The sequence below is a fragment of the Amphibalanus amphitrite genome, unplaced genomic scaffold (genome assembly GCF_019059575.1).
Source record: "Amphibalanus amphitrite isolate SeventyFive unplaced genomic scaffold, NRLGWU_Aamphi_draft 000430F_arrow, whole genome shotgun sequence".
Classification (NCBI taxonomy): Eukaryota; Metazoa; Arthropoda; class Thecostraca; order Balanomorpha; family Balanidae; genus Amphibalanus; species Amphibalanus amphitrite.
The window spans coordinates 226,877-371,055 of record NW_024881924.1 but is presented as its reverse complement, the minus strand read 5'-3'; the positions used below and the strand labels follow the sequence as shown (position 1 = coordinate 371,055).

Sequence of the window (144,179 nt, the reverse complement as noted above, 5' to 3'; positions counted from 1 at the left end):
ATGACTGTGAGTGGGGTAACACCGCCATGCTCGGCGGTGCTACCCCAAGGGGTGGCAAAATGGATAAAGCCGCAATGATGATTCACTCAGCTCGGAGAAGAGCTTTAGTTAGGCCGCAAACGTCGTCTGTTTTTTAACCTCACGTTTGACTTCACTGGATGTTTCGAAATAAACGTGAATTTGTCATGCTTTGTATGCATATTGTCCGCAACAAACAGTCTGATCTGTGACAAACTAACAACCAACTCTTGTGTGTCTTATATGAGTTTGAGTTACTATTTCAGACAGCAGTAACGCTTCCAAGGGTGGCCGTCAGTGTCACCGTAAGGCCGATCTGTGGATAACATCGCCATCAGTAGCGGTGCTACAAGCACATTTTTTGGAGGACGAAAAATGCAGGACTTGTTTTCGACGTCTGTAAAGTACCGAAATTTTATATGGAGCGCTGGAAACTATGCCAACATGTAGGAAAACATTCCTACTTTCACATGAATGCAAAAGAGCTTCGTTTTTACTACGCATATCAGCTCGGTGAGCAGAAATGCTTAAGGTGGCGGTGCTCCCCCCGCTTCCCCTACCTACGTAAGTTGGACATCAAAGTATGATCCTCCATTCAGCGTATTACTTCCACGATGAAAACGGAATTGGAGCAAGTTTTGTTGCATAGGTCCTGCCTTCTACGCAATACACCACGCCCGGTGCTGCCCCCTAACGACTAATAGTCATGCTGGGTATATATTAGGTAAATTTGTGGACAAAAATGCGCATCGCTTAGGTTCGTGGGACAAAATCATGTACGCAAATGTACGGTACACGGTCTGCCCTCCGGCTTCATCTGGCTCACGATGCAGCCGATAGGCGTTATCACAAGTGTATTCGCGGCCATTGGGGCGACGTAAGAAAAGAAGAAAACAACTGGTCCCAAGAACTTTAAATTATCAGTTAGCATGCATCTTTTCCTTGATCTGTAGATAATTTACCTACCATTAATTGCTAATGAAAATTGCATTTAAAATCTTCCGTCTATGCTTTTTTCATCGTTTGCACAATATATTATTTTATTAAGCTAGAAATACTAATTAGAAATAGTTCCCGCATCATCAAGAACAATAGAGAAGGCTTGAAGTGAATACAATAATCTAAACGGTGTTGTAATCTATGTGAAGACACTTCTAAAATTGCCTGTAGAAATATTAAAGGCAAAAGTTCAACTTTTTCACAAGACGGATGGCTATAAACCTATTCAACGTGTGACAACTCAGCCGGTATTTCGTCGCCTACAGCCCAGCTTTCCCTATTGACCGATAGAGGCGCTGCTATCGATGTCCGCCCGTGCCGCCTAACGGCGTGACCACTCATGCTCCTCAGCAAAGTACCACCCTCTCGAAATGAGAGCTGGCTAGGCGTTAGGCCGCTGAACGACGAAACGCTGCTGCGAAATGCTACAATCAAGATCCATCTAGTTGATGTGCGTCAATAACAGTCAGACACGTCGCTTCCACGACACGTACGGAAGGGACGTCGAGCGCTTCCTACCCAGTAAACATGCCGACGTCGGCCCGACGTCGGCCGACGTCGGGGTGACGTCGGCAACTCGGCATCGGCATGCCGACGTCGGCCCGATGTCGGTCCAACCTCGGCACGACGTCGGCTGGATGTCGGATATGCCCGCATGTACCGACGTCCAGCCGAGGTCCAGCCGACGTCGGGCCGACGTCGGACTGAGATCGATTGCTGAGGTCCAGCCGACGTCGGGCCGACGTCGGGGCGACGTCGGACCGACATCGGCCGCTGTTTTGACCGTTAAAATAATATAAAATGCATGTTTCATGTTTCATAAAGAGCTTCTGTATTCAAAATATCCTCAGGAAACTCAAATCTTCCTCCACGCCGCAACTCCCTGAGACTGGACGGGAGACTTTATCCCATTTGGGATTGCCCGTAAGCCGAGCTCGCCCGTAGCCGGGTGCGGTGAGTGCTTGGGGGCTGCTCGGCCTATCCTTTGGTCAGGCTCGGCCCCGGCAACTCACCAGGGCCGGGCCCAGTTCATATAGAAAGGCCAGTCGGCAAGTGTCACTTAGCCAAAGTGCCACTTATCAAAGGGACACTTTGGGAAACGTTGGTGCAGGTGTGTAAGAGTGGCTATATGAATCCATTGTGGGGTCGCCCTTTCCAATAAGTGTCACGTAACAGCAATGGGACCCATAGGCGTAGGAACAGGGGGGGCCGGGGGGGCCATGGCCCCCCCACTTTCGGAGGTGGGGGGGCCAGCAATGTTAACTGGCCCCCCCACTTTTTGCTGACTTAAGTGTCTGTCTGTACCTAACCTACCACCCGGTAACTTGACAACTATTCAGCTTGCCCTTTAATGAGGATTCCTTTTTGTTTCTACAGCGTTATTGACCGCAATTTCCTTCACTCAATGAAGGAAACCATATCAGAGACAAGACTGTGAGTCCTGGTGACAGCATTTTGTTGAATACGAGGCGCGGGACAGCGAGCACTAAAAAGGTATAGGCAATACTAAGACAATACTAGCACGGTGCAGGAGAATGCGTATACAAACGACCAACGCTTGACCTGATTCCAGGACAAAAAGTCAAAAGACAAAATGTCAAAAGACAAAAAGTCAAATGCAAAAAGTCAAAATGGATAAAAGTCAAATGGAAAAAAGTCAAATGGATAAAAGTCAAAACGGATAAAAGTCAAAAGACAAAAAGTCAAATGGCAAAAAGTCAAAACGTCCAAAAGTCAAAAATGCAAAAAGTCAAATGGCAAAAAGTCAAAATGGCGAAAAGTCAAAAACGCAAAAAGTCAAAAGCAAAAAGACAAATGGCGAAAAGTCAAAATGGCAAAAAGTCAAAAACGCAAAAAGTCAAAAGCAAAAAGTCAAATGGCAAAAAGTCAAAATGGCGAAAAGTCAAAAACGAAAAAAGTCAAAAGCAAAAAAGTCAAATAGCAAAAAGTCAAAATGGCGAAAAGTCAAAAACGCAAAAAGTCAAAAGCAAAAAGTCAAATGGCAAAAAGTCAAAAAACGCGAAAAGTCAAAATGTCAAATGGCAAAAAAATCAAAACGTCCAAAAGTCAAAAATGCAAAAAGTCAAAAAGACAATAAGTGAAAAACGGCAAAAAAGGCAAAATGATAAAAAATCAAATGGAAAAAGTCAAATAATCGGTCCAGCCGTTGTGCGGTTATTGAGGATAACAGTTTTCGGGTGTATGCAAAGTACCCCAAGTTTAGCACGCGCCACGTGCCTATATCGACACTCAGACAACATGGTGTCCATGCCATACAACTTTTACATCCAAGTGGTATTCAGCAAAGAAGACCGCTTGTCGATGCGGCATGCGGTTCTTGAGTTATAAGGGTTTGAAGAGCGTGATGGGGTCGTGTCGGGCCGGGTCGCGCATACTCAGATTTTTGCCTTAAACACGAAAGAACTCGCTCGCTCGCTGCGCTCGCTCGTAATTAACCCTATGGCGTTGCATGGAAAGAAATGAGTTCAAACTGCCTCGAGCCCCTCCAACATTGAGAAAGTTCCAGCGCCAGTGCTCCCACATGTAATAATAACCTGTGAATCATTTTCATTTTATTACTTAATGGATTCGTTCATTAAAATATGTTCATTTCTTTTAACCAAAATTCTATAAACCCAGCGCGTTGGATGCTGGACCAGTCAGCGATGACCGTACAGAGACCAGAGAGCGTGAGTGGACGGAGGGGACCGCGTCCAGTCTATCGGGCACGTTTAAACTTTCAGATAAAACTTTGCCAAAGCACTGGAATTGCACGATGGGGCAGTGGTGACCCGGGAACGTTTGAAAAGTTGATGGGGTAGGTTGGAGTGACAGGGCGCACCAGCTGCGAGGCTATAATGGGGTAGGTTGAAAGTTGAGGGGACAAAAATTGCAACTCAAAATTTTGAAATTATCTCGTCTTTTGTATTTTTTACTTAAAGTCCATTGACGTCATTTAAGCGTTAATCACACGGTATTTTTTTTTGAGGTTTTGGCTTTTCACCAGGGCCTCCTCTCAGGGGCGACACTTTCCGAAAATTATTGGTAGGGCTCTAATGTAAATTTTTGCCAATTCAAAGTGATTCTTTCCACGCAACGCCATAGGCATAATGTTAAATTTCCAAAATTATTGGTAGGGCTCGGGCCCTACCATGCCTATTTAACGACACCCATGCCTCCTCTAACATGTTAACTGCGGGAGCTGCAGCCCCCGCAGTCATCCTCCAAACTGGTCACTGAGGGGTACCTTAGTCATTTTTTAGTCTTAGACGTTTTTGGTAGGGGTTACCTTAGTCATTGCCCGTGATCGGGCCCCCCAGTCAAAACTGCTTAGAGGAGGCACTGCTTTTCACCCTCTCCCATGGGGGAGGGGCTGCCGCCACCCGGTGCTCCGCGCACCACGGACGCCACGCGAGCGCTGCTGGCCCGCGCGCCGAGTATACGGTGGTGAACCGGCAGTGTCGAGCGGCCATCAGACGTAACCACGCGGCATACTATGCTGACCAGCTGCGTGAGGCAGGACCGGCGAGGATGTGGACAGTGCTGCGGCCGGTGATCGGGGCGGGGAAGAGTGCCACTGCTGCTGCGCCAGCGTGCACGCCGGAAGCGCTCAACGCGTATTATGTGAGCGTGGGCCCCACCACCGCAGCCAGCGTCCCTGCCCCGCTGCTGCCCCAGTAAACATGCCGACGTCGGCCCGAGGCTCGGCCCGACGTCGGCCCAACGTCGGTTCAACCTCGGCCCGACATCGGCTGGACGTCGGATATGCCCACATGTTCCGACGTCCAGGCGAAGTGCAGCCGACGTCGAGCCGACGTCGGGCCGAGGTCGTTTGCCGAGGTTGACGAGATCGTTTGTCGTTGGACCGACGGGGCCGACGTCGGCATGTTTATTGGGACAACGCGCCAAAAATATCAACCGGTGGCGGGATTCGATCCCCCCAGTCGCCGACGTCGGCATGTTTACTGGGACGACACGCCAAAAGCATCAGCCGGCGATGGGATTCGAACCCCGTGTCATTTGAACGCCAGGTTAGTGCGCTAACCACTACACCACGCAGCCAGATGGCGAATATAGTTTGTTTTGTTGGGTTATGCCCTTCCGGTCTGACAAGACCATTTCAGAGCCGGAAGGATGATAGGATGGAGACATTGGTCTTCTTGGCGAGCACCCTGGGTCCAGTTCATATAGAGTCCCTGGTCCCATTGCTGTTACGTGACACTTATTGGAAAGGGCGACCCCACAATGGATTCATATAGCCACTCTTACACACCTGCACCAGCGTTTCCCAAAGTGTCCTTTTGATAAGTGGCTGGCAAAGTGACACTTGCCGACTGGCCTTTCTATATGAACTGGGCCCGGCCCTGGTGAGTTGCCGCCTGCCGGGGCTGAGCCTGACCAAAGGATAGGCCGAGCAGCCCCCAAGCACTCACCGCACCCGGCTACGGGCGAGCTCGGCTTACGGGCAATCCCAAATGGGATAAAGTTTCCCGTCCAGTCCGGATCAGGGGGTTGCGGCGTGGAGGAAGATTTGAGTTTCCTGAGGATATTTTGAATACAGAAGCTCTTTATGAAACATGAAACATGTATTTTATATTATTTTAACGGTCAAAACAGCGGCCGATGTCGGTCCGACGTCGCCCCGACGTCGGCCCGACGTCGGCTGGACCTCAGCAATTGATCTCGGTTCGACGTCGGCCCGACGTCGGCTGGACCTCGGCTGGACGTCGGTACATGCGGGCATATCCGACATCCAACCGACGTCGTGCCGAGGTTGGACCGACGTCGGGCCGACGTCGACATGCCGATGCCGAGTTGCCGACGTCACCCCGACGTCGGCCGACGTCGGGCCGACGTCGGCATGTTTACTGGGTGCGGACCCCGGTACCTGTCAGAATCCCTCGCGTACTCACATGTTCCTTACAACTTCAGTGGGTAGGGTACGTTGCGCTGTATAATATTTTTCAAAAGATGAAAAGATCGATGCTTCGACTTTTATCCTTTTGACTTTTTATTTCAGACTTTGACTTCGACTTTTCTATTTTATACTTTTTTTCATTTTTTTTGACTTTTTGTCTTTTGACTTTTACCCGTTTTGACTTTTTGCTTTTGACTTTTTGTCTTTTGACTTTATTCCGTTTTGACTTTTTTGTCTTTTGACTTTTACTCGTTTTGACTTTTTGTCTTTTGACTTTTTTCCATTTTGACTTTAATCCTTTTGACTTTTTGCATTTTTGACTTTTTGTCTTTTGACTTTTACACGTTTTGACTTTTTGCTTTTGACTTTTTGTCTTTTGACTTTTTTCCATTTTGACTTTTATCCTTTTGACTTTTTAATTTTTGACTTTTTGCATTTTTGACTTTTTGTCATTTGACTTTTTGCGTTTTTGACTTTTGCACATTTTGACTTTTTGCTTTTGACTTTTTGTCTTTTGACTTTTATCCGTTTTGACTTTTATCTTTTTGACTTTTATCCCGTTTGACATTTTGCATTTGACTTTTTGTCTTTTGACTATTTGTCTTTTGACTTTATTCCTTTTGACTTTTTGTCCGGTTACCGCTTGACCTTATCTGCTTGGGGTCGGCATAGTTCGTCAAAGACGTACTAGCTGGGGGCCAGGGTGACCGTGCCTCAGCCTCGTTTCAAACAGGCTGGGGGCCAGCAATGTCTGTTTCTGCCCCTCCCCCTTCCACTTTCAGTGCAGTGACGGTCGCAGAGGGGGATCAGGGCCATGCCCTTCCCCCCTCCAAAGGCTAATCAGGGGGCCATCATATCATTTGGCCCCCCCAAACAACCAATGGGCCCCCATGGGCGTATGGGGCTCTGGCCCTTATTCGATTGTCACGAGACTCAAGAATCCCACGCTAGCTATTAACAGCTCCCAAACCAGTCTTTGAGGGTCCTACACTGATCTCGGAGGGCCCTTCAGTGGCGGTCAAGCGCCCACATTGACCGCTGAGAACCCACATTGACCTCATTTGAGGGCCCCTAAACCGGCCTCAAGGGCCCAGCCGGCGTCTGAGGGCCTCACACCGGCCTCTGGTGGCCTCATTTCTGTCTCTGGGGTGCCTTTAGGTGCCTTTGAGGGCCCCGCACTGAATTCTGAAGACCCGATGCCGGCCTCTAAGGGTCCGCATCGGCCTCTGAGGGTCCACCTTGGCCTGAGGGGTCCAACGCCGGCCCATGCCGGTCTTTTAGGGCCCCACACTGACCTCTAAGGGCCCATGCTGACCTGTAAGGACCCACATTAGCCTATGAGGCCTTGCACGGGATTCTGAAGACCTGATGCCGGCCTCTGAGGCCCATCTTGGTTTTTGAGGGCCTTCTGCTGGTCTCTGGGTTCCAACACCGGCCCATGCCGGTATTTTAGGGTCCCACATTGACCTCTAAGGGCCCCGCACTGGATTCCGGAGATCCGATGCCGGTCTCCAACGGTCCGCATCGGCCTCTGAGGGCCCACCTTGGCCTATGAGGGCCCTCCGCTGGTCTCTAGGTTCCAAGTCCCTCCCATGCCGGTCTGTTACGGCCCCACACTGACCTCTAAGGGCCCATGCTAGCCTGTAAGGACACGCATTAGTCTCTGAGGGCCTTGCACTGGATTCTGAAGACCCGATGCTGGCCTCTGAGGCCCATCTTGGTTTTTGAGGGTCTTCTGCTGGCCTCTGGGGTCCAACACCGGCCCATGCCGGCATTTTAGGGTCCCACACTGACCTCTGAGGGCCCATACTGGCCTGTAAGGACCCACATTAGCCTCTGATGGCCCAAGTCGGCATCTTAAGGTCTCATCCTGCCCTTTGCAGGCCCTGTACTGGTCTCTGAGGGCCTTAACCCTCGCCAGCCGGGGGGGGGGGGGGTGCCGCCCCTCCATAGTTTTTTTCGCGATAGCTCCGAACACGCCGGCGATAGAGAGCTGAAGCTTGGCATACCTGACCTTTGAATCAAACGGGATCTTTTGACACCAACCGCATTTTCGGGTCAGATCAGGTCACTGACCCATGTGGTCATAAGTGACCTCTGCACGGTCTTCAGATGTCGCAACTTCGCAACGCCCTCACTGCCAGAGGAGATTTCACAGGGAAATGAACCTTGGAGGACCTAGTATCCAATAGGAGTCTTTCAACTTGTATAATGTATATCTCGGATTTTTCCTAAAGTTCATATGAGGTCAGGTCATTTTCGTGACCTCACCATTAGGTATAAGTCAATGGGGATAAACTGAAAACTTTTTCTGGCGCCGGGAATGATCGATCTCCAACTATCTCAAGCACACCGAATCGTGATTTCATGCACTCCTTGCAAGGTTCGATGCGTCACTTTTGCAATGTTGACCTTGCGCGACGTCATTTATGAAGTTATAAGGGTCTTGAGGATTATCAATAGACAGGTGTGACATATTATAGTGCATGTATGGCCTAAACTTTTGAATTCTTTTTAAAAGGGGAAAAAACGCAAGAAATTACCCAACGTTTCGCATTTATTGCTTAGTCATGGGTCTTCGAGTGCGAAGACCCATGACTAAGCAATAAATGCGAAACGTTGGGTAATTTCTTGCGTTTTTTCCCCTTTTAAAAAGAATTCAAAAGTTTAGGCCATACATGCACTATAATATATAAGGGTCTTATTAGTTTTTCGTCAATAACTAGGTACCGATCAAATTGAGCTAGCGAGTCGGGAAAGCCACCTATGGACTCAAGAAGACCTGCCGAATCGAATGATATGCGACATGACCTCCTTCGACCAATTTCGTGACCTGGGGACGCCGACCTGACCGTGACCCGAGGTCAACACCCTAAGTTTACCTCACCCAAACAAAAAGTATATCATTCGACGCGCCTGAGAGAGGCGAACACGATGCTGGCAAAATCGCGGCTCTGCGGCCATTTTTTGCGAAGTTATTCACCAAAAACGGAACCGTGCCTTGAGGCACTTGACCTGACCTCAGAGGTCACCGGTTTTTGTTTGTTTTGTTGGGTTAGGCCCTTTCGGTCCAATGAGACCATTTCAGAGCCGGAAGGATGATAGGATATATGGGGGGACATTGGTCTGGGCAGGCACCCTAGTGAGTCGCCGGGGCTGAGCCCGTCCAGAGGACAGGCCACCCAGCCCCAAGGCACTCACTGCACCCGGCTACGGGGTGCGCTCCCTCGGGAGCAGCGGTGCCGCTCCAAGGGAGCAGCCCGCATGAGATAAAGTTGCCTGTCCAGCCCGGAGGGGGTTGCGGTGTGGAGGAGAAGGATTTCAGTATCCTGAGGATAGAAGCACGGAACGGTGTCAGAGGTCACCGGTTGACCTAGGACCATAAAATCGGGTATCGATCTCTGCGTCCCGTAACGGCGCACACGCTCGTTTTACCGCGACGCGCTAGCTCCACCTGGGGCGAAACGGCGAGGGGGTCGTACCCGCCGGCCCGCCCCTTCGGCCAGCGCGTATGTAGAAAACCTATAGGACCGGGCCGTGGAGGGTTAAACTGGCCTCTGAAGGCCCAGACCGTCTAAAAATCCCACACCGGCCTCTGATAAGTGATAGTCAATCAGCCCAGTTGCAGTGGTCGCTGATATAAAACCTCTTAAAAACGTTATAGGCCTGGCTGAGCCTAGCTGGGCCGTTCATGCTGATTTTTATAGGTATATAGAAAAGACTCGCTTTGCACGTTTCACGCTTGCTCGTAATGAAAAGTTGCTGGATGCCTCTGGAATTTGCATGGGTGCCAACGGCTGCGGAGGTCAGGGGAACGCGTCCATCAGTTTGAGCTTATGGACGGGAGACTCCCTGAAATTTCAACCATTTTTTTTTCTTTTTTTCTCGATTTTTTTTTTACCTCTGAGCATGTTTGCGAAAACAAAGTGGCCGAAATCCGAGGAGAAATCGGATTTTGGGGGTAGGTTAGGTTTTGGACCTCTGGGACCCTGGCCCCCCCACTTTCGAAAACGTTCCTACGCCTATGATGGGACCAGGGACTCTATATGAACTGGACCCAGGGTGCTCGCCAAGAAGACCAATGTCTCCATCCTATCATCCTTCCGGCTCTGAAATGGTCTTGTCAGACCGAAAGGGCATAACCCAACAAAACAAACTAAGTTCGCTATCCGGCTGCGTGGTGTAGTGGTTAGCGCACTAACCTCGCGTTCAAATGACACGGGGCTCGAATCCCATCGCCGGCTGATGCTTTTGGCGTGTTGTCCCAGTAAACATGCCGACGTCGGCGACTGGGGGGCTCGAATCCCGCCGCCGGTTGATATTTTTGGCGCGTTGTCCCAATAAACATGCCGACGTCGGCCCCGTCAGTCCAACGACAAACGATCTCGTCAACCTCGGCAAACGATCTCGGCCGGCTGGACTTCGGCTGGACGTCGGAACATGCGGGCATATCCGACGTCCAGCCGATGTCGGGCCGAGGTTGAACCGACGTTGGGCCGACGTCGGGCCGAGCCTCGGCCCGACGTCGGGCCGACGTCGTCATGTTTACTGGGTACTAAGCATGGGAAAATGCCACCGCACATTTAGATTAAGCATTTGCTACTGCAATGCTGTACCTACATGCCCATAGCGCCGTTAGATAACCTGACAGAATAAAGACAGCAGCACTGGCGGACCAGTACGCTTGGGCGGACGGTAGGCTCAGTTCACTCTTGGACAAGAAAAGGCAGGATGATCGGCACACGCTGAGGCCGTACGTAAATCAATCTATCCAAATTCCTTGCCAAATCCGTCCAAGAAGCGCGCCTTGCGTCCTATCGGTCCTCTCAAAACGCTAATCGACCTGGCATCCTCGCGGAAATCGTCATCACTCCATGCTAAGAACCTCGCTCACGGCTCAGTTCACTCTTGGACAAGAAAAGGCAGGATGATCGGCACACGCTGAGGCCGTACGTAAATCAATCTATCCAAATTCCTTGCCAAATCCGTCCAAGAAGCGCGCCTTGCGTCCTATCGGTCCTCTCAAAACGCATGCGCCGAAACAGACGCTAATCGACCTGGCAACAAACAATCTGTAGCTAGTACAGACTAGTATTGTAGTTTATTTCTCCATAATATACTAAAATCATTCTAGATTTAGTAGGGATGCCTAAACATCTACCAAAAATAGTGCGAAATGACTACCATTAGGTGCCATTCAAACTAAAAGAAAAAAGCAAGCTGACGTCACACTTGTGGTAGTGTTGGAGCAATGGGGCCTGTTGATGTTTCCATGGAAACCCAATTTGACACGTGTAAAAGCAGCGTGCTGCTATCACCGGTGAAACAGGGCCAAGGCCGCGTTCGATGTCTCCTCGGACGAAGAACATTCTACGCGGGTGCAGCTATTTTTTACATCTTAGGCGGCGTTCGATGTCTCCCGGACGGCAAAGATTCTTTGCCGTCCGGCCAATAACGTCCAATGTCAGCGGGGGCTCGGCTGCGGTTATGAAACGTGATTGGCCGGACGGCGTAGAATCTTCGCCGTCCGAGAGACATCGAACGCGGGGTCAGTTTTTGTGGTTTTTGTTTAGGACGCGTGTATATCACACCACGGGGTGTTACGGACACAAAACACTGCCGATGTGTACATCACACCAAGGTGTGATATACACAGGAGCAGTGCAGATGTGTACGTGACACCCTGGCAAGTGTGACGTACACATTAGCACAAAATACTTTAGATCACACCTTTGTGAGTTTTACTGGTGGAAAGGGAAATGTGTAAGCAACACCAAGGTGTGAAGATAGCCAGCACCAAAGTGTGATTTACCTAACAGCGCAAGCCATGAAGTTTAACACACCCGAGCGTTGTAATGTGTTTCATTGGAGTAGTGTAGGCGTAATTTGAAGATAATTCCATTTTTGACATCTGTTAGGATTGCTTGCTTGCGGGGCCGATCGCGGCCGGCCGGCGCCGGCCAGCGCGCGCGCGGGTGCGGAGCGGCGGCGCATGCGTGAGGGCCCGGGGCGCGGTCACGTGACCGGCAGTGACCTCGGGTCGCTCGGCTCGGCTCGGGGGAGTTGGCATCGTGCGCCGACGGCCGCCGGTCGAGACTTGCTCGCTGCAGGTGAGACTATACCTACCTTTGTTACACATCGTCCAGCGCTGGTTTACCGTGGCCGCCGCGTACCTACCTTATATTGTGTATCGTGAGCGCTGGCTTACCGTGGCCGTCGCATATATTACCTACCTGAAGCGGTTGCTCAGTTGTTCCGATCGTCCGTTGAGTAATTTTATTTTAATAAAAAGGTGTATCTCATCCAACATTCTCTTTTTTGCCCGATCACCTCACACTAAACGTAACATAGTCCTCCGGGCCGGATGAGCACTTGTGGTTAAATCAGGACATAAACCAGAGGTTTAAAATGGACGATCGGGTTAAACTTAGGACCAAATTGAGAACGAAAATTACTAAAACTGTAAATGATACAAAAGCCTATCGGGATAAAAGTACCGGGGATATCGACCCGGATTACCTGGCATACAAAGTTCAACAACTGAATGAACTGCGAGACGATTTGAAGGCTGTTCAAATTCTTCTAGACAAAGAAGGCCATCCCGATGAATCCCCACACAGTGAAATGCTGTCTGAGGAGATATTTATGGCGTCTCGTCTGCTGGCCCGACTCGAGGGAGCGGCGAGGGGAGCGACGCAGGCCGGAGCGCCTGAACATGACGTCAGCCTGAGTAGCGACCTCCGGTCCTCACTCGTTGTTAAGATACCTACCTTCAACGGAGATCTGATGAAGTTGAGAGCGTTCTGGGAACTGTTCTCTGTGTCCATCCACTGTAACAGCCGCTACGCCAATGTTCAAAAATTTGTCGTACTGAAGTCTCACCTGAGTGGTGCAGCCGAGAAAGCTATCGATGGAATTCCCGTCTCGGGGGATGGATACCTCGCCGCTGTCGACATCCTCCAAAAGCGGTTCCAAAGGGCAGATGTCGAAAAGGAGAACCTCATGAAACAGATCCTCGATGCACCTACCGTCCATAACAGCAGTGATCTGAAAGGCATGCGGTGCCTAATAGATCATCTGTCAGCTCATACAAGAGCTCTCCTCGTTCTCGGTGTGACTACCGAGAGCTTCTCCAACTTCCTCTTGCCTGTGATGAAGGACAAGGTTCCTGAAAGCTGGAGGCTGGACTGGGTTCGACAAGAGAAGTCCAGCTATGAGGACTTCCTGGCATTCCTGGAGAAGGAGGTCACCCTACGTGAATCCGCTCGGTCTACACCATTGACCACCAGTTCAGCATCCTCTACCCCATCGCCAGCCACCACTTCGGCCCTGAACATACAGCGGCAGAAAGTCGAGAAACGGTCGAAGGCCTGGACCTGTGAAGCCTGTGGCTTGGGACAGCATGGACTGAACAAATGTCAGCAGTACAAGGCTATGACAGTCGAGAATCGCTGGAAGACAGTAAGGAGGGCTGGTGTCTGCTACCAGTGCCTGGGACCGCACCGAGTGAGAGACTGCGCCAATCAACCATGCCCTACCTGCCGAGAGCGTCATCATTCTTCGCTGCATCACCCGAACCAGGGCAGCGCTCCTGGACGGCAGCCAACATATCCACCCACACCTGCTGCAACTTCACCACCTGTACGTGTCGGAGCCCAGGGATATCCTCCTGGGGCCGCTCTGCAAAATCCGTACCAGCAAACGACCCCTCCGGACCGCCAAAGCTACCATGCTGTCGTGCAGGGACAGGCCTGTTTCTATCAAACGGCAGTGGTAGAAGCCTCAGGACCGAAGGGGCGCCGAACAGTCAGAGTTTTACTCGACGGAGCATCTGACTCATCGTTCATCAGATCCTCGCTGGTGAAGGAGTTGGGTCTCGAAGTGACGGGATCGAGCTTGTTTGCCTGTATGGGTTTCCAAGAGAAAAGAGAGGATCTGAGAAGCTATGATCGCGTCCGGGTGAATCTGCAGAGCAGGTTCGGAGACCATTCAGTGACGTTGGACCTCTGGAGCACAGACCGGCTCTGCGCGCCCGTTCCCGCGACATCAGCACCGACACTGCCGGAATCGATCTCAAACAAGCTGGCCGACGACTTCAGCGGTGGATCTATCTATCTACTGATCGGTATCGATAGCCTATACGACATCGTGCTCTGGGAACAAGAAGAAATCGGCCTCGGACTCAGAGCCATCAACACAATCTTCGGATTTGTCATTCACGGACGTAATGACAGCACCAGTGACCAGCCAGAACACCACATCTTCCACAGTCGCAGGGTGGAGGAGATGTGGGACCTCGACATGATTGGCATCTCAAAGGTGGAAGATGCAACTGCCGAGAAGCGTTGGTTTCCCACACCGACATGGAGCGAGGCCGATCAGCGATACGAGATGGGTCTCGTTTGGAAGTCGGAAAGCCGTCCCGTTTCCAACTTCAACTCGGTCAAGGCGCGAACCACACGAATGGTACAGAAGCTGGACGGAGAGGAAGCCGAGCAGTACCAACAAAAGCTGTCGGAGATGCTACGTGATGCAGTGATCGAGGAAACATCCCGCTCAACGGTACCGACTACCTCGCCATCGAATCAGTCGACCACCACGGGCAAATCTGCTGCAACATCCGTTGGCCGTGATCGCGGGCATGGAGGAGAGGCGAGTTCCACTGGGATACCTCCCGCTGGAGCTCTGACCGGTACAGTATATCTAAAAAGTATGTCCCCTGGTTTGGCTCTCCCACAGGAGGCGAATCGGTAACTTGGCTGAATCCCAGTTGCGGCACCCAGCCGCCAGGGTCGCTGCCGCGCGAGCGGCCTTGACCGCTCGCATGTCATTGGCAGTTCGGTCCCTCCCCATCTATACCGAGGTGGGGAGGGGAGAAGAGGGGAAGAGAGGGGAGGGAGCGGCTTTCGCTCGGCACTTGGCGATACCTGGCTGACCCCGCGCTCCCTCGCTGACCTTTGTCCTGCCCTCAGGCGAAGACCGACTTCCTGGCCTGTAGCGGCCCAGCGGAAAACCGAGCTCGCGGGGCGCGACTCCATTGGCCCAATCTTATAAATGGAATGCTGTCGTATTCACGGCATTAGATAATATTAATAGTGATACCAGCAGTGGATGTGGTAAAATACAGTCCAAAATAAACGAAAGCACACGATTCGTGCATAATGCGCCCTCCCATTCAAATAAGCCCGCCCACTTCGATAGATGGTGTAGTTTCTTAGGGCGTAAAAGATGCAAAACACTACCGATTTTTTTTAGCTCGGCCACTGGGACCAACAATATACAATTGACTGAAATGCATGAAAACCATTTTGCATTTAGGTAATAGCCGTTTTCTGCACCCAAACTTTAGCCAGTGACACCCTGTCCATTCTAAAGCGTTTATAAGATTGGTCCCAGCACCCGATTTTATATGAGGAAGTCGTTTAAAAAGCATCTTATTTCTAACGAATTTATTATTATGGCCACTTTTACAGGACGTCTATAGAGCTTTGACTTTCACATTTCTTCCTCGTTCAGGAGAAACGTTTTAACCCTCACCGGACCTTCAGGTTTTCTGAATACCGAGGGGACGTTGGGGGTTGGAAGTGAGGAAACAACCCCCTTCGCCGATTCGCCCCTAATTGAGCTAGAGCCTCACGAAAGAAACGATCGTGTGTGTCGTTACGAAATGCAGCGATTGGTCTCCGATTTCTATCAGGTACTCATTTCCTTGAACACGGTGTCCCACAAGGCAGCGTTCTCTCTCCAACTCTATTCCTGATAGCCATTAATGACATCTTTCTCACACTTCCACGGTCATTAACCTCCGTCCGATACTCACTATTTGCAGATGACCTAGTTCTATGGTGTGCAAACAAAAATGTTGAAGTCATTTTCAATCTTGCAAAAAGCGTTGGATCACTGTGTCGAGTGGTGCCCTAAATGGGGCTTTTTTATATCGGCTCCCAAGTCGGCAATGATGATATTCAAACGTGAGACTCATTGAGACCCACGTGTTCCCTCACATTCTGTACTGCATTTCGGTGTGGGGCGGAACCACAAAAAATCAACTCACTCGGATCCAAAAACTCATCAACTTCAGTGCTCGGATCGTGACAGGCGTGCGGCGTCGGGAGAGGATCGGGCCGGCTCTGGCATCCCTGGGCTGGCCCAGAGTGGAGCGGCTGGTGTGGGAGAGGGACCTACTGAAGGTGTGGAAGGCGCTCCGCATACCAGCTTACCCTCTCTCCATCCGCCGCATGTTTGTGTCCCGCTCTGAGGTGTCTGGCCGGGTCACACGCTCTGTAGAAGCTGGCGCCCTGGAGCTGCAGAAGTGTAGGCTCTCTTCCACACAGAGAACGTTTAGTTACCGCGCTGCTGCCGCGTGGAACCGGCTGCCGCCGGCCGTCAGGGAGCAGCCCACGCTGACCGCGTTTCGCCGTGCAGTGGCGGCCAGCGAAGCCTGAGATCTTGGGGTGCTGTGTTTTATTCCGGTTTTAGTGCAATTAGTTGTCTTATTTTATCTGCCAGTGCCTATTGCCTTCTTGCATTTTACTGTATTGTGCATGACGCTGAATCCTGAAAAACCATGTTATGTGGATGGATTTTAGATCAATACATACATACATACATACATACGTGGACCGATCCCATCCCTGGCCCAATCCCCCAAAGTAGGAACTGAGCCCATTCCCTATAAACGGTCTCACAAATTCCTCGGAATTACACTTGACTCGCACTTGACGTTCAGAGACCACATCGAAGATATCAGAGCTCGATCGTTGAAACGAGTCAATGTATTGAGGTGCATATCCGGTTTTTCATGGGAAGCAGATCGAAAGACTCTGAAAACGCTCTACATAGGCCTGATCAGATCAACAATTGAGTACAACAGCTACATTTTCAGCACCATCTCATGCCCACGCTTTCAAAACGACTAGAAACTATCCAATCAATGAGTCTCCGCTTGATAACAGGAGCATTCCGTACCTCACCCATACTCGCCCTTCGCGCCGACACTGACCTACCAGCGTTGGAAGATCGAAGACTTCTTCAGATCCTCCGATACTACTACAAAATAAACTGCGTTAAAAACCATGGTGCGTCAATAGCATTGGAGACTGCGCAACCTCACACGCGGAAACCTCGACGACCCATATGCTGCCTCCCAGATGCTGTTAAACATGCCCGACAAATCCTTAACATCCCAGATATGAACCTAGCCACAAGTCCCCCACCAATGCCATTCTGGGAGTACAATGATCTCTCAATCATCTACCTTATTCAAGAAAAGAAAGCAAACCTATCACAAACAGATATCCAATCAGCCTTCCACGAATATAGATACACAAACGAGGAAGACGTTTTCTTTTTTACGGACGGCTCGGCTCACAGCAACAGAGTAGGTGCTGCCGCAGTAGGACCACACTTTAGATTCTCGGCGCGCCTTCCGGATACCAGCACGGTTTTCACGGCTGAAATTTACGCAATCAACAAAGTCTTGCTTCATATCAAAGCCAACCGTATCCCTCAGTCAACGATCTGCACAGATTCTAAATCTACTCTCCAGGCCCTTCAAAGAAGCGAAGACTTCACAGATCCCGGAATTTACGAAATTCATCGCCTAATTACGTCGCTCCCAAGCGACCAGCATGTTACCCTTCTTTGGATCCCGGGTCACTCGGGAATCGAGGGAAACGTTTCCGCTGACTTACTAGCCAAACAAGTCGATGTCGATGTCGATGAAACTGTCGATGAAGACCTGAAAGTATCACTAGGAGCAGCGTTACCGCTGGCGTCTCGCTGGTTTCCCCAGATTCTCACGAAAATTTCCCTATTTTAAAAATCATTTCCCTAGATACGGTTATTTTCATGGAATTTGACGTACTTTCCTCATTCAAACCATTCGTGTTATAGTCGCTGCGTCCCAAAACAGCAATTTACTACATTCTATGACGTTAACGTAAGAGATTCTAATGAAATTGCTGGCATATAGCAAATTACTGTACGTGGTATAATATGACTGAGTGGTATATTGCAAATTGTGGTGTTGCGAGACGCGGGAAACTGCCGTATTGGTAGCGGTAGTGCTGGCGTAAGAGACACGAGTCGATGCATTATTTTGCACCGTCAATTTAACCGTAAGGAAGTGATATGCGCTAGACATTGTAAAAATCACGCCAAAACAAAAACTTTGATGTAAAAAATTAGCCGCACCCGAAATGGTACAAAGCAGAAGCAGTTCGTTTTGAAATAATAGCAAGAATTATTTATAACTACATGCATACATATGTAATTCCCTTTATATCTTTAAAACGAGAGCATCAAACCTTAATTTTGTGAAAAAATGTTCTCATATTTATTTGATATAGCATGCGGAAGAATAATTGATGACAATAATGATTTCGATTGTTGAAAAAACAACAATTTTTCGGGTTTGTGGCATTTCCCTAGATTTCGTGTGAAATCCATATATCCCTAGATCTTCGCTGATTTCCATAGAAAAGGGAAATTTCCCTAGCAGCGGTAACCCTGACTAGGAGACGCTCTTCACACAGTGAAGATGAAATTTGCCGAATACCTACAGGAAAAGTGGGAACACAATCATTCGAACCACATATTCAACATAAAGCCCAAGCTATGCCCGTGGCCCTCAGCCTCCCAAAGCAGCAGGAAACGTGAAGTATTGCTAGCTCGACTAAGGTGCGGACATACACGTGCAACACATAGCCACTTGTTTGACCGTACAGCCCCGCCCATCTGTCCCACATGCGACGTGCGGCTTACGGTCGAGCATATCCTTATAGGGTGCATAGGGCTTGTCCAAAATCGGCTTCACATAAATAACTATTTACGACATCATGGTTTGAGGAACAACCTAAGTACATTGCTAGGGAATGATTACCCGGATCTAACTGACCTAGTCCTTGAATTTATAATGAACTCCCCTATGTAGACAAGCTATGAAGAGACTAGTAGGACACCTCCTATTGTAGCAACGAACAATCTGCCCGGGACGCTCGGATCTGAAGTAGAGGCCAGCTGGGCTCCCAACAGATTCATTGCTTTGTGGCGGTCCAGGATCTGAGAGAGACGCTGGACCTGGACCTCAACGGTTATATTCGGGCGGTACCGAAGCAGCTCAATCCCAACTACCATATACTCACATCACAATATCCCGATGGCTCTGGGTCTGGAAGAGTGGCCGGACCCGAGCCAACGGGCCTGATGAAACCACTCTCAACGAGCCGCCCCCGCCCTACCCCATCCGGGCCAACCCGTGCCCGGCCGCCTAGCATCTGCTGGGCAGGCCGGGCCGCCGGCCCGTCGCGCGGACCGCCTGTGGCCCGCGCTGGACGGGCCGGTGGTCAGGGGGCGCCGCCCCGCGGTGATAGGCGCAAGGCGGCGCGGGCGGGGGCAGAGACTGGGCCGGAACAGCCGACCAGGCCTGAAACTACATCAACCGACGAGATCAACCGACATCAACTACATCACAATCCAGACAAGGTTAGTGGAGGTAAGGACCCAAAAACCTCGTAACGTAAATAATAGGGTTTTCCCCACGCACATGTAATATAATAAGGTGTTTTGGCCTATATTACTAATAATTCCACTTATTTGAAAAATTACATTTGCGTGGGTTTCCCTATTCTGCATTAAAAAGTGGCCACCGGTCTCGCTTCACGAGCCGGATAGCCTCCTCCTCGCCAGGCCGAGGATATATAAGGCCACTAAAAAAAAGGACCAGGGTCAGCCGATGACTTCGGAGGTCAGGTCAAGTGGCCCAAGGCACAGGTTCGGTTTTTGGTAAATAAGTTCGCTAAAAATGATCGCAGATCCGCGATTTTAGCAGCATCGTGTTTGTCTAGCTCAGGCGTGTCGAATGGTATACTTTTTCTTCGGGTGAGATCAACTTAACCCTCGCCCGTATAGAGGGGGGGGTCGAACGGACCCCCTCCCTCGGTTTTTCGCGAATAACTCGCGTAAAAAGCGGCCGATCGCGACGAAACTTTCAGTACCCTCGCGTTAATCAATTTTACACCCTCCCTGAAATTGTCATGACCCTGACCTTAATGACCTTTGACCTGCGACCTACTTTTCGAGACCATGTTTGGCCGGAATCGCGATTCGGCGTATGTCGGCTCGCATTAGCGGCGCGTTTGCAGTCTTTTCGTGGTTTTAAGCGTTCAAACATGGGATATGATCTTGCTTCCATGCATTAGGGTGGGTGTCAAGGTCACCGGAAAGTCAGGTCAGGTCATTGACCTTTGATGACCTCGGTTCACTTTTTCGAGTTTTACATGTTTCTAGGCCAGTTTTAGGAGCTGAATTCGAATTTAGCAGCCATATGAACATTTACGAAGTAGTTTTGGTGCCCTCGTAACATGTTGCGAAGCTGTCAGAGGCGGTTGCCACCTACTACGAATACCCTTACTGGTTGACCTGACCTGACCTGACCCGACCTGGCCTAAATGCATGAAGACATCATCTGTGATCAAAACTAACATGATATTCGTGATCAGCACCCCGAAAACCCCATAGCAGCCACGCTTTACGAATTTCTAACAGGTCCCGATTTCCCCGACTTTTGGGTCATTGACCTGACCTGGAAAGTCAACCGATAACCTAGGACCTTAAAATTGGGTATCATCGACTTCCTCTCGTCACGGCCAACACGCTCGTTTTTTCCGCGAAGCTCTAGCTCGATCAGGGGCGAAACGGCAAGGGGGTCCAACGGACCCTTATACGTTTGAGGCTGGAAAAACACCAATACGGGCGAGAGTTAAGGTGTTAACCTCGGGTCAAGGTCAGGTCACAGCCCGTCAGGTCACGAAGCTGGTCAAAGGAGGTCATATTGCATATCAATCGATTCGGCAGGTCTTTTCATGTCCATTAGTGGCTTTATCGACTCGGTAGCTTTAGTTGATCGGGAGTTATTGACGAAAAACTGATAGCCTTAGTTGCGTGATAAATGACGTCACGCAAGATCAACAAAGCAAAATTGAAGCATCAGACCTTGCAAGGAGCGCATGAAATCACGATTCCGTGTGCTTGAGAATTTGAGATAGTTGTATATCATTTCCGGACCAAACTAGCAATTTCCATATTCCCCTGACTTTTAATGGTGAGAGACTGACCTTGTCTCAGGCGACCCTTCAGAAAATCCTAGATATACATTTATACAAGTTGTGAGACCTCTCGATCATACTATAAGATCCTGTAAGTTTCATCTCCCTATGAAAGCTCTGCACTGAGGGTGTTGCGAAGTTGGAACATTTTAGCACAGTCCTAAAATGTTCATTTTAGGACAGTTTAGGACAGTTTCACACAGTTCATTTTAGGACTGCTCATTTATGACGTCATAGATCAGTGACCTGACTTGACTTAAAAATGCGGTTGGCGTAAAAAAAAATCCGACTTATCAAATCCCGACCAAAAAAATCGACTTATAATCCGGTTAATCAAATCCCGACCATGTTTTTACCTGGCCATTAATGTTCTAGCCTTACAGGTGATTGAACGCAGAAGATGCTGAATCTTGGTTAACCCCATACTTATCGTATGATAAAGAACGTCAGTGTTAGAAAGTTAATTAACAATTTTATTTAGGATAGTTTAATTCAAGGGGGTATAATCCGACTTGACAATTTACTAGGAGGATTTTGCAGCGCTATTAGTTCGGCATTTAAATATAAATCATTGCTAATTTCGATCCGGATATCGTTATTCAATGCTGGCCTTTGCGTCCTCAGAAAAGTTGTTTATATTCATGAAGGCTTGCATTGACCCATACTTTCCATTTTTCAGCACCATTATTCGCCGTAGTTGACCAGATGTTTTTATTCAGCTCTCCCCTGAATCCTTTGGCTTAGACCTGGCGTATCACCCGTGCATCGCAAGACGCACCTACCACACACAAGTTCATGATCCCCACGAACCCACATCAGCGTCCGTTCGCTTGGTGTGACCCCTTGACCTTTGGCCGCGACAACTGCCAGCTTGCTGGAGCACCCCTCCCTACACGCGCTGCCCCGCCCGCTCCCCTCCCTCCCCCCCTCGGGGTCGTGTCACGAAGGTTCGGGCTTACGCTACTACCGGCCGCTGCGCAGCTGTCACCTAGCGCTTAGGAATGTGTGGTCTGGTGCGGATTCAGCCAACTACCGGCTCGCGTCACCAGCGCCACGTAGTGGCGACGGTACATTCTTTTTAGACACACTGTACAACCAAAGACAACGCCTTCTTCCTTCCACATCACGGCATAAGACGAAACGGCAAGCTGCGCATCGTCTTTGATGGATCAGCACAAGATGGAGCCGGACAAAGTCTCAACGACTACCTGAATCCAGGCGAAAACTTACTCCGACAACTCGCAGCTGTGGTTCTCAACTTCAGAACTGGAACGGTTGCATGCCAGGCAGACATCAAGGCGGCCTTCCATCAGGTTGCTGTAACTGAGTCAGATCGCAAGTACCTGCAATTCCTCTGGCAGGACCAGATGCTGAGATTTACAAGAGTGCCTTTCGGGCTCAGCTGTTCACCTTTCATGGCTGCTCTCATTGGTGCGAGACTGATGACCTTCATCAAAGAGGTACTGAAGCTTGGTAATCCAACTGTAAAGTTTTGGACAGACTCGATGGATGTGCTCCACTGGCTGTGGAACGACAGACCGAGGAAGGTTTTCGTGGAGAATCGGGTGCGTTCGATCCTCGCTCTGACAAAACCTGAACAGTGGAAGCACGTCAGAGGAACCGAAAACCCTGCGGACCTGGGTACCAGAGGTATCTCCCTGACCGAACTGAGGAGCAACAGGCTGTGGTGGAATGGTCCGCCATTCCTTCTCGGGGATTACGACCTCGAGGAACCAAGGACACCACCACCTCTCTCTCCTGAAGCCCAGAAGGAAACGAACAAAGAAAGGCCCACTGAGAAAGTCACTCTGGTGGTCAATCAACCTCCGGTCACCCGACCAGATCAACGACTATTCGACGTCACGGCATGTTCGACTTTGAAACAAGTCGTGAACCGAACTGCATGGATGTTGCGGTTCGTCCACAACGCACGGAGCCGTCCAGCAGATCGCAAAAGTGGACCGCTCACACCGGAGGAACGCCAATGTGCTCTTCACTTCTGGGTTCGGGAAGCACAACAGAATGCCTTCGCCGCCGAGTTGAAAACTCTGAGGAGAGGGGCGGTTCTGTCACCCACATCGACGCTAGCGAAGCTCAGATCGCAGCTGGACGAAAACGGAGTTCTCTGCTCCGTTCCAAGGACCAACGAGCCGGTGCTGCCCATCCTTCCGGAGCTAGCCCATCTCACAACCCTCATCATTGACGAGGCACACCAACGGTGCTTCCACCAAGGCGTCAGAGCAACGCTGGCTTTGCTGACAGCTGACTATCTCGTCCGAAGAAGGAGCGTAAGACGAGTGGTCGACACGTGCAGACGATGTCTGAGGTATCGTGGACTGGGATATCGCCCAGCTGACGGTACACTTCCTGCCTTCAGGACAGAGCCGAGCTGCCCTTTTTCCAAAGTCGGCATGGACTTCTTTGGACCCCTGTACGTGGACGACAACAAGAAGGTCTGGGTTCTGCTCATCACATGCGCCACCTCGCGAGCCGTTCACCTGGAGCTCGTCCATTCACAAGGAATTGAAGACGTGAAGCTAGCGTTGAGGCGGTTTTTCGCACTGCGGGGAACACCTGTGCTTGTCTTCAGTGACAACGCCAAAACCTTTCGGGCTCTTCTCTCTCACATTCCTCGGAATGTCACCTGGCGCTTCATACCCGAAGCGGCCCCATGGTGGGGCGGATTTTGGGAGAAATTGGTGGGAGTCACCAAAAAATGCATGAAGATAACCCTGCACATGTGTCGTCTTTCCTACGAGGAGCTCGCGGTAACCTTGTACGAGCTGGCCTATCACCTGAACTTACGGCCCCTTACGACAGCGGATGATGAGCTCCTGACACCGGCACATCTCCTGTTTGGAGTCACTCATATCAGAGGCGTAGTGGCCCCATCAAGCCAACACCTGGACCACCTGAATCGTGCCTGGAAGCATAGAAAACGAGTTTGCGACCATCTCATCGGACGGTGGACGAGCGAATACATTGCGATGCTGCGCTCCTGGACCGTTTCACCTCACGGACGTCCCATCCGTACTCCGTCAGTGGGAGACGTTGTGCTGGTGCATGGGGACGGCCCACGCGGTCGATGGCCCCTGGCGCTAGTTGAAGCCCTCATCACCGGACCAGATGGCCGCAGCCGAGCTGCCATAGTCAAGATGAGGGGCAAACGGACGCGGAGACCAATCAGCAAGCTGTACCATCTCGAAGCCGACGAGGCTCCATAAACTAGTCATTCAGTGGCTAGCCCTAACCTACCTGTCACCAACCAACCCCACCAACTTTGTGCTTTTATCATGTTGTGTTTTATATTAACTGTGTGTAACCGAGTATTCGTTACCACGTAATTACCAGACGTCACATTCTGTCTCCAGAATGGCCCACCTCCTGATGAACGCTGAGGACCTGGAGGAGGCCCGCACCTGGCTGCAACAGGCGAGCGGCGTCGAACCTCCCGCCGAGGACCCACCAGCTGGTGCCGACCGACGGAGTCGGTCTCACCACCGTCGCCAACCAGCGGTGCATCTCCTCCTGGGGGATTCTGTGGCGAGAGACTCCCAGCTGCTCTCCAGATATCCCGGAGACCTATTGATCAACCGCGCCCGTGGAGGGGTAACGTGGGCCTCGACGCTGGAGCGCCTCAAGGAAGACCTAAAACCGTGGGAGCACGCGACTTCTACGTTCAATCTAGAGAAAGGGGCAGTCATATTGTGGCTGTCCGGTAACGATGTGCACCGGCGGTCGACTGGGGTCGGCTTCATCGACGGAGAAGTCTTGGAGCAGATGAGTCGGGACATTCGGCAGCTTCTCGACGTCCTGAAGGAGAAGGGACCAAAGATGATTATCATCTTGGGTCCTCTGCCGCGGCTGTGCGCTCACGTCGACGGCATCACGTGGGAGCGCACCGCCTCCTACCACATGGAGAGGGCGACGAAGAGGACGGTGGACCAAACGGAAGGAGCATCAATGACCACTCTGGGCCGCAGTCTGACCAAGAAGAAATTCGGCCGGCACTCGGTGCGTTCGGAGTGCGGGATGTGGTTTTAAGGACGACGGCGTACACCTGAACCAGTGCGGCTACCGGAAGCTGGACGAGCTGCTGCCGGTCTGGCTGAGGTTCGGGGGCGATGCGTGTTGAGTGAAGCATGGACATTCGGTGACAAGGTGTGTTCGTAAGTGTGTGGTGTCGCGTCGGAGGTGTCTGTTCTTTTTTGCCGTGTTTTGATCGTTTTCGAAAATAGGAGCTATTTTCGAGAGGGGAGTTATGTTAGGATTGCTTGCTTGCGGGGCCGATCGCGGCCGGCCGGCGCCGGCCAGCGCGCGCGCGGGTGCGGAGCGGCGGCGCATGCGTGAGGGCCCGGGGCGCGGTCACGTGACCGGCAGTGACCTCGGGTCGCTCGGCTCGGCTCGGGGGAGTTGGCATCGTGCGCCGACGGCCGCCGGTCGAGACTTGCTCGCTGCAGGTGAGACTATACCTACCTTTGTTACACATCGTCCAGCGCTGGTTTACCGTGGCCGCCGCGTACCTACCTTATATTGTGTATCGTGAGCGCTGGCTTACCGTGGCCGTCACATATATTACAGGGTGTCCCAGAATTGATGGCGGTCTTCGAAAAGTTCGTTGACCTTAAGTTGAATATTTTGCAGTGATGTATTTTTCAAAAAATCATGTGCAGTGGCATGCGTGCTTATTGTTGCACGTGCTGACCTACTTTCTAGCATATAAAAACTCGTCGATATGTCTCTATTAAGCATTTCTAAAAATCAATGTCGCAAAGCCCTGAAGAGGTGTCCAGCATGCGCCGGGAGCACTCTTTGGCAGTGCGCTCCCGGGCCGTCGGCATGGTTATCGGCGGCATGAAGCCAGGGTAAGTCGCTCAAGACCTGGAGATTCCAAAACGGTCGCTGGAACGCTGGCTTGCCCTTCACCGTGCTGGCAAAGGGCTTGAGAACCAGGAAGGACGTGGTCGCAAGTCCACCATCACACGCATCGCCAAAATCGTCATTGCGAAGTTCGCCTTCAAGCGGGGGCATTCAACCAGAAAACTGTCCAACAAGCTTTCACAGCAAGGTCATCCGGTATCAAAGTCCTCTGTACACCGTTATTTGAGGACCTGTCTTGGTCTCAAGCCTCTCAAGCCGCAACTGCAGCCTAAGCTGTCCCCGGAACAGAGGCGCCGCCGTCTGGAGTTCGCCAAACAGCACTCCAGCTGAACCATTGACGACTGGAGACGGGTCATTTTCAGCGACGAGTCGCCCTACCAGCTACACCACCCACCCAACCGCCAAAACTACCGAGTTTGGGCCCATGGCTCTTTTGACGTCATCCCAACGGAAACTGTCAAGCATCCGACCAAGGTCATGGTGTGGGGCGCGATGAGCTTCCGGGGGCTGTCTGATCTGCACGTGGTCCCCCGCGGCCAGACTGTCACCGCCAGCTACTACCAGGACAACATCCTCGAGACGGCCCTGAAGTCGGCGTTGAGCAGAACCCGTGAGAACAGCCCTCCGACAAAGGTCAAACTCCACCCTGACATGTCCAAGGTCATCTTCCAGCAAGACGGCGCCCCGGCTCACACCGCCGGCACGAGCCAGCAGTGGTGCGAGGAGCACCTCCCGGACTTCTGGCGGAAGGAGGTGTGGCCACCCAACAGCCCGGACCTGTCTCCTATCGAAAACCTCTGGGCCATCGTCCAGAATAAGATGGACGAGATACCAGCTGCGACCTCCAGGGACGGCCTGGTAGACAGCCTCAAGCTCGCCTGGAGGAAGATCCCGCGCGAGACGCTGGACAACCTGATCAGTAGCATGCCAGAGCGCATGCAGGCGTGTGTGAAGGAGAGGGGCGGATACATTGGTAAATAAACCGTGTCACCATGCCGACTGGTTTTTGCCACAGGGGCGATGATTTAGACCGCCATCAATTTTGGGACACCCTGTACCTACCTGAAGCGGTTGCTCAGTTGTTCCGATCGTCCGTTGAGTAATTTTATTTTAATAAAAAGGTGTATCTCATCCAACATTCTCTTTTTTGCCCGATCACCTCACACTAAACGTAACATAAACCTAAACACTAAACCTAAGCCCTGATGATAATTGCACGTCACCAAAACATCAAAAGACCATAACCAAACCTTACCTACCTAACCTGACCTACTGATTTTTGCCTACCCGTGGATGAGGAAGAAGTTGCTCGAATGAAGAGATTGCAAGCAATGGTAAGTCAAATATTTTTAGGTTAAGTGGTTGTGCACCAGGCTTCAGGCCTTCGGCCTGAAGCCAGATACACAACCACTTAACTAAAAATATTTGACTTACCATTGCCTGTAATCTCTCCTAAGGCATTGCCTTCGGCACTGCACTGCTTCGCCACGAGCATTTAGATGTCGCTTTCCATATTGTATTGGTGCTTTTAAATTTGTCGGTCGGCCGCGAACCCGCCGCTACCAAGAAAAAGCGAAACCGCGGGAAAAAGCGCTGACGCCGGCGGGATTCGAACCCGCAACCCTCGTGATACGAAGCAAGCATCTCCACCACTTGGCCATGCGGTCAGCTGATAGCATGCGCCATCTCTATAGTGCACAATGTGGTGAAATACACTTTCATCGGTGTGAAATACACACTGGTTTGGCATCTCGCGTATATCACACTCCCAGGCCCAATCTTATAAACGCCGTGAAATGGATATGGCAGCACTCTAAGGCTGGATATATAGTACGCAATCTTATAAAACTCTGTGAAATCGAAAACACGGCACGCTCTTTACGGTATTGGTAGCCGCTGGTTTTGAGGATACCGTACACTGATTTTAACCGTGAGCAGCTGTGCACATCTCAAAACACCGACAATCATCAGCTGTTTGCGGTTTCAGCGGCGTCCATTTCACGCCAGAATTTGTGGCGTACTTTGACGAGCTTCTCAGACAGTTTAATTGATTTAAGATAAATTCCATGTTTTTATGATATAAGTATGCAATATTTTACATTATGATATTTCTAAGATTAAAACATCCTCCACACCAGGGCATATTTTAACCCGCGCCCTGCTGGGGGGGGGTGTTTGAACACCCCCCCTTGTGGTTTTTCGCGAATATCTCAAAAACGGCGGCGCGGAGCGCCGCCGTTTTTGGTACACCTTATCATGCATCAATTCTACACATGTTGTGAAAATTTCAGACCAAGGTCATTCAAGGTCAGGTCACCAGGTCACTTGAAGTGACCTCACCTCATAAAAACTTTCAATGTCTGTCATAGCTACACCGAGTGACCGATCGCTTTGAAACTTTTAGCGATTGCTAAGAGCAATAGCTTGTACAAAATGTATATCTCAGAATTTTGATATCGATGACCTAAGGTCAGGTCAATTTTGCGACCTCCCCATTATAAGTCAATGGGAGAAAATTGAAATGCGCCTCTTTTGGATGAAAGACATTATAAACACTCCCAAACACCGAATTACAAGTGGTTTAGACACACTGAACTTGAAAATGGTGTCCGTGACCCTTGTTTATGCCCTGAGGTCATCTTAGGTCACGAATGGTATCTAACAGTTTTTCGCAAATAACTTTTGATAGAGGCATGCTAGAGCGATGAAAACTCCTTAGATGTGTTCAGCTCGACGATACGGATCGACTGATATGCAACATGACCCTTTCCGGTCAGGTCATGACCTTGACCTGAGGTCAAATTTTCAAGTTGACCTTTCAAGGTCAAGTTATATTCATTCGATGCGTCTTGACGAGAGGAACACGATGCCGGTAAAAGTAAGCTCGTACAAGGCTTGGGTCAAAAGTTATTGCAGAAAAACTGTTTTCGAAAAAATCGGTTATTTTTGCAGTTTTTGCCCCCTGCAGGCAAAACCGTTGACGTTAGGTCAAATCTGAGAGAATTACTCAGAAAGGGCGTTAATAGGGCTATCGAATGCGCTTTTCCGCGGCGCTGTAGCTCTATTGGTTCCCGAGTTATGCGTTGGCTTCTTGGAAATTTTCGACATTCGACCTGGAAATCGGCGAAATTTTGCCTTCAATGACCTCTGGTGACCTGACCTTTGACCTGACCAAAAAATTGACCGAAGTGATTTCGTCATTATTTTTTACGCTCTTTCGAACGCCGCCTTCCGCGTATCGCTACGTGGCCCAGGAGCCGAGTTACAAGGGGGGGGGGGGTGTTCAAACACCCCCCCCCCCCCCAGCAGGGCGTGGAAATCCAGGACCCCCAGCTGGGCGCGGGTTAAGGCACTTACTGCGTCTCATTCTGGGACGCAGCCCCCTCGCCTTGGGACGTAGCCCCTGCTGATTTGACTCACTGCGTCCCTGCCCTGTGCCCTGTCCGGTTCCCTGACCTGTGCCCTGCTGTGTGCCCTGACCTGTACCCTTCCCTCTAAAATGTCCTGTGTCATGCCCTGTAACCTGCCGTGCCCTACTTTCTGTCCTCCTAAGTGCCCTGCTCTGTTCCTTGCCCTGTGCCCTTAGTCGTAGCACGTGCCCTCTGCTCAACTTTGGGACGCAGTAAAAATTTGTTAAAATATGCCCTGCTCCACACATTAACTCATGATTTACTATAATGATGCTTAATTATACAGACAACGGTCAATTTCAAAATATGTATTTCCAGGAACTAAATGCACACTAAAACACATAAAAACGAGTGTTCATCGTTATATGGCTTTATTTTTCAAATAAAAAGAGGATTTTTAAGAGGATTTTAGCATTAGTAACCGTCTTAGATTTTCGGCAGCCACTGCATTATAGAATCGGTATGGGTCTTTAGCCTATTCTCACGTCTCACGTATGACACAAATAACGGGCACTTCATGGCTTCTGATTAGATATTTAAATTAATGATGATATACCTTAGTTTGTCAAAAAAAAAAAATATAAATGCCTACTCACTATTCGTATTTCCTCACTTTCTGTTTGGCACAGTCACTGATCAGTGATCAATCTGTTGTTTCTCTTCCTGCATCTCGATCTGACTTCTGAACCAAGTATTTTTCTTGATATAGCTTTGATATGTAGACTGGGTACTTAAATCTTTTGAGGAATTGCTTGTTTAGCTTTAGGCTAGGTAATAGGTACCTATGCTTGAATAAGAAGGAAAATAAGCTGTAACTTGACCTGATTCAGTTCATGTACGTAATCTTCGAATTTTAGTAGCTTTATCTTCATGAAGGCAAGAAGGAAAATAAGCTATATCTTGAATTGATCCAGCTAATGTACGCATCCTGATGCTCAAATTGTAGGAGCTTCATTGTCGACGGCATTACTTCAATTACTGAAAGAGTAGCCGAGCTATAATTAAATGATTATTTAAATAATTCTTTAACAAAGTTATTGCAATGCCTCAATAAATGCAAATGATAAGTTGAAGAAACACTTTATTCCAGGGGGGGTCGAAGTCTAGTTCATACTAGACTAGCAACCCCACGGCTGACGTCACGATCCCCAGCGTGACGTCACAGCCCCAGGGCATTGACCCCTTGAAGCTTGCAATATTTGATGGCGCTTACAGACAAACTGTACGTAACAAAAGAGTCATGCTTCTACGCTCGATAATGTGTTTATTGTGTTTTTAGCAGATAAAGCAGACAAAAATTGTTCAAAGGCAGAAACAGCGAGGTGTACGCCAGTCGCCACGCATCTCGATCTCATCGCATATGGTGCCCCAAGAGGCGCAGCATTGCACCCGTGACCCCTCTTTATGTCCCTAAGGTCATTTCAGGTCAAGAATGGTCTCCAGCAGTTTTTTGTTTTACCGTAACCTTTGACAGAGATATGATTCTTGATTAAACAGCAACAAAAATACATTAGATGTGTTCAGCCCAACGATACAGGTCGACTGATATGCATTACTGCATTTTACGGTCAGGACATGACCTGGAAATGAGGTAAAATTGTCGAAATGACTTTTTGTGGTCAATTCAAAGCTTATTTGACGCGTATTGACGAGAGGAGCACGTTTATCTGCATTTTGCCGGCGTAAAGTCTCATGGAAATCCGTTGAATAAAGTTTAGGTCTGCGGAGTCGGAGTCGGAGTCGATCGCCGTCGACAGTTTTGCCCGGATTCAGAGTCTTAATCGACATGTCATTGCTCAACTTCGTGGTCTTCGTCTGTTTGCGGAAAAATATTACGTTCGGTGACCTTTCCAAGACCGATGTTTAAACTGAGTTCCTGTTCATCTTCCTGTTTTGGACGAGCTTTTGAGTGTGAAAAGCAAGAGGGGGTGGCTGCATCCGAAACTGCTTTTATTCACAGACATGTTATTTCATAACCACAGTTCTGACCGGGGTCGGAGTCGGAGTCGATTTTGGAAACCAGAGCCGGAGTCAGTCGGAGCCACCGAAAATCAATCGACTCCGCAGACCTCGCAGGGTTGCGGAGTCGAAGTCGGAAATAGAGTCGGCTGGAGTCGATAGGTAATGTATGCCCGCAGTCGGAGTCGAAGTTGGTTTTTGGAAGCCGGAGTCGGAGTCGGAGTCAGAGTCACCGAAAATCCATCGACTGCGCAGCCCTGGACTTATAACGATACCGAAATGAGCTGCTGTTGGAATGTCAAGTGTGTTCACACGATTTTCAGGCACCAGAATCTGCATCTTAGATCGTGAAATGGTCATTTCATGGCTTCTGGTTTCTAGTCAAGATCTGATAGCTAGCGGTTCCTTAAAGTTCCCAGGCATTCTCTGGTTCTCTGGCGCCTCAGGTCTCTTGATTTCTCAACCTGTCGGCTGTCTCAACCGTTCACGGTTTTCTGAAAGCTTCTGAGTGGCGGCTCTTCCACCAGCTATAAGCTGGCTGTTTCGTGGTTCTTGACTAATGACTTATAGCTTAACTTCTGATTCTCAGACAATTTATGATCGATCACACTTAGATCACAAGGATGCTTCTACCGGGATAAAAACAGATATCTCTGTGTATCATTCACTTTACCACCAGGGACTGGCGACTTGCATTCTGTATAACATGAAGTTTTTATTCTTATTTCTTTACGCGCTGAAATTAACCACCTGTCCCTATTTCATAACAACAAAACTATCTGCAAATACGAGATAGCGTCCTTAGCAACCGCCCATAGCAACGTGTTTGTCTGAACCACGCATCTGGAAAATTAAGTAGATACTGGATAAGTCGACTAGAGTTTGGTCAAAACTACACTGAATTTGATTTCGAAATGGCTTTTTTGTGAATCAAATGTAAAGTGACTTATTATTTCCTTTCAAATTTTCATACTATTAGAAAACATGCTTGTTTGCTCTATATTTGTAAAGAAACAACTGCAAGGACGAAATATCACGACAAATTCTAGTACCTTGTTGGTAGGAAACTTCGTCCAACCTTATGTTTTAGGGCCTTGCTTTATTCACTCGATTTTCTGAGCGCGAGAATGCCCTCGCTGAAATTTATTTGGTCGGCAATCCACTTTTCAGGAGAATTCTTCAAGCATGTTGGTGTTTTCCATACTTTGCTATCACGTTTTCCATAAATAATTTGTTTATTACACATATGTGTGTCTCTAAAAGAAATAAATGCCCAATAAAAATTAAAACACATAACTTTTGCTGTTCGCAAACAGTACGCATAATTTCCAATAGCGACGGCGACAAGACATTGACCAATCACGTTGCGTGTTTCCTGCTGGCGTTGATTTGTACTGTGGGCAAAATGGCGTGAATAGTATTACCATACTATTCTCTTTATAAGATTGCGTGAATAGGGTGCCGTAAATAGAGTGGGGTGTGTCACGGAACTCAGCACCAAAACTCAGCTCGGATTCTTGCAGGCCGTTTATATCGTAATGGACAAAACTGAAACATCACAACTCCAATGTCCACCGGCCAGAACCCTCAAAACCAGCAAAAATCACGGCACACCGCCGCAACCATCACGCAACAACCACACATCAGACACAATTCCCGAACCTTCGGGCCGCCGCTCGCCCCCGGCTACCGGTCAGCTGACCGCCGGAGGCGACCAATCAGACGCCAGGCGCCGTCTCTCGGCAGCACCGACTTGGCCGAACGGTCAGCACCGATCGAGGCGACCTCTATTATCCGGCATTGCCAAAAATTCCCGAAAGAGGCGCTACTAATCCGTAACATAACTCCCCACCTTGACCCTCAGGTCAACACAAAACAACTTCGTAACACTAGCAAACAGGTTTGATCAGCCATCACTAGGGCAATCATCAGCGATAAATCTAGCACGAGTGAGGCACAGCGACAATGGAACACATTCCCAGTCAGCGCCACCACACAACCTATAAGCTATACGATTACAAACACAAACATCGATCAATCGTTGTGAAACGAATTGCGCAGCACGACGTGCGTCAGCACGACGTGCGTCAGCACGACGTGCGTCAGCACAACGTCCCCTTTCGACTCAGTGACGTACCAGACCATAAAGGGCACACTGGATCCGGCTCTCAGGAACACAAGGATCCGAATCACTCCTGAGCTCGCGTAGGATCCTGGGAGGATAGAGAGGGAACGACCTCCAGGTCGTATAGCCGCTGCACAGCGCGCGTCCTCAGTCCTTTCTCTGTACTTACTTCCACTGACCTAGTCTTCCCATCTCGCCCAGGGAGCAGTCTCGTGACCCTGCCCATGACCCACTTCTGCCGGGGAACATGGTCCTCCTCCAGCAGCACTACTGACCCCTCTGTCAACTTACCGTGAGAACGGAACTGGCGCACAGTGGGTGGAAGACTACGCAAATATTCCTTCCGCCAAACCTGCCAAAATCGGTTCAGACGCCGTTCTCTGATCCGCGCCCTCTCCTGGAGCGCGCTGCCGTCAACCGACCGGGCACTCTCAACCCGGCTCTGGAAGCCCGCGCCTCGGCCGATTAGGAGATGACTCGGGGTGAGCGCGTCTGGGTCCTCAGGGTCGTCTGTGACGGCCGTGAGCGGCCGTGAGTTGACACATGCCTCTATCTCAGACAGCATGGTCTCCAACTCAGTCCGAGTCACACAGCGGGTCCCCAGGGACTTCCTGAGACCCACCTTGACAGAGCGAATGAGCCGCTCGTAGAAACCACCGTGCCACGGCGCCACCGGCGTCGTGAAACTCCACTCCGGAGCTTTGTCTCCGAAATACCTCCGCAGGGACACGTCTGCGGCCTTGAAATATCTCGCATTATCAGAAATAACACGAGACGGAAAGCCACGTCTGGCAGCGAACCGTCGGAATGCTAACAAAATGTCTGCCTGCGACAGAGACTCCGTCAGCTCGAGATGTACCGCACGCACCTGCGCACACGTGAACAGAGCCACATAGAACTTCTTGTTCGGAAAATCAACACAGAACAGAGGTCCGGCCATATCCACACCGACGGTCGAAAAACAAGGAGACTCGCTGACACGAGCAGCGGGGAGCGGCGCCGCCGGCTCGTTACACGCACGTGCGTCATGTCTCCGACAGGCGACACACTGGCGCTTCACCCGCTTCGCCAAACACCTCAGCCCCACGATCCAGAACCGCTCGCGCAGAGCGGTGATCATCGTCGAAACACCGGCATGTCTCATCAGCAGTTGCTGCTCTCTGACTAACAGTTCTGAAAGACGACACTTCGGCAAGATCACAGGGTGCTTCTCAGCATACGACAGATCTGAGAGCTGTAACCTGCCAGTCATACGGACCAAACCGTCACTGTCGATGAAGGGAGTCAGCTTAGTGAGGCTCGAGCCCCGCGGAAGGGCCTTTCCGGCATGCAGCAGCCTGATCTCGTCAGAAAAGACGCCACCCTGTACGTCTCTGATCAGAGCCAGTCGCGCCTCGTCCAACTCACCAGTTGTGAGCTCACCATCTCTCCTCTCAGAGGGGTTCCGAGCGTTGTGCACAAACCGGCGCACCCAACCAGCGATGCGCACAGCCTTATTCATAGACCCCCACCTCTCCACTGGGAACACAGGCTCATGTTTCGTCACACTCGGTGACGTCAGAGCTGCCGTCGGTGACGTCAGAGCTGCCGACTCCTCCTCAGTCTCATCTGCGCTCTGCTGAGCCGCAGAGCCGTCTGAGTCACCCGACCTGAGCCAAACAGGGCCCCTCAGCCAAACATCCGACTCCAGGAGGGACTCGGCGGACACACCGCGCGTGAGCAGGTCTGCAGGGTTGAGATCACCGCTGCAGTGTCCCCAGTCAGACGGGCTCGTGAGAGACTGAATCTCTCTCACCCTGTTCGACACGAACTGTTTCCATCTCGCTGGGTCCGCCTGTACCCAGCCGAGGACAATTCTGCTGTCAGTCCAGCAGAGCGAGGGCGTGGTCTCCGGCAGCTGCAGTGCCCGCCGGACGAACACCACCAGCCTGGCCGCCAGCAGGCTGCCCAACAGCTCCAAACGAGGCAGAGTGTGAGCGGCGATCGGCGCCACACGTGCCTTCGCCATGACCAGACACACGTCACGAGAGCCATCCTCACGAGGGGCACACACATAGACCACCGCCCCGTATCCCTTTGGCGAGGCGTCACCAAAGGCGTGAAGGCTCACACCCTCCCCACCGTTCCAACCTGAGCTGAAGTAGCTCCGAGGAATCTCCATCTGCTTCAGGACCTCCAGTCCTCTCACCCAGTCAGAAAACACGTCACAGAGCTCAGGAGGCAGGATCTCGTCCCAGCCCAGACCGATCCGCCACAGCTCCTGAAACAGACATTTTGCCACCATTGTGTGAGGAGCCAGCCACTGCATCGGATCAAACAACCTCGCGATCAGACTCAACAAGACTCGCTTGGTGGGCACCACATTGTCAGGCAGGCTGACACCCTCAAACACGAACACGTCCCGATCAGGTAGCCATCTCAATCCGAGAACCTTCACGCTCTCGTCCTCAGGACTGCCGGCCAGCGCGTGAGTTCGATCGAGTACGAGCTCACTGTTGGAAGTGCACTTCGTGAGCTCCATCCCAGCGTCACTGAGGATAGACTGGGCCTCGGTGAGCAGCTCACGAGCACCCTGCTCGGTATCACACCCAGACACAAAGTCATCCATGTACAGAGAAGTCTGGAGCTCTCGAACAGCGCGAGAGGGTGGATACTTATCCAAATGGTACTGGATGGTCGCGATCAGCAAGAACGGCGAGCACGCCGCTCCGAAAATGACTCGCTGAAACCGCATGGTCCGAATACGACCGTCCAGCTCCCACAGAAAGCGGAGAACGTCCTGATCTGATCTCCTCACCCGGATCTGCAGGAAAGCTTTCCGGATATCGCCGGTGACCGCGAATCTCCACCGGCGGAACCTCAACAACACCTCACACAGGTTGGGAATCAGATTCGGACCAACCTCGAGACAATCATTGAGCGAAAGACCGTGCCTGTCAGTCGCCGACGCGTCAAACACCGGACGCACGCGCGTGGAGGTGCTACTTTCCCTCACTACCGGCCTGTGCGGTAGGTAGAAAGTGGGATTCTCTGACACGAGCTCCTCTCGTGGCACCTCTGCGATCACCCCATTCGCCTCCATCTCCTTCAGAGCCTGATCATACTCCTCACCCAGCTTGGAGTCCTTTCCAAGCTTCCTCGAGAGACCAGCCAGTCGTACCTCAGCAGCCTGCCTATTGTCGACCAGCTCACCTGGGTCTCTCTTCCACGGCAGAGCCACCTCATACCGCCCATCGTCCATTCGAATGGAATCGCGAAACCTAGCCTGAACCTCAGCCGAAGAATCAGCATCACTCGAATCATGGATCCCTATCCCTTCTAGATCCCAGAACTGGCGGAGACGGCTCTCATGCAGGTCTCCCAGACAGAGCAGTTGACACCCCAGCTGTGGGCCCCTCTGTCCCTCACAGTCACCCACCAGGCCGGACACCATCCAGCCGAGCACTGTTTCCTGAGCTACAGGGCCCCCCTGGGTGCAGTGCACCGCTGGCCTTACCATACTCCAGAAGTAGTCCATACCGACGAGGATGTGCACGTGCAGCGGCTCATCGGGAGGAGGGCGGCCAGCCATCGGGAGGTGAGACAGCTCCGCCATCACAGAGGCAGGCAGGCTGGGCCGGGACAGGGGCGCACAGATCACAGGAACCTCGATGGCCTGCATCGTCACTGAGGAAGGTACATCAGCATTAGCACTCGACAGCGACAGCTCGAACACATCACGATCAACAACACCAGAGCTCCTCCCTCCAAACGCAGCATAGGCCACACTTTCTGATCTGACCCACTTTGGGCTCACCTGCTTCACCACATCAGCTGAAACATAGCTCCTATCCGAGGCAGAGTCAAACAATACATTTACTGAGAGCTCCTGACCATGCTTGTCTTTCACTAGGGCTCTCACAAGCGGCAGTGCAGTGACTGCACCGTCACTACCACAAGGTAACACTGCATCTGTCGGCACACTAGCACTAACTGCAGTCATAGCTGGGCTGGCCTGCTGCTCAGCCCGCTGAGGTGGGACACTGTTCGATCCACGTACCAGTCTGGAGCAGCACACCGCATGGTGCCTGCCACCACACTCTGAGCAGTTCATCCTACATCTGTTGGCCCTGTGTCCGCGCTGAAGGCAGCGGAAGCACAGGCCTGCTTGACGCACTCTGTCAAGCCGCTGAGGCACATTTAGAGGCACAAGAGACGGGCACTGGTCTGACCTGTGGGCCTGGGCACAAAAGCCACAGACCGCCGTTGAAGTCGAGAGTGCTGCTGCTGCTGCAGGGGCGCGCTGCACCCTGCTCCTCTGCTGGCGGGTCCCAGCGGGGCTGCGCCGGGACTCTGGAGCTGATGCAGCAGAGTACGCACCGGAGCGCTCACGCCGGCCGATCTCAGAGTCCAAAAACTCCAGCAACCAGTTCAGGTCCGCCTCATGACCCACACCATCCCTCGCCCACTCCATCCTGATGGCAGTCGGCAGTCGTTGTAAGAGCACAGGCACCATCATCACGCCATACGCTTCACCCTGCACTCCCAACGCTTCCAAAGCTCTCACATGCGACAAAAGGTTGTCCTGTAGGGCACGAAGGGCATGGACATCAGGAACGGAAGGAGCAGGAATAGAAAGGAGTTGCTGGATATGGTTGAAGATGATACGTTCCGTCCTACCGAAACGATCAGTAAGGATCTTACATGCGGATGCATAGTTAGGGGCACTCAGTGGCAACCCAGCAATACATGTGCTAGCCTCCCCCACTAGCAGTGATCTCAGATACGAGAACTTTGTTATGTCAGGCAAGTCACTGTCATGTACAGACGCTCTGAACATCTCCCAAAAGGCTTGCCACTCAAGTACATCACCCCCAAACTTGGGCAAGTCCAGTTTAGGCAGCTTTACAGTGTGGCTACTCACAGAGATGCCGCCCGATGCAGAGTCAGTCCCTGAACTACTCACAGCTTTCACCACTTTGGAGAGCACGCAGAGTACAGAATCACGAAAAACTCCAGCCTTCTCGATGTCATCCAGCATCTCGCTCTCCGACTCTATCATCAGCTCCAAGTCACTCTGTAGTCCATCCAGGTTGCTCAGTCTGGTCTCCAGCTCCTTCTGGATCACTCTCAAGGCCTCCTGATCACACTGATCCGCATCTAGGAGCTCTTGAGCCTTGTTCACAGTTCTTGAAAGCCACCCCTTGGCAGCCACTCGTTTCTTGTACATCATGGACAAGTCTGGGACCAACGCCATGGCTTAGGCGTGAAAACAGCAAGAATTAAAGCAAATGGTCAACAGAAACAGCAAAAGAAAAATCAACAGATCTTGAAACTCTTCTTGGCACAGAGCCAAACAACTGAGAGCTCAAAACTCATCAAAGTAAGGTCCAGTACTCACTTGACCAAAGTCAATCACCATCAGCCTGGTGCAAAACAAAGCAAGCTCACAGCACCCCATCTCAACTGGCTGTCACCGGCTTGCACTTACTGCACATCCAAAGGCTCCGTCCCGGGTTTCGGCACCAAAATGTCACGGAACTCAGCACCAAAACTCAGCTCGGATTCTTGCAGGCCGTTTATATCGTAATGGACAAAACTGAAACATCACAACTCCAATGTCCACCGGCCAGAACCCTCAAAACCAGCAAAAATCACGGCACACCGCCGCAACCATCACGCAACAACCACACATCAGACACAATTCCCGAACTTTCGGGCCGCCGCTCGCCCCCGGCTACCGGTCAGCTGACCGCCGGAGGCGACCAATCAGACGCCAGGCGCCGTCTCTCGGCAGCACCGACTTGGCCGAACGGTCAGCACCGATCGAGGCGACCTCTATTATCCGGCATTGCCAAAAATTCCCGAAAGAGGCGCTACTAATCCGTAACAGGGTGGAATGATAGTACGCCATTTGGTAGCACAACCTTTATAAGATTGGGCCCCAGAGTGTGATTTACACTGTCGGCACCAGTGTGTATGACACACCGGGGTGACGCTTACACGGTCCCTTTTGTTTACGCGTTTTTAGACGTTTCTCGGCGCACTGTTGTTGAAGTTATACAGGCCTATTTTACAGCTATTTTTGATTCACAAAACTGCTGCAATTTTAGAACTTTTTTTTGCATATTGACATTTTGATGGAATTGGAATGCATTAAAAGATTTTTATTCTTAAATCTTGAATGCCAATAATAATAACAGTGTGCATCGAGCCACGCTCGAAGCGAAATATTACGAATCAATGATAATAACAGTAACCGGCAGAAAATATGTAGTTACCGCGATTGTATAAGATAATACCAGGTATATGTTCCGCGTGAAATTGACAGGAGATACCACAAGAATAATAGCCTAAACAACTATTGAAATAACTGAAAGCTCATAATACCCGCTTAGCACTGCTAACGCTGACCATTTTCTTCGAACATTAAATGCTTACCATACCATAACATCTGAAGATAATGAACTTGAACCTCGAAAAGCGAGATGTCCAGTATCAGTCTCAGTTTGTGCAGTACTGGGATGCATTCATTATCAGTGAATCAAATAAAGATTGTCCGAGGCATCATGCCCCAGTAAACATGCCGACGTCGGCCCGACGTCGGGGTGACGTCGGCAACTCGGCATCGGCATGCCGACGTCGGCCCGACGTCGGTCCAACCTCGGCACGACGTCGGCTGGATGTCGGATATGCCCGCATGTTCCGACGTCCAGCCGAGGTCCAGCCGACGTCGGGCCGACGACGGACCGAGATCAATTACTGAGGTCCAGTCGACGTCGGGCCGACGTCGGGGCGACGTCGGACCGACATCGGCAGCTGTTTTGACCGTTAAAATAATATAAAATACATGCTTCATGTTTCATAAAGAGCTTCTGTATTCAAAATATCCTCTAAAACTCAAATCTTCCTCCACGCCGCAACCCCCTGATCCGGACTGGACGCGAAACTTTATCCCATTTGGGATTGCCCGTAAGCCGAGCTCGCCCGCAGCCGGGTGCGGTAAGTGCTTGGGGGCTGCTCGGCCTATCCTTTGGTCAGGCTCAGCCCCGGCAACTCACCAGGGCCGGGCCCAGTTCATATAGAAAGGCCAGTCGGCAAGTGTCACTTTGCCAAAGTGCCACTTATCAAAGGGACACTTTGGGAAACGTTGGTGCAGGTGTGTAAGCTCGGGGTTACATGAGCAGAGTTAATACGCATTACAAACGGACTACAATGGTGAGCGAATAGGAAAATCCGTTCCTGATACGCATTTACTTGCTCATGTAACCCCGGTATATGAGTGGCTATATGAATCCATTGTGGGGTCGCCCTTTCCAATAAGTGTCACGTAACAGCAATGGGACCAGGGACTCTATATGAACTGGACCCAGGGTGCTCGCCAAGAAGATCAATGTCTCCATCCTATGATCCTTCCGGCTCTGAAATGGTCTTGTCAGACCGAAAGGGCATAACCCAACAAAACAAACCAAATTCGTTAGCTGGCTGCGTGGTGTAGTGGTTAGCGCACTAACCTCGCGTTCGAATGACACGGGGTTCGAATCCCATCGCCGGCCGATGCTTTTGGCATGTTGTCCCAGTAAACATGTCGACGTCGGCGACTGGGGGGCTCGAATCCCGCCGCCGGTTGATATTTTTGGCGCGTTGTCCCAATAAACATGCCGACGTCGGCCCCGTCGGTCCAACGACAAACGATCTCGTCAACCTCGACGAACGATCTCGGCCCGACGTCGGCTCGACGTCGGCTGGACTTCGGCTGGACGTCGGAACATGCGGGCATATCCGACGTCCAGCCGATGTCGGGCCGAGGTTGAACCGACGTTGGGCCGACGTCGGGCCGAGCCTCGGCCCGACGTCGGGCCGACGTCGGCATGTTTACTGGGGCTGTGATTATATGAACCAGTTAATATGTATAAAATCTAGTTATTGGCCAAACGTAACGGCCACGGACCGTAGGTTGACGACCCCGAAATTTAGCGACATGAAGAATAGGTTCAAGCAGGTTGACGACCCCGAAATTTAGCGACATGAAGAATAGGTTCAAGCAGTTTAAATAATGCTGGTGTGTGGAGTTGAATAGTGATGTAAATGTGGCCACAGTCTACAAACACGATAACAAATATCGATTGCGCTTCGCTCATCCAGAGCCATGCTCGTTCTTGCTCATAAAGCAGTGCATCCCTATAAAATGAAAAGTCTGAACGAATGCATTCAGGTTCCTACCTCTGAATCACCATTGAGATCCGTTTCTTAACAGGAACACAAACGCAGCCCATCAATTCGTCAGTACTAAGGCAACAGCGTCTGACAAGTGACAACGCATCAAATGGCCAACTTCTGATACTATCTACCAAGTCCAATACGGTAACGGCAATAAAATTGCATTCCAAAATGCAAATAAAATTGCACGATTTCCAAGCGCAGCTTGAGACCAAGTGCGACCAGCTAGTGTCATTTTCACAACCAAGTGCGACCAGTTAGTGTCTCGAGACACATTACAACTGCATAGGTACCGCAGTAACCCATTAGGGGCGAAAGGAAACACATGACTTGTGTACGACCAGTATAACGCCTTATGGGGCGATTAACGGAGCGAGCGAGAGGATGGGCCTTGCACGTGCGAAATTGCGAGGGGGTACCTCCAACTGACTTGTGCACGGCACCCTACTAACCGGTCTCTAGCGATGTGCCAAATTTGAGCACAATCGGCTCAGCCGTTCTCGAGATCTGGAAACGGCACCCTGCACGTGCGCACGTGCAAAATGGGTCCCAACTGACTTGTGCACGGCACCCTACTAACTGCTCCTTAACCGTGTACCAAATTTGAGCGCAATCGGTCCAGCCGTTCTCGAGATCTGGAATCGACCCCTGCACGTGCGCACGTGCAGTAGCACCCCAACTCTGGCACACGGATATGCATTGCCTAGTGGGTGCCTACCTACATGCCAACTTTCAACGCAATCGGCCCAGTAGTTACCGAGATATTGCAACAATTACAAAAGTGACACCTCTTCGTTTTGCACGTGGCACGTGCATAAGGGGTCACCCACATGCATCGGGAATAGTCCAATACTTGGTAGAAGGAATGAAGCTACCCTACAAAAATTACCGCGTGTAAATCGGTCAAGTGGTTGCTGAGATATAAGCGTCGCAGAACCGTGACCACGGCCGGCCGGCCGGCCGGCCGCTCATACTCAGAAATTTCCGTTATTCTATTTGTTTGTTTTCTTGGTTGTTTAACGACGCATCAGTCAGACTTGACTATTAGCGTCGGTTCTTCTTATTCGTCTTGCTGTTCTTCGGGGCTGGAAAGCCTGGCTAAAGCCAGTGGGTCATAATCGAGTCTGGGGAATGTGAGACAGGTATACCAGGAATTTAGGACTGACAGGGGCATGAAGGACATGGAGGATGGGAAAGAGAGAGTAGGAGTATGATGAGTTTCAACATGTGAGATAACCATCTGTGTGTAGTATGTGTAATCATGATGAGGTCGTTCTGCTATAGTTGTTCTAGCAGTTGGGTTCTCCGAAGGTAATCACAGACTGCCTCTATGAGAACCGGATATTCATCACTCAGGAGATGTGTTAGATCGAAAGAAACATTCATTGTAGTACATAGTCGTCTGAGGTTTCGTCTGTCCATTGTGTACTTGCGGCAGTGTAAGATGATGTGTACCACACTTAATGGGCTGTTGCATGTTGTGCATAACTCAAATCTCGAGTTGTTGAAGAGCCCGCTATGGGTCAGTCTAGTATGCCCTAGTCTAAGCCGAGCAAGGGCAACCTCTTTCCTTCTTGACTTTCGGTTTGATGATTCCCATTCCCCGGTGTCAGGTTTAATCGCTTTAAGGAAAGTCGGTCCACTGTCCTTCCACGACCTGGAAAACCAATTTGCAGCAGATCGTCTGAGCATGGGCAGTATATCTTTGTAATCGGGGGGCATGGGTGTGATGTCCTCTTTAGTCAGTGCTTGTTTAGCGCGACTGTCTGCCATTTCATTTCCAGGTATTCCAACATGGCCTGGAATCCACATGAGGAGGACATCCTGATGATTTTGGTCTATTTCATGTAAGGTCATCTGGATGTCCCTCACCACGGACCTCGAGTTACCAGTATTTGTGAGACTCTGCAGTGCCGATTTGCTGTCACTGCAGACAATGGCTCTGGGAACTCTGCGAGAAACAATATACTGCAGAGCTCGTAGGATGGCAAACAGTTCAGCACAGTGCACACTGGTGTCATCTGGTAAGCGATCGTCGAAGTAAACATGTTCAAAGACAAAAGCACATGCGGTGTTTAGGTTCTGCTTGGACCCATCCGTGAAAAAGATGGTAAAATCAGGGTACATCGCAATAGTCTGGTAAAAGCTCGCCCGTAACTCAGCTGGAGTGCACAAATTCTTGGAGGACACTGGAAGATGTGTGTATTGGGGCCCTTTGAGAGTCCACGGTGGAATCGGCAAAAGAGCGCGCGCAGTGGGTATCGGTAAGGCAACCCGCAGCCGATCAAGATAGCGCTGTACTCTGGCACCAATGGGAAAACCAGACCTTTTCGGAGGTACATCACGGTTTCTATCATACAGGTAACTCATCTTTTGCATGGCCGTGTACGCTGGGTGGTTGAGGTCCCCTCGGACTCTCACAGAAAATCTGATTGTCAGCTCGACTCTCCGTAACCAGAGTGGATAGACATTTGCCTCGGCAAGCAAAGCTGGAATGGGAGTGGTGCGGAACGCTCCCGTCGCGAGTCTGATAAACCTATTTTGAAGCGGTTCAAGTTTCCTCAGCATCCCTGCCGGTCCACCGTCGTATACCTGTGAGCCATAGTCTATCACTGGTCGTACGAGTGTTTTGTAAAGACGAAGCATAGTTTTCCTGTCTCCACCATGTGCTACCCCAGAAATGCACTGTAACAAGCTCTGTCGTTTAATAACCTTTGTTTTCACATGCTCAATATGTTGCTTCATGTTCATCCGGGAGTCGAAGACAATTCCTAGGAAGCGTGCATGGTCAACATAAGGGATATCAACACCTTGAATGGACAGTGTGCGATCTGGGGGCAGCCGAGTGCGATAACGGCTGAAAATAATAGCAGAGGACTTCTGACCCGAGAAAGTCATGCCCCATCTGTCAGTCCATCTCTCTAGACAGCCAAGCGCTCTCTGTAACTTAGCGAGGACCGCAGATAAGTCCGACCCCTGTGCCCAAATTGCACAGTCATCGGCAAAAAGAGAGTAACTGACACCATGTGGGTGGTGGCATATATCATTGATGAATAGGAGAAACAAGGTTGGTGATAAGACCCCACCCTGCACCACACCATTCTCTTGACGAAATTCATCTGACAAACCTTTGCAGTCGACTCGGAATGAACGACCAGATAGAAAATTCTTGACGAAGATCGGCAAGTGTCCTCGGAGACCTATATTCTCAAGTTTCTGAAGGAGGGCAGGAACAGAAACCATATTATAAGCCGAATGCATGTCCAAGAAAACAGCAACTTTGTAAAACCGCAAGTAAAATCCACATCTGATGTCGGTTTCTAATCGCACAGTGTTGTCAAGGCATTGTCGTCCTTTTCGAAAGCCAGACTGATACGGCGAGAGGATATTCTGTGATTCCAGATACCACAAAAGCCGAGCATTCAGCATGCGTTCAAGGGTTTTGCATATGTTAGAAGTGAGTTGGATGGGTCTATAAGATGATGCTAATTCTCGTGGTCTGCCACTCTTGTGGATGGGGATGATGTACGATTTCTTCCACTCTTGGGGAAAAACATCATTCGCCCATATGATATTGAACATCTTTAAAAGCTCTTTCTTAGATGTTGGACTGAGGTGCTCAAGAAAAAAGTAGTGGACACCATCAGGGCCGACAGACGTAGCTCCGCAATGTCCCAAAGCTGTGTCAAGTTCAGCCATAGTAAACTCACTGTTATATGTCTCAGTGTTGTTGCTCGTGAAGTCAAATGTCAGTTCTTGTAACTCACGAGCCCGAGCCTGGAAGGCCGGTCTGTGGTTAGTGGAGTCACTGAGGGATGAAAAGTAGTTCCCAAATATGGCAGTCACGTCATCAGGGCTATCGTAACGCCGACCATTTTGAACAAGAACTGGTAATGAGTGAGAGCTCGTTGGTTTGCCGCCAAAGGCGCGAATCATGCCCCAAATTTTGGACAGCGGTGTAGACGATGTAAAAGAGTTGATATGCTGGATCCAACTCTCTCTCTTGGCAGTTCGCAGTACGCGTTGGGTAACAGCTCGCTCCCGCTGCAAATCAAGCAAGTGAGCGGGACACACACACAGCGTTTGTATCGAAGGAGAGCACGCTTCCTCCTGGCAACCGCCCTCTTACATTCATCATTCCACCACATGTTAGATCGTTTAGGGCTCTGCCTGCTTATCTGTGGTACATGCTTTCTAGCAGAGTCTAAAATAGTTTGGGTAACCATTGAGCATACATTGTGGGGCTCAGCAGATGAGACCTTGAGTTCACATTCTCTGCTGTAAGCCTTCCAGTCCACACGTCTGACAGACCAGCGCAGTCGACAGCTGGGGTAGCTGTCCGGTGTGGATGTGCAGAAAGATGGCAATATGTCAATAGGGAAGTGATCACTGCACCGATTGTCACCTTGCACCTTCCATCCTAGGAGTGGTGCCAGATTAGTTGTGCACACTGTAACGTCAATGTGGGTCATTGCTCCAGTATATACATCCAAGCGGGTTCCTGATCCATCATTGAGTACATGTAGATCATATTGAGCCACAAGATCTGCCAGTATCCTGCCTCTCCTATCATTGTGTGGTGATCCCCAAAGGGCATGTTTTGCATTGGCGTCTGTGCATATCACATAGTCAGTTTCTAATTGTAGGATAAGTTGCTCTACCTCTGTGCCAGTGAAAGGCACATTTGGAGGGAGGTACAGTGAGCATACAACCAATCTCTTATTATTGATGTTCACATGGCAAGCCACTGCTTGCAGAGTGGTTTGGAGTTTTATTTCACAGTGAGGTATAGTGTTTAAGACATAAAGTGCCACGCCACCTTGCCTTGTTTCAGCATTGCAATTTGTTCTGTATAAACTGTATCCAGGGATTGTAAAATCATATCGGTCATTGTCACGAAACCGTGTTTCTTGTAAGCATATGCACAGAGGTGATTTCTGTGCTAAAAAGAATTTGCATTCGGCCCACTTCCCAATCAATCCTCTTGCATTCCATTGCAGAATAGACATGAGGAGTGTGTAGTACGTGGATGTATGGAAGTCCCTAGCGGACTGGCTAAGAGTAGCTAGAGGCTTTTGTTGAAAAAGGTTGGCTCTGAAAAACTAAACTAAAAACGGCTTAGTTTAGTAGGCTGTAGTCTGTAAACGTAGAGCTAGATCACTGTCTTCTCTCCCAAGACTTTCTTTGTACGTATTGCTTTTTACCCCTGTCCAGCGATCTACTCGCTCGAGTGAACACTGGTGAAGGGTCGATCTCATCACCTGAGATCAGTTGTCCCTGATGTTTGTCAGCACGTTTTGTTTTTCCTGCAACTTTCCACTGAGCTAGTTTGCCCTCCCCTCGAGGATGTGGCTCATTCCCAATGTTTGTCACATGGATCGCCCCCTCACCATCACAGGGCGACACTCCTGCCGCACCCCCATCATCCATGGCATCATCAGTAACATTTCTTTCATCTGCCCGAGTGTCCCTCATATCCACTATCCAGTGTCTCCACAGGACTATCTAGGGCTGCTTTGGATGCTGTTCCAGATCTCTGTTTGTCAGCTGTCTCCTTACCCTCAATCACAGCATTCCCCTGTAATATTTCTTTGGGTACAAGTTGTTTCAGCAGTTCAATCATCTCACTCATCTTTGACTCTAGTTTGTTAACTTTGTCAGTCAGCTCGGCCTCCTTTTTGCTCATCACACTGGGAGTGCGAATAGCGGTGGCATATGTCTGAGGACTGGAACGGGGTTTGTCATAGTTTGTTTCATACACCTTCCTGGCCTGTGGGTATGAGATATCCTGCTCAGTTTTAATTCTGCAAATCTCTTTCTCTTTTTTCCAAGCATCGCATTCCCTTGACAGACATGTGTGTCCCGGTTTCTCACAGTTTAGACATTTCATTTCACATTCTCCATCATGCTTTGGTTTCCCGCAGCGAAGACAGCGGGCCTCCCTTGTGCATTTGGCTTCAGAGTGTCCAAAAAGGCCACATCTGTAGCACATCAGTGGGTTGGGTACATATTGGTGGACATGGTACGTCACATAATCCAGCTGAAGTTTCTGAGGACAGGTTGGCTGGTTAAATGTCAGGAGGAGTGTTGGGGTGTTCTCCACCTTTCCATTGAGCTTTTTAGTGAACCTTTTGGCTCCCACCACACCATACTCCTCCAGCCAGCCAACTATCTCAGTCTCTGAGAGGTCAATAAGGTCATATGCGTTGATGGTACCGCGTGATTGATTCAGCTTTGCATCTCTCACCACCTCACACTGTTCATCCCCAAAGATGGTTGCTTTGAGGAACCTTTCCGTCTGTTTTTGTGTTTTTGTTTTTACGAGCAGACAACCGTCTGCTAAAAAGTTGGCTTTATCCAACTTCTCCACAGCTCCCAGGATTCCCCTCACACCTGCCTGAATCCAGGGCCATCCTTTGGAACGAAATGAATTCCCCGAACTCAGAGCGATCCTGAGATACGAACCAGCCTTGTCAGGCTCTGGGAAAAACAGCTCGTCTGGCCTACCTCTCTTGACAGGTCGATCTCGACCTACCATTTTCAATCCATCACCCAGTACTCACTGAAAAGCACCAATATAGCTTCACTGAACTTTGAACAGGAAAAATCAATAGCCTACAATGTCTTCCGCACTCCGACGCTCCACCGTTTTCGCGCCAAAAATCCTTGACAAAGGGCCACGCCCTTCCCGCTCGAAGCCTCCCGAAAGAATGTCCGTTATTCTACGTAAGACTCCGCTCGCTTCGCTCGCTCCGTAACCAGCGTTCTGCCAGCGTACGACGCATAAAGCAAACTGCTCAAACAACTGCGGTCCCGAACAACACAACACAGAGCTCCGAAACGAGTGGTTTCCAAAAGTCTACGACTGACGACATCGAAACAGTACAGTGGATCTTATTAGGATCTCCAGACGTAACTAGATGGCGTTGAGCCTTAGTCGAGTCCATGTCAAATTCAAGGAGAGGTCACTACCGAGCTGGGCCCGATTGGGAGGTGGGCGGGGAGGGGGGACGGGTGGCGAGGTCACGGTGCGGGTGACCTGTCAAACAGCCCCGGCGCGGTGGGGCACTGCCGTAGGCAAATGGCGCACTCCAGCGTTGTTCCATATCGCGGTGGTGGGCCGGGCGGCCGGTTAGCTTGGCAGCTTGGAAGGAAAGGATAATGAGGCATGGTTTTGCTGTGTCCGGTTCACCCAAGGCTATGTAAACCAGGTAGAACGCTCCCGACGAAAAACTGGGGACAACAATGAATTTAGTAACCGCGACTCTCGGGACCAAACAAACTCAGGTTGCCATGGTAACGGGGCAAATTTGGCATGAGTACGCATCTAATAACTCATTTTTCAACGAATTGTTTTAGAAAAAAAGCAAAAAGACTTGTCGGACCACTACTAGAATGAATTGCAGTTTTCATAACCGACCAGAGTTTTTATCAGACTGGCCTAAATAATATCAAAATCAAGTCCTAAACTTAGCGGCCCGTGCTGCTATAGGTTACCTCTAACGCTCTGGCCCCCAAAATCGTCACTGGCTTATCAGCCAATGAGCGTCGAGTATTGTCCTACGCTGATTGGTGGGATTACTGCAGTTGTTGTTTAGAATGCTTACGATGCTGACAGCGCTAGCGAAGGTGTCTCCACTTTTCGTAATGTTAAAAGCCCGGAGCGCACCCCCCTGGGTTCACCTATTGTTACTTATGATGCACCCAAAGTAATGCAAATGTGGCGTTGATAATACAGCTGTCAATGGAATGCTAGCGACTGCTCCGCCAGCGCCTAGCTATAAGGATTAAGATTATTTATGTCTCCTGAAATTTTCATTGAATATAATTCAAGCACTATAGAAAGATCGTATTCGTTCGCCAGTTTTTTGGCCAGCTGGCGTTTCTTGCGTAGAGCGTCCTTGGGCAAATATTTAGGTATAACGCAGGTGATTTTTTTTTTTGCTGGTAAGACGCCTTTAGGGTCAAATCAAGCAGTGGCGGCGGAACACCTTTAACGAAGTGGGGGCACTGCCGACTTTTGGTCCCATTCTTTCCATGCAACGCCCATAGGGCTAATGTTAAAATGCCAAAATCAAACGGGGGCACGGTGCCCCGATGCCCCCCCCCCCGTTCCGCCGCCACATGAAATCAAGTCGCTAAGAGACGATGAGGAAAAGTGGACGAACGCTACATTTCTGTGCATGAAGTCTCGAGTTAAAAAAGCTAAAAGTTATTATGCGTGTAAGCTAAAAAAACAATAAGATCAGTTAATAAAAATATTTGACCCGAAATAAACTTCTGTTTTGTCTGACCATGATTGCATGTATGACCTCGGTCAAGCCTGGTTCAACTCGGGCCCAACCTGGTTCGGCTCCCCTTTTTTAATCTAAATTTGGCCGGAACCTTTTGGATGGAAGGAATCACAAGGACAGAGTCCCCGCTAAGCTGAGCTTGTTAAGTGTTGACCCTGCCATCTCCCCTCCGATCAAGCAATTCCTGGTCTATTGCAGACTATGGTTTTGAGGTTTAGTCTATGGCAAAATGGTCTATGGTTTAGAGTCCAAATTTTAACGTGCGCACATAGCCGCGCACGGCCGGTCCCCTCAGGCCCTCGACTTTGCCTTGCAGCGGCCTGCCACCAACCACAACCATACCCGTCAGGAGGCTCAAAAAACGTCAAGCACCATGGGTGTAGGAGCGCCAAAAATATTGGTGAAGGATGTCACCTGAACCCTCGGAGAAGTCACCTGAACCTTCGGAGAAGGTGCAGGACCTTACCGCAGTGGAGGGGGGAGGGGGGAATTTCGTCAACTCCTGTTTTTTTTTTCTCGCAAATGTCTCACGCCATTATCATCTAATTAGCGCCAACTTTTCAGTACATGCCTAAAATTGAATTTTTAGGTATCCAAGCATACCTTTGGATACCTACCAAAGGTATCCACTATCCAAGCATACCTTTGGAACCTAAAGGTATGCTCCACTGCTCTTTTTTCGTGACCAAAGTCTTACAACTTTCCCACGAGTAAAAACAAGCACAAGCCAATATATTTTGATATGCACGGCATTTACTGAGATTAAAGGGACCCTCCCACCTTAACATTAGTTTTGAGTTGAGATAGCCAAGTTTGCGGCCAGGCTCAGAAACCACCATTTATCCTGGTCGCAACCCCCGCAGCTTTATGGTGTTCAAGAAATTTCTTCCCTTTACTTGCAGGGTGGGACCAGCGTGGTCCCTATCTCTTAACCATTACGGGAATCTGATGACGTCATCAGGCTTTCGAACGTCCGTTAAATGTTTGACTAAAACGTTTTGTAGCACGCGGTGGTATATGCTGCTTTGCGCGCAACAAATGCCGCACTTTCAAATAAAGTCGCTAGGAACAGCGGAGATCCCAAAAAGTAAGCAAAACTAAAAGTCTAATATCTTGAAAACCGGTGAATATTTTTCGATGAAATTTGGTAGATATTCGTTTTTGCTCTTTCTGAACCGAGCGACATCACTTTCATGCCAATTCATTAACTTTTTTGAAGGTGGGAGGGTCCCTTTGACGGAAATTTCTGAGTATGAGCGGCCGGCCGACCGGTCGGCCGGCCGGCCGCGGTCACGGTTCTGCGACGCTTATATCTCAGCAACCACTTGACCGATTTACACGCGGTAATTTTTGTACGGTAGCTTCATTCCTTCTACCAAGTATTGGACTATTCCCGATGCATGTGGGTGACCTCTTATGCACGTGCCACGTGCAAAACGAAGAGGTGTTACTTTTGTAATTGTTGCAATATCTCGGTAACTACTTGGCCGATTGCGCTGAAAGTTGGCATGTAGGTAGGCACCCACTAGGCAATGCATATCCATGTGCCAGAGTTGGGGTGCTGCTGCACGTGCGCACGTGCAGGGGTCGATTCCAGATCTCGACAATGGCTGGACCGATGGCGCTCAAATTTGGTAAACAGTTAGGGACCGGTTAGTAGGGTGCCGTGCAAAAGTCAGTTGGGACCCATTTTGCACGTGCGCACGTGCAGGGTGCCGCTTCCAGATCTCGAGAACGCTGAACGACTGGGCCGATTGTGCTCAAATTTGGCACATCGCTAGAGACCGGTTAGTAGGGTGCCGTGCACAAGTCAGCTGGAGGTACCCCGTCGAAATTTCGCACGTGCAAAGCTCACCCTCTCGCTCGCTCGTTATACTGGTTTATTAAATGGCGTGAATTGTGAAGAAGGTGGGCATAACACTTCATAACTGATAGGATGGGGTAATTGGGTACCTGTTGCCGTTTTAGCAATAGCCTTTTTGTTGAACCCAGTCGTTCTAGCATTGGTGAAGACCCTCACCTGCATTGCTCAAGATTGGTGAAGGATCCTTCACCAATCTAAAACTTTGGTGAAAGGTAGCCTTCACCAAAGAGATACGTTGCTACACCTATGTCAAGCACACGTCGTGTTTCGAACCCGGACTTTTGCAACCGGGACGTGCGCCTTCACCACATGGCACATGGAGTCCAACGCTCTACCGACCGAGCTACCGGGACGGACATTTACCTTGGGGTTTCGCCTCGTGACATTGACAGACGTCAGACACTTTGGCCGAACTTTAGCCGAAACACTGAGCAAGCTGCGCAGGGCGATAGGTGCTCGTAGCGTTTAGGTTGGGTAACCTGTGAGCTGAACGCGATGTCGTGAGTTCGAGCCCCACTCCCGGGTCTGGTTTTATCTAGACACAACCAAAATCTTTCCTTCTACTGCAACACACCTAAGCACGATGACATCTTTCCCCAATATCTTTCCCCAATATCCTCCCCAAAAGTCAAAATTATCGCTTATAAACGTTTAGCTAAGTTTCATTTTTTTTTTAGAAAATATTTTTTGTCATTTGTCTGGAGCCATTTCAACTCTTTTTTCTATTCTGATTCTTTTCGACCCGATAAACCCCACCTAAACTGAACGTGCCAAATGAAAAATATCTAGCTCAAATAACAGTTTAGAAAAGCCTCATCATGCATCATGAAAAGCATCATGCAACTATCGACTGAAAAGTTGCATGCTATGAATACGTCCTAGATTTCAATTATCATTGTTCAACATTTTGGCTGGAACCCACGCTGCCTCTGGCTTGCCCGTTTGTTTGAGATAATGACTCCCTTCAGTCGCGTTCTTGCCGGTTCCACATGAACAGGATACCACCATACCGGAGTGAACGCACCCGCAGCTATCATCCCCTCCCCTCAGCCTCGGCGCAGTGGCGGGCGGCCCTGGGCGGACCACTCCCGGCGCTACGCACGCCCCATGCGCCGTGATACCGCCTCACTCCCCCTCCCTCCTTCCCCCACAATGACCGGTGACCTCACTTCCCTCGGGATTTGGACTCGCCCTACCCCGACCGTAGCGCCACGTGGTGGCTCTGGAGATCTTAAGTAGACCCACTGTACGGTTCTCCAGGGTATTAGTCGTTGGTCGCTCGGCGAGCGGGAGGGCAACCAGTTCCGCCCCTGTATCGCGTGACCCCTTGCTCCGCCCAGTTACGCACGAGCGTACTCCACGCCGCGTAGTAGCGTGGGGAGGGGAGGGTTAGAATGGTGGCATGTGTAGAGGCTAGAACCGGTTTCCACCGCCATGCCACCGCCCAGCGACATGGAGCGGGGTCAGTGACCAGAGCGCAGGGAAAGGTCAGAGGTCAGCTATAACGTAGAGCTTTGTGTCTCCCTCCCCTCGCGTGTAACGACCGCACGACAGCGGCCGGCCGCCGATCAGGCTTGACATTTCAAGGTCACCCGCAGTCAACGGGCTCAGAGGGTTGGTCGAGTGCGCGTCCGTGGCTGACGACAGTCTCGACCATGTGCTATGGTGCCGATAGACTAGCGAGGGTAATATACAGGGTGGGCCAGAATAAGTGTAACACTTTCTGACGTCGGTTTCTCGAGACTGGTAAAAGATATGACAATAAAATTTTGACAGCTAGTAGAAAAACGTTTGCCAAATCATATAGTAATACTTACCTCGAAAAAAAAAAATCCTAGCAAAATAAGATTATCGTCATCAATAAAAAACAGCATTTGCGTGTTTTCTTTTATTTGCGCATGTGCTCAACGAGGGCACCTTTGCCTGCAAACACATGTGCACGCGTTCGAGGAAACTGGCTCCCACCCTCTCCGCGGTGTCCCTCCGGTATGGGAAGGACCGAAGGTTCTTGTGGAGGACTCTTCGAAGACTGCCGTCCGTGCCATCCCCAGCTCCTGGCAGCGATGCCGGGTAGAGTTCCTCGGTGACTCACTGACGGATTGACGGAGCTGCTCAATCCCATCCCCATCTCCTGTCACCTCAGTTGTACGACCGGATCTACACTTCGCCTGCTTTAGGACGCTCCCTTCCTTCTCAAAATGACTTACAAATCGATGGATCTCCGTGTTCGAAGGTACCTGTGATGAGTGACAGCCGAACTCCTGCCGGAAACGACGTTTAACAGCTGCGCACGATTTTGTTTCATGCCATAAATGGATGATTTTTACTTTTTCTTCTGGTAAGAAAACCATTGCTGATAGAGAGGTAATTATTTCTCCTACTCATTTGGCAGACTGTTGGCTTTGGTATGCTTGCAAAATATGTCTAGAGTTGAAATATTAAATACACAGAATGTGCGTTAGAAACTGTTACACTTATTCTGGCCCACCCTGTATATTCCCGACCGGGGCTGGGAAAATGCGTTTTATTCACCGAGGTTTTTGTGCGGAGGACCGAGTGCCGGTAGGCACGAGGTCCATAGCAAAAAACCGAGGTGAATAAAACTGCATTTTCACAGCCCAAGGTTGGGAAGAGATTTACCACATGCCGTACCGGCGCAACAGTTAATATCATATTCATTTGATATTTTACACTTTAATCTTAATATTGTGTTAATATTATATTAGTACTATGTTCATATTTATAGTCACCGTGATTATTTTTTGTGTTTTTCATTATTGGACTGCGTTGAGTGAGTATGAAAGATGAAATTCCTACTTCCCCCTTATTTAGGGTTTGAAAAAGCTGAGGATGAAGATGGTGAAGCGCCAGAAGTTAGAATAAAGATATGGAGTCCAGCATGAGTGAGGAAACCGTGAGGAAAACTGAAAATTGGGTGAAACGCTGAATCAAACGCGTTTTGGATCCCAGCTGGAACAATATCAAATGTTTCATTATGGCACCTTAAGATGCTTCACGCATTTAAATTGTTCGTCTTTTGCGTGCATTGTGTAGAAATAATGATTATTCCGACCATGTTCTGCAGCAATAAATACATTGGCTTTGGAACGATAACCTTGTTTAGTTGAATTACGTTGACAGCAAAAGTAAGTAAACACGCAGTCACTTACTTTTGCTGTTGCTGTTAGTGAACACACAATCCGTAAATATCTACTTTGAAATTGGTTCTTCCGCTCAGAATATTCAGTAAAATTTTGTCTGGGAAAATCAAAAAGCCCTAGGGCCGAATCGTTTCCCAAATACCTTCAACATTAGCCGAGGCGGGCCGAAGCCATTTCCCAAATGCACGTGCTAATGTTAAAGGGATATCTCGGCATGTGGTAATAAGTTTTTGTTCAGTGCATATGGCTGCTGGGGTGTGTCATCTTGATATGATGCTTTGTAACGTGTATGATACGCCTAAAACCTCGCTGGCAGTGGCCGAGAGGAGAGGGGGGGGGGGGCGGGTGCCGCCTCCACATGTTTATTTTTGTTGATAGCTGCCAGAGCTGAAATTTGGCAAGCCTGACCTTTGATTCAAGGTGAATTTTTATGACAGCAGCTGTATTTTCACCCTCGCCCATATTGGTGTTTTGCCAGCGTCTATCGTAAAGGGGGGGGAGGGTCCGTTGGACCCCTTTGCCGTTCAGCCCCTGATCGAGCTAGAGCTTCGCGGAAAAAGAGCGTGTTTCCCGTGACGAGAGGAGGCCGATGATACCCAATTTTAAGGTCATAGGTCATTGGTTGACAGGTCAATATAACTCAAAAGTCGGGGAATCGGGACCTGTTAGAGCTTCGTAAAGTGAAGCTGTTATAGGGTTTTGCGGGGTGCTGACCACGAATTTCAAGTTAGTTTTGATCACAGATGATGTTTTCGTGCATTTAGGCCAGGTCGGGTCAGGTCAGGTCAGGTCACATGTTACGAGGGAACCAAAACTACTTATTAAATGCTCAAACGGTTTCTAAATGCGAAATCAACTCCAAAATCTACCCTAGAAACATGTAGAATTCGAAAGAGTGAACAAAGGTCATCAAAGGTCAGTGACCTGACTGACCTTCACGTGACCTTGACACCCACTAGAATCCATGGGATCAACCTCCTTTCACATGTTTGATCGCTTAAAGCTAAAAAGACAATAAAACGCGCTCTACTCGAAATACGCCAAAACGCGATTCCGGCCAAACATGGTCTCGGAAAACAGGTCACAAGTCAAAGGTCTTTTGAGTCAGGGTCATACAAATTATAGGGTAGGCGTTATATTGATTAACTCGAGGGTACTGAAAGTTTCGTCGCAATCAGCCGCTTTTTGAGTTATTTGCGAAAAACTGAGGGTAGGAGGTCTGTTCGACACCCTCCTACAGGTGCGAAGGTTAAGGTCAGGCCGTTGACCAATGACGTCAAAAGTGAACCTCTGTTAGGTCCCAAAATGTCGCGACGTCGCAGCACCCTTCGTGCCAGGGGACTTTTCAACGGGGAATGAAGCTTATATGATCTAGTACTATCTCCCAGAGGCCTCACAACTTGTATGTAGCTATCTCGTATTTTTCTTAAGAGTCACCTGAAGTCAGGTCGGTCACGCAACCTCACGATTATTAACCCTCGCCGGCACAGGGGGGGGGGGTGATGCAACCCCCCCCCCCCCAAGGTTTTTCGCGAATAACTCGCGTAAAAAGCGGCCGATCGCGACGAAACTTTCAGTACCCTCGCATTGATCAATTTTACACCTACCCTTAAAATTTCATGACCCTGACCCAAATGACCTTTGACCTGTGACCTCTTTTCCGAGACCATGTTTGGCCGGAATCGCGATTCGGCGTATGTCGGCTCGCATTAGCCGCGCGTTTGCAAGCTTTTTGTGGTTTCAAACGTTCAAACATGTGATTTGATGTTGCTCATATGCATTAGGGTGGGTGTCAAGGTCACCTGAAGGTCAGGTCAGGTCATTGACCTTTGGTGACCTCGGGTGACCTCGGTTCACTTTTTCGAGTTTTACATGTTTCTAGGCTAGTTTTTGGAGCTGAATTCGAATTTAGCAACCATTTGAACATTTACGAAGTAGTTTTGGTGCCTTCGTAACATGTTACGAAGCTGTCAGAGGCGGTTGACATGCATTACGAATACCCGTCACAACCCCTACCGGTTGACCTGACCTGACCTGACCCGACCTGGTTTAAATGCTTAAAGACATCATCTCTGATCAAAACTAACACGATATTCGTGATCAGCACCCCGGAAAACCACATAACAGCCACACTTTACGACTTTCTAACAGGTCCCGATTTTCCCGGTTTTCGGGTCATTGACCTGACCTGGAAGGTCACCCGATGACCTAGGACCTTAAAATTGGGTATCATCGGCTTCCTCTCATGACGGGCAACACGCTCGTTTTTTCCGCGAAGCTCTAGCTCGATCAGGGGCCAAACGCGAGGGGGGTCGTACCACCCCCCCCCCCCCTTGTGCCGTCGAAGGACGCAAAATGGCCTGTGCCGGCGAGGGTTAATCAATTGGGAAATATGAAAATTGTTATTTTGGCGCCAGGAGCCATCTAACGGGTGAGCACTTACTTTTTGCACAAAAATTTAGTTTGCATATCTCCGATGTATTTTGAGATAACATTACCAAACTTTCAGCACAGGATGGCAGCATCGCTATGTACCTGCCATCACTATAGTGCAGGGCCGTTGTGACACCGTTGCGCTTTGCAGCCCGCACGCGCTTCGGGACCGCCCTCATCATGCCGTGCACCACCTCCAAGTCAATTTCTTGCAGAGCTTGACGTATCCGCCTCTTCAAACCCTCGTCACTCTTTGCTGACCAGCCACCTTTGTACACCCTCTGCTTCATGAGACCCCAAAAGTCCTCGATTGGCCGCAGTTGGGGGACGTTGGGGGGATTCTTCTCGCGGGGTACATACCGCACGTGCGACCGGTCCAGGAGTTCCAGGGTCTCACGTGCGTAGTGCGAGGCTGCCAGATCCGGCCAGAACACATACCCTCCATGGGGGTAATGTTGTGCCAGAAAAGGCAAAAGTTCGCCCTTGATGCACTTCTCCCGGTACACAGCACCGTTAACATTTGCGCGACTGGGGGTGATTACCGGCCGGGAGATCCCCCGAGGGGATATGGCCACCCACACTAGAAGTTTCCGCGGGAACTTGCCTATGGGTCGATGTTTCACATCTTCTGGCGCGTCTCCACCAGGGCCAGCTTAGTAACCCTTGTTGGCTGGCATCTCACTGCCCTGATAGGTGAAATAACTCTCATCGTCCATCACCACCTCGAGATCCGCGTCCGTGTTGAGCACTTCACTCGCCAACCGTCGTATCCGGATCTTTTGGGACTTACGCTGCTCCGGTGTAGTACTTGGGGCCTTGGTCCTTGTCCGGTATTTCAGTCCTTCCTCTGCTAGGATTTTTCGGACATAACTTTGGGAGATACCGAAGCGGCGGGCAAGAACCCCCACGCGATGGCGGGCCGCGAGGACCAGAGCACGTCTCTTCTGCCGGAGCATCTTGACCACAGGTCGGCAACTTTTTCCCGTGCTGGCATGCGTAACATCTCCTCTCGCCTCCAAGTTTCTGATGATATTGTAGGTTGTCCTCTTCGCCACACCCATTTTTAGAAAATGGCTCACAATGTCACATTTTCGAAAATTGGGGTGGTTTTTGACAAATTCTGCCACAATACTACGGACACCTGACTTGGTTAAGCCCTCCATGCTTAATGATTTCATATTTCAGAAATTTCAAAATCCGCGTGCATGTTACATTCCTAATGGTGTTTCATTGTGGAAAATTTCATGCAAATCTCATTTAAATTGGTGAGACTGCAAGCGAATTAATATTGTGCAGAAAGTAAGTGCTCACCCGTTAAAGCTGTCTCAAGCGCACTAATTCGCGATTTTATACAATCTTTGGAAGCCCCAGCATTCACTTTTCTATTCTTAAAGTTAGGCGACTTAATTTATGACGTCACTAAGGTTACAGGAGTTTTCACCAAAAAGTCCCGATCAAATTGAGCTAGCGAGTCGGGAAGCCACCAGTGGACTTGTGAGGACCTACCGAATCAAAGAAGCGATATGACCTCCTTGAGCCAGCCTCGTGGCCTGAGTGGCTCTGCCCTGACATGACCTGAGGTGAACACCTTAAATTGACCTCAACAAAAACAAAACGCTATTCGACGCGCTTGAGCATGCAAAACTCAATGGTGCCATTATCTTGGCTCTGTAACCACTTATGGTGAAGTTGTTTACCAAAAACCGATCCCGCGACTTGGAGCACTTATATACTGACCTCAGAGTTTACCGGTTGACCTGAGACATTCAACTCGGGTACCAGTTGCTGCATCTCATACGACGCACGCGCTCAGTTTTATCCACAAGGCGCTAGCTCAATTAGGGGCAAAAAGACGGAGAGGGGTCATAATCGCCCCCCTTCCCTCGGCCGGGGTATATGCAGAAAACCCAAAATTCCATTGAGGGTTAAGCACTGAAGTGATATATTATGATGCGAGAAGGTATAGGTCAAAACAAGTATGCGCACGAGCAGATGTGAATAAAACTGTGTTTGAGGTATGCCTTTTTTATTAAACATTCGATTTGCTTTAGTTAATGGTAAGAACAGATACAACCAAGAAGAGCGCCCCTGAAGAAAAGGTGGCGCACCGGACGGGTGCGATTTTAAGGTCTAAGGTCAGTCGGGGACCTCTAAGTTCGGATCAAGCGCTGCATGTTAGGGGTTAAAAAAAAACTGGGGGCAAAAAAAGCATCCCGATTTTGGCAGCATCGTCATGCTTTGTCACGGCACTCATCCACTCCCTCGGCCGAAATATTATTTCCTTTTTGTATGAGTACTGGCATAATCCCGCGCATTACGCTGCATGTTGTTTGCTATGAAAAAATGCATGTTCAGCTACGTTCTACGCAGTACGCACTAACCTAACCACCATCCCATCATCAACCACTAGCCACCATCCCGTTCTGTGCTCCCTTCCATCCCACACGAATCAGCCGAGATACTAGTCAGTCGGGCTAGCGCTATCCTATCCTCCCTTCCTGACTGCACAGCGCTAAAACCCAGAGCCGAGACTTCCCGAGCGCGACCTCTGACCCCACGCGGTCCGAAGGGTCGGCCGATGCCTAAGGGCGCGCCGCGCGCCGGCCACCCGGATAGCCTCTGCCGAGTCTCCCTTTCATACACCGTTTACTACGCGCTCGATTCATTCATGTTTCTGTGTTTCCGCGTTCCTCTCGTTAGATGGCTCTACTGATGTCATAGGCGATCCCAGGAAGATTGCGGCCAGAATGACCCAAACGGCAGAAAATGAGGTTTTTGGTGAATATCTCGGAAAGTATTTGGCATACAACGATGCAATTTCACAGTATCGTGGTAAATGTGCATACACATAATTCGGGTTGATACTTTTGCATTTGAACATTATATAGGACCAGATATGTCCGAAAAAGCAAAACCAACAAGACTTTTACTGGAGAACCGTACGTTCATCGGGACTAGTCACATGACTCGCTCAACCCAGCTGGGTTATGGATACTAATTGCGCTTCAAATTGACCTCTGACAGCCATTTATTTACGCTAGTTTGATGCATAAAACTGTACATTGAAACTCAAGCGGCAGCACATAGGTCTCCAGCAAGGTGGTTATATACAACAGAGCACCTCGCTAAAACGAGCGCGAGCCGCACTGTCACACTGACAGAACACTGAGCCGCGAGTCGTGACAGTCGCACTGCGTCATATGCACGCAGATGTCGCACTCACGGCACCGTTGCTGGCACTGCGCTGCGGGTGGACACGCGCGGTGCAGTAACTAGCTCCACGGTGTGCGGCTCACCGGAGGGATTACCAGTCTCCGACCGGACAGTCCAGGCGGGAAATGCAGTGTCTTCAATCATGACCGCCGTCCCCGTCACGGCGGCGACGCGGCGGCGTCGAATCTTGAGCTGGTGGACACTTGGAATCCTGCCAGAGCTACCAGCTTCAGCCCTTCAGCATCCTGTCATCAGCAAACTCCAGCAGAGCTCCAATGCAACTGGGAAAATAAAATTTATGCAAAAGATTTCCTTACACAGGATTCTCTTGCGCAGTTCAGCAAAATCTTCTGTGGTATCCATGGCCGTGACATGAGAGGAGTTGATGCCACTGTAAAAAATATAGGTTCATTGGTTCTCATTTACCCACATCGAGCTTCTATAGGTACCATTCATTTGTATATCATGAAGTATGTTAACTACCCAATATTTATGCAATAGACTGACATGAAATATGTAGCAATGGCAAGAGAGATTGGTAAATACCTAAGCCAAATAGGTTGCAGGATTTATTGGCACCAAACAGGTCAGAAAGTAGAAGTTCAAACAATCTTACAAACTACACCAGAGAAAGTCTTTGAATTAGGTACAAAATTATGCCAAAGAAATAAAAACAATGCAGTTTTGTAGAGCATTTCCCAAAAGATAACTGTGATTCAGCCTTGCTCCCATTCTGAGAATGAATAAATACAAATTATGAGGTGAAAGTTACTAAAAAGCATTTTTTTAGAAAACAGCTTCAATCCATGTTTGCCTGATTTCAAACTCAAGGCAACATCTCATAGCTTTGACAGCATGAAATTTCATTATTGAGGTTACAATTTCCATAATCTTGTCACAAACAGTGCACTTTAATATGGATAGCTAACACCAAATCAGCCAACCTTGTATCATAGTGTAATAAATAACAAGTGAAGACACTTCGATTATTTTGTGTAATGCGTTTTCTTCTGCCGGAAGTGCTCTCTCAGAAAATCAACGATATCTGATGACGATTGATGACGTTTTCGTCATTGTAGTGCAAAAGTTTCATCCCTGTAGTGAAAACTTCTAACCCAAGAAACTACTATCCAAGCTTGTAGTTATATAAGTGTTGGTTTTAACAGCTAATTCACCCTTATTTTCTACAAAACACTGAAAATAAATCCCTCTACACGCAACTTGAAATGAAATATCACTTAAACATAATGAGAAGACCAAAAACCTATTTTTACTACACATCTTTACAAGCTAAGAATGTCTTCTTTATGCCAGAATGGGTATAGCGTATGAACACAGGGACAGGCCCCACAGCTCGCAATACCTAATAATTCATGTTCTCTTATCAGGCATATCGTTCGGAAGCTGTGTAAATGCCGACGCAGTGTTAAAATGGGCCAAACAGCTATTCATCAACTGGGCATTTCACCGGGCTGAAACGCATCGATGTCCCCTGATTTTGCATATTATAATGCATTCAATAGGAACAATGAACATGCGATGACTCTCATTCATTTCGCGCAATAAAAAGCATAGGTTCTCAAGTCAAAGTGAAGGAAAAGACCGATCAAAATGACTCGTATAATACAGACTTTGTTTAAATACTCTACACTTTTAGGGGCTGGTACTGTTATGGTGTCCTCTATTTTTGAATATTTTCATACCGGTTCTGTCACATTGCATTCAGTTAGCGATCATACATGCAATAAAAACAGTTGGTTCTCGAGAGTAAAGTTACGGAATAGAGTGAATGCTGATACGATGTTCAGCATGTTGGAGCGCAGATAGATCGAGTAGGACTTTCATCGGGCTGTGGCACATCGATGTCCTCTGATTTTGAATATTTTCACGCATTTTATAAGAAAATGCGATTATTTTCTTTCATTAAATGCAATACGAAACATGGGTTCTCGTGTCTATGTCAATCAAAGGACCGATCAAAATGGGTCATGTTTTAGAGACGTTGTCAAAATACCATACACTTTTTAGGAGCCGGTGGTCTTATGATGTCCTCTGTTTTTGAATATTTTCATACCGGTTCTGTCAAATGGCATTCAGTAAGCGACCATACATGCAATAAAAACAGTGGGTTCTCGAGAGTAACCTTACGGAATAAGAGTGAATGCTGATACGATGTTCAGCATGTTAGAGCGCAGTTAGATCGAGTAGGACTTTCATCGGGCTGTGGCACATCGATGCCCTCTGATTTTGAATATTTTCACGCATTTTATACGAAAATGCGATTATTTTCTTTCATTAAATGCAATAAAAAAACATGGGTTCTCGAGTCTATGTCAATCAAAGGACCGATCAAAATGGGTTATATTTTAGAGACGTCAAAATACCCTACACTTTCAAGGAGCCGGTGGTGTTATGATGTCCTCTGTTTTTGAATATTTTCATACCGGTACTGTTAAATTGCATTCAGTAAGCGACCATACATGCAATAAAAACAGTGGGTTCTCGAGAGTAACGTTACGGAATAGAGTGAATGCTGATACGATGTTCCACATGTTGGAGCGCAGTTACATCGAGTAGGACTTTCATCGGGCTGTGGCAAATCGATGTCCTCTGATTTTGAATACTTTCACGCATTTTAGAAGAAAATGCGATTATTTTCTTTCATTAAATGCAATAAAAAACATGGGTTCTCGAGTCTATGTCATTCATAGGACCGATCAAAATGGGTTATGTTTTAGAGACGTTGTCAAAATATCCTACACTTTTTAGGAGCCGGTGGTGTTATGATGTCCTCTGTTTTTGAATATTTTCATACCGGTTCTGTCAAATGGCATTCAGTAAGCGACCATACATGCAATAAAAACAGTGGGTTCTCGAGAGTAACGTTACGGAATAGAGTGAATGCTGATACGATGTTCAACATGTTGGAGCGCAGTTAGATCGAGTAGTATCGGGCTGTGGCACATCGATGTCCTCTGATTTTGAATATTTTCACGCATTTTATAAGAAAATGCGATTATTTTCTTTCATTATATGCAATAAAAAACATGGGTTCGAAGGATACCCTCAACCTTCGTGTAAGACCCCTGAGTTTGTTGCGTGCTTGACAGTAGTGTGCAAAGTCGACTGGGTCTTGAGTGAGTGTATATCTCTTCCACAGGCTGGCCTTCTCCCGTTTCAATCTGGCGGCCTTTCTTGTCATGTACAGGTTCTTACAGGGCCTTGGTCTTGCCATGGGGATGGACTTTGCCACTGCACTCTGAAGCAACCACTGAACTCATTCTATTTCCTTGTTTTCACATGCTGCACAAAATGTTTTTTCTTCCACGTTCCTTCTGTCATTATAAAACATAATAGGTATCATAATTGCCTCACTTCTTCTTTATATTCCAAGTATTGCTGCTGCAATTCATCACATCTCCCGTTGCCCCTGTACAGAAGACGGATAAATCCACCGATGTGTCTAACTTCCGGCCCATTTCTATTCTTCCGACAATCGCGAAAATTACAGAACGCGTAGTTTATGAACAGTTGTACTCCTACTTTACTAGTCACTGCCTATTCACATCTAGTCAACACGGTTTTAGATCGAACCACTCTACTGACACGGCGCTTTTAACTGTAACTGACAGAGTGTTCGAGGCCATGGATTCCCGTGAGGTAGCCCTTCTATGCATGCTAGACCTGTCAAAATGTTTTGATGTCGTGCCACATGAGAGACTCTTGGATAAGATGCGCCTGTACAATGTTGACACTCGGTGGCTTCAGAGTTACCTGACCGGACATTATCAGAGAGTTGTCGCCCAAGATCAGCGTGGCTACCGCACCATGTCAGCGTCACTGCCCAACCCTATAGGCACCTATCAGGGAACTGCCCTCGGGCCATTACTGTACAGTGTGTACGCGAATGATATGGCCCTGTACGCTGACGGCGCGACCATAGTGCAGTATGCGGACGACACCCAGGTTATCGTGAGTGGGAGACCCGGAGAAATTGGCACTCTTACTGCATCCATGGAACTCAATCTGTCACTTCTGTCGGCATGGTTTGGCAAAAACGGTATGAAAATTAACGCTCAGAAAACACAACTCATGGTCCTCGGGACTCGTCAAAATCTCAAGCAGCTCCCCACGGTTGGAATCAAATTTATGGGTGCCACTGTCTCCGGCTCTCCCACGGTGCGGAATCTGGGTGTTGTGTTCGACCAGACGCTGTCTTTTACCGCCCATGTTGACGATGTCGTACGCCGCTGCACAGGCCTGCTGATTGGTCTTACGCACAGCAGACACCATTTACCTCGAACGACGCTCAGCACACTAGTCAATGGTCTAGTCATCTCTCTCGTTCGGTACTGCATAAGTGTTTATGGATCGTGCAATGCTACTCAGATAGGGCGTCTACAGAAAGTGCTTAACTTCGCGGCGCGAGTGATATCAGGGCGACGTAAATTCGACCATGTTAGCGACGTGCTGCGCGATCTGGAGTGGCTCTCTGCCCGTAATTTGTACCGCTACCATTTACTGACGCTTCTAAAGCGGACCCTGGTCACTGACCAGCCTGAGTCACTCGCCACTCACCTCATGTACAGACGTGATGTGCATCAGCGCAGTACGCGACAGGATGGCATGCTTCACCTGACAAGTATTCGATCAGAAGCAGGAAGGAGGCGTTTTACCTACGCGACTGTGACTGATTTTAACACCATACCAGCGGATATTCGAGCCATGAACCTGAGCCGATTCAAAAAGGAGCTGCACAAGTACCTGCTGCTGCAGCAGCTGCAGCAGCAGTAGAGACGCCTTGGACGACACTGATGTGATAGAACTGTATGTATTGAGTATGATGTGCAATGAGTGATGTGATGTTTGTATGCATGTGATCCGCTCACCTCATTCACGTCTAGTCTTTATATGTACGGCTCTCCAGGGTATTAGTCGTTGGTCGCTCGGCGAGCGGGAGGGCAACCAGTTCCGCCCCTGTATCGCGTGACCCCTTGCTCCGCCCAGTTACGCACGAGCGTACTCCACGCCGCGTAGTAGCGTGGGGAGGGGAGGGTTAGAATGGTGGCATGTGTAGAGGCTAGAACCGGTTTCCACCGCCATGCCACCGCCCAGCGACATGGAGCGGGGTCAGTGACCAGGGCGCAGGGAAAGGTCAGAGGTCAGCTATAACGTAGAGCTTTGTGTCTCCCTCCCCTCCGTGTGTAACGACCGCACGACAGCGGCCGGCCGCCGATCAGGCTTGACATGTCAAGGTCACCCGCAGCCAACGGGTCAGAGGGTTGGTCGAGTGCGAGTCCGTGGCTGACGACAGTCTCGACCATGTGCTATGGTGCCGATACACTAGCGTGGGTAATAAGTTTGTGTTCAGTGCATATGACTGCTGGGGGCGTGTCCTCTTGATATGATGCTTTATAACGTGTATGATACGCTAAACCTCGCTGGCAGTGGCCGAGAGGAGAGGGGGGCGGGGAGGCGGGTGCCGCCTCCACATGTTTATTTTTGTTAATAGCTGCGAGAGCTGAAATTTGGCAAGCCTGACCTTTGATTTAAGCTGATTTTTTTATGACAGCAGCTGTATTTTCACCCTCGCCCATATTGGTGTTTTGCCAGCGTCTATCGTAAAGGGGAAGGAGGGTCCGTTGGACCCCTTTGCCGTTCAGCCCCTGATCGAGCTAGAGCTTCGCGGAAAAAGAGTTTGTTGCCCGTGACGAGAGGAGGCCGATGATACCCCATTTTAAGGTCCTAGTTCATTGGTTGACAGGTCAATATAGCACAAAAGTCGGGGAATCGGGACCTGTTAGAGCTTCGTAAAGTGAAGCTGCTATAGGGTTTTGCGGGGTGCTGATCACGAAATTCAAGTTAGTTTTGATCACAGATGATGTTTTCATGCATTTAGGCCAGGTCAGGTCACATGTTACGAGGGAACCAAAACTACTTCTTAAATGTTCAAACGGTTTCTAAATGCGAAATCAACTCCAAAATCTACCCTTGAAACATGTAAAACTCGAAACCAAAGGTCAGTGACCTGACTGACCTTCACGTGACCTTGATGCCCACTAGAATCCATGGGATCAACATCCTTTCACATGTTTGATCGCTTAAAGTCACAAAAAGACAAAAAAACGCGCTCTGCTCGAAATACGCCAAAACGCGATTCCGGCCAAACATGGTCTCGGAAAATAGGTCACAAGTCAAAGGTCTTATGAGTCAGGGTCATACAAATTATAGGGTAGGCGTAATATTGATTATCTCGAGGGTACTGAAAGTTTCGTCGTAATCAGCCGCTTTTTGCGAGAGTTATTTGCGAAAAACTGAGGGTAGGAGGTCTGTTCGACACCCTCCTAGTGTCGAACATCGTTAGTGCGAAGGTTAAGGTCAGACCGTTAACCAATGACGTCAAAAGTGAACCTCTGTAAGGTCCCAAAATGTCGCGACGTCGCAGCACCCTTCGTGCCAGGGGACTTTTCAACGGGGAATGAAGCTTATATGATCTAGTACAGGGGCGGTCGCAGACTTGGAGTTTGGGGGGGGGCAACTTGGCAAAGGGGCCCCTGCGCTGACCCAGGGGGCCCGGTGCTAGCTTAAAGGGGCCCACGGGCGTAGTGCACGGGTGCAGAAACCTAGGCCATGGCCGGTGAGGGGGGAAACTTGGCAGCGGCACCCGAGCGGAGGCTCATTGAGAGCTTTGAGGGTGCACCATGTCGAAAAGGTACCGAAAAGTGCATTTTGAAGCATTGATTATGCCAATAATTCACGCAACTGTGAATGGACTACCGCAAAAATAAAGCCGGCTAACTTTGCAATTGTCTTTGCAAAAAAAAAAAACTTTGCCATTTTTTAAGATCATCGTGCTAAAACTTTTATCAGTGGCTCATCGGTATCTGTTCACACATGTGTTCCGACTTCCGTTTAATCTTTTTTTCACTTGAGCACAAATGCAAATTTTGAAGACCATTACAGTAGCAAGTGCTTCGAAAGACGGATAGTGGGCAAAATATCCTAAATTTGTCGTGCTGCATGGAAAGTAGTGTTGCTGAGGAAAGGGGGCTTTGTTTCAGATTATTGTGGATGCAGAATACATTGTCTGCACTCACTGCAGAATTATTGTTGGTGCAACTGCGCCCACTGCACCCATGGTTCCTACACTTATGGGCCCATCGATAGCGCTTCGGCGATACCTATCGCCTAGAGGCTGCAATGGGGCCCTTAGAGTACGGTGTCAGACCCCCAGAGGCCGGCGTTGGACCCAGGGGTCAGCGAAGGGCCTCAAAGGCCCCAGGTAGGGCCCCAGAGGCTGATGTGGGCCTTCATAAGCAAGTGCGTGACGCCCAAAGGTAAGGCTTGAGCCCCCCAGAGAACATAATAGGGCCATCAGTGGCCGGTGTAGAGACCTCATAGGCCAGTTTGCGGGCCCCTCAGAGGCTAGTGTGGGGCCTCAGGTGTCGCTATGAGGCACTTAAAGACCGGAATGGGTCCTCAGAAGCCGGCATCGATCCTTCAGAAGCCAGTACGGGGCCCTCAGAGGCACATAAGGGCAGTTTCGGTCCCAGAGACAGAAATGGGACCATCAGAGGCCGGTGTGGGTCGTGGGACCTTTAGAGGCTGGTTTGGGCTCTTAGGGGCCAGTTTAGAGCTCTCAGAGACCAGTACAGGGCTTGCAAATGGGAGTTTGAGACCATCAGAGACCGAATTGGGCACTCAGAGGCTAATATGGGTCCTTACAGGCCAGCATGGAGCCCTCAGAGGTTAGGGTGGGGCCCTAAAAGACCGACATGGGCCGGCGTTGGACCCCAGAGGCCAGAAGAGGGCCCTCAAAGGCCAAGATGGGCCCTCAGACTAAGCCGATGCGGGCCCATCTTTGAGGCCGGCATCAGGTCTTCAGAAGCCCGTGCGGGGCCCTCAGAGGCTAAGGTGGGTCCTTACAGGCCAGCACGGGCCCTCAGAGGTCAGTGTGGGGCCCTAAAAAACCGGCATGGGCCGGCGTTGGACCCCAGAGGCCAACAGAAGGCCCTCAAAGGCCAAGATGGGCCCGCAGAAGCCGATGCTGACCCTTAGAGGCCGGCATCGGGTCTTCAGAATCCAGTGTGGGGCCCATAGAGGCTAATGTGTATCCTTACAGGCCAGCATGGGGCCCTCAAAGATCAGAATGGGACCCTAAAAGACTGGCATTGGCCGGCGTTGGACCCCAGAGGCCAGCAGAGGGCCCTCAAAGGCCAAGATGGGCCTTCAGAGGCCGATGCGGACCCTTAGGCCGGCATCGGGTCTTCAGAATCCAGTGTGGGGCCCATAGAGGCTAATGTTTATCCTTACAGGCCAGCATGGGCCCTCAGAGATCAGTGTGGGGCCCTAAAAGACCGGCATGGGCCGGCGTTGGACCCCAGAGGCCAGCGGAGGGCCCTCAAAGGCCAAGATGGGCCCTCAGACGCCGATGCGGGCCCTGAGCGGCCGGCATTGGGTCATCAGAATCCAGTGCGGGGGGCCCTTAGAGGCTAATGTGGGTCCTTACAGGCCAGCATGGGCCCTTAGAGGTCAGTGTGGGGCCCTAAAAGGCCGGTATGGGCCGGCGTTGGACCCCAGAGACCGGCGGAGGGCCCTCAAAGGCCAAGATGGGCCCCCAGAGGCCGATGCTGGCTCGACATCGGGTCTTCAGAATCCAGTGCGGGGCCCTCAGAGACACTTAAAGGCTAGTCTTGGGACTCGAGAGACAGAAATGAGGCCACCAGAGGCCGGTGTGAGGCTCTCAGACGCCGGTTGGGCCCCTGAGGCCGGTTTAGGGGCCCTCAAAGGCCAGTGGAGGGCCCTCAGAGGTCAATACGGGTCCTCAGCGGTCAATGTGGACGCTTGACCGCCACTGAAGGGCCCTCAGAGGTCAGTGTAGGACCCTCAAAGACTGGTATGGGAGCTGTTAATAGCTGGCGTGGGTTTCTCGAGCCTCGTGACAATCGAATACGGGCCAGGGCCCCATACGGCCATGGGGGCCCATCGGTTGTTTGGGGGGGGGGGGCCAAATGATATGATGGCCCCCCCTGATTTGCCTTTGGGGGGGCCATGGCCCTGATGGCCCCCCCCCCTGCGACCGCCACTGATCTAGTACTATCTCCCAGAGGCCTCACAAATTGTATGTAGCTATCTCGTATTTTTCTTAAGAGTTACCTGAAGTCAGGTCGGTCACGCAACCTCACGATTATTAATCAATTGGGAAATATGAAAGCTGTTATTTTGGCGCCGGGAGCCATCTAAAGCTGTCTCAAGCGCATTAATTCGCGACTTCATACAATCTTTGCAAGCCCCAGCATTCACTTTTCCATTCTTAAAGTTAGGCGACTTCATTTATGACGTCACTAAGGTCACAGGAGTTTTCACCAAAAAGTCCCGATCAAATTGAGCTGGCGAGTCGGGAAGCCACAGTGGACTTGTGAGGACCTACCGAATCGAATAAGCGATATGACCTCCTTGAGCCAGCCTCGTGGCCTGAGTGGCTCTGCCCTGACATGACCTGAAGTGAACAACTTAAATTGGCCTCAACAAAAACAAAGCGTATACTATTCGACGCGCTTGAGCATGCAAAACTCGATGGTGCCATTATCTTGGCTCTGTAACCACTTATGGTGAAGTTGTTTACCAAAAACCGATCCCGCGACTTGGAGCACTTATACTGACCTCAGAGTTTATCAGTTGACCTGAGACATTCAACTCGGGTACCAGTTGCTGCATCTCATACGACGCACGCGCTCAGTTTTATCCGCAAGGCGCTAGCTCAATTAGGGACAAAAAGACGGAGAGGGGTCGTAATCGCCCCCCCCCCCCCTCGGCCGGGGTATATACAGAAAACCCAAAATTCCGTTGAGAGTTAAGCACTGAAGTGATATATTATGATGCGAGAAGGTATAGGTCAAAACAAGTATGCACACGAGCGGATGTGAATAAAACTGTGTTTGAGGTATGCCTTTTTTATTATACATTCAATTTGCTTTAGTTATTGCCTAAGAACAGATACAGCCAAGAAGAGCGCCCCTGAAGAAAAGGTGGCGCACCGGACGGGTGCGATTTTAAGGTCTAAGGTCAGTCGTGGACCTCTAAGTTCGGATCAAGCGCTGCATGTTAGAGGTAAAAAACTGGGGGCAAAAAAGCATCCCGATTTTGGCAGCATCGTCATGCTTTGTCACGGCACGCATCCACTCCCTCGGCCGAATTATTATTTCCTTTTTGTATGAGTTCTGGTATAATCCCGCACATTATGCTGCATGTTGTTTGCCATGAAAAAAACAATGCATGTTCAGCTACGTTCTACGCAGTACTCACTAACCTAACCACCATCCAACCATCCACCACTAACCGCCATCCCGTTCTGTGCTCCCTTCCACCCCACACGAATCAGCCGAGATACTAGTCAGTCGGCCTAGCGCTATCCTATCCTCCCTTCATGACTGCACAGCGCTAAAGCCCAGAGCCGAGACTTCCCGAGCGCGACCTCTGACCCCACGCGGTCCGAAGGGTCGGCCGATGCCTAAGGGCGCGCCGCGCGCCGGCCACCCGGATAGCCTCTGCCGAGTCTCCCTTTCATACACCGTTTACTACGCGCTCGATTCATTCATGATTCTGCGTTTCCTCGTTCCTCTCGTTAGATGGCTCTACTGATGCCATAGGCGATCCCAGGAAGATTGCGGCCAGAATACCCCAAACGGCAGAAAATGAGGTTTTTGGTGAATATCTCGGAAAGTATTTGGCATACAACGATGCAATTTCACAGTCTCGTGGTAAATGTGCATACACATAATTCGGGTTGATACTTATGCATTTGAACATTATATAGGACCAGATATGTCCGAAAAAGCAAAACCAACAAGACTTTTACTGGAGAACCGTACTTGACACGGGCTCTGGAATAGCCACACATGTGTGGAATGAACCTAAGAAGTGCAATAAATAAATAAATAAATAAATAGTAAACCATTGCCCTATGGCCGCTAAAGTAAATAAGTGGAATGCGCCAGAAATTGTCAAAATCGCGCCAAAATAGCAAACTAAGATGAGAAAAAAATAACCGCACCCTTCTACGCAGAATATTCTATTTTGCGTTCGAAGAAGCACACAGTCGGACGACGAGACCGGCCATTTTGTGCGCCACTTACACAATGTGCGTCAGTTTCGAAAAAGGCCCAAGTTAACGTTTCCATAGAGACCGCGTACAAATGTCAGCAACCTGGGCCCTGTTTCACGGCGGAGCGCTGCAGTGCGCTGCGCGCGTCGGCGCGTTGGGTTTCCATGGCAATATCAACAAACTTCCCTCTGACGCTACGCTATGACGTCATCGCAAAACGCTAGCACCTAAGCGCCAGCACCATCAGCACGCTAGCAGCATTCGCACTCAAACCTCTGTTCTCTCTGTACCTACTTGGTTCTTAAGGACCTCTGTTCCAAACACGATTCATCATAAGCTAACGGACCGCACGCAACGTCATTTCAGCGACGTCAGGGGTACGCCTCAGCTCCCAGCGCGCTGCAGCGCGCGCAGCGTCGGGCGGTGAAACGGGGCCCCGTAAACAGCTGCTGCGCCGCTTTTGAAATACGCGCCATCATTGCCTCTCTGCCCACCGTAGTACGCTCAAAAGATTCTGCGCGGACGGCAAAGATTCTACGTGGTGCGACATCGAACGGCATTTTGGGCCCGGACGGTATAGAATCTTCGCCGTCCGGGAGACATCGAACGCGGGGTAAATGCATGTTCATCTATTTGGCAACATATTCGGATTCAAATTCATGTTCGAAATTAATGGTCTGCGGACTTCCATGGCCAGCGTCTTTAGGGTCAGCTGCTCAGCGAGAAGCAGCTGTTGTTATCGCCGTCCTCAGCGACGGCGATAACAACAGCGCACGAGGCAGCTGCTGATCAAGCCGGCGAGATCTCTCGGAGTCAGCCGGATGCGTCTCAGGGTGCGGTGGTGCACCACGTCACCAGCCGGGATCGTCCGGCGGTGCCCATCCGGGGGCCCGTGCCGGCTCGGGCAGAGCGCCATGCCCACTGCACTCGCTACATGGGACGAGGGACTGGGAACGCCGCGGCACGGTGCCCGTTTCGTATGCGTGTGTTTTTAGTGCGGTAAGCTCGGCCATATCTGAGCCACGTGGCAGGCCAATCGGCGTGATATTGGCCAAGTGCAGTGCCATGCGGCTGAGACGGCCGCTGGTGCTTAGTCGGCGGCTGCGCCATCCAGGGGCGGATCCAAGGGGGGGGTCACATGGGTCATGGCCCCCCCCTTGAGGCCCGGTGGCCCAAAGACCTTCCAGGGGCACCACCGGCCTATCAGGGGTATCACAGTCCTGACAGGGGCACCACAGGACCGCCAGGGGCACCACAGGCCTAGCAGGGACACCACGGGCCTGGTGCCCCTGGGCCCTGACAGGACTGTAACGCCCCTGACAAGCCTGAAGTGTCCCCGGCAGGCACGTGGTGCCCCTGACAGGCCTGAGGCGCCCCTGCAAGGCCGGTGGTGCCCCTGGCAGGCCTGTGGTGTCTATGGCAGGCCTGTGGTGCCCTTGCTAGGCCTCTGGTGCCCCTGACAGGCTTGTAATGCCTCTGGAAGGACTGTGGTGCCCCTGGGCCCTGACAAGCCTGAGGTGCCCCTGACAGGACAGAGGTGCCCTTGATAGGCCTGTGGTGCCCCTGGCAGGCCTCTGGTACCCCTGACAGGCTTGCGGTGCCCTTGGAAGGACTGTGGTGTCCCTGGGCCCTGACAAGCCTGAGGTGCCCCTGACAGGCCTGTGGTGCCCTTGTTAGGCCTGTGGTGCCCCTGGCAGGCCTCTGGTGCCCTTGCTAGGCCGCTGGTGCCCCTGGCAGGCCTCTGGTGCCCTTGCTAGGCCGCTGGTGCCCCTGGTAGGCCTCTGGTGCCCCTGCGCCCGGAGAGGACTGGCGCCCCTGAAAAGTCTGAAGTGCCCCTCGGCAGGCCCGTCGTGCCCCTGACAGGCCCAAGGTGCCCCTGCGAGGCCGGTGGTGCCCCTGGCAGGCCTCTGGTGCCCCTGGCAGGTCTGTGGTGTCCCTGGCAGGTCTGTGGCGCCCCTGGCAGACCTGTGTTGACTGGTGCCCCTGCTAGGTCGCTGGTGCCCCTCACAGACCTGTGGTGCCGCTGGGCCTTGACAAGCCTGAGATGCCTGGCTATGACAGGCTCGTGGTGCCCCTGATAGACCAGTGGTGCCCTTGCTAGGCCTGTAGTGCCCCTGGCAGGCCTCTGGTGCCCCTGCTACCCCTGCGCCCTGAGAGGACTATGGTGCCCCTGAAAAGCCTGAAGTGCCTCTCGACAGGCCCGTGGTGCCCCTGGGCCCTGACAGGCCCAAGTTACCCCTGCGAGGTCGGTGGTGCTCCTGGCAGGCCTCTGGTGCCCCTGGCAGGTCTGTGGTGCCCCTGGCAGGCCTGTGTTGACTGGTGCCCCTGCTAGGCCGCTGGTGCCCCTCACAGGCCTGCGGTGCCCCTGGAAGGACTGTGGTGCCCCTGCCCCTAGGGGTGCTCATGGGCCCAACAGGCCCGTTGTGCCCCTGACAGGCCTGTCGTGTATACTTGCTAGACCTGTGGTGCCCCTGCTTCCTGGCAGGCCTGTGGTGCCCCTGGCGGGCCTGTGGCGCCCCTACAAGGCCGTAGGTGCCCCTGACAGGTTTGTGGTGTCCCTGGAAGGACTTTGGTGCCCCTGACAAGCCTGAAGTGTCAAGGACAGACCCTTTAGACGCCAGGGTCAAGTTCGTCGGACTGACAACGATTTGCTTACCTGATAACGTTCCTGGTAAGTACTCATTACTCAGCGTCCACAACATATATACACATAGCACATTCATATATACTTGCTTACAATTGGTAAATGTGGTTGTGGCTAAGAGGTAAGATACTGACTAAAAATAAAAAATAAAAATAAAAAAGTGAAAATGGGGGCACCACCAAAATGAAGTGGACGAAATCCGTTGAGTTTTTAATTTTGGGTATAGGTAGGGGCACCACTTCGATTCATGACCCTCCCCTTGGAGTTTTCCTGGATCCGCCCCTGGCGCCATCGCTGACTGGTGTTTCCGCGTGCTCTGAGGAGCCAGTGTCTCCGTCCACCAGTGTTTTTGTGCGCTCCGGGGGTACGGCGGTCGACGCAAATGGGGCGGCACTCGCTTTTAAAAACGAGTTACGCCTTGAGTGCCACCCTACCGACTACCGAGGCAGCGGCGCTGGAAGAGACGTGCCGCCCGTACCTACTATACTCTGTTTCGTTTTGAAACGAAATTCAATTCGAACAAGTTTGCAGCCGAAGTGCCCTGCTGAAAGCAGTGCGTGATTTCTGTATATACAGCTCTTACATTTTAAGAAGCAAATTCTTAGCGGAGGAGCGATTTGCCGAAGAAATTCCAACTGCAAGCTTGATATGGAACAGACTATAGTCGTTTTTTTTTTTGCGCTGCCCCAATGACAGGCGACGTGCTTGCTAGTACTTTTTGTACACCAGAACCGTGAATACATGTGTTTTGTTGACAAGTAATCAGTATCTGCTGGATGATGAGAGCACTGAGGTTAGAGAGCGGGATACTATCGGGTGTGTGTCGGCGGACATCGGGCTAACATCGGCATCATGTCGGGCCACCACTGTAGAAAGAGATTGGGATGGCATCGGGTGGGTGTCTGAGGACATCGGGCTTGTGTCGGCATCACGTCGGGCCACTGAGGTTAGAGAGCGGGATACTATCGGGTGGGTGTCGGCAGACATCGGGCTTGTGTCGGCATCATGTCGGGCCACCACTGTAGAAAGAGAGTGGGATGGCATCGGGTGGGTGTCGGCGGTCATAGGGCAGGCATTGGTATGACGTCGGGCGGCTGTCGGGCGGCTGTCGGCAAGAGGAGGCAACGAAGAGGGCGGATATCGGCGAACATCGGCTAGATTTCGGTGTGTTATCGGGCGGCTGTCGGCAAAGGGCGGGAGAATGTCGGCCCAGGTCATTTGCCCACGTCGGCCCGACCTCGGCCCACTGGCGGTTGCATGTCGGTCGGATTTCGTACTAGGCGGACATAGCCACTCACCAGCCGAGGATCGGGCCGACGGTGGACCGACAGCGGACCGAGTCCCAGACGACGTCGGTTCGCTGTCGGGCCGACATCGGCATGTTCACTGGGTTTGTAGTCGTGTATAGTGACTTCTGGAGGAGTAATGAACATTATATTTAAAAGATCATTTTTTATGTATCTACACATTTCATGGTGATAACAAGAACTTTTTCGATACCCGCTCGTAAAACTTGTGAAGAGTGCCTAGAAGCATGCAGAAATGACTTCACAACATTGCAAAATGTAAAAACACATGCAAAAGGCACAGCCATCTGAGGCTAATCACCGATTTTCGGTTTCTGTGACAGTATGATGGACACCTTAAACATCAGGTGTGCGACAGCACCAAACGCGAGTCACGTGGGGCCGTTCAGTGGCGCGCGCAGGCGCCGCCGCCAGTGCTGCTCCAACAGGACGGCGCGCAGCACGCACAGCACTGACATTGCGCTCGACAACACCATCGAGTAGAACACGGCCGGCCAGCCCAGGTGAAGCGCCACCGCGCCCAGCAGCGGGCCCTCCAGGAACGTGCCCACGCTGCCGAACCCGTTGACGGCACCACTGGCAGCCTGCGCCGCGCGCCGCTCGTCACGCTGCCCCAGCTCGGTGGGTATGGCGGCGGCGAGGAGTGTATTCGGCCCGCCGCCGAACATGCCGGCCATTAGCAGAAACAGGCCGTTGGCGGGAGCGCCCCAGCCGCTGGTCAGCGAGAACAGCAGCAGCGAGAGTGTTGAAGCCACGACGCTCAGCAGACAGCCGGTGAGCGCCCGGCCCGCGAACACACGATCTACAGCCACCCCGATGACGGCTGAGCCCAACACTGCTCCCACGTCGAATGCCTGTGTCAGCAGCCCGGCCGCCTGACGACCGTAGTGTAGTTGCTGCGACAGAAACATTGGCAACCACATATAGACGCCATAGCGTACCAGCTTCAAGAACAGGAGGCCTGCGGCTACCTCGGGGATGACAGGAATTTGCCAGACGTCGCGCCATGTCAGTCTCTGGGCAGCGTCAGGAATTGACGACTTGGTCACTGCCGACTCCTTCTCGTGCACGGCGACACCGAGCTCCTCAGGCGAGTACAGCACAAGCAGCACTAGCAAGCCAAAACACATACACAGCAGTGAAGGGATCAGGTGCACTAGACGCCATCCGTAGGCACCCTGCAGGTAAACTGCCAGCACAGTGCCTACAATTCCGCCAGTGAACGCCGAAGTGCCGAACAGACCAAACACCGAGTTGCGCCGATTGTCTGGGAACCATTCGGCCAGTGATCGCGCACAGGCTGGCCAGCAGCACGACTGCGCGGCGCCGTTCAGCGCCAGCATCATGGCCATGGCGCCGGGACCGCCGACCAAGCCAAACGGCAGCATGGCGCCGCCGGCGGCCAACAGTCCGAGGCCGAGCGTGCGCCGCGCTCCGAGCCGCTGGCCGGCCGGCGCCAGCGCCATTTGCGCCAGAGCGTAGGGCGCCAGCAGAGCGGCGTCCATCCATCCCAGCTGCGCCTCGTTCAGGCCCGCCTGGTCGCGTAGGTCCGCCTTGATGATGCCTAAAGGCATGCGCAGGAAGTAGGTGAGCGCGTATCCGGTCCAGGTTATACAGAATGTGGCCAACTGGCGTACCTGCCAACCAAACGCACTTTGTTAATTTCAGAGCAAACGAGCTACGACACTCATCAACTCACGACGCTGACGATGTCTCTCCTTGACAGCAGTGTCTGTCCCTGACGGTAACTCCCTGACAGTAGCGTCTCTCCCAGTCGGTGTCTGTCCTTGACGGTAAGATGATCTGTCCCTGTCGGTAAGACTGTTCTTGACAGCAAGAGCGTATGTTCCTGACATAAATTGTCTGCCCCTGACAGCAAGAGCGTCTGTATCGGACAGTAAGAGCGTGTTACTAGCGGTAAGCGTCTACCCCTGATATAGTAACAGTTTTTGTCCCTGCACGGCAGTGGCGGATCCAAGGGGGGGTCACATGGGTCATGCCCCCCCTTGAGGCCCGGGGGCCCAAAGACCTGCCAGGGGCACCACCGGCCTATCAGGGGTATCACAGTCCTGACAGGGGCACCACAGGACCGCCAGGGGCACCACAGGCCTAGCAGGGACACCACGGGCCTGGTGCCCCTGGGCCCTGACAGGACTGTAACGCCCCTGACAAGCCTGAAGTGTCCCCGGCAGGCACGTGGTGCCCCTGACAGGCCTGAGGCGCCCCTGCAAGGCCGGTGGTGCCCCTGGCAGGCCTGTGGTGTCCATGGCAGGCCTGTGGTGCCCTTGCTAGGTCTCTGGTGCCCCTGACAGGCTTGTAATGCCCCTGGAAGGACTGTGGTGCCCCTGGGCCCTGACAAGCCTGAGGTGCCCCTGACAGGCCAGTGGTGCCCTTGCTAGGCCTGTGGTGCCCCTGGCAGGCCTCTGGTGCCCCTGACAGTCTTGCGGTGCCCTTGGAAGGACTGTGGTGTCCCTGGGCCCTGACAAGCCTGAGGTGCCCCTGACAGGCCCGTGGTGCCCTTGTTAGGCCTGTGGTGCCCCTGGCAGGCCTCTGGTGCCCTTGCTAGGCCGCTGGTGCCCCTGGCAGGCCTCTGGTGCCCTTGCTAGGCCGCTGGTACCCCTGCGCCCGGAGAGGACTGGTGCCCCTGAAAAGTCTGAAGTGCCCCTCGGCAGGCCCGTGGTGCCCCTGACAGGCCCAAGGTGCCCCTGCGAGGCCGGTGGTGCCCCTGGCAGACCTCTGGTGCCCCTGGCAGGTCTGTGGTGCCCCTGGCAGGTCTGTGGCGCCCCTGACAGACCTGTGTTGACTGGTGCCCCTGCTAGGTCGCTGGTGCCCCTCACAGACCTGTGGTGCCCCTGGGCCTTGACAAGCCTGAGATGCCTGGCTATGACAGGCTCGTGGTGCCCCTAATAGACCAGTGGTGCCCTTGCTAGGCCTGTAGTGCCACTGGCAGGCCTCTGGTGCCCCTGCTACCCCTGCGCCCGGAGAGGACTATGGTGCCCCCGAAAAGCCTGAAGTGCCTCTCGACAGGCCCGTGGTGCCCCTGGGCCCTGACAGGCCCAAGTTACCCCTGCGAGGTCGGTTGTGCTCCTGGCAGGCCTCTGGTGCCCCTGGCAGGTCTGTGGTGCCCCTGGCAGGCCTGTGTTGACTGGTGCCCCTGCTAGGCCGCTGGTGCCCCTCACAGACCTGCGGTGCCCCTGGAAGGACTGTGGTGCCCCTGCCCCCAGGGGTGCTCATGGGCCCAACAGGCCCGTTGTGCCCCTGACAGGCCTGTCGTGATTACTTGCTAGACCTGCGGTGCTCCTGCTTCCTGGCAGGCCTGTGGTGCCCCTGACGGGCCTGTGGCGCCCCTACAAGGCCGTAGGTGCCCCTGACAGGTTTGTGGTGTCCCTGGAAGGACTTTGGTGCCCCTGACAAGCCTGAAGTGTCAAGGACAGACCCTTTAGACGCCAGGGTCAAGTTCGTCGGACTGACAACGATTTGCTTACCTGATAACGTTCCTGGTAAGTACTCACTACTCAGCGTCCACAACATATATACACATAGCACATTCATATATACTTGCTTACAATTGGTAAATGTGGTTGTGGCTAAGAGTTAAGATACTGACTAAAAATAAAAAAATAAAAAGAAGAAAAAAACTGAAAATGGGGGCACCACCAAAATGACGTGGACGAAATCCGTTGAGTTTTTAATTTTGGGTATAGGTAGGGGCACCACTTCGATTCATGACCCTCCCCTTGGAGTTTTCCTGGATCCGCCCCTGCTGCACGGTTCGTCGGAATGTCATGGGATCTACAAAAGAAACGAAACGCACCATTTACAAGCTGACGGTAAGCTGATGATGCGATTTCTATCGATATCGTTGGTTGGCCTTTTTCAAAAATTGCAGTTTTGTAAAAAAAAAAGTTTTTTTTTTAACCGGCTGTCCCAGGCATTCCTGAAATCACAAGTAGGTATATTTTTTCGAGTTCCTTTGAAGGCTTGCTTTCAAAAGAACGATATTTAACGAAAAAGAAAAATATTCCCAAGCATTCATATGCGTCTCCCATAGCCGTCAATAAGGCGCAATCACACCGCTCAGTCTCACGATGGACCAAAGTCAAATATTCTCAGAGACCTAAAATGACCCCTATCGACTGGCAGCGCGGCGTTCTCGGCCTCCCTGACCCGGCGTTCTCGGCTTCCCTGACTGGCCACGCAACAGACGTCCGGCTTCTGTTCCAATGATACCATATTTGTAAACCTAGCCCGGCAGTTGCTGGGGTATTTCGCCACGCACCACTTGCTGGGGGGGGGGGGAAGGGGGTGTTAAACGCCCTCAGCCGATTAGTCCAGAACCACTAGAAAAGGGCGAGGCGGCAAACAAAAGAACGCGACGAGACGCTTCTGATGAGTAGGTACTCTCATTTTCCCTGACTCCAAAATCTCATCGGATCTGTATCGATCTCAGGGGTGCCCGGTCCGAGGTTGCGGGGGGGGGGGGTAAGCTGCCCCGCTTGCCGCCCCCCCCCTTGGCGATGCTAATGTAGAAACATGTAAAACTCGAAAAAGTGAACCGAGGTTACCAAAAGTCAATGACCTGACCTGACCTTCAGGTGACCTTGACATCCACCCTATTGCATGGGAGCAACACCAAATCACATGTTTGAACGTTTGAAACCACGAAAAGCTTGCAAACGCGCGGCTGATGCGAGCCGACATACGCCGAATCGCGATTCCGGCTAAACATGGTCTCGAGAAATAGGTCACAGGGCAAAGGTCACTTGGGTCAGGGTCATGAAATATTCAGTGTAGGTGTAAAATTCATTAACTCGAATGTACTGAAAGTTTCGTCTTGATTGGCCACTTTTTACGCGAGTTATTCGCGAAAAAAAACGAGGGTGGTCCGTTCGACCCCCTATAGTTAAGTCCGAGGGTTTAGGTCTTGAGTCGTTAGAGTCTGGTTAGAGTCCCTCAGATCACGAACTTGGTCAAAGGAGGTCGATTGTCTAACTAACTTTGTTCCGGAGTTATTGACGGAAAATTAATATGGCCCTAGTGACGTCATAAATGACGTCATGCAAGGTCAGCAATGCAAAGGTGTAGCACCGTACCTTGCAGGGAGCGCATGAAACCATGATTCCATGTGCTTGAGATAGTTTAGATCATTCCTGGCGCTAAAATAGCAGTTTCCATATTTCCCTCATTGACTTATAAGGGTGAGATCACGTGACCGACCTGGCCGCATGTGAACTTAACCCTCGCCCGCACATGCCATTTTCCCATCCTAGAACGCATGTGGGGGGGGGGGGGGGTGGTTGCCACCCCCCGCGCCATTTCGTACCTGTTGGAGATAGAGCTTAGCGGTAAAGACCAAAAAGATTCTTTGGGAAGAGACGAATCCAATGATACCCAGTTTTACCTTCTCAGGTCAGTCATTGACCTTCCAGGTCAGGTCAAACTAAAAAATGTTGCTGTTTTGGGTCACCGTTGGATATCAAGTGCGCTGCTTATCATATACCGATGACGATGCTGTTTTCTGGTGCCAAGCCAGCTAGAACCTCTTTGTCACACTACCCGACCAGATTTTTGCCGCTGAGGTCATTTCAGGTCAAGTTAGGTCAAGGTCAATTATATGTGTTTGTATGTCTGTGTGTGTCTGTGTGTATACTGATGTGTGCACCGATTGTTTTTGTGTCCATATTACATGAAATCATGATCTGAGAAGCTTTTACCAAAAATGCAGTCAAAAAACTTCACAAAAAGTAAATTCAGCTTGCCTAAAACGCAATTATCTTAGATGAACTAGGTTGACCCTGACCCTGACCTTTGACACCTGTACATCGTCGAACAACATGTTCCACGATAGGTGGGAGGTAAGACTGGCAAAAAAGGCCGAAATCAAGGTGTCAAAAGCTCACAAGGCCCATGGCAAACGCAAGATGCTGAGATTTGGCCATTTGGGTCATGACATAACCTGAAAAACAAGATCATATCTCCAAAACCAAAAATCACAGAAACTTGAAATTTTCAGTGGACATCAAGAAAGGATAGAGGAGCAGCTATACGAAAAATCAGCCTTCTAGCTCTAAAAATGTTGAGTGCAGAGCAGAAAGACTACCTGGGGGGGGGGGGTGGCAACCCCCCCCCCCCATGTGCGGGCGAGGGTTAACACGCGCAGTGGAAGGGGGGGGCGGATTTCGCCCACCCCTCCTGTTTTTCGCCAATAACTCGCGCCGCAAGCATAATATCAATGTGAAATTTCGGCTACCTGTCCAGAATTGAATTGCGGATCTTCTCGTGCAAAAAGTAAGAAAATCGGTTCACAACTTTTCTAGTAATAGCGGTGTAAAGTCAAACATCCTGCCGCCGCGGCGGCGCGGCGGAGCGGCGGCCGGCGCTAGCCGTTACGCGCCGCCTGAATTGTAGACTGTGCCGGGGCGGGACGGTTCCGTCTTTACATCGCGCTCCTTACCGCTGATTATATTAGATTCGCATCAAATTCGGTGAGAAGACTGAGAAATGTACAGGCAATCATATGGTTAAAGAATTTTGAAAATCGGCCGGTAACAACTTGAGTTATGAGCAGTGGCGGCGCCACGAATTTTCGCCAGTGGGGGCAAGCTTGAGACTGACCCGACTGTTGTCTGATAACGCCGATCTGCAAAATCCATGAGCACATTGTCCCTAGATGTTGTCATTCAAAATTATTTTGGTTTTAGGTTTCATGCATAGGCGTATTGAGTTTAACCATTAACCCTCGCGGGCCCGGAAAGGGGGGGGGCATTTTTCGCCTCCCCTGGCGAATATTTGCGATACCTCACGAACGCTTAGGGATAGAAAGACGAAGCTTGCTGTACCTTATCCCCCATTAGTTTGACATCTTTTGAAGCAAAAAATTTGGACCTAGCCTCCTTGATAATGTCTCAGAGCCGATTTTTCTAGACTCCTGCACGGCAAACTTCGTCGTCACGGACGTGAACTTCAACCAGCTGCCAAAAATTGAGTTTTAGAGATAAAGACAAATTACGAGCACGGTTGTGTAGCATTTGACCCAGAAAAAATACTTTAGTAACTTTGGTGACCTGAGGTCAGAGGTCAGGGCAACGACCCCGAGCTGGGGCTTTAGTTTCTTTTTTTCGCAAATAACTTCAACAAAAATGGTTCTGGAGCTACGGCAGTGGTACCTTCGCATTAGTCTTGTCGAGACGCGTCGAATGACATATATATTGTTTGGAAAAGGTCAAGTTTTATGTTGACCTCATGTGACCTCGAATGACATTTGGTTGATTTTTTACACATGGAAGGTCATTTGTGATGATTTCGTAGCCGCGGATCACGATTCTTGGCCTCTGGCATCCATTTTGCTGTAAGCATTCATTTAGAGCCTCAGTATGGCAAAACATGTTTTAATTATTATGCCTGACTTGAATAGTGAAATAGCCTCTAGCAAGGATACTCTCTTGTGACTTTGACCTCGTAGCAGTCTTGTATCGTAAGCTTAAGCACAAATAGGGGTCCGCTAAGCTTGAAAACATATCAAAACATCTCGGAATTTAGTATACAAGATATAAGAAAAAGTGCAAAGTTTGTGGTCAATTTTGAGCATGATCGTGACCTTGAATTTGAATGTTATGCACATCATCGGAATCCACGGATTCTCTTCTTTTGTTCAACATCCCTTTTAGCCGATTTTATGCACCATGCCGTCCTCTGGAACACGTACTTTGAGACCACTACATTAATGCCGGTTTTTGCCTTTGACCTTGAATTCTGACCTTGAAAACTGACCTGAGGTCAAAAAGTTTCGGTGCTTTAGAATCTTCTCATAGATACTTTTCGTTTGGTACCATTTTTTTCAGTAGCTGCCTTATTAACGGAGTTAAACAGGGGGGGGGCTACCCCGGGCTGCGGTGGTTAGGATTACCCCCGGGCCGCCCGGCCGAAATAAAACTATAAAACTAGATTGCGAGACACAAACCTGTGAAAACTACTGAAAACGTTATGTTGTTCGTTGAGATGTAAAATGGTGTGTTCCTCAAAACTATAGTCAGTACCTATTTCTCATTTTCCCCGTAGTACGTATATATGTGCGATTCTCTCACATACGATTGATATAGGTACGAGAATAAGCTCCATTAGGGCGACCCGCATACAATTCCAGATAACCCGGGATATACATACCTATCACATTTTGTCATACCTCTCTGAGCTCAGTCTCAGTCTAAGGGTTCCCAAAAGAGGGTGATCTCTTCTCTGGCCGACATTTGATAAACTGCTTCTCAACCTCCTCGAGATTAAGCTCTAGGGCAGCCTTTTGGTGAATGAAAATGAGTAGGAGAATGAGTGGGAGTACGAGATATGCGACAGACGGTCCGAGAACGAACGTTCTGCTGACGCACTTGATACGAGGACCGTCAAAAACAGGCGTACTATTATAACCGCCTATAATGAATGTTGCACCGGTCTTCTGTTCCCATACATCAGCCAAATTTTGTGGGGGCAAAAACATAGTCTTGCCCCCACGGCCTCCTGCCAGTGGGGGCAGTCTGCCCCCACTGCCCCCACGGTGGCGCCGCCCTTGGTTATGAGTGTGTAAACACAAAATTGTGATTGCCGCGTTTCCCGCGTCGGCCGATGCCGCTTCAGCCGGCGACATCTTACCCTTAGCAGGGTTCTAACTGCCATATTTATTGTTGGATTATCTATAAATTCACCATACATACCAGTGGCGCGGGAACCGGGGGGGCTAGGGGGGGGGCTGAGCCCCTCCAACTTTTCGGCTGGGGGGGCTCGTAATGTATTTGAGCCCCCCCCCCCAGCTGGAGGAATCGAAATCGGAAATCTACCAACACAATTTCATAGATTCATACATAGGCGCGGGAACCGGGGGAGAGGGTAGTGGCCTGGGGGAAGCTTGCCCTCACAACTCTGGGGCCGTGGGGGCGGTGCCTCACAACTTTTCATGAGGCCAGGAACCGTTGGGGCAGCTTGTCCTCCCCAAATTAGGGGTTGTGAGTGACAAAGGAAGAAAGCATGTGAGTGAAAAATCTACCTATTTCACTGAATCGGCAACTCATTTGGCAGCTTAAAACCTTTATTCCAGGCTACCAAAACGGTAGTTTCTTCACTCAGCTGAGATGGAATACCTCACTTTTTTGCAAATATTTTCTTCTTTTTTTCGTTGAAAAGGCCAAGGTCTGAAAAATAAGTGGCCTAAAACCGATGAGAAAACTAGATTTGGGGGTACCCTAGGTTGATCTCTATGATGGTTCAGCCCCCCCCCCCCCCCCCCAGTCTGGAAGAAGTTCCCGCGCCACTGATACATACTCATAAATGTTTGCTCTTTCGTATAGTGAAAGATTAAAAAAATCGGCCGGTAACTTTTTGAGTTATCGGCGTGTAAGCGCAAAAAAGTCGCTAATATGGCAGATTTGACGACATTTGACCTCATTTGACCTTGAAGATATTGACCTAGGGTCATGAAATTCACACACAACAGAGTTCCCTATGGCCCCCACCTACCCTCCAAATTTCGTCTTTCTAGCTCCAGTGGGAGCTGAGATCTTAGGGGGGGGGGCGACATCCGCCCCCTTCCACTGGGCGTAGTACTCGCAACCCTTCCACTGCGCGTGTTAACCCGCGCACCGACGGGGGGGGCGGCCTCCGCCCCCCCCCCTGAGGTTTTTCGCGAATAGCGGGAAAACCGCGGCGCGTAGCGCCGCGAAATTTGGTACGACTATTCCCTCATCAATTTTACACATGGTGTGCAAGTTTGAACCTCCTACCTTTTAAGGTCAGGTCACCAGGTCACTTTGAATGACCTAACCTCAAGTCACTTTTTTGCAACTTTGTCACCGTGCCAGAGCTACAGTAGATGTCGGAGGCCTTTGAAAGTCGCAGGATGTGATTAGGTCATTAGTAGCTACAATTTGTTTATCTCGGAATTTTGATATCGGTGACCTAAGGTCAGGTCAATTTCGCGACCTCCCCATTATAAGTCAATGGGGGAAAAATCAACTCCCTATTTTTACCACTAAAACGGGTCGGAATGGCCCTATATACCATACATGACTTCATAAACGATCAACCTTCACTACCTTGAGGTCTGTTTTGCTGTTGGGCAGCTGTGAGGTCATGTGACGTCATCAAAGGTCACCAAAGGTTTTTGGCCAATAACTCCGTACAGGAACACGATACAGCCGCGTGGATGGTCTCATTGTGTTCAGCTCGTCAAGACGCATCGAATGATATACATGATGACCTCGAGGTCACGTGACCTGAGGTCAACCTTTGACCTTGACCTTTCGAGGTCAACATATATATCATTCGATGCGGATTGACGAGAGGATCACGATGATGCCCTTAGTTTGTTCCTATCTTGACTAATTCGAAAGTTATTCGAGAAAAACTCTCCATATCTAGCGCCGCCATTTTGACCTTTTCGACCCCTGTGACGTCATCTTTGACCTGACCTGAAAATGACCTTTGTAAAAATTGTAGATCTTGACCGTGCGTATCCGATGCCGTTTACCGCTTGTCGCTATCTTGCTTCGTTCTCGAGATCTCAGGGGGGGCGGTCATCCGCCCCCCCCCCCGTCGGTGCGAAGTTGGCGCAGACCCCCGTCGGTGCGCGGGTTAAGCAAAAAATCCGAGACATACAAGTTGTGAGACCTCGGAGTATGCTACGTCCTGTAAGCTTCATCTCCCTGTGAACGTTGGCACTGAGGCACTGATGGCACTGAGGGCGTTGCATTGCAACGTTGCGACATCTGAGGACCATGCAGAGGTTCACTTATGACGTCATAGGTCAACGACCTGACCTACCTGACCTGACCTGAAAATGCGATTGATTTAACAAGATCCGGCTTGAATCAAAGGTCAAGTATGCCAAGTTTCAGCTCTTTTTCGCCGGCGTGATGTGAGCTATCGCGTTAAAACCTATAAGGGGGCGGCACCCCCACCCCCTCGGCCTCGGGGGGCGGGGCGTGACTTATGCAGAATTTCACATTAACTCATGTGCAATACTTCTCAATTTTTTTTTAGGAAACAAAATGTGTTTGAGGTTTCACGAGACCAGACCGGCCGGATCGCCCACTGTGCATCGCCTGAGGCCTTTCCGGTCACGTGACAGCTCATCCTCCGGTCAATTAGAATGTTTCTGACCCACGAGATAACACTGGCTGGTGTTACTGTCATCACTTGAAATAATATAAGCTAAAATGCAGGCTGATTTGTTCGCTCCCGTCACCATGGAGCTAATAAAGGCTAGACAGCGTATTGCAAAATGTTGCATAGCAGCAAATGGCGCAAGTTTGCGCACTTTTTTATTGCTTGGCCGGTTCAATAACATCACAATGCACATTGTGACACGCAATTTAGAGCGCGACCTGGGGGAACTCAAAAGATCGGCTTTAACATAGTGAGTGATATTAATTTTAACCTTACCAAATAACTCGATGATATGTTTATCTCTCATGCTGCTCAATGATTTTCGTTACCTCATTTTTCGTTGCGCGGAAATGATCGTAACATGTCACAGAGCAACTCATAAAACCACTGGCGTGTAAAACTCACGCACATAGGATCCCCATGGCATCTACTTTGACTCTTCAAACACCCGAAAACTATGACTTGTCTACGGCCTAAGAAATCTTTGTGTTTGAAGCCCCTTTCACCCTATACGAAGGTGTTACATGACCAGATAATGGTCATTTATATAATGTATGGACATTTTGTAGTCGATTGGTATGTTTTTTGTTTTTATAAAAACAATTTTTTTTTTTTTTGCTCTGTATGAGGCTAGACCGGCCCGAACGCCTACAGTGCAGTGGGTGCGGGTTAAAAGAGCTATGGAATGCGATCTTGCGGCGCTGCAGCTCTACCGTTACTGATATTTGCGCCGGTTGGTCGAAAATTATCGAGGTTTGACCTGGAAAATGGAGAAATTTTACTTTCGGTGACCTGGTGACCCGACCATTGACCTGACCTAAAAGTGACGGAAGTAGTTTCTTCATTATTTTCGAACACCGCCTACGGCGTGTCGCTACCTGGCCCAGGAGCAGATTTTGAAAAGAGAGGTGTTCACCCTTCCCCCCCCCCATCCCGGCAGGGTCTGGAAATTCAGGACCCCAGCGGGGTGCGGATTAAATAACAAATATGACGTTTTTATTTAAAAAACGCAACTTTTTAAAAAGGCCATCGAACGTTTTCGACAGAAATTACATAATTGAAATCAGCTCACCATCAGCTTTCGAATGGTATATTTTCCTTCTTTTGTGGATCCCGTGACCTTCCGACGAACCGCGCCTCGCAATAAAAGCCTGTTACTGACGGTGAAAGTGTCCGTCCCTGACGATAAGACTGTCTGTTACTGGACGGTAAGAGCACATGTCCCTGACGGTAAGAGCGCATGTCCATGATGGTAAGAGCGTATTACTAACAGCAAGAGCGTCTACCACTAACCTCCAGCGGCGTCATGCTGGAGCGTCCAACGGACTGGCGGACTGGGCTGAGATGACTGTCAGTCACCACCGTGCTGAGAGCAGTCAGCAGGTGAACAGTGGCCGGTGGCTGACGCTCCGCCTCGGTCCGACTGCAACACGGCACGCACGGCAGTTAGCCGTCTCTATACGGACCGGTGATCAGAGACGCAGATCAGTGACGCAGACGGTGAGCACACTCTATACGGACCGGTGATCAGAGACGCAGACGGTGAGCAGACTCTATACGGACCGGTGATCAGAGACGCAGACGGTGATCAGAGACGCAGACGGTGAGCAGACTCTATGCGGACCGCGTCGTGTTTCGCTCTTCAACCGAATAGCTACCTCTGCTGCCACTGTCTACTATTGCCACTCTACACACTCGTAAGTCACACTTTGCTGCACCTCACCACTAACAATCTACACAAGACAACACACACATACGCCCACACAACACCACCAACCAACACCACCTCCACAACACCCACGCACCCCACACACCCACCTCACCTCCCTTCCCCCACCATGTCCCGTAACCCTTCCCCTACCTCCGCCTCCTATCCCTCGTCCTCTGCTCCTGCCCCATCCTTGGTCCGCATCCGCCGCATGGACGGCTCTCCTATGTCCGACCTCTCCCCCTGGGCGGTGGGGGACGCACTCTCGTCGGCGATCGGGCGCTGTCCCCGTGCCCGGCCGCTGCGAGGGGGCGACCTCCTCGTCACCTGCGAGGCGTCGGAGAAACGGTCTTTGCTCGGTCTCCGGCGAATCGCAGGTGCAGAGGTGAAGGTGTGGGCTCCGCCCCACCTGAACCAAAGCCAGAGAACCAATTACTCCCCATCCCTCCAACACCTATCCCTTTCTGAACTCGAGGAGGGCTTCTCCCGGGTGGGCGTTACCGCCGTGTATCGCCCGCCCCGCTCTCCTAAGATCCTTATCCCCACCTTTAGCACCTCCGAACCTCCCCCTACATCCTCGCTGCCTACCTGTCCTTCCCCGTCCGAGCTGTCCTCCCCAAACCTCTCCGCTGCCGGCGGTGCCAGCGCTACGGACACCGCCAGCAGCACTGCCGATCCGACTCCCCCACGTGCTCCAACTGCGCCGAGGCGGGGCACGAGTCCTCATCCTGCTCCTCCCTCGATCCTCTGTGCGCGGGCTGTGGCGGCGCCCACCCCGCGAACAACCCATCCTGTCCCCGCTGGGCTTTCGAGGCCCAAGTGACCCTCCTCATCCATCGGGATTGGGATCCCCGCGACGCTCGCGCGTATAATACAGGGTGTCCCATAAGTTCGTTCTCACCTTATATTTGCATGTGAAACAGAGTACAGCCCACCGCTAAAGTAATGTGGGGTTTTACCAATCTCAACGATTGGCTTTGACTGGCGATTGTTTAATGCGGAGTGATCGAAAAGAAGATGTCAATAGCTAAAATTGCAGCTGCAAGGGTGACGATACATATAAGCTACATTCAAAGTTTCATTGTAGTCTGGCTAATCGTTCCTAAGCTTCAGAAGCAGAACATACCCATGACTGAAACCCCACATTACTTCTGCTGTGGACTGTACATTGCGTTTTGATATGTTTATGACCCCTCAATGTGCTTCCCATTTCAAAGGTAAACACATGAATACATGCTGCGGCATGCCAACCGGCATGTTTGGCAGCACAGCTGGATTGAAGTTAGCCCAAACTGACTTGACGTGCGCCGTGAGCTCCTCGAGGCTGGAACAGCGCTTCGCTTCGACGAGCCTCGATTTCAATATTTCCAACACATTTTTATGAAATCTTGATCCGATGAGTTGCCTGGGATGTGATCTTGCTACAGACGCCTATCACAGTCTCCTGGCACTGCTTTTAAAGGAAGACTGCCACCTTCAAAAAGTTTTCTCAGATCGGCCTATGATTTATTCCCTGGACAAAACAAAATTTTATAATTCACCTGACAAAGTATCATCACGTGAATCGCGAAAAAAATTGTCGATTATCATACAATTATCAATCGGTTAATGTCTAGCGACAATGTTTACACATCACTAGACTTCAAGGTCATAAGATTATTACATTTTATTTGAAAAAGTAAGGTATTTTATGATTTACTAACATATGATTTCATAAGAAATTGGCCATGTTTAATTTATTTTGCATTTAAGTTCGTAAAACATTTAAAAATCATGGCTCATTTGGAATGGGTCTGGCCCATATTAAACCCCATTTCCCACACTTTTTTGGAAAAATGAACTACTGAATATATAAGTTTAACTTTTATTTTGACACTCCAAAATTCTTCTCTGATCTCGAAACAATCAAAGTTTTGACATATATTTACCAAAAGATAAGAAAATTCATGTTTCAAAGTTATCGATAAACAGTAGAGATGTCGGTTTTCTTGGACTAAAAAAATGGCATCAAACTGAACTTTGGTCTCCGATTTCTCGCAAACGGGTTCGAATTTCGGAAAACCGACTTCAGTCTGGGACATAGGTGGCTCAGCTCTAGTGAAAACCGTTTTGTGGAAAAAAGGTGGCAGTCTACCTTTAACCCGCGCACCGACGGGGGGCGGATATCCGCCCCCCTAAGGTTTTTCGCAAATAGCGGAAAAACCGCGGCGCGTAGCGCCGCGAAATTTTGTACGACTATTCTCTCATCAATTTTACACATGGTGTGCAAGTTTGAACATCCTATCTTTTAAGGTCAGGTCACCAGGTCACTTTGAATGACCCAACCTCAAGTCACTTTTTTGCAACTTTGTCACCGTGCCAGAGCTACAGTAGATGTCGGAGGCCTTTGAAAGTCACAGGGTGTTATAAGGTCATTAGTAGCTACAATTTGTATATCTCAGAATTTTGATATCGGTGACCTAAGGTCAGGTCAATTTCTCGACCTCCCCATTATAAGTCAATGGGGGAAAAATCAACTCCCTGTTTTTTACCACTAAAACGGGTCGGAATGGCCCCATAAACCATACATGACCTCATATACGATCAACCTTCACTACCTTGAGGTCTGTTTTGCTGTTGGGCAGCTGCAAGGTCACGTGACGTCATCAAAGGTCAACAGCGGTTTTTTGACAATAACTCCGTACAGGAACGAGATACAGCCGCGCGGATGGTCTCATTGTGTTCAGCTCGTCAAGGCGCATCGAATGATATACATGATGACCTCGAGGTCACGTGACCTGAGGTCAACCTTTGACCTTGACCTTTCGAGGTCAACATATATATCATTCGATGCGGATTGACGAGAGAATCACGATGCTGCCCTTAGTTTGTTCCTATATTGACTAGTTCGAAAGTTATTCGAGAAAAACTCTCTCCATACCTAGCGCCGCCATTTTGACTTTTTTGACCCCTGTGACGTCATCTTTGACCTGACCTGAAAATGACCTTCGTAAAAAATTGTAGACATTGTCCGTGCGTATCCCTTGCCGTTTACTGCTTGTCGCTATCTTGCTCCGTTCTCGAGATCTCAGGGGGGGGGGGCGGTCATCCGCCCCTCCCCCCGTCGGTACGAAGTTGGCGCAGACCCCCGTCGGTGCGCGGGTTAAGCTTTGCTTGACCTCTGCACTGATGGACTGTCTTGCTTGAAGATGGGCCTACGACCTCCTGCATGCTATTTTCTCCTCCAAAAATGTGTTCATACTTTCGGTTCGAGTTAACCCTCGCCCTGGCAGGGCATTTTTCATAACACGGCCTGGCAGGGGGGGGGGGTCGATGCGACCCCCCCCCCTCGCGATTGGCTCCTATGGCACCTAGAAACACCAAATTTGGTAGGTAGGTGGGCTCCCTGGAGTTCTCGCCCCTGTGCAAATTTGGTTGCTCTAGGTCAATATTTAGGGGGGTTTTGGGGGGTATAAATGTAAAAATTTCGCTAAAAACAGGTCAAAAGTTTTTCGCTTATAACTTTTGATCTAATTAAGATAGAGCAAAAAGAAAAGCACCAGTGAACTCAGCACGTCAAGGCGCGTCGAGTGATATACTTTTTAGCTTGTTTAAGTGTACTTCAAGTTTTTCTTAAATTTTAAGTAAACTTAAATTTATAAATTAAGTTCAAGTTAACCAAATTGCGTCATATCGTATATCATTCGATTCGGCTGATCACCAGGAACACAATGATACCATTTTTTAAGCTCTAGCGTCATTATGTGCCAAGTTATTGACAAAAACGTCATTTGACCTCAGTTGACCTCATTTGACCTGACCCATGGATAAGAACAACAAACAAAGAAGCACCAAGTGACCTGCTGTTAAGTACTGTGATTTCAAAGCACAAAAATGATAGAACGAAGCGGATAACTCCAGTATTTTCCGAATTTAGTATTTTCCCATAGGCTTAACATTACGACGTAATGACCTCTAACTGACCTCAGGTCAGTGACCTCAAAAAACCCGAACTATATGTTATACAACTCGGTGAACTTAGCACATCCTGAAAGTTTGAAGGAAATCAGTCCAAAACTGTGAGTTGGACAGGTGCAAACAGAAAATTGAAATTTGACCATGACCTTGTACCGGTTTTTCTGACCTGGTGACCTGACCCAAGGTCACCCGGACCTGAAATTTTCAGGTCATATGTAAAAAAGTTGCCCCATAGGCTGTGCCAAATTTGGTGGCGCTGCGCGCCGCCGTTTTTACGCTATCTTCGAAAAACCTTAGGGGGGGTCGCATCGACCCCCCCCCTGCCAGGGCGAGGGTTAAGCTAGAAGCCTGAAACTCCTCCTAGATCTTCTTAGAGAAGCATTCTGCGTCCCAACACTGTTTCTGGAGTATCAATCGCAACCTGCTCAGTGCAGCGTCTGGACGCATATTACCCCACATTACCGTGACCCTGGCCTTTTGCATAGGAATAAAGCGGGATGACACGAAGGCCTTTCCGTCGCCCATATGGGACCGTTTTGGGGTTTGGACGGGTGTTTTATCCTTGGTTTTATCTCGAACACGGAATAGGTAGTCCAGATGACCACATCAAACATCGGCCCTCCAGTGTTGCCTCAGGCATAACGAAACAAATGTTTGGCCATTTTAAGACATTTTCGACTGTTTTGCGTCCTCCGTTAAAGGGACCCTCCCACCTTAACATTAGATTTGAGTTGAGATAGCCAAAATGGGGTCCCTGGCTCACAATTACCGGTTTCGGCACTCACAACATCGAGAAATGCCTTAAATCGGGAATAGGTATTGAATTTCAAAATTGCAGCGTTTTGATTCAGAGGGGCTAATGCTTTTGAATACCCCTCTGAATGTGTGACGTCAGCGGAGATCTAACGATTTTTAAATCTTTTACTAAAACGTTTGGTAGCACGCGGTGGTATATGCTGCTTTGCGCGCAACAAATGCCGCACCTTCAAATAAAGTCGCCAGGAACAGCGGAGATCCAAAAAAGTGAACAAAAGTAAAAGTCTATTTAGGAACCAATTCTTCGACACCAGTAATGCGTATATTGATTCGGTAGCTTTCGGAAGCTTCTGCTCCCTTCGTCAGCCGTGCTTTAAAATGCATTAAAATACAAGACAATACGTCTCAAACGTCTCAAACACCTACCAAAATACATACCACCACGAGGAAAAGTTGTAGCCGTACGTCTAAAGCACAGATGCACAAAATAATCATACGAATACACCATAACTGAGCGTGAGCACACATTACATGAAAGAAACCAATATTTGAAAGTTACCTCACACTGGCTTCTCTTTCTTTTGACCAACATTCCATAACACATATTAATGAACTAAGACGTAATCGTCCGTAACATTCGTGCCAAACTTTCGGCAGTCATCGTAAGTTCATGATCGTAACAACCGAGATCGAGACAATTAATCGGAGGTAGTCGTAAGTTCGTAATCGTTTTACAATCACAGACGCACAAGCTCGCATATTCGCTCTAATAATCACATACAACAACCGTACATATCTTTCAACACTTCTAAACTAAGTCTAATTATAGGCACACTTAGTCTAATTATAGGCACACTTAGTTTAGAAGTGTTGAAAGATATGTACGGTTGTTGTATGTGATTATTAGAGCGAATATGCGAGCTTGTGCGTCTGCGATTGTAAAACGATTACGAACTTACGACTACCTCCGATTAATTGTCTCGATCTCGGTTGTTACGATCATGAACTTACGATGACTGCCGAAAGTTTGGCACGAATGTTACGGACGATTACGTCTTAGTTCATTAATATGTGTTATGGAATGTTGGTCAAAAGAAAGAGAAGCCAGTGTGAGGTAACTTTCAAATATTGGTTTCTTTCATGTAATGTGTGCTCACGCTCAGTTATGGTGTATTCGTATGATTATTTTGTGCATCTGTGCTTTAGACGTACGGCTACAACTTTTCCTCGTGGTGGTATGTATTTTGGTAGGTGTTTGAGACGTTTGAGACGTATTGTCTTGTATTTTAATGCATTTTAAAGCACGGCTGACGAAGGGAGCAGAAGCTTCCGAAAGCTACCGAATCAATATACGCATTACTGGTGTCGAAGAATTGGTTCCTAAATACTTATAATGTCCCAGTACAATAATTCCATATTTAAAGTAAAAGTCTAATATCTTGAAAACCGGTGAATATTTTTCGATAAAATTTGTTAGATATTCGATTTCGCTCTTTCTGAACCTAGCGACATCACTTTCATGCCAATTCATTAACTTTTTTGAAGGTGGGAGCCGGGAGGGTCCCTTTAAGTTTAAGCCCAAGTGACTAGAGATGTCAATCGGATACCAACTTTTTGGTATACCGATACCAAACCGATACCAACTTGGTATTTGGTATTTCATGGCGAATGTATTTGGTATTTTGTTGGTATTATGAATCCTTGCGGCCCTGGTGGCGCAGTTGGTTAAGGCGTCGGCCCGCGGTGCGGGTGGCTCTGGGTTCGATTCCCGGTGTCGCCCGTCCCGCGGGCGTCGTCCCCAGCTGTGTCACCAGGAGTGGGGTGGGCTCCCACGTTAGCCGTAGCCTAGGGGGAGGGGAAAGGAAGAGGAGGAGCAGGAGCCTTCCTGTAAGTGGGCGCATCAGCCTGTTGGAAGGATGACGAAATAAATAATAAAAAAATCCTCACTAATGTAAAAGAGGCTGGGAGTTCGGTAAAAAGTTGGTATTTCCCTCATATTCCCAAGTCGGTTCGGTTTCGGTATTTTCCCATTGGTATTGTTGGTATTTGGTTTGGTATCGGTTTCACGATTTTCCGTAATTGACATCACTTGAAGTGACCGTGAGTTATGTACCCCGAAATAATACTCTTAGACAGCTGGTAATCCATCCTGAAAAGCCTGCTTAGTACCAACTTTCTAACGCTAAGACTTTTTGACGGCCACTTTGGCGCCACATATTTTTGGCCACATGGCTCACTCCTGAGAGCTGACAAAAAAGAGCATAAGCTTGCAGCGATTGACTCCCGACAAATCATCGGCGTCACTTGCTGACGGTGCGTCCAGTTAGCGACAGACATTGGCTACAGACTGGGTCAGCCCCCGTTCATGAGCTCCAGAATCCCTATACCGTGACGTCACCGCGGCGGTAGAATCCCCCTTCACCCATAGGCATGCATGCAAATTTCATCATCTTTCGAGCGAGCTGGAGAGAGAAAAAAAAAAGGATTATGTGTCATCGAAAGTTGTACCAATGTAACAATGAGTTCGCCTCATTACGATAAATGAGGTTGAAACTAAAAAAATAGGACTATATCGAGCCAAAATCAGTAATTCAAATGACCCATTCATTTGAACGTGAAGGGTTTCCTCTGATGACGTCACCACGGCGCCTTTATTTCCCCAGTGAACCAGCCTCAGTAGTAAAGGAATCTTGGACTAGATGGCCTCAATCAGGGGGCGTCGAAGTCTAGTTCCTACCAACCTGGCACTCCCATGCCTACGTCACCACGAGGACGCCCGAGGGTATTTACATGTTGAAGATAGGGAAAGTTGCCATAGTTTAGAGCCGGTTGAAGGGCAACCTTGAGGTAGATGAGAATGTAGATGAGAGATGGGTTCCGTAGTCGGAGTTGTAGTCGGTCGGAGTCGACAGTTCTGACCAGAGTCAGAGTCAGAGTTGATTTTAAAATCCAGAGTCAGAGTCGGGTCACCAAAAATCCATTGCCTCCGACTCCGAGCCCTGCTAGGGCTCGGAGTCGGTCAGAGCCAACATTTTGAAATCAAAGTCAGAGTTGATTTTTGAAAGTTCTGAGTCAGAGTCGGAGTCATCAAGAAACTCATCGACGATCCGCAGTACCATGCAATTAGGGTGCTGCCTCGTTGCCCTGCATTGCCAATGAGTTGAATGAATAGATTGCAATTGGTACCTTTATCCCGCGCCCTGTGGGGGGGGGGGGGGGTTTGGACACCCCCTCCCTTGTGGCTTTTGGCACACCTTATCATGCATCAATTCTACACATGTTGTAAAAATTTCAGATTAAGGTCATTCAAGATTAGGTCACCAGGTCACTTGAACTGACCCCACCTCATAAAAAGTTTCAATGTCTGCCATAGCTACACCGAGTGACCGATCACTTTGAAACTTTCAGCGATTGCTAAGAGCAATATTATGTATAGTCGACTACGGAATGATGTTCCACTTTTCACAGGCAATTATTTGCCTGGAGTGGTAGGCTGAGCCGCATCACACGAGCTGAGTTCACAAATTATAGCTTTGTCCCAATACTCACAATCGACACGCTTAATTGCGTGATAAACGGCACAACTTAGCGCTCCGGTCAACTGATAGCTTCTGAGGAGCGGAACATCATTCTGTAGTCGACTATACAAAATGTTCAGCTCAGAATTTTGATATCGATGACCTAAAGTCGGGCCAATTTTGCGACCTCCCTGTTATAAGTCAATGGGAGAAAATTGAAAGCGTTTTTTTTTTGGACGAATCCCATTATAAACACTCCCAAACACTGGATAACAAGTAACTAAGACACACTGAACATGAAAACGGTATCCGTGACCCCTGTTTATGCCCCTGAGGTCATCTCAGGTCACGGATGGTATCTAACAGTTTTTCGCGAATAACTTTTAATAGAGGCGTGCTAGAGCGATGAAAACGCTTTGGATGTGTTCAGCTCGACGATACGGATCGACTGATATGCAACATGACCCTTTCCGGTCAGGTCATGACCTTGACCTGAGGTCAAATTTTCAAGTTAACCTTTCAAGGTCAAGTTACAGTTCATTCGGTGCGTCTTGACGAGAGGAACACGATGCCAGTAAAAGTAAGCTCGTGCAAGGTTTGGGTCAAAAGTTATTGCAGAAAAACTGTTTTCGAAAAAAATCGGCTAATTTCGCAGTTTTTGCCCCCTGCAGGCAAAACCGTCAACGATAAGTCAAATCTGAGCGAAACACTCAGAAAGGGCGTTAATAGGGTTATCGAATGCGCTTTTCCGCGGCGCTGTAGCTCTATTGGTTCCCGGGCTATGCGTTGGCTTCTTGGAAATTGTCGACATTCGACCTGAAAATCGGCGAAATTTTGCCTTCAATGGCCTCCTGGTGACCTGACCTTTGACCTGACCAAAAAAGTGACCGAAGTGATTTCGTTATTATTTTTGGTGCTCTTTCGAACACCGCCTTCCGCGTATCGCTACGTGGCCCAGGAGCCGATTCAAACACCCCCCCCCCCCCAGCAGGGCGTGGAAATCCAGGACCCCCAGGGTATCCGCGTCCCCAGGGACGCGGGTTATTATTCATTCGGAATTGCTTTCAGTAGAAAAAGACGCATTATTGGTTTAAGTTTTTATTTATTGACAATTTTTGCAGTGAAGGATGCAAACAGGTACACAACACAATAATAGTGCCTCGATGGTGCAAATAATTGCTAGATAGATGTTGAAATGTGTTGTCATTGAAGAATCTACTGATTTTCCTTTTCGATGCCATTACAACGACAATTTTTCGAGAAGTTTTGTGTGCGGAACCACATCAAAACATTTAGAAAGATCCAAAAGTACCAATATGCAAATATGTCCGTTGTCCATTGCTTGAAGAGCCTGGTCTGTTATGGCGTGAAGCACCGTTTCCGTGGAGCGTTGTTTTCTGTAGCCGTGCTGTGCGTCCGAAAGCAAATAATGTTCTTCAAGGTAAGCAAATAACTGTTTCTGCACAACACGTTCAACTAATTTCATAATCGCCGGCAGGATGGAGATGGGGCGCGTGTCGGACGGCTCGAGGGACCTGTTCCCCTTCGGAATAGGGGTCACTAAGGCGTGCTTCTATTCCTGAGGTACATCACCGGCCAGAGGCGGATCCAGCTCAGAGTTTTTTTTGGGGGGGGGGGCAAACCATAAAAATTTATCGATTCTTTCCATGCATCGTCCATAGGCGTAATGTTAAAATCATGCCGTTTGGGGGGGGCAAATGCCCATTTTGCCCCCCCCCCTGGATCCGCCACTGTCACCGGTGGCGAGACTGGAGTTAACAACGTCCAACAGCGCGTGGCCTATCCCGGGAAAATAACGCTGCAGCAAACGCACGCTTCAAGTACACAAACGACAAAACAGTGCAATTCAAATCTTTATATCTATATTTCGCAGACGTTTCAACGACAAGGCGTCTTCGTCAGTGCAAATGAAATGAAACTTAGTACATATGTTTAATTAATTAGCATATTCGATAGCATATTCAATAGGATATTCGACAAATATTCGATAAATTACTATTCGTATTCGTTCAATCGTTCACATGAAAATGACACAGGATACATTTACCCACAGAAACACATCATTTTTGGAGTCCAACCACGTTCCAGAATGTGTGGTCTCCCTCCACTTGTACAAATACATTTAAATATCTATCGCCATCTTTGCTCCGATCTTTGCCCACGTAAAGAAGCCCGATTTTACGTTGATGACATCATTTAACATAATATGAGCTGCTTCTTTTGCTTTACGAACTGATTTTGACATTCCTTCCTCGATGACGCCCGCCCTGGACGAGTCTGGCAGGCTTCCACACTTGTCTATGTGTGGAACGAATGCGTTTTTTGAGTCGTGATTTCGGCCGTCCCGTTTGTGCTCCTTCAGCCGTGTTTCTAAGCCCCTTCCTGTCTCTCCTATGTATGATTTCTGACACGGGCCAGAGCAGGGAATTTTGTAAACCACGCTGTCCGTTTGTTCCTTGTTGTTGTGTGGTTTGGTCAAACTTTCAATTTTCTTTCCAGTTACGATGGCGACATTGGTACCAGCAGCACGAAGGGAGCTGGCGATCGTTTCGGCGTGTTGTGAGTTCGGTAGTGATATAAAACGTCCTCGCTTCGTTCGCTCTCGTCTCTTTTCTCTTCGTTCTTCCGCGGTTCTATCTCGAATTTCCTCTGCCTTCTTCTTCATGCGAATGACATAGCCTTTTGGATATTTGAGTTTCTCAAAAGTAGCAAAAATGTGTTTGATTTCTCCGTCGAGGAACTCCTCACTACAGATACGATAGGCCCGTAAGAAAAATCCAATCACTACTCCGTTTTTCACTCGCTCATTATGCCCTGAGAAAAAGTGGACATAATCTTCCTTATTTGTAGGCTTCCGGTAAACAGTAAATTTCAGTCTACCTTCCCTTCGCATGATCAGCGTGTCGAGAAAGGGAATCATGCCTTCGTTTTCAGTTTCGAGGGTGAATTGAATTTTTGAATCAACTGCATTTAGATCCGTTAACTTCTTTTTCAGGTCCACCCGGTGCCAACACAAGCACATCGTCGACATATCTAATCCACATGCAGTCTTGGCCCATAATGTGACGGTAACTCTCTTCTTCCAAACATTCGAGGTAGAGACAGGCCGCCACTGGACTTAAAGGAGACCCCATCGCTAGACCAGTGATTTGTGCGTATTCGTTATCATTAAAGGAAAATGCATTGAAGTGCATACAGAGTGATACTAGCTCGAGGTACTCTTTCTTCGGCAATGGTAGCGTTCTCTCGTCCAGAAAGCCGATAACATGTGAAGTCGCTTTTTACCAACGTTCCTGTCGAAGGTGCCATAGAAGCGGTACGACGTGTTATCGGCTTTCTGGACGAGAGAACGCTACCATTGCCGAAGAAAGAGTACCTCGAGCTAGTATCACTCTGTATGCACTTCAATGCATTTTCCTTTAATGGTAACGAATACGCACAAATCACTGGTCTAGCGATGGGGTCTCCTTTAAGTCCAGTGGCGGCCTGTCTCTACCTCGAATGTTTGGAAGAGGAGAGTTACCGTCACATTATGGGCTAAGACTGCATGTGGATTAGATATGTCGACGATGTGCTTGTGTTGGCACCGGAAAATGTGGACCTGAAAAAGAAGTTAACGGATCTAAATGCAGTTGATTCAAAAATTCAATTCACCATCGAAACTGAAAACGAGAGCATGATTCCTTTGCAGTCGACGCGCCCTAAAGCCCCAATAAACAACAACAACAAGAGCATGATTCCCTTTCTCGACACGCTGATCATGCGAAGGGAAGGTAGACTGAAATTTACTGTTTACCGGAAGCTTACAAATAAGGAAGATTATGTCCACTTTTTCTCAGGGCATAATGAGCGAGTGAAAAACGGAGTAGTGATTGGATTTTTCTTACGGGCCTATCGTATCTGTAGTGAGGAGTTCCTCGACGGAGAAATCAAACACATTTTTGCTACTTTTGAGAAACTGAAATATCCAAAAGGCTATGCCATTCGCATGAAGAAGAAGGCAGAGGAAATTCGAGATAGAACCGCGGAAGAACGAAGAGAAAAGAGACGAGAGCGAACGAAGCGAGGACGTTTTATATCACTACCGAACTCACAACACGCCGAAACGATCGCCAGCTCCCTTCGTGCTGCTGGTACCAATGTCGCCATCGTAACTGGAAAGAAAATTGAAAGTTTGACCAAACCACACAACAACAAAGAACAAACGGACAGCGTGGTTTACAAAATTCCCTGCTCTGACCCGTGTCAGAAATCATACATAGGAGAGACAGGAAGGGGCTTAGAAACACGGCTGAAGGAGCACAAACGGGACGTCCGAAATCACGACTCAAAAAACGCATTCGTTCCACACATAGACAAGTGTGGAAGCCTGCCAGACTCGTCCAGGGCGGGCGTCATCGAGGAAGGAATGTCAAAATCAGTTCGTAAAGCAAAAGAAGCAGCTCATATTATGTTAAATGATGTCATCAACGTAAAATCGGGCTTCTTTACGTGGGCAAAGATCGGAGCAAAGATGGCGATAGATATTTAAATGTATTTGTACAAGTGAAGGGAGACCACACATTCTGGAACGTGGTTGGACTCCAAAAATAATGTGTTTCTGTGGGTAAATGTATCCTGTGTCATTTTCATGTGAACGATTGAACGAATTCGAATAGTAATTTATCGAATATTTGTCGAATATCCTATTGAATATGCTATCGAATATGCTAATTAATTAAACATATGTACTAAGTTTCATTTCATTTGCACTGACGTAGACGCCTTGTCGTTGAAACGTCTGCGAAATATAGATATAAAGATTTGAATTGCACTGTTTTGTCGTTTGTGTACTTGAAACAATGTCGTCTTACCAACAAACGCACGCTTACACCGTCCCTGCCTGCTGACATAGAAGGTTTCATTGAAAGCAGTATCGCGTACAGAGAGTCCAAATCCGTAGCCTGCACCTTAAAGGCGCTCGTCAGCACTCTTGGGAGTAGCATGGGCACACGTGCTGTAGCGGCAGGAACACTGGCTGCGGTGGCAGGGCCGACTGCAACATAATAGTTGTTAAAGGGACCCTCCCACCTTCAAAAAAGTTAATGTATTGGCAGGAAAGTGATGTCGCTCGGTTCAGAAAGAGCAAACACGAACATCTACCAAATTTCACCGAAAAATATTCACCGGTTTTCAAGATATTAGACTTTTACTTTTGTTTACTTTTTTTGGATCTCCGCTGTTCCTAGCGACTTCATTTTGAAAGTGCGGCGTTTGCAGCAGATGTTGCGCGCAAATAGCATATACCACCACTCACTGGCGGATCCAGGGGGGCTACGGGGGCCATGGCCCCCTCAAAGGCCTAAAGTGGCCTGTTTGGCCCCCCCAAAACGTCAGAAAAATTGCTAAGAAAATATACCTTGATGGAGGTTTTTAGCCACTTGGTGAAGTAAAGCTTTCCACAGCATGATATGGAAGCAATATGGTAGCAGTGAGGGTCAGTCAAAAGTTGCGCGAGCGGAGTCGACCTTCAAAAAAAGACTGTTGTTGGCACGCATAGACCCGGGAACAGGGGGGGCAGCGGGGGCGCTTGCCCCCCCCCCCCAACTTGAGAGCCGAGGGGGCGGCGCCCCCTCAACATTGAGGCAGCAAGAAAGGATCTTTCCTCCCTTTTGCGGACTTCTTTCCGTCTTGTTTCCTTTAAACATCTTAACATGAACACACGGCATTCAGTCCGTGCCATCTGAATGGTTTCTGCTGATAAAGTATCGATTTGACAACATATTGTCATCCCTCTATGGTCATCCCGCTTTGGTTTGGGCCTGACCTTGGCCATATGTAAGTTTGGCAGGCCAGATTTTATACTGGACCATTTTGGGTCAATTTTGAGAAATACATAACGTAAAACGGTGGTAAAATCATTGCTATATGTATGTACAACACAGTTTATTCGCTCTGGGTGTGAGGAAGGGGTGTGGGGCAATGGGTGCACTGACGTGGCGCCCTCGGAAGGCCGGTATGGGATTAAAGCTCAGCGACACTAAGGGCTTATGTGGTGCCTTCGGTTATCAGTAGCACCCTCAGAATCACCGGCGTATAGGGCCCTCAGAGCCGCCAGTAAGGGGCCTTTAGAGGCACTGGTGTGGGGCCATCATGCAGGTGCCCGTGTGGGCGCTCAGAGCCGAGGTGCTAGTGTGATTCTCTCAGAGGCGCCGGTGAGGGTCCTTACAGGCGTTGCTGTGGGCCCTTATAGACGCTGGTATGGAGCCGTTACAGACGGGTGTGGGCCTTTACATAGAGCTGCTAACGCAAACCCTCTACAGGCCGGCAGGGGGCTCTCAGTGACCGGCAAGGGGCCCTTAGGCCGGCAGAAGAAGTCCTGTGGGGTTCTTAGAGACCAAAATGGTACTGTCAGACGCCAGTGGGGCCCTCAGAGTCACTGGTGTGGGGTCCTCAAAAGTCATCCGTGGGTCACCTTAAGATGCGCAGGTGTTGGCCGTTGGGTCCTCAGAGCCGCCGATATAAGGGCTTTAATAGGCAGTGGTGTAGGCACTCAGAGTTGAGGGTGTGAAACCCTCAGAGACACCTGCGTGGGCCCTCATAGGCGCCGATGAGGGTCCCCACAGTTGCCGTTATGGGGCCCTCAGAAAAATAAGTGTGGGACAATCACAGGCGGGACATGCCCCTGGAAACTGCCCCTCATAGGCTGGTAAGAACTAGAGATGTCAATCGGATACCAACTTATTGGTATACCGATACCAAACCGATACCAACTTGGTATTTGGTATTTCAATCGTAATGTGTTTGGTATTTTGTTGGTATCATAAGCCCTCACTAATGTATAAGAGGGTAAGAAATCGGTAAAAAGTTGGTATTTCCCTCATTTTCCCAAGTTGGTTTGGTTTCGGTATTGTATCGTGGTTTTGGTTGGTATTTGGTTTGGTATCGGTATTCCGATTTTCCGTAATTGACATCACTAGTAAGAACTCTCAGAGGCCAGTAACGGTCCTTTGGAGACCACCGATGGGCCCTTAAAAGCCGCAAGAGACCCTCAGAAGCCGGCGTGGGGCCCTTATGGAGATCTTAGTGTGGCTATTTAGGGCCCATGAGGTGCTCTAACGAACCCCATGGGGCCCTTCTGAGTCGAAATATGGCCATCGTTAACCCTCAGCGGTCAACTGGCGCCGCAGGGCCCCTCGGGGCTCGGACCCGAGAGTCCCTTTGAACCCGATGGGGGGGGGGGGGGGTACGGGGGTACGTGTCCCCTTAGACCCCTAGCTACGCCACTGTTTCATTTGCATCATGTCAGGTATTTTAGGCTCGCCCCCCCCCCCCCCCAACTTGAAAATCGTTCCCGGGCCCCTGTTGGCACGTGTTTATGGCGCGGCAGCTGGTAGTTGGCGGTGTTTCGCGTGGTGTGGCATCACTGGCGGATCCGGGGGGGGGGGCACGGGAGCCTGAGGTGCCCCTGACAGGCCCGTGGTGCCCTTGCTAGGCCTGTGGTGCCCCTGGACCCTGGCAGACCTGTGGTGGCTCTGGCGGGCCTAGGGTGCCCCTGCTAGGCTGCTGATGGCCCTGGGACCTGGCAGGACTGTGGTGCCCCTGACAAGCCTAAAGCGCCCCCAACAGGCCCGTGATGCCCCCGACAGGCCCAAGGTGCCCCTGCGTGATGCCGTGATGTCTGCGAGGCCGGTGGGGCCCCTGACAGGCCCATGGTGCCCCTGCGAGGCCGGTGGTGCCCCTGGCAGGTCTCTGGTGTCCCTGACAGACCTGGGGTGCCCCTGACAAGCCTGTGGGGCCCCACACAGGCCCGTGGTGCCCTTGCTAGGCTTGTGGTGCCCCTGGCGGGCTGGTGGTGCCCTTGCTAGGCCGGTGGTGCCCCTGACAGGCCTGTGGTGCCCACGGGCACCAAGGGGGGTCATGACCCATATGGCCCCCCTTGGATCTGCCACTGACTGATACATAATATATTGATTTGTAAAGGCTAGACCGGTGGTGCCCCTGGCAGGCCTGTTGTGCCCCTGACAGGCCCAAGGTGCCCCCGACAGGCCCAAGGTGCCCCTGCGTGATGCCGTGATGTCTGCGAGGCCAGTGGGGCCCCTGACAGGCCCATGGTGCCCCTGCGAGGCCGGTGGTGCCCCTGGCAGGTCTCTGGTGTCCCTGACAGACCTGGGGTGCCCCTGACAAGCCTGTGGGGCCCCTCACAGGCCCGTGGTGCCCCTGCTAGGCTGGTGGTGCCCCTGACAGGCCTATGGTGCCCCCGGGCACCAAGGGGGGTCATGACCCATGTGGCCCCCCTTGGATCTGCCACGGATACATATGTAATTTCACTGGCGGTCGCAGCCGCTAGCAAAAGGGGGGGCCAAACTCACACTCGCGGGACATAACATTTATCCGTCACCGAAGGGGGGGGGGTGATCGGCTAATTCTTACGTCCACGAGGCGCAGCGCAGTTGGCACTAATTATGCTTCATCCATGTCATTCTTGCGTGGAATCTTTTAAGCACAATTTAAGACAAAATCACCAGTTCCATTTCCCGTCCCACGGTGTTTCCACCGGTCTGGCCACTGCACCATGGCGACGGATCGGTGTAGCATATACTGGAAGGTCGGGCACGCGGATTTATGACCTTACCACTATAAAACAATTCGGAAAAGTACAGATACCTACCTCTTGCTTCGAACAAGCATGTGAAACCCAGAGAGCATTTTCAGACTATGACATTTACCCATTTAGTTGTGTGGCGGCGGGAGAGAGCAGGTACACCGACCTCTGGAGACCAAAGGTTCCTGGCTTTCAAAATTGGCATCTGAGGGCCGCGCGCGACTCCTGCGGGCTTCGTAACGGCTCTATTGGGGCTCACTCAACCTGCCTAGTCCTCATGCTGAAAAGACTGGCCCTGAGCCCTGAGGATTTCATCAGTCTCTGCCAGCCCCAAGACCCACAACGGCTCATGGGGTCCCGATGTCGAAATATGAGGGAATCTACGCGGGACCAACAGGATGTAAAGTGATCTCGATCAGGACCAACGTAAGGCTGTACAGGAGTCTGCGTAAGCCCTCCGATCTTCAGAAGCCCACCCATGTATGTTTTCACTTAGAGGCCAGATTGGGGCCCTCAGAGACCAGTACAGGGCCTGCAAACTGCAAAGGCCAGTAGTTTGAGACCATCAGAGACCGAGTTGGGCTCTCAGAGGCTAATCTGGGTCCTTACTCATTACAGGCCAACATGGGGCCCTCAGATGTCAGCGTGGGGCTCTAAAAGACCGGCATGAGCCGTCGTTGGACCCCAGAGGCCAGCAGAGGGCCCTCAAAGGCCAAGATGGGCCCTCCTCAGATGCCATGCAGGCCCTTAGAGGCCGGCATCGGGTCTTTAGCAGCCAGTGCGGGGCCCTCATTGGCACCTAAAGGTTCGTCTTAGGACACCAGAGACAGAAATAAGGCCACCAGAGACCGGTGTGAGACGCTCAGACGCCAGTTGGGGCCCCTGAGGCCGGTTAGGGGCCCTCATAGGCCAGATGTGGGGCTTAAGAGGTCGATGTGGGCTCTTAGCGGCCAACGTGGGCGCTTGACCGCCACTGAAGTTCCCTAGAGGTCAGTGTAGGACGCTCAAAGACCGGTGTGGGAGCTATATTAATAGTGCATTCGATAGCCCTATTAACGCCCTTTCTGAGTAATTTTCTCAGATTTGACCTAACGTCAACGGTTTTGCCTGCAGGGGGCAAAAACTGCAAAAATAGCCGATTTTTTTTCGGAAACAGTTTTCTGCAATAACTTTTGACCCAAGCCTTGTACGAGCTTACTTTTACCCGCATCGTGTTCCTCTCGTCAAGACGCATCGAATGAACTATAACTTGACCTTGAAAGGTCAACTTGAAAATTTGACCTCAGGTCAAGGTCATGACCTGACCGGAAAGGGTCATGTTGCATATCAGTCGATCCGTATCGTCGAGCTGAACACTTATAAGGCGTTTTCATCGCTCTAGCATGCCTCTATCAAAAGTTATTTGCGAAAAACTGTTAGATACCATTCGTGACCTAAGATGACCTCAGGGCACAAACAAGGGTCACGGACACCATTTTCATGTTCAGTGTGTCTAAACCACTTGTAATTCGGTTTTTGGGAGTGTTTATAATGTCTTTCGTCCAAAAGAGGCGCATTTCAATTTTCTCCCATTGACTTGTAATGGGGAGGTCGCAAAATTGACCTGACCTTAGGTCAGCGATATCAAAATTCAGAGATAAACATTTTGTACATGCTATTGCTCTTAGCAATCTCTGAAAGTTTCAAAGCGATTGGTCACTCGGTGTAGCTATGACAGACATTGAAACGTTTTATGAGGTGAGGTCACTTCAAGTGACCTGGTGACTTGACCTTGAATGACCTTTGTCTGACATTTTCACAACATGTGTAGAATTGATGTATGATAAGGTATACCAAAAACGGCGGCGCTCCGCGCCGCCGTTTTTGAGATATTCGCGAAAAACCACAAGGGGGGTGTTCAAACACCCCCCCCCAGCAAGGCGCGGGCTAGCTCATGCAAACTCTATGCAGGCCCCGGAGGTCCCACGCTAATCCTTAAGAAACCAAGCCGGCATACGGCATCACCACCGGGCTTCTGAGGTGCACAGCACCAACCCATGAGGTCTTATGTGTCGTAGAGCCACGCTCATTTGGCAGGACCCTCCCGCCACTGCCGAAGAGGGTCTCGTGCCAGCCATTGCTGGGCCTACGAGAGCCTCAAGTAAACCCACGCTGATATTCCATACAAGATCCGGCCTTACTCGTGAACCGGTGCCAGCGACGCTGACCGCCAAATTGACGGAATGCGAAGCTGAGCCCTCTCATGAGTATAATTTACGTCCTTTGATGGCGCAAGAAAGAAAATGAAACATACAAAAAGCTTTCTAGGACTTTTGTTCGATCTGAAAGGTGGGGCCAAAAGATAGTATGGCCCCACCTTTCAGCACCAAAGGGGGGGCCATGGCCCCCGTGGCCCCCCCCCTGGGACCGCCTATGTGTAATTTATTGATTTGTAAGGGCGTTATGGCTTATACAATATGCAATTGCAGGCACTTGGTATCCCTCACTTATCCCTCATTGGGGGCTCTGGCGGGCTCCTGAGGGCCCACGTTTATCTCCGGGAGCCCTAGACGGGCTCCTTTGGGTCCTTTCAGTCCACTATAGCATAAGAGGTCTCCAAGCGACTCCTATACATCTGAGGGCGTACCCTGACGTCTGAGGTACCCAACTGCAGCTCCAATGGTCTCTTACACTGGCGGATCCAGGGAGGGGGCATTTGGGGCCATGCCCCTTTCCCAGGGGCCTAAAGTGGCCCGTTTGCCCCCTCCCCCAAACGATAATGAAACATAGTTCAATCAGTGCGTGGCCCAGGAGCCGAGTTAGACAGGGGGTGTTTTACCACCTCCCGGCCCGCAAAGGGACCCAAGCACTGACTTGAAGCGAGTTAACTGGTCGACAAAAGCAATGGTAAGTGTTCACAAAGTAATATAAAGGCATGGGTCGGGTGGGCTACCATTTATATATTTTTCTTTTTAGTTAAAAAAAATCATAGTGTCAGGGCTGTGACGAAGTGGCCTAAATCCGATGAGAAAACAGGATTTGGGGGTGCCCTAGGTTTGGCTCCGCATGAGTTGCCCCCCCCCCTCCCCCAAACGCAAGCCTGGATCCGCCAGTGCCACCACTGCTTCACAAATATGTTAGTATAATGTTTTAAAATCGTTAGATCACCGCTGACGTCACAAATTCTAAGGGGGCATCTCAATGCATTAGCCCCTTAGAATCCGAAAACTGCAAGTTTGAAATTCCATATCTCCGAATTAAAGCATTTTTCGATGTTGTGAGTGCCCAAACCGGTATTTGCAGGCCATGGCCACCAATTTGGCTATCTCAACTCAAAACTAATGTTAAGGTGGGATGGTCACTTTAAGAGCATTCGGTGTGATCCTCGGTATCTCACAGCTCTGCTGTTTCCTGCCCAGCACCGGCCGCAGCACTCGCCACAGCCCGCCTCGGTCACCGCGGCTGATAGCACCGGCGTACCGCGCACGGGTATCGTTTCGCACGGCGGCGCGGCACAGACGGTTCACCCGCTTATACTCGGCTCGATCGCCCCGAGCTAGAGCCGCCCGGCGGGACTGCAACAGCTGCTGGGTCTCGGCTGTCACGGCCGGCGCGGTCACCTGCCTATTCCGAACACGTCTGAGGGGCGCAACATTGTCTAATTGACCTATGAACGTTTCACAGAAAACGTTCCATTTACATTCGGTGGTGTCGCAGCCATACACTGGGTTCCAGTCCGTATCAGCGAGCTGCTGATTAAACGAGTCATGGTCAATCCTGTTGAAAGCTCGGCGGTATACCTTAGAGTTTCCAGCTGCCGCGGCACGACGCTCACGGGACAGCAAGACACGGGTGTAGTCATGAGGACCGCCGTAGTGACATCTCGTGACACCGACACGCCTAATCAACTCCGGGCGGTTAGTTATGATCACATCCAACAGAGTCCCCGCCGGACGATAAGTAGCTCGACTCTGATTAGTGACGTGGAATCTGTACGTGGTACAGGGACCCGCAGTTGCTTCTGTACACACTAGTATTTCAGCGTATTCTTGGCCTGTGACACCGTTGCAGGCGAATTGGGAAATGATTGTGTGCTTATTAAAACCACCATCTGAAGGGCTTTAAACTGATGTGCTGCTCTACTAATTCAGTGAACTTTTTATGGCGATATCAGCAAAACATTGTTTTCAGCGCTTTTTCCTGCCCCATTCCTTCTGAAACCTGGAACCGCTTATTCCATTCACTCCTGCCATCTGACGATGGTCGTGCTGATTACTAGTTCCGACGCTAGTAACTGCTCCAGCTTTGCACCCGGCATGCAAACTCAGGCGGCACCGGGCCGTGGCTCGACCAGTGAGGGTCGGAACGAGCCGACTGCCTGGGGCGCGGTTAGATCGGACGCCCTGCTGGGGAAGGGGACGGGAGTGAGGGGGAGGGGAGGAGGTGGTCACGTGGTCCGTCCAAGCTCGCAGACGACCTGTCCCGAGCCCAGCCATGTTCCGTGATCCAAAATCGCACGAGAGCTGTAGAATGCTTGGAGGAGACGCTTCGAAAGCGAACTTCAGCAGCACTAATTTACCATATTCTGCGGAGATAAATTAATATTATCTTAACGCAGAAAAAAATGTATGCCTTAGCTGTATAAGCTGTATCCTTTTAAAAGCCGTAAATAGGATTATATTTAGGGACTTATAGGTTTCGTATACACAGTGAATTGTGTTACATTAAGCCGTTTCGCTCTTATGGTTACTAACTGAAGAGTTATCCTTTTTTCTCACAGGGAATGACAACACAATAACAATACGAATAAAACCAGACGTTTCGCACACCAAAAGTGCCTCCGTCAGTGGCAAGAAATAAGTAACTATAATAGGCTGACATGTTTTCTTTCGATAAAATCGATGAAGTAGTTATCTTTACTTTTTTGATATATATTTTCAGCAGTTTTTTAAGCACATCATGGAAGCTTATAAACATTTCTGCATTTTATCGGCAACCCGGCTGCCCAGACCGAGACGGTGCCGCATATAGTTCTCATTGATGTTAAACCTACACTTATTTTTCTCCACTGACGAAGGCACGTTGTTGTCCGAAACGTTCGGTTTTATTCGCATTGTTTTTATATTGTCATTGTCCGTGAGAAAAACATACTCACATGGACTGGTCTCAGTTCATGTAGAAATTGTTGAACATTCATCAACACAGATAAAATGAACATTAACCCTCACCGCACATATAAGTAGAGGTAAATAGACCGCGCCCCCTGTTTTTCACCAATAAATCGCGGCAAAGCGAAGGATTGCGACGATTCTTTGGTGCCCTGGCGTTAATAAATTTTACAACCGCGGAAAATTAAATAGCCCCTATCATTTTTGCATCTTTTACGATATTTTTTAATCCCTGAAACAAATTACCTCTAACCTGTGATTATTTTTCTCAAGATCATGTCAGGCCAGAATAGCAATTGAAAGCCAGCGCACATCTTCTGTGTGTTTCCATAGTCGTTTCGTGATTAGGGACGTGTCAACATGCGAAATATACTATCTTATGTTTGTTTCATTGATTGTTGTAGGTGCCAAGGTCACGTGAAACTCAGGCTAAGGGCATTTACTTGAAATGATCTCGGTTAACTTCCTTAAATTTACACCTTTTTACTGTGGTTTTTAGGAAGTGTTGGTTTGAAATTTAGCACCCATTTTAGTATTTGAAAACTAGGCATACTTAGGTATCAGTTATAGTGCCTATGCAATATGTTGCAAGGCTGTAAGTGCTGGTTAACATTCCATGGATAGCCGGCAGAACGCCTAATGGGTGATCTGGCGTGACCTGTCCTACCCCAAATGCTTTGATACATCATCTTTGATCAAAGCAAGTGCAAATTCGGAATCAGAAGCAAGCCAAGTCCCAGCAAACCTCACTTGTAGAAATTCAAGCAAGACCCAATTTTCCGTGCCTGGGTTATTAACCTGATCTGGGAGGTTAACATGACCTAGGATCTCAACAGTCAACATTGACCAGGACATAAAAATAATTGGCTTTCTCCTCGTCAGCGATGACCAGAGGCCTCTTGCACCAAACTACCTAGCTGGGTAAAATCGAAAATCCGGTCTATTTTTCCGAAAATTTGACCTTTGACCGGTCATAAGTAGGTCAAATGTTGACCTAGGACCAAAAAATATACCACCAATCGCGAGATCTCGCTGAGAGCAATCCGTTGGTTTTTTCCGCTAAGCTCTACGACCTTCCGTTTCGAAACGCCAGGGGGGGGGTCGTAACAACCCCCCCCCCCTGGTTGTTCGTGTTATGAGAAATGGCCTGGTCGTGCGAGGGTTAAAGTTCTTGTTTGCACGCAGAGAAATTCGTATGCACTCCGCCAGGCTGGCCTGTGTCCTGTGTCCTCTGGCGCCTCGACTGGTATCATGGTTGGAGGTCTGAGCCACGTGGCACTACAACTTCTCGTTAGCACTTAAAGTTCTTGTTTGCACGCAGAGAAATTCGTATACACTCCGCCAGGCTCAAGCGCTCTCGCTGGACTGTCCTCGCTGTCCCCACACAGGGAAGATCCACAGGCCATTTCTTCCCCCGCTCCCCCTCCCCCCTCTTTAGCGTCAGTTCGTCAAAACAACACCTGCGCCCCCCGTCTCTCTCTCTCTCTCTCTCTCTCTCTCTCTCTCTCTCTCTCTCTCTCTCTCTCTCTCTCTCTCTCTCTCTCTCTCTCTCTCTCTCTCTCTCTCTCTCTCTCTCTCTCTCTCTCTCTCTCTCTCTCTCTCTCTCTCACTCTCACTCTCACTCTCACTCTCACTCTCACTCTCACTCTCACTCTCACTCTCACTCTCACTCTCACTCTCACTCTCACTCTCACTCTCACTCTCACTCTCACTCTCACTCTCACTCTCACTCTCACTCTCACTCTCACTCTCACTCTCACTCTCACTCTCACTCTCACTCTCACTCTCACTCTCACTCTCACTCTCACTCTCACTCTCACTCTCACTCTCACTCTCACTCTCACTCTCACTCTCACTCTCACTCTCACTCTCACTCTCACTCTCACTCTCACTCTCACTCTCACTCTCACTCTCACTCTCACTCTCACTCTCACTCTCACTCTCACTCTCACTCTCACTCTCACTCTCACTCTCACTCTCACTCTCACTCTCACTCTCACTCTCACTCTCACTCTCACTCTCACTCTCACTCTCACTCTCACTCTCACTCTCACTCTCACTCTCTCTCTCTCTCTCTCTCTCTCTCTCTCTCTCTCTCTCTCTCTCTCTCTCTCTCTCTCTCTCTCGGAATCGTTTAATTCATTGAGTTTTGAAGCCATTCTTATAAAGAAAAAGGACGGAGGGACGGAAGGAAAAAAAGAACTCAATGATTTAAACGATTCCGTTTTTATTGGTTATCATAAAGGTTCCGTCCCTCTACCCCTCCCCCTTCGTTGTTTTGCTAGGATGCGTTTTTCGTCTAAATGATCAAGAGCTTTAGTAAATGAAACAGGAATTATTGCCTGCAATATTTTCTTATAAATTTCGTCACAAAGAATGCAATAAGACTAAGAAAATACTGTGTGATTGCTATATAGGTATAAAAATAGTATACTATATAAAATGAGAACCTGCAATTATTTGGGATCATGTTTGAAATTTTATGGGACCGGGGGCTGTTGTCTGCTACGATCGCAACGATTAAGGATAGGTACTATGCATAGGCGAGGTGTGTAATATGTTGTAGTCTTTCCTGCTAGGCTGAAACCCACCAAAGATTGTTTTTGCGTATAGTTAAATGTGGTAATACCTATGTCCTACTCAGTGATAGGGTGTCTAATAAGCGGTAAGGGAGCAACGCAGACACCCTGAGTTAGCGTGGCGGCTCGGGACAGGCGGTAGAGATAAAAGAGGAGGGGATACTGATAAGGCATCTTATCAGCTAGAGGACGACGCGGCGCGCGGCGAACGCACGCGGCGGCTCGGGATGAAAGGGAGGGAGAGAGGGAAGGAGTAGGTAGAGAGAGAGAGAGAGAGAGAGAGAGAGACGGGTGGCGCAGGTGTTGTTTTGACGGTTTCGACTGACGCTAAAGAGGGGGGAGGGGGAGCGGGGGAAAGAAATGGCCTGTGGATCTACTCTGTGTGGGGTCAGAGGACAGTCCAGCGAGAGCGCTTGAGCGTGGCGGAGTGTATACGAATTTCTCTACGTGCAAGCAAGAACGGGGATCCATGTGATCGCAAGGCACCTCGCAGTTGCGATCAAACGTAAGTTGAATCGGAACAGATATTGGAGGGATCCATCACATCGTAGGCTAAGTAGATACGCAAGTTGTATCGCAAATGGTGAAGATACGAACTAACTTTACGAATCTTCTCGGTCGATCGGAAGGCCGATCGTAGCGAAGCTTTACCTCTTTCTCAGGAGAAAAATATAAGAAATTTTCAAAATTTTCACAAAACCGAAATATATGTTAAACAAATATGGTTGATGAACACGTGTGCAAAATTTGAGGTCGATTTCTTCAAAAATGGCTGCGCTAGAGCGTTTTAAATTTACACGTTGAAAACGGTCACTTTCACGTCATTTTTGTAATTATTTTTTTCAATTTTGAAGTTTAAAAAGTGTTTTGGGCAATTTTTCGCGTTAATTGCGAAAATCTGACCAAAACATGTATCGCACCATCAATGATCCGATACGCCATCAGAGGCCGCGCCGCGGACAGGTGGGCGCGGCGATACCTAGGCCGCGTGGGGGTTACACTGGTGTTCGGGAAGGGCTATGTCAACGCGAGGCAGGCCGCGGGGGAGCCGGTTGCGGCGCCGGTCCGTATTTGTCGGCGCCTAGCAGTGCAGCGGTGCGTTTATGGCGGAGGGAGGGGAAGCGGTGTAGTGTCGGCAAGGCCGCACACAGGAGAGGGCACACGGGCCTCCCCCCCATTCGAGTTGGGGCCCCTAATCTTTAGACCGCCGAAGACCATGTAAAATGAACTGAAATAATGATTAAAAAGACCGGGAGGGCCCATCTCGTTCCCCAGCAGGCCCATACGAGTCCATAAATGCCCAGTAGCGCAGCCAGGGGTATTGTGGTGAAATTTCAATGGCCCTCAAAAGACCTCAAAGGGCCCACAGATGGGGTCACCGGGTCCTCAGATGGTCTCGAAGGGCCCTCGGTTAGCGTCAAATGGCCCTCATCTGGTGTCAAAGGGCCCTCAGATGGCCAAATGAAGGGCCACAAGATGGCCTCAAAGGGCCCTCAGATGGGTTCAAAGGGCTCTCAGCCAACGTTAAACCTACCTCAGAAGACCTTAAAGGGCGTCAAAGGGCCCTAAAGTTTAGGGTTTAGGGCCTAAACCTGCGTCAGAGGGCCCTGAGCTCGCGTCAAACGACCCTCCGAAGGCCTTAAAGAGTCCTTAGCTTGTGTCAGAGGGCCCCCAGCTGGTGTCAGTGAGCCCTCCTCAGCTGGCGCCAAAAGTCCATCTGAAGGCCTCAAACGGTCGTCAGCTAGAGTACAACGGTCCTCAGATGCCGTCACGCGGCCCTCAAAAGCCTCAAGGAGTCCTTATAAGGTCTCAAAGGGCCCTCATTTGGCCTCAAAAGGCCCTCCGCTAGCGTTAACCGGACTTCAGAAGGCCTTAAAGGGCCCTTATCTGGTGTCAGAGGGCCCCCAGCTAGTGTCAGAGGGCCCCCCGGCCCTCAGTTGGCGCAAAATGGCCATCAGAAGGCCTCAAACGGTCCGTAACTGGAGTCCAACCGCAACGGTCCTCAGGTGGCGTCAAGCGGCCCTCAAAAAGCCTCAAAGGCCGCTTAGAAGGCAGCAAAGGGCCCTCATATGCCCCCAAAGGGTCCTCTGCTGGCGTCAAACGGACCTCAGAAGGTCTCAAAGGTCGTCAAAGGGCCCTGAGCTCGTGTCAAATATAAAAGCGCCCTTAGTTGGTGTCAGGAGGCCCCCAGTTGGTGTCAGTGTGCCCTCAGCTGGTGTCAGAGAGCCCTCAGTTGGCATCTACTGGCCATCAGAAGGCCCCAAACGGTCCTCAGATGGCGTCCAACGGTCCTCAGCTGACGTTAAGAGGCCCTCAAAAAGGCCTCAAAGACCCCTCGGCTGCTGAAGAGGCCCTTAGCCTCAAAGGAAACTCAAGAGACGTTAAACGGCCCTAAAAAGGCTTGAAAGGGCCCTCTGCTGGTGGCAAAGGGCTCGCATATGACATCAATAACAGCTTTGTCAAAAAACGGACCTGAGAGACCTTGCCGGTCCCTGGTTATAAGGGACTCCTGTCTCTTGCAGTAACCTGAGTGGCCCACGTTTACTGAGGGGCCCCTGGTTATTGAAGGAGTCCCTGGTTATTGGAAGGACCCCTGGTTATCAGAGGGTTCCCTGGTCACCTGGTGGGTCCCTGATCAATTGAAACCTCCCGATCATCTGAGCGCTGATTGCCTTGGTCTTGGCGTTGGCGTACAGTTTAAAGTCGTCGGCACACTGCACTGCGGCCTCCTCTTTCTCAACAAGTCCCTCTATTTCTTCTGCAGCGAGGGCGATTTCGTCAAAATACTCCTCCATCGCGAAGCCTCGTGCGCAGACGCAGTCTTCGGGGCGCTCGCTGCGCCAACTCTTGACGACAACTGACGGGCTCCAAATGGAACAGATGGACTCCGAAACGAACGTGGGAATGCCGACACATGATCCCTCCAAATTTACAGAGGAGGAGATGTCCCTGACAGCCCCTTTGCAATAGGGGTCACTTTTACACTATAGACGTATGGGGAATTCGACCTTATCGACATGGTACTACGAGGTCAGCTGATCTGCTTGGCATTTAAATCGTAGTAAAACTGGCATTTAAACGCTGCGAAACAACTTACGTACAACGTAGCTCCGATTTGCCCCTCTTTCTTTTTCATCCCTCCGATTTTCTTCCGATCAAGAGAAGTTTCGTACCGAGAGAAGTTTCGCAGCCACGTCCGATATAACTTACGATAGCACGGATCCCCCCAGCCTGAGTGCTAACGAGAAGTTGTAGTGCCACTCAGGCTGGGGGGATCCGTGCTATCGTAAGTTATATCGGACGTGGCTGCGAAACTTCTCTCGGTACGAAACTTCTCTTGATCGGAAGAAAATCGGAGGGATGAAAAAGAAAGAGCGGCAAATCGGAGCTACGTTGTACGTAAGTTGTTTCGCAGCGTTTAAATGCCAGTTTTACTACGATTTAAATGCCAAGCAGATCAGCTGACCTCGTAGTACCATGTCGATAAGGTCGAATTCCCCATACGTCTATAGTGTAAAAGTGACCCCTATTGCAAATGGGCTGTCAGGGACATCTCCTCCTCTGTAAATTTGGAGGGATCATGTGTCGGCATTCCCACGTTCGTTTCGGAGTCCATCTGTTCCATTTGGAGCCCGTCAGTTGGCGTCAAGAGTTGGCGCAGCGAGCGCCCCGAAGACTGCGTCTGCGCACGAGGCTTCGCGATGGAGGAGTATTTTGACGAAATCGCCCTCGCTGCAGAAGAAATAGAGAGACTTGTTGAGAAAGAGGAGGCCGCAGTGTCCCGACGACTTTAAACTGTACGCCAACGCCAAGACCAAGGCAATCAGGGGGCGCTCAGATGATCGGGAGGTCTCAATTGATCAGGGACCCACCAGGTGACCAGGGAACCCTCTGATAACCAGGGGTCCTTCCAGTAACCAGGGACTCCTTCAATAACCAGGGGCCCCTCAGTAAACGTGGGCCACTCAGGTTACTGCAAGAGACAGGAGTCCCTTATAACCAGGGACCGGCAAGGTCTCTCAGGTCCGTTTTTGACAAAGCTGTTATTGATGTCATATGCGAGCCCTTTGCCAGCAGCAGAGGGCCCTTTCAAGCCTTTTTAGGGCCGTTTAACGTCTCTTGAGTTTCCTTTGAGGCTCTTCAGCAGCCGAGGGGTCTTTGAGGCCTTTTTGAGGGCCTCTTAACGTCAGCTGAGGTCCGTTGGACGCCATCTGAGGACCGTTTGGGGCCTTCTGATGGCCAGTAGATGCCAACTGAGGGCTCTCTGACACCACCTGAGGGCACGCTGACACCAACTGGGTTTTATATTTGACACGAGCTCAGGGCCCTTTGACGCCCTTTGAGACCTTCTGAGGTCCGTTTGACGCCAGCAGAGGACCCTTTGGGGTCATATGAGGGCCCTTTGCTGCCTTCTAAGCGGCCTTTGAGGCTTTTTGAGGGCCGCTTGACGCCACCTGAGGACCGTTGCGGTTGGACTCCAGTTACGGACCGTTTGAGGCCTTCTGATGGCCATTTTGCGCCAACTGAGGGCCGGGGGGCCCTCTGACACTAGCTGGGGGCCCTCTGACACCAGATAAGGGCCCTTTAAGGCCTTCTGAAGTCCGGTTAACGCTAGCGGAGGGCCTTTTGAGGCCAAATGAGGGCCCTTTGAGACCTTATAAGGGCTCCTTGAGGCTTTTGAGGGCCGCGTGACGGCATCTGAGGACCGTTGTACTCCAGCTGACGACCGTTTAAGGCCTTTAGATGGACTTTTGGCGCCAGCTGAGGAGGGCTCACTAACACCAGCTGGGGGCCCTCTGACACAAGCTAAGGACTCTTTAAGGCCTTCGGAGGGTCGTTTGACGCGAGGTCAGGGCCCTCTGACGCAGGTTTAGGGCCCTTTGACGCCCTTTAAGGTCTTCTGAGGTAGGTTTACCGTTGGCTGAGAGCCCTTTGAACCCATCTGAGGGCCCTTTGAGGCCGTCTTGTGGCCCTTCATTTGGCCATCTGAGGGCCCTTTGACACCAGATGAGGGCCATTTGACGCTAACCGAGGGCCCTTCGAGACGATCTGAGGACCCGGTGAACCCATCTGTGGGCCCTTTGAGGTCTTTTGAGGGCCATTGAAACTTCGCCACAATACCCCTGGCTGCGCTACTGGGTATTTATGGACTCGTATGGGCCTGCTGGGGAACGAGATGGGCCCTCCCGGTCTTTTTAATAATTATTTCAGTTCATTTTACATGGTCTTCGGCGGTCTAAAGATTAGGGGCCCCAACTCGAATGGGGGGGGAGGCCCGTGTGCCCTCTCCTGTGTGTGGCCTTGCCGACACTACACCGCTTCCCCTCCCTCCGCCATAAACGCACCGCTGCACTGCTAGGCGCCGACAAATACGGACCGGCGCCGCAACCGGCTCCCCCGCGGCCTGCCTCGCGTTGACATAGCCCTTCCCGAACACCAGTGTAACCCCCACGCGGCCTAGGTATCGCCGCGCCCACCTGTCCGCGGCGCGGCCTCTGATGGCGTATCGGATCATTGATGGTGCGATACATGTTTTGGTCAGATTTTCGCAATTAACGCGAAAAATTGCCCAAAACATTTTTTAAATTTCAAAATTGAAAAAAATGATTACAAAAATGACGTGAAAGTGACCGTTTTCAACGTGTAAATTTAAAACGCTCTAGCGCAGCCATTTTTGAAGAAATCGACTTCAAATTTTGCACACGTGTTCATCAACCATATTTGTTTAACATATATTTCGGTTTTGTGAAAATTTTGAAAATTTCTTATATTTTTCTCTTGAGAAAGAGGTAAAGCTTCGCTACGATCGGCCTTCCGATCGACCGAGAAGATTCGTAAAGTTAGTTCGTATCTTCACCATTTGCGATACAACTTGCGTATCTACTTAGCCTACGATGTGATGGATCCCTCCAATATCTGTTCCGATTCAACTTACGTTTGATCGCAACTGCGAGGTGCCTTGCGATCACATGGATCCCCCCAGCCTCAGACCTCCAACCGTGATACCAGTCGAGGCGCCAGAGGACACAGGACACAGGCCAGGTGAGGGTGGAGCTGCCGGGAGGCAGTTGCAAACACCTACCACTTACTGGATATTGCATCTCAAGATGTCCAATCCTGCCTGTTCACGTGTATGCCTGATAAACAACGATAGCTGCAGAACGATAAGGTGGCGGTCTATAGGTATTTGGTCTGCATGTCAAATTGACGAATTTTTGTGTGAAATAACTCCCGACCAATGTCACACAGTTCACATATCGATTATCATGCAGCCTGAAACACATTTCGCTCAAGTTGCTCTCGCAAACAGCTAAACGTCGTACCAATGCCGTAAAAAAGCGCTGCTGAAGAGCAGCGCTATTTCTGATGCGTTATTTTTCACGAACAACGCAAAGTCTTACGTCACCAGATGCGCCTTTGTCTCTTTATGATACGGAAACGCGTCCTTTTAGGTGGGGGTAGCGTCAATCTGGCTTCGTTCTTTGAACGGGTTCCGTCTTCCGTCTTCGTCCTTTTATGATAACCAAATTCCGTCTAATCTCAGAAATGACGGAGCGTCCCTCCGTTCTTTTCTTTATAAGAATGGCCATCGTCCAGGTCAGTGGTGAGCTGACGCATGGTGTTATGCGGCACTTTGTACGCTGATGCAGCCAGCACCGTCTGGTGCTTACTGGTCCACACCAGCACCCAGATGATCTCCAGGTTGGAGCCGGCCACGCCCGTCACAGGTGTCGGGAGCAGCTCGCAGCTAAGGCTATCACGTACCAGCACGGCCACGCCTCCCCTCCCACTGGGCAGGCTGGAGCTGACCGGCCTGTCCCGCCTGAAGAGCCTGCAGCCGCTCACACCAACCAGCCGGTCAGGCATGCAGGCGGCGCCAGCCACGTCTCGCAGAGGGCCAGCACATCAAAGCCGCATTTGAATTCGATATTTGAGATATCGAGGTTTTAGTGACGTCATGATTTCTGAGTTTTCGACCAAAAACAGCATATGTTCGAAAAATCATATAAAATCACAGAATAGACATACAGACATGAGGTAACCGCCATTAGACTGCCAATACTATGAGCAATCAAATGGCTATCTTCGATTTTTGATTATCGTTCGCATTTTCCAAAATCTTGAACTGAATCTTGGCAATTTCTCGTGACTACTTCACGACCATGATACATGCATTTCTTAAATTGAGCTTTTTGAACCAAATACGTACACATATGATAAAATGAATGTCACCATCGTGTTCTACGCCCAAAATTACCCATAAAACATGTGGCACAGGCTGCGAATATCAGTTTTGATTTTCGGGGATATGTACCTACCCGGTTGATCTGACCTTGACCCTGACCTATGCTTGACTGACCCCTACATGGATCTGACACTCTTGTAGGCCTTCTCATACGAAGGACTGTGCACCGTTTTGACAGAGTTTATGACGAGAGGCGCCCATCGCGAAGTCCTGAAGTCCATGCCACTAAAAGCCCGATTTCAGATGTTTGACCTGACCTTGACCCGACCTGTGACCTTAAAATTCAACTTTAAAGTACTCATCTGAAGCGTCTCGTCGCGTTCTTTCGTTTCCCGCCTCGTGCGTTTCGATGCGCCTATTGATTCTCGAGTTATCGGCTGGGGGCGTTTAACGCCCCCCTTCCCCAGCAAACGGCGGGTGGCGAAATACCCCACCAACTGCCGGGTTAAATCGAAAATATCTTATTACAAAGTTGCAGCACTTTGGATTCAGAGGGACTAACGCATTTGAATGATGTGTGACGTCAGCGCAGATCTAACGATTTTAAATCTTGCCACATGGCACATGAAAGTCATGACTCACCTTAGGCTTCATTTTACTCTGCTGATTGGCGAGTGGCACTCCGCACAATGTCGTCGCGCTACCTACACGAGCAAAAGATATTTCCCGAGCACACAGCAATGCACATTAGAGACACACAAAAGTGACACACACACACACACTTTCTCTCTCTCTCTCTCTCTCTCTCTCTCTCTCTCTCTCTCTCTCTCTCTCTCTCTCTCTCTCTCTCTCTCTCTCTCTCTCTCTCTCTCTCTCTCTCTCTCTCTCTCTCTCTCTCTCTCTCTCTCTCTCCCGCGCGCGCGCACACATACACACACGCACCTACACACACACAGAGGCCGCGCCACAAGTGCGGTGGCGGAGAACCGCTGGCGCTGGTGGCCGGTCGGCCGACCGTTAGGCACCGTGTCGCCCGCCGGCCCGTGGCGGCGACCGACCGTTACACTGGCCGCCGCGCTGCGCCGGTGGCCTGGACGGCGCACCGGCGCGGCCGCCGCCCCGCCGCCACCCACCCAAGTATGTAAGTACGTGCGGCCCAGACGGTATTTGGAGGACGCTCTCTCGGAGTCGGAGGCGGAGTCGAATTTGAGTTTTATTCGTCCATATTATATGTCCCCATGTTTTTGATACATCAGAAGGTTCTGTGTTCGAATCTCGAAGTGACCCAAACTTTTATCGTTAATGTGCGGCAAACCATTGCTACAAAGTAAAGTAGGGGTGAGCGCGCTGGTGATGGAAGTTGTAAGTTGGCATACCTGACCTTTGATTCAAGCCGGATTTTACGACACCATACCTCAAACTCTGAGGGCTTGCACCATGGAAAGTAACAGCCTTGAAACTTGAAACTTATTTATTCACGAGTCCACTGCAATCAGTGGCTTTTCGTCATTGCACGTCACAGAAGTAAACAAACATCGTTGATGGGGGGCAGGCGCGCACACAGGATTTTTGAATTGGGGGGGGGGCACGACCTGCGAACTGGGCCCCCCATGCCGAAGGGCCCCCCCCCAAAATGCGCTACGGCCTGCGTGCTTTTACTTCGGTTAACTTGAAGCTTCAGCTTTTGCCAAGGCAAAGTAAAACAATTATTTCGGTACCTGTTTAATTTTCAAACATTTACGTTTTACGCTGGTACGTTTTATTCAAATGCGATTCAAAGTCGGTAAATATAATTATTTTCACGTAAAACATTCCATTAATAAGCATAGTTGCAAGGCCCTCAGAAATCGACCCCGGGCAGCGCCTGGCTGCCGGCCAGCCGACCGGCCGACCGCCCCGGCTGGCTAGAAGCAAGGACCGGTCACATATTGCCCCGAATGTGTAGGAGCGGGGACAACACTCCTTTTTCACGTAGGTATATTCACATCTTTTTGTAGGCATATCGAGAACATGCATGATTGATGGCTGTGATGAGCATTGTTAGTACAGTTATATTTACATCATTTTCACTATAATTAGGCATATTGACATGAAAAGTCATTACAACTGATACTGGATGCGAGATCACAGACCAGAGATCCAGCGTTCTAACTAGATATTCAATGTTCAACCGACAAATCAAATCAACAGGACTATGTACGACGTACGTCGACACCCAGGATTTTGCCCAGAAGGGGGTCACCTGCTCTCGAAGCGGCCCGCGAGTCCCCCGGGGGCCCCGGGGTCAGCCCAGGCAGGGACGTATCTAGGACCTTTCGATTGGAGGGGGGGCACAGTCGGTCCGGTCCCACTTGCAGACGGGCCTCTCTAAAACGGTCTTAACCCTGGGAAAATGTGGAAAATTGGCAGGTAAAATATGATTTTTGCCCGATGAGTGTGCTTAACCGCAGGATGGTTTGAAATAGACAAACACTATTCGTTAGAATTGCGTTTTTCTATTGAAAAACAACCGGAGCAGTCCTTCATCGGGCTATGTTTTCCATTGTTGGCAGCGACTCGAGACATCTTGACCGGGGCCTAAACGAACGATCAGATTTTCATAAAAATTTCAGGGTATGGGCTCCTGGAGGTGATCTACCTGATGGCACCGGTCGCTGCTCGATGTAATATCAGTGAAAAGTGGTACGTGCGTTTCATTTTTTCCATGTTAAGTCAACGGGGATCTGGACACTTTTTGCGCGATCGCCAATGGCGGAGAAACGAAGATTTTGAGGGGTGGTTTCAATGCAATTATCTTATGGCAAACACGTTCAGGCATCTATTGGTGTTTGTGTAGATAGGCAGAGTATCTTCATTTAGACATTGTTCATTGAACCGTAGTGCGAATTCTGCTTTTATGAGCTTCCGTTATCTGCTTTTGTGAGCTTCCACATATTACCAAAATGTGTCATGTGTCATGCATCCAAGTGTGGAACGATGTAGGTATATTAGTTAGTGTGTTTACTGAATGTGACGACTGCAAGAGGCCTTAGCAATTTATCACGCACAATATGTATTTAGTTTTTCTCCCTTCCATTCTAGTAGCAAACTTAGGCTCTGTGCTTTTACAATTTAACCTTGTGATCATGAAGATGTAGATGTCTTCGAAAGCTTAAGGAATTTAATTTTGTATACATGTTATGTCTGAAACCTTTGCCAATATAATCGGACAATTATCAACATCTCTCAAGAAAACGATCCGAAAATACGAACACACAAATCGGAAGCTCATAAAAGCAGAATTCGCACTACGGTTCAATGAACAGCATCTATTGGTGTGTACTGTATCCCCGTCAAAACCTCGGAACGTTTCTTTGCACGATGTCAAAGTTGGAATTATGCCTTCTCCCATGGAAATCTTTCAAAGGTGGCACACTACCTTTAAAGGTAGTGTGCCACCTTCCAATGATTTCCCATTTTATTTTTCCTTGGATAAGAAGCTTCTGTTTTTACCTAATATCGCAAACAAATCAAAAATGGGCCTGGAATAGTGCTTTTTTCGCCTAAAATTTTATCGGTTTTTCGATATGTATAACAACTGTAGTGGGCTGACCTGCAAACAGACGTCGGCAACAATCGCGAATGCGCCGCACATATGACAATAAGCAAAGGTCATTATAGAGTTACGACGTACGGGAATGAGTTATCAGCTGGCTAATCGTAGACAACACAATGTCGAACTTAAACTGTAAGCCTGTATTGGTATTGTTTCTTTAATTTGGCTGTCGAACATCAATTTATGGTTTGAAATATGATTTTATGTAAAATAATTGATATGAAACAGCCGTCTCTTAAGTTATGACACCATCTCACCACACGAAAGTGGCAGAAATGACAATGATCAGCTGACGCATTTTTCTTGGCCGAATTCAGAGCGCGCGGCCCGACGCACCACCACCGCACCACAAAGTATGAGCAGAAGCCACCTAACAGGCTTATTCGAAACCGCAGGAGATGATGATGAACGGGTTTATCGAAACTTGATTGGATGAGCCTATCGGGAATAGCGATTTTAGTGTCTGCATTTATTGTTCATAGTGGTGTGAAATGTGGTTAGGGTACGACCGACAACCCGTCGGGGCGAATTTCGCACTGGGGTACTCAAAATTTGAAGAATTTAAGACGTTTCCATGAGTTTTGAAGGTATGGATAAGTTCTAAAAATCCGGTTCTCCTTATTTGTTTATTTATTTGTTTATTTGACCAAAAAACAACCACAGGCCAAGGCCCAGTTACGGCTGCAGTCAAAACACACTAACACGGATAAGCACACAAACACGCACACACAAAAACATCCATGCCAATACGGCAAACGCTGATGCAATAATGAATAAAATGTGTAAATATATGTATAATGTGTGGTAAAAGCGCAAAAACGCAAAAACATGAATACCATAAAGGATAAATGGAGGCCGCATGGGTAAGAGGATGAATACAAAATAAAATAAAATAAGAACAAATAATGATAAATCAGAGCAGCTTACCATAAAGTGAGAAAATGAGGTTAGAATAAACGTTAAAATAGTGTAAATGGTATGGAGATGATGATCAGAGGATGTAATAGTAGAAGGATATGGTGTTAAAAGAAGCACACATTATAAATGAAAATGCATGTAACTACGTAATAAAAACAGCACGACGCAACTTTACATGCTACTTCCTACCACGGTTAGCATACATACGTAAGAGCCCTGACGACCAGCAAACTGAACTAAGTCCGATCTCAAAGATCGGGACGGCTGGAATAAGTCGCTCTGATGGTTATCCTGCATAAGCGAGTTGAGCAGTTGAGGAGCTCGCACCAAAAAGCCTCTCCTCACAGAGTCCACCCTGCCACTTCCACGAGGTACAGGTCTCGCGAGATTAAGCGGTAGGTTTTGCACTTTTACATTTCCGGTTATATCTCAGAAACTAATCGATCTACGATGAAGCCATTTTACACGATCATGGCCGGCTTGTTACCCAACAAGTCGATCGCATCTTCACCACTTAAAAGCTTAAGACGACGAATATACATATAGCCTGAAGTACACTAAATTTTCTAGGTGCAAAACCTACCGCTAAAACCCGCAAGACCTGTACGTGGAACAGCTCAGGGCGTCGTGTGCGTCGGCCTGGTACGGATAAAGGGAACAGTCCCGATATCTCAGCGCAGTCTATAGGTGCCCCCTCAGTGCTGAACACGCAAACATTAAATCAGACTGAATAAGGCGGGTCTTAACAGATGCGCAACCAAACTTGCACAGCAGGGACTGATAGTCGAGAGGCGGGCATGAAGGCTGAGTTCTAGCTCCCAGCCACATCAAGAATAGAGGTTGGAGACGCTCAAATCTACACAAGTGGGTGACAGCGGCACCAGACCATATTACACTCGAGTATTCTATTACAGATCGCACGTGTGCCTTGTAGGCGATTAGACATGCAGCGTGATCGAATTTAACTCTATGTGCATGAGTGGACACCTGCATGCTTCTCATGAGCAGTCCCAACATACGATTGGCCTTTGAAACAGTGGCATCTGTGAGTAAGTGAAAATGAGGTTTTAAGGCGTCCCTGTCCATTGGACATTCGGCCGCCTGTAAAGAATCTGTTTGCTAGAAAAAATATCGAATTGCTAGAATTTTGATATTGCAAGTGCTCATTTACTTTAACCCTCGCATGTGTGCGGCGTTTTCCAGCTTCTAATGTGTAGGGGGGGGGGTCGGTTGGACCCCCCCCCCCTTGCCGTTTGGCCCCTGATCGAGCTAGAGCTTCGCGGAAAAAACGAGCGTGTTGCCCGTGACGAGAGGAAGCCGATGATACCCAATTTTAAGGTCCTAGGTCATTGGTTGACCTTCCAGGTCAGGTCAATGACCCAAAGTCGGGAAAATCGGGACCTATTAGAAAGTCGTAAAGTGTGGCTGCTAAGGGGTTTTTCGGGGTGCTGATCACGAATATCGTGTTAGTTTTGATCACAGATGATGTCTTTAAGCATTTAGACCAGGTCGGGTCAGGTCAGGTCAGGTCAACCAGTAGGCGTCGTGACGGGTATTCGTAGTACGTGTCAACCGCCTCTGACAGCTTCGTAACATGTTACGAAGGCACCAAAACTACTTCGTAAATGTTCAAATGGTTGCTAAATTCGAATTCAGCTCCAAAAACTAGCCTAGAAACATGTAAAACTCGAAAAAGTGAACCGAGGTCACCTGAGGTCACCAAAGGTCAATGACCTGACCTGACCTTTAGGTGACCTTGACACCCACCCTAATGCATGGGAGCAACATCACATCACATGTTTGAACGTTTGAAACCACGAAAAGCTTGCAAACGCGCGGCTAATGCGAGCCGACGTACGCCGAATCGCGATTCCGGCCAAACATGGTCTCGGAAAAGAGGTCACAGGTCAAAGGTCATTGGGGTCAGGGTCATGAAATTTTCAGGGTAGGTGTAAAATTGATCAATGCGAGGGTACTGAAAGTTTCGTCGCGATCGGCCGCTTTTTACGCGAGTTATTCGCGAAAAACCATGGGGGGGTCCATCCGACCCCCCCCCCTACACATGCGAGGGTTAACACGCGCAGTGGAAGGGGGGCGGATTTCGCCCACCCCTCCCGTTTTTCGCCAATAACTCGCGCCGCAAGCATAATATCAATGTGAAATTTCGGCTACCTGTCCAGAATTGAATTGCGGATCTTCTCGTGCAAGAAGAAAGAAAATCCGTTCACAACTTTTCTAGTAATAGCGGTGTAAAGTCAAACATCCTGCCGCCGCGGCGGCGCGGCGGCGCGGCGGCCGGCGGCGAGTTACCTAAGTGTGGAACTACCCAGCGCCGAGCCGGCCGGATGACGTCACACCACAGCCAGTGCCGGCGCGGCGGCAGACTGGCCGAGATTGGCATGGTCTTAACTTGGCGAAGAGGCATCGGACGCCAAACTTCTGCTGCAGCCATTAATCACATTTCATGCGTTTCTTCCATGTGTATGAGCTATCAAGTCCTTCGAATACCTAATGTGTAGGTGAGCTTACCTGCATTTAGCAGTGTGTGCCATGCTATGTGGATGGGCACATCCGACAGTCGACACACTGCGCAATGGATTCCGATATTGCTTGGCTGCTTCTGGCTTTGTGTCTTCGAACGAACCATTGAAAGGGAGGACGTCATTTTTAAAGGTTGTTAGGTGCACTCAAACGTTTTAAGATAAGCAACTGCTGATTGAATTTCTGGCGAGGGTTGGTGGAACGCTCTGTTTACAAATGAGTATCTACCTACAGGTACCTACAGGTCTAGTACCTACTATACCTGCAGTGGGAAATAACTGGGTCGCGGTCAGTTAGGCATGATTCACGAAGTCCCTTACCTTTTATTAGACTTATTAAACCCAATGTGCAACATTTGCGTCTTTTCGCGTTGTATCGGGTAGCAAATGAGAAAATCTGCTTCTTCTCCACAGCCCTCAATTCAAGAAACCGTCCTTTTCCTTATCGCATCATTCCAGAACATAATTTTCAAACATGGGTATCTTCCCCACAAAAAAACTGAAGCAGTTTCCTTCGGCTCCAATGCGCCGCTCGCCCAGGGAGACGGAAGTGTTATATTCTCGGCGGTCCAGTCTGCATTCTGCAGCACACTCAAACTTGGCGGACCCCCAGCGCACGACTGAACGATTCGTATTGTTGTGAGTGACTGTGACAATTCACTGGTGGTTTCGGAATAATTAACAGGCGGCGCAGCCCAGTGCTTCTTACAATGAATTAAAGTGGCGAATGCGCTATTGCAGAGAAGAAATGGATTGAGCAGATGCCCAACCTCGCTGTATTATCAACTAAACATTAGTTGATAATACAGGTACGCTTAGGTACGCTTTACATTTTAATCAGGCAATCATGTAAACAAACGACTTGCGAGTTGCGACCCTTCCGCCTTACATAACTCGGCAGAATGCCCCGGAGTCGGCTAAACTACACTGCATCTCTTCGAACCTTAAGTATTTTACAATTTACCACTCAGCTATGCAACAGGCTTATAATTCACTGCTCAAGTCTCAACCACTTTTTCCCTATCATCTTTTTGGCACCGTCAATCGCCATCTGCGCTGCCCACTGTCCAGCAAATAATCCGGCCGTCTCCAGTTATCTGGCAGGGGCTTCCAAACTCAAGCGAACTCGCCGAAGTTTCGCCATTCAATGCGCAGGATCTGTACAATTGAGTTTGAGAGCCTCTGGGTTGGCTCGGCGCGCCTGCACCGCGCCGTTGGTCCGGCCAAGTACGCGAGTGACGTCATGCTATAAGCGTCATCCCCCGACCAAAGTCACCAATCAGAGCCCTAGAATCGACTTGTAGTTCCACACTTAGGTAACTCGCCGGCCGGCGCTAGCCGTTACGCGCCGCCTGAATTGTAGACTGTGCCGGGGCGGGACGGTTCCGTCTTTACATCGAGCTCCTTACCGCTGATTATATTAGATTCGCGTCAAATTCGGTGAGAAGACTGATAAATGTACAGGCAATCATATGGTCAAAGAATTTTGAAAATCAGCCGGTAACAACTTGAGTTATGAGTGTGTAAACACAAAATTGTGATTGCCGCGTTTCCCGCGTCGGCCGATGCCGCTTCAGCCGGCGACATCTTACCCTTAGCAGGCTTCTAGCTGCCATATTTATTGTTGGATTGTCTAGAAATTCACCATACATACTCACAAATGTTTGCTTTTTCGTATAGTGAAAGATTAAAAACAATCGGCCGGTAACTTTTTGAGTTATCGGCGTGTAAACGCAAAAAAGTCGCTAATATGGCAGATTTGACCTCATTTGACCTCATTTGACCTTGAAGATATTGACCTAGGGTCATGAAATTCACACACAACAGAGTTCCCTATGGCCCCCACCTACCCTCCAAATTTCGTCTTTCTAGCTCCAGCGGGAGCTGAGATCTTAGGGGGGCGACATCCGCCCCCCCCCCCTTCCACTGGGCGTAGTACTCGCAACCCTTCCACTGCGCGTGTTAATTAAGTGTGTGTGAGTTCTAAAATTTTGACCTTTAAAGTGCTCGGTTACGTGTTGTGGGTTTCTTGGGAGGTGAGTGGGATCCTGGGACTTACTTTACCTACTGTTAGAATTAGTTTTACGTTATAGTTACTTTAAAGGGTTGTTAAGATATCACTTTGTCCTCCACTTTGACAATAAATTCGATTTGGGATTAATTTTGCCATGGTGCCGGCACATGGCCTACTCTTCACGAACTACACCAAGGGTTCTTTATCGTGCGGGTTAGGAGGCAATCTCCACACCCGCTCTCACGCCGGGTGTCGCGTTCACCCTACAATGCCGGGTGGTGCATGGGCCTAAATAATTAGTGTGATTACCGCTAAGTCAACTGTTGGGATGTTGGGCACGGCACTTAACTGTTCGTTTATGTGTGCTTTAGAGTGCTCCTGTTAGCTTAGTGTCTTGTAAATATCTGAAGAGAAGTGCTAATAGCTCTGGGTGTCTGTCACCTAAAAGCTGATCTGTGAGTGAATGTGAAAATGAGGTTTTAAGGCGTCCCTGTCCATTGGACATTCGGCCGCCTGTAAAGAATCTGTTTGCTAGAAAAATATCGAATTGCTAGAATTTTGATATTGCAAGTGCTCATTTACTTTAATTAAGTGTGTGTGAGTTCTAAAATTTTGACCTTTAAAGTGTTCGGTAACGCGTTGTGGGTTTCTTGGGAGGTGAGTGGGATCCTGGGACTTACTTTACCTACTGTTAGAATTAGTTTTACGTTATAGTTACTTTAAAGGATTGTTAAGATATCACTTTGTCCTCCATCAAGACAATAAATTCGATTTGGGATTAATTTTGCCATGGTGCCGGCACATGGCCTACTCTTCACGAACTACACCATGGGTTCTTTATCGTGCGGGTTAGGAGGCAATCCCCACACCCCCTCTCACGCCGGGTGTCGCGTTCACCCTACAATGCCGGGTGGTGCATAGGCCTAAATAATTATTGTCTGAAGGACAAGACTGCATGGCCATTTAACAACTTTGAAGAGGTGAAGACCAGTTGGCCTCTCTTAATTTTGAATCTCTCCTGTCTGATGTCCGTGAACTTAGCGACGTATACGTATACGTATTCAGCGACGAATTCCAAATCACTTCAGATTCATGGCATGGGTTAAGTTGACCATGCTTAACACGAATATGACATTTATTTTAACTTTTGAGCTGATCTTCATGGTTAAAATCCGGTTTAAATGACGGGGAACCGCATAACGTCGCGAAAATAAAAACCCACGAATCCCAAAGTAAATGCAAAGTGTAGAGCTCATCCAGATCTAACGTCCGTGGAAGAATCCAAGCTCATTGCTCAACGCCTTCATGGTTAAAATCCGGTTTAAATGACGGGGAACCGCGTAACGTCGCGAAAATAAAAACCCACGAATTCCAAAGTATGTGCAAAATGTAGAGCTCCTCCAGATCTAACGTCCGTGACAGAATCCAAGCTCGTGGCTCTTTAACTTCATGGTTAATATCCGGTTTAAATGACGGGGAACCGCACAACGTCGCGAAAATAAAAACCCACGAATTCCAAAGTATATGCAAAATGTAGAGCTCATCCAGATCTAACGTCCGTGGAAGAATCCAAACTCGTTGCTCAACGCCTTCATGGTTAAAATCCGGTTTAAATGACGGGGAACCGCATAACGTCGCGAAAATAAAAACCCACGAATTCCAAAGTATGTGCAAAATGTAGAGCTCCTCCAGATCTAACGTCCGTGGCAGGATCCAAGCTCGTGGCTCTTTAACTTCATGGTTAAAATCTGGTTTAAATGACGGGGAACCGCATAACGTCGCGAAAATAAAAACCCACGAATTCCAAAGTATGTGCAAAATGTAGAGCTCATCGAGATCTAACGTCCGTGGAAGAATCCAAGCTCGTGGCTCTTTAACTTCATGGTTAAAATCCGGTTTCAATGACGGGGAACCGCATAATGTCGCCAAAATAAAACCCACGAATTCCAAAGTATGTGCAAAATGTAGAACTCATCCAGATCTAACGTCCGTGGAAGAATCCAAGTTCGTGGCTCTTTAACTTCATGGTTAATATCTGGTTTAAATGACAGGGAACCGCATAACGTCGCGAAAATAAAAACCCACGAATTCCAAAGTATGTGCAAAATGTAGAGCTCATCCAGATCTAACGTCCGTGGAAGAAACCAAGTTCGTGGCTCTTTAACTTCATGGTTAATATCTGGTTTGAATGACGGGGAACCGCATAACGTCGCGAAAATAAAAACCCACGAATTCCAAAGTATGTGCAAAATGTAGAGCTCATCGAGATCTAACGTCCGTGGAAGAATCCAAGCTCGTGGCTCTTTAACTTCATGGTTAAAATCTGGTTTAAATGACGGGGAACCTCATAACGTCGCGAATATAAAAACCCACGAATTCCAAAGTATGTGCAAAATGTAGAGCTCATCGAGATCTAACGTCCGTGGAAGAATCCAAGCTCGTGGCTCTTTAACTTCATGGTTAAAATCCGGTTTAAATGACCGGGAACCGCATAACGTCGCGAAAATAAAACCCACGAATTCCAAAGTATGTGCAAAATGTAGAGCTCATCGAGATCTAACGTCCGTGGAAGAATCCAAGCTCGTGGCTCTTTAACTTCATGGTTAATATCTGGTTTAAATGACGGGGAACCGCATAACGTCGCGAAAATAAAAACCCGCGAATTCCAAAGTATGTGCAAAATGTAGAGCTCATCCAGATCTAGCGTCCGTGGAAGAAACAAAGTTCGTGGCTCTTTAACTTCATAGTTAATATCTGGTTTAAATGACGGGGAACCGCATAACGTCGCGAAAATAAAAACCCATGAATTCCAAAGTATGTGCAAAATGTAGAGCTCATCCAGATCTAACGTCCGTGGCAGAATCCAAGCTCCTGGCTCTTTAACTTCATGGTTAAAATCCGGTTTAAATGACAGGGAACAGCATAACGTCGCGAAAATAAAAACCCACGAATTCCAAAGTATGTGCCAAATGTAGAGCTCATCCAGATCTAACGTCCGTGGAAGAATCCAAGCTCGTGGCTCTTTAACTTCATGGTTAAAATCCGGTTTAAATGACGGGGAACCGCATAACGTCGCGAAAATAAAAACCCACGAATTCCAAAGTATGTGCAAAATGTAGAGCTCATCGAGATCTAACGTCCGTGGAAGAATCCAAGCTCGTGGCTCTTTAACTTCATGGTTAATATCTGGTTTAAATGACGGGGAACCGCATAACGTCGCGAAAATAAAAACCCACAAATTCCAAAGTATGTGCAAAATGTAGAGCTCATCCAGATCTAGCGTCCGTGGAAGAAACCAAGTTCGTGGCTCTTTAACTTCATGGTTAATATCTGGTTTAAATGAGGGGGAACCGCATAACGTCGCGAAAATAAAAACCCAAGAATTCCAAAGTATATGCAAAATGTAGAGCTCATCCAGATCTAACGTCCGTGGAAGAATCCAAGCTCGTGGCTCAACGCCTTCATGGTTAAAATCCGGTTTAAATGACGGGGAACCGCATAACGTCGCGAAAATAAAAACCCACGAATTCCAAAGTATGTGCTCTAAAGTATTCCAAGCTCTATATTTTGCATAAACTTTGAAATTCGTGGGTTTTTATTTTCGCGACGATATGCGGTCCCCCGTCATTAAAACCAGATATTAACCATGAAGTTAAAGAGCCACGAACTTGGTTTCTTCCACGGACGTTAGATCTGGATGAGCTCTACATTTTGCACATACTTTGGAATTCGTGGGTTTTTATTTTCGCGACGTTATGCGGTTCCCCGTCATTTAAACCAGATATTAACCATGAAGTTAAAGAGCCACGAACTTGGATTCTTCCACGGACGTTAGATCTGGATGAGCTCTACATTTTGCACATACTTTGGAATTCGTGGGTTTTTATTTTGGCAACATTATGCGGTTCCCCGTCATTTAAACCGGATTTTAACCATGAAGTTAAAGAGCCACGAGCTTGGATTCTTACACGGACGTTAGATTTCGATGTGCTCTACATTTTGCACATACTTAGGAAGTCGTGGGTTTTATTTTCGCGACGTTATGCGGTTCCCCGTCATTTAAACCGGATTTTAACCATGAAGGCGTTGAGCCACGAGCTTGGATTCTTCCACGGACGTTAGATCTGGATGAGCTCTACATTTTGCATATACTTTGGAATTCGTGGGTTTTTATTTTCGCGACGTTATGCGGTTCCCCGTCATTTAAACCAGATATTTACTATGAAGTTAAAGAGCCATCAACTTGGTTTCTTCCACGGACGCTAGATCTGGATGAGCTCTACATTTTGCACATACTTTGGAATTCGTGGGTTTTTATTTTCGCGACGTTATACGGTTCCCCGTCATTTAAACCAGATATTAACCATGAAGTTAAAGAGCCACGAGCTTGGATTCTTCCACGGACGTTAGATCTCGATGAGCTCTACATTTTGCACATACTTTGGAATTCGTGGGTTTTTATTTTCGCGACGTTATGCGGTTCCCCGTCATTTAAACCGGATTTTAACCATGAAGGCGTTGAGCCACGAGCTTGAATTCTTCTACGGACGTTAGATCTGGATGAGCTCTACATTTTGCATATACTTTGGAATTCGTGGGTTTTTATTTTCGCGACGTTATGCGGTTCCCCGTCATTCAAACCAGATATTAACCATGAAGTTAAAGAGCCACGAACTTGGTTTCTTCCACGGACGTTAGATCTGGATGAGCTCTACATTTTGCACATATTTTGGAATTCGTGGGTTTTTATTTTTGCGACGTTATGCGGTTCCCCGTCATTTAAACCAGATATTAACCATGAAGTTAAAGAGCTACGAACTTGGATTCTTCCATGGACGTTAGATCTGGATGAGCTCTACATTTTGCACATACTATGGAATTCGTGGGTTTTTATTTTGGCGACGTTATGCGGTTCCCCGTCATTTAAACCGGATTTTAACCATGAAATTAAAGAGCCACGAGCTTGGATTCTTCCACGGACGTTAGATCTCGATGAGCTCTACATTTTGCACATACTTTGGAATTCGTGGGTTTTTATTTTCGCGACGTTATGCGGTTCCCCGTCATTTAAACCGGATTTTAACCATGAAGTTAAAGAGCCACGAGCTTGGATTCTGCCACGGACGTTAGATCTGGAGGAGCTCTACATTTTGCACATACTTTGGAATTCGTGGGTTTTTATTTTCGCGAGGTTATGCGGTTCCCCGTCATTTAAACCGGATTTTAACCATGAAGGCGTTGAGCAACGAGCTTGGATTCTTCCACGGACGTTAGATCTGGATGAGCTCTACATTTTGCACATACTTTGGAATTCGTGGGTTTTTATTTTGGCGACATTATGCGGTTCCCCGTCATTTAAACCGGATTTTAACCATGAAGTTAAAGAGCCACGAGCTTGGATCCTTCCACGGACGTTAGATCTGGATGAGCTCTACATTTGGCATATACTTTGGAATTCGTGGGTTTTTATTTTCGCGACGTTGTGCGGTTCCCCGTCATTTAAACCGGATTTTAACCATGAAGTTAAAGAGCCACGAGCTTGGATTCTGTCACGGACGTTAGATCTGGAGGAGCTCTACATTTTGCACATACTTTGGAATTCGTGGGTTTTTATTTTCGCGACGTTATGCGGTTCCCCGTCATTTAAACCGGATTTTAACCATGAAGGCGTTGAGCCACGAGCTTGGATTCTTCCACGGACGTTAGATCTCGATGAGCTCAACATTTTGCACATACTTTGGAATTCGTGGGTTTTTATTTTGGCGACATTATGCGGTTCCCCGTCATTTAAACCGGATTTTAACCATGAAGTTAAAGAGCCACGAGCTTGGATTCTGTCACGGACGTTAGATCTGGAGGAGCTCTACATTTTGCATATACTTTGGAATTCGTGGGTTTTTATTTTCGCGACGTTATGCGGTTCCCCGTCATTTAAACCGGATTTTAACCATGAAGGCGTTGAGCCACGAGCTTGGATTCTTCCACGGACGTTAGATCTCGATGAGCTCAACATTTTGCACATACTTTGGAATTCGTGGGTTTTTATTTTGGCGACATTATGCGGTTCCCCGTCATTTAAACCGGATTTTAACCATGAAGTTAAAGAGCCACGAGCTTGGATCCTTCCACGGACGTTAGATCTGGATGAGCTCTACATTTTGCATATACTTTGGAATTCGTGGGTTTTTATTTTCGCGACGTTGTGCGGTTCCCCGTCATTTAAACCGGATTTTAACCATGAAGTTAAAGAGCCACGAGCTTGGATTCTGTCACGGACGTTAGATCTGGAGGAGCTCTACATTTTGCACATACTTTGGAATTCGTGGGTTTTTATTTTCGCGACGTTACGCGGTTCCCCGTCATTTAAACCGGATTTTAACCATGAAGGCGTTGAGCAACGAGCTTGGTTAGGTTAGGTTAGAGAACGGTTAGTAGTGTCGTAAACAGCTCAGTTCCTGCTTCCAACGGCCCCTGATGCGTTTCTGCGTTTTTTTTTTTTCAAACAACCTGCGGTCCGGCGATGCCCAGCATTGCCCCTTGGCCTAAAGGTAGTGTGCCAACTTTCCTGGACCATATAGAGTTAATGACCCGGATAAGGAGAACCGGATTTTTAGAACTCATCCATACCTTCAAAACTCATGGAAACGTCTTAAATTCTTCAAATTTTGAGTACCTCAGTGCTAAATTCGCCCCGACGGGTTGTCGGTCGTACCCCATCCACATTTCACACCACTATGAACAATAAATGCACACACTAAAATCGCTATTACCGATAAGCTCATCCAATCAAGTTTCGATAAACCCGTTCATCATCATCTCCTGCGGTTTCGAACATAGACCCGGGAACAGGGGGGCAGCGGGGGCGCTTGCCCCCCCAACTTGAGAGCCGAGGGGGCGGCGCCCCCTCAATATTGAGGCAGCGAGAAAGGCTCTATCCTCCCTTTTCCGGACTTATTTCCTTCTTGTTTCCTTTATGCATCTAAGCATCGACACACGGCATTTTCCTAGCCATCTGAATGGTTTCTGCTGATACAGTAGGTATCGATTTGACGACATCTGTTATTGTCATCCCGCTTTGGTTTGGGCCTGGCCTTGGCCATAAGTTTGGCAGGCCAGATTTTATACTGGACCATTTTGAGTCAACTTTGAGATATATATATATATATATATATATATATATATATATATATATATATATATATATATATATATATATATATATATATATATATATATATATATATATATATATATATATATATATATATATATATATATATATAACGTGCAACGGTGGTAAAATCGTTGCTATAGGTATAACACAGTTATACCTATAGCTCCGGGTGTAAGGGAGGGGTGTGGGTCAATGAGTGCACTGACGTGGCGCCCTCGGAAGTCCGGTATGAGATTAAAGCTCAGCGACACTAAGAGCTTGGTGTGGTGCCTTCGGTTATCGGTAGCACCCTCAGAATCACCGGCGTAGGGCCCACAGAGCCGCCGGTAAGGGGCCTTTAGAGGCACTGGTGTGGGGCCGCCATGCAGGTGAAAGCTGCTGACGCGAACCCTCTACACGCCGGCAGCCGGCAGGGGGTTCTCAGTGACCGGCAAGGGGCCCTTTAGGTCGGCATAAGAAGTCTTGTGGGGTCCTTAGAGACCGGCATGGTACTGTTACACGCCAGTGGGGCCCTCAGGGCTCAGAGTCACCGGTGTGGGGCCCTCAAAATTCACCAGTGGGTGGCCTTTAGATGCGCAGGTGTTGACTGTTGGGTCCTCAGAGCCGCCGTAATAGGACTTTAAAAGGCACTGGTGTAGACACTCAGAGTTGGGGGTGTGAAACGCTCAGAGACACCGGTGTGGGCCCTCATAGGCGCCGATGAGGGTCCCCACAATTGCCGTTATGGGACCCTCAGAAAAATAAGTGTGTGACAATCACAGGCGGGAAATTTCCCTAGAACTGGCCCCTCATAGGCCGGTAAGAACTCTCAGAGGCCAGTAACGGGCCTTTGGAGACCACCGAGGGGCCCTTAACCCGCGCCCGGCTGGAGGTCCTGGATTTCCACGCCCTGCTGGGGGGGGGGGGGTGTTTGAACACCCCCCCTTGTAACTCGGCTCCTGGGCCACGTAGCGATACGCGGAAGGCGGCGTTCGGAAGAGCGTCAAAAATAATGACGAAATCACTTCGGTCAATTTTTGGTCAGGTCAAAGGTCAGGTCACCAGAGGTCATTGAAGGCAAAATTTCGCCGATTTCCAGGTTGAATGTCGAAAATTTCCAAGAAGCCGACGCATAACTCGAGAACCAATAGAGCTACAGCGCCGCGGAAAAGCGCATTCGATAGCCCTATTAAAGCCCTTTCTGAGTAATTCTCTCAGATTTGACCTAACGTCAACGGTTTTGCCTGCATGGGGCAAAAACTGCAAAAATAGCCGATTTTTTCGGAAACAGTTTTTCTGCAATAACTTTTGACCCAAGCATTTTACGAGCTTACTTTTACCGGCATTGTGTTCCTCTCGTCAAGACGCATCGAATGAACTACAAGTTGACCTTGAAAGGTCAACTTGAAAATTTGACCTCAGGTCAAGGTCATGACCTGACCGGAAAGGGTCATGTTGCATATCAGTCGATCCGTATCGTCGGGCTGAACACATCTAAGGCGTTTTCATCGCTCTAGCATGCCTCTATCAAAAGTTATTTGCGAAAAACTGTTAGATACCATTCGTGACCTAAGATGACCTCAGGGCATAAACAAGGGTCACGGACACCATTTTCATGTTCAGTGTGTCTAAACCACTTGTAATTCGGAGTTTGGGAGTGTTTATAATGTCTTTTGTCCAAAAGAGGCGCATTTCAATTTTCTCCCATTGACTTATAATGGGGAGGTCGCAAAATTGACCTGACCTTAGGTCATCGATATCAAAATTCTGAGATATACATTTCGTACATGCTATTGCTCTTAGCAATCGCTGAAAGTTTCAAAGCGATCGGTCACTCGGTGTAGCTATGACAGACATTGAAACTTTTTATGAGGTGAGGTCACTTCAAGTGACCTGGTGACCTGACCTTGAATGACCTTAGTCTGAAATTTTCACAACATGTGTAGAATTGATGTATGATAAGGTGTACCAAAAACGGCGGCGCTCCGCGCCGCCGTTTTTGAGATATTCGCGAAAAACCACAAGGGGGGTGTTCAAACACCCCCCCCAGCAGGGCGCGGGTTAAAATCGGCAAGAGGCCCTCAGAAGCCGGCGTGGGGCCCTTATGGAGATCTAAGTGTGGTTATTGAGGGCCCATGAGGTGCTCTAACGAGCCCCATGGAGCTAGTCGAAATATGGCCATCGTTAACCTTCAGCGGTCAAATGGCGCCGCAGGGCCTCTCGGACCCGACGGTCCCTTTGAATGCGATGGGGGGGGGGGGTACGTGTCCCCTTAGACCCCTAGCTACGCCACTGCTTCATATGCATCATGTCAGGTATTTTAGTCTCGCCCTCCCCCCCCCCCCTCCACTTGAAAATCGTTCCCGGGCCCCTGGTTTCGAACACGCCTGTCAGGTGGCTTCTGATGCTCATCGAGGTCGGAATTTCCAAATACGCTGCTCATACTTTGTGGTGCGGTGGTGGTGCGTCATCAGGGAAAAATAAAATGGGAAATCTTTGAAAGGTGGCACACTACCTTTAATATGCACGGTATTTTACGAGCGAGCAAGGCGAGCGAGCTCCTCAGAGTCACCGGTGTTTGGTGCGCTCAGAGGTTCAGGTGAAAGGTCGTCAGATCTGCGCTGGTGTGGGGTCCTCACAGCCGCCGTTGCGGGGCCTTAGGGCTCAGAGACACTGGTGGAGCCATCATTGGCATGTTTGTGGCCCTGCAAGTGAAGTAGAAAGTGGCCCTTCATTGACCGGCAAAGGGTATTCAGAGGCTAGGCTGATAAGAGGCCCTCAGAGTCAGTCAGCAATGAATAGGGGGGTGGGCAAAGCTACCATTAGCCCGATTTGGGACGTTGCTTTGTGTTGACATGTGTTAGTTTTATAGAGAAAATGGGAACCATAGTTGTTGTTGTTTTTTTGCATCTCAAAAGTATCTAGGTACTCTTTCTTGTCTTTGCATGATAGCCAAAGTACAGGTTTTAATGCATTTTTATAAGAGACCGTCTGGCGCTTATACGATTCCGACTTTCGACGATGATACGAATCAGACGATGTATAATATTTTATTACGACTGTCATAACGATGTGTGATGATTTGAACTGTATGGTTGTTTCAGCGTATGCACAGTGTAAAAAAAGGAAGTCACAGATCATTGATAGCACGAGCCTGTTTCGCATGTCATCACATTTGTATCGTCTTTTTGTATTTCATATTTCAAGCCAGTGAACAAGGCTACTCAATAAAGCCGAAATATTTGGTTTTTAACAATTTTTTACCTCAGTGTAGCCCGAAACGAATACGAATTACTATCATTTACCTGAGGAAGATTAGAAATGACACTTCGTCAATACCTGAGTCAATGATACGTGGCCGTCAGAGGCGTTAGCGTAGGGCCCTCAAAAAATGTGGAAAGGGGTTCTCAGAGCCGCCGATGTAATATAGGCCCTACACCACATAAGGGTGTACATAAGGGCCTACACCAGTGCCTCTAAGAGGCACTGGTGTAGGGCCCTTATGGCTGAGGGGCCTCGCAGGTGCCGTCGTGTGGGGGCCCTCAGAAACACTAGTGTGGGCCGAGTGGGCAATCACAGACAGTGTGGGGCCATTGCAGCTGATCCCTTATTTGCCGGCAAGGGCCCTCAGAGGCCGGCAAGGTCTCTCAGAAACCGGCATTGGGCCTTTCTGGAGACAAGTGTGGCTACATAGGACTTAGGAGGCCATGAGGTGCTCTCACAAGCACTGTGGCGTCATTCTGAGTTGAAGCGCGGCCAGCGCGGACCCTCTGCCACTAATTGGTGCCGCAGGGCCCCTCGGGTCCGAGGGAACCCTAAACTCGAGAACGGGCACGTGCCCCTTGCTCCTTGGATATGCCACTGACTCCAAGTGATCAGGGACTTGTGAGGTAATCAGGGGCTTCTCAAGTGACCAGGGGCTTTCAATTGATCAGGGTCCCACCAGGTGACCAGGGGACCCTCAGTAACCGCCCCCCCCCCCAGATAACTGCAGGAGTCCCTTAGATAACCAGGGGCCGGCAAGGTCTCTCAGGGCCGTTATTGCCAAGCCGCTATTGACGTCAGGTAAGAGCCCTTTGACACCAGCTGAGGGTCCTTTCAGGCCTTTTGGGGGCCGTTTAGCGTCAGTTAAGGGCCCTTTGAGGCCTTTTGATGGCCGCTTGACGCCAGCTGTGGACCGCTGGACTCCAGCTGAGGACCGTTTGAGGCCTTCTGATTTTCATTTGACGCCAGCTGAGGGCCCTCTGACACCAGCTAAGGGCCCTCTGACACCAGCTAAGGGTCCTCTAGGCTCTAAGACCTAAGGAGGGCCGTTTGCCGCCAGCTCAGGGCGTGCTGACATCAGCTGGGCCCTCTGACGCCAGCTCAGGGCCCTTTGACGCCCTTTAAGGCCTTCTGAGGTCCGTTTGATGTCAGCTGAGGGCCCTTTGAGGCAATCTGAGGGCCCTTGGAGGCCATCTGTGATTGAGGGCCCTTTCACACCAGATGAGGGCCATTTGACGCTAAATGAGGGCCCTTCGAGAACATCTAGGGGCCCTGTGACACCATCTGAGGGCTTTTTGAGGCGTTTTAAGTGCCATTGAAATTTAAACACATTCACATTGGCTGCGCTACTGGGTATTTTATGAACTAATATGAACCTACGCACGAGACGGGCCCTCCCGGTCTTTTCAATAATCATTTCAGCTCATTTTTACACGGTCTTCGGCGGTCTAAGGATTTGGGGCCCATTTGAGGCGGCCGAACCCCGAACTCGAATGGGGGGGGGGTGCCGTGCCGAGTCTGTTTTTGCCGTTTTTAATGTTAACCCTATGGCGCACGTTCGCACGCGACAAGGGCGCACCCCTGGCCGCATCATGTCCAAAAGTTAATACGACCTACGTGTAAAGGTGGCCCACATCTCTGTAAAATTTCAAGACTGTACCTCAACGGACGCCGCCGCAATAAGCGCTACAAATTGACTACGTCGCACACGGCATGGGCGGGGTACTTTTTAGGATTTATAATATAGACTAGAGGGACAGCATTACGCGCAGCGTAATAAATCAAGTTTCGTTAAAATCGGCCCAGTAGCGGCTGAGTTATTGCCAGAATAAATTTGGCGACTCCTCCTGGCCGGCGGTGCTCTGTTTCGGTATTCATTGCCAAAGGTCAGTGACCTTCCGGCTCTGATTTCGCTCAGTTTTACCAGCGAAGAAACTGAGCCTACGGCACGTGCCGTCTGCTCGGCGCCGGCCGCGGCCCAAAATGCCGCAAAGATGCGCCCGCCACGTGCAAACCGTCGAAACCACCCCCTCCAAGTTTTAATACGACAAATGGTTGCACGCGCCCGACTCGGCGCCAAAATTTCATTCCCGTAGCCCGCACCGTTCCGGAGCAATAGCCCGCTAAGCGTGACGGACGCGTTACATACATACGGACGTTTTGATTTTTATAATAGGAACTAGATGGACAGCATTACGCGCAGCGTAATGAATCAAGTTTCAATAAAATCGGCCCAGTAGCGGCCGAGTTATGGCCAGAATAAATTTGGCGTCTCCTCCTGGCCGGCGGTGCACTGCGCCGGTGTTCATTGCCAAAGGTCAGTGACCTGCCGGCTCTGATTTCGCTCAGTTTTGCAAGCGAAGAAACTGAGCCTAAGGCGCGTGCCGTCTGCTCGAAACCGGCCGCGGCCCAAAATGCTGCAAAGATGCGCCCGCCACGTGCAAACCGGCGAGCACACCCCCTCGAAAAGTTGATACGACAAACAGATGCACGCGTCCGACTTGCGCCCAAAATTTCACCCCCGTAGCCCGCACCGTTCCGGAGCAATAGCCCGCCAAGCGTGACTGACGCGTTACATACATACGTACAGACATTTTGATTTTTATATATGTACCTAGAGGGACAGCATTACGCGCAGCGTAATAAAGCAATTTTTATTCAAATCGGCCCAGTAGCGGCAGAGTTATTGCCAGAATAAATGTGGTGTCTCCTCTTGGCCGGCGGTGCTCTGCGCCGGTGTTCATTGCCAAAGGTCAGTGACCTGCCGGCTCTGATTTCAGTCAGTTTTGCAAGCGAAGAAACTGAGCCTAAAGCCCTTGTTACACTGCCGAATTTTGGCACACGAATATGCAAGTCATCCTATTTCGCGGACCGATTCGGGATCTTTCCTCCATGGTCTTGGCATTTCGCAGACCAGTCGGTGTCCACCGCGCGACTTTTCTGGTTCGTCACGACCGCCACGAATATTTCATGAAAAATGAAAATTTCGTGGCCGTTCGCCGAATTTATAATAAATGAACATGATCGCCAAACAGTCGCCGAGTCGCCGCCGACATGTCGCTGCGTGCGTCGACTTGTTGCCAAGGTATCGCCGACTATTCGCAACAGATTCGCCATTCATTCGCGATGTTCGCCGAATCATGGATCAGCTTCGACCCGCAGGGGCCCCCCACCCGTTTTCTGCAAATCGGGCTCTGTCGGCGAACTGTTCGCCTCTGTCGGTAAACTGTTCGCCGATTTCCTACACGACGTGATTCGGCGACAGGGTCGTGGCCAAAATTCGGCAGTGTAACACGGCCTTAACCCGCGCACCGACGGGGGTCTGCGCCAACTTAGTACCGACGGGGGGGGCGGATGACCGCCCCCCCCCCTGAGATCTCGAGAACGAAGCAAGATAGCGACAAGCGGTAAACGGCATCGGATACGCACGGTCAAGATCTACAATTTTTACAAAGGTCATTTTCAGGTCAGGTCAAAGATGACGTCACAGGGGTCGAAAAAGTCAAAATGGCGGCGCTAAATATGGAGAGAGTTTTTCTCGAATAACTTTCGAATTAGTCAAGATAGGAACAAACTAAGGGCATCATCGTGATCCTCTCGTCAATCCGCATCGAATGATATATATGTTGACCTCGAAAGGTCAAGGTCAAAGGTTGACCTCAGGTCACGTGACCTCGAAGTCATCATGTATATCATTCGATGCGTCTTGACGAGCTGAACACAATGAGACCATCCACGCGTCTGTATCTTGTTCCTGTACGGAGTTATTGGCCAAAACCCTTTGGTGACCTTTGATGACGTCACATGACCTCACAGCTGCCCAACAGCAAAACAGACCTCAAGGTAGTGAAGGTTGATCGTATATGAAGTCATGTATGGTATATGGGGCCATTCCGACCCGTTTTAGTGGTAAAAACAGGGAGTTGATTTTTCCCCCATTGACTTATAATGGGGAGGTCGCGAAATTGACCTGACCTTAGGTCACCGATATCAAAATTCCGAGATATACAAATTGTAGCTACTAATGATCTATTAACATCCTGCGACTTTCAAAGGCCTCCGACATCTACTGTAGCTCTGGCACGGTGACAAAGTTGCAAAAAAGTGACTTGAGGTTGGGTCATTCAAAGTGACCTGGTGACCTGACCTTGAAAGGTAGGAGGTTCAAACTTGCACACCATGTGTAAAATTGACAAGGGAATAGTCATACCAAATTTCGCGGCGCTACGCGCCGCGGTTTTCCCGCTATTCGCGAAAAACCTCAGGGGGGGCGGATATCCGCCCCCCCCCCGTCGGTGCGCGGGTTAAAGCGCGTGCCGTCTGCTCGGCGCCCGCCGCGGCCCAAAATGCCGCAAAGATGCACCCGCCACGTGCAAACCACCGAACCCACCCCCACCAAAATTTAATACGACAAATGGTTGCACGCGCCCGACTCGGCCCGAAAATTTCAAC

General features: G+C 49.6%; 1 protein-coding gene across 2 annotated transcripts; it reads right to left on the bottom strand.

The window, feature by feature from the left end:
- Positions 1 to 75,764: 75,764 nt before the first annotated feature.
- On the bottom strand, positions 75,765 to 121,097 carry LOC122391305 (glucose-6-phosphate exchanger SLC37A2-like). Of its 2 annotated transcripts, none has more exons than XM_043385102.1 (3): positions 120,886 to 121,097; positions 88,081 to 88,210; positions 75,765 to 77,273 (listed from the first exon to the last, which is right to left on the bottom strand). In XM_043385102.1, exons 2-3 carry the CDS (start codon positions 88,093 to 88,095, stop codon positions 76,008 to 76,010), a joined length of 1,281 nt encoding a protein of 426 aa, XP_043241037.1. In that variant the 5' UTR covers positions 88,096 to 88,210; positions 120,886 to 121,097; the 3' UTR covers positions 75,765 to 76,007. The 2 variants fall into 2 exon arrangements, with proteins under 2 accessions (XP_043241037.1, XP_043241036.1); XM_043385101.1 differs by lacking the exon at positions 120,886 to 121,097 and adding an exon at positions 88,649 to 88,766.
- Between the last annotated feature and the right edge of the window lie 23,082 nt (positions 121,098 to 144,179).

Excerpts from the sequence above, each read along its gene's own strand:
- LOC122391305 (XM_043385101.1), bottom strand. The coding sequence starts at position 88,686 with ATGGGGCAGGAGCAGAGGACGAGGGATAGGAGGCGGAG. Across the intron at positions 88,211-88,648 it reads ACGAGGGATAGGAGGCGGAG|TCGGACCGAGGCGGAGCGTC; the intron begins GTAGGGGAAGGG and ends GCCGTGTTGCAG. Across the intron at positions 77,274-88,080 it reads CCAGCATGACGCCGCTGGAG|GTACGCCAGTTGGCCACATT; the intron begins GTTAGTGGTAGA and ends TTTGGTTGGCAG.